We start from the raw sequence: 112,500 nt of genomic DNA on the forward strand, positions 1-112,500 counted from the left end.
ATCATCTTATAGGCCCTATATGGTAGTATCTTTTTACGCAAAAAAAAAAATATTCAGTCTTTTGAATTATAAGTAGGGATCGCATGATTGGAAACAGTAATATTTTATTCTTAATGTCCAGGAAAAGGTAATGACCTTGACATGACCTTGCCTCTAATATTAAACGGTCAAATTTAATCTCACTGTTACCATCACTCAGTGATATTGTCCTCTTAATTCTGTGAAAATTTCATTAATTTTTAAATACAAGAAATGTGAGAAGAATCCTACCTTAAAGACCTTTTGAATGCAGAAAATTGATATCTTTTCATATTCAAAGGAAATAGACTTTTAAAAGATCTACTTCATGCACTGTGGCAACGCACTTTTAAAAAATTACGCACTTTGAAAAAAAAATTTTCAAAGTGCGTTAAAATTTGGACAAAATCAACGCACTTTGAAAAAATTTTTCAAAGTGCGTTAAATTTGGGACACTGTCAACGCATTTTGAAAAAATATTTCAAAGTGCGTTAAGAGTGTACATCAACATATTTTACCATAGGGACATTTAACGCAATTTGAAAAAAAAAATGTAAAAAAAAAAAACAACAAAAAAAACAACAACAACAAAAAAAAAAAAACAAAAAAAAAAAAACAAACAAACAAACAAACAAACAAAATTTCTACACTTAGATATTAGTACTTGAGGGAATCAATTTGTAATAATTATATCTTTCAAAAAAACCTTTTAATTTACATGTATTGATTTAATTTATGTCATTGAGAACAAGGAGAAGACGAGTAGAATTAAATTCTTTCAGCCCAATTCTTTTTGGTAGTAAATTGAAAGTGGACCCCCCCCCCCCCCCCCCCCCCTCAAAGGTAAGCCCCAATTTTCAATGTCTATATTATGTATATCTTTGCAAAACATTTGTGTGCCTAATCCCCCCCCCCCCCCTGCTCAAGGCGCCGATGCCTATGCTACATGTAACAATGCACTCATGTTGTCCTCTACAAAAAGTTGAAATTTTCAAGTAAAATTTATAAAGGATAAACAGTCATAACATCAAATTTTCTATTTTAATAAAAATGTGTGGGAAGACCATATGTCTACTGATTAAAGATTAAAGACGGACCTTTGGTTGCGTTAACAACACTGACTATCGACGATTAAAGCGAACCATATTGATGACAAACGAGATGAACTTTTCGATCGTCAACTCTCCTTATTCATGTAGTAGCATCCCGCTTTTGCCTGCATATAGTTTTATATTCCCAATCTTATTCGAAACTCAAAAGCATGCTCCGGGTACAATTAATTTGTAAACGGAGGCAGGCTACTGACAGGTAAGTTAATGTAAAAGGGGTTGTAATGAAATCCTCCCTTAAAGACAGCATTTCGTAAATTTTATGGTTGTTAAAATGACCTTTTTTGCAAATACACTCTATCATTCGGTCGTACATTGTATTTTGGTTGACATTTTAGGATTTTTGTTTTTATTTTGAAATTGACTACGGGGATGTTCCGTAAATATACAAAGGGTTCACGGCGGGGGAGGGGGGATCAACAGGGAAAGATAACTTTTCCTAGGTACCTCATATTTCACCTCTGGAATTTCCATGGATCCGTGTCTTTTTAACAGTTTAGTGTTGTTTATGTCTGGCCGATAACTGTTCGTTATCTTCAACGTTAAAGTTTTTATGTATATATGTGTAAAAGCACTTGTCGAATCTTATAGTTACTCAGTATTTATGGTATTTTGTTTTACTTTTGTTTTTAAAAATCACTTGTTTCTTGTTGCTTAATTTTCAAGCCACGCGTTCCTTTTTGCAATAATAATTGCATGTTTTATCAACAATGATTGTATATAAAGTGTACATAATTAATTTAATTTGACATTTTTCCCACGTGTAATCTTGCTCTATAAAATCTTGAGGGTCAGCATACATCAATGATAACAACATTTAAGATCTAGAGACAAAATTCCAGTATGTGGATTGGTCAATTACTCTAACAATTGCTTCATTTCCTGTTATCTGTGAAACAGCATTGAATAATGGGGCTTCTGCATTTCAATATATTTCACTTACACGTACACAGATTTTTTTAAATTCATATTAAAAAGTAATACATGTATCTTTGAGAATGTAAAAAAAAATATTAAATAGCTAACAAAGTTCCATCCTAATAAGGCTTAATGATGAAATAGGCTTCAACTGTATGAATTTATAAGTTTGATACAAGGTGAATTTAAAGCACTTCACAATCATGCAAACTTGAGGAATACCTGCACCGTCTTAATTATCATGGCAAATATTAAATTGATTTACATTTATCTTTTTGTGATTTGCATTTGTCATTATGTGAAGCGCTTTTGTAATTATTTTATGTGCTTTGTTATTCTTTGATGTACTTATATAATTATATGTTGCTTTTCTATCATCAAGTGATGGTATTTTGTCTTTTTGTGGTGTGCTTTTGTCATCTTTTGATGTGTTTCCGAAGGATTAACGAAGGACTCTTGGGGTAAAGAAGAAGTTTTTTTAGAAGTTAAAAAAAAATATAATATGTTAACTTAGCTTGTTTGTTTGTTTGTTTGTTTGTTTTTTTTTTAATAATTTTGGCCATTTCCCTCCGGAAGTCGACATCATGCAATTTCAATATCTCTTTTTCAATGGCAACTATGTTTTGTATTCTTTTAATTATAAATATAAAAAGTATATCTAGGATAAAATGATGACTATGTGATCTCTCTCTCTCTAAAAAGGCCATTCAAAATAAAAGACATGGAGATAACGAACGGTATTCAGGCTCAAAAGTCCATTAAACTATACAAAATAGGAGCACCCAGACCAAACACGGACCTCCAAATCATCAGAGGTGGGATCGGATGCCAAGGAGGAGTGAGCATCCCCTGTCGACCGGTCACACCCGCCGTGTACTGAGTTCTTGTCATGATCGAGAAAATACAGGAAAATCCGTCGTCAATTCAGTGTATAATTTATGACCTAACAATTAGTATGAAAAACGTCAGTCAGCATTTGACTCAATGAATTGTAATTTCTGATAAGGTCATTTTATCAACCATAGGACTTACGAAATGATGACTTTTAACGGGACTGCCGATATTCTTGTTTCAGTAACTTGTTTGCCAATAACTTACCGCGTTTTAAAAATTGTTCATACATAGTAGAGTATGCTCTTGTGTATCGAATCAACAGAGAGATATAAACTCCGTATGTAGACGATGAAGGTATATTGCTACATAAGTAAGGGAAGTTGACAATTGCAAAGTTTAAGTAATCTCGTTTGTTTCTAAAAAGAAGAAAAGTAAAACACATAACACATTACTTATGATTAATTCTATTGAGAGTCTTTAGGATAGTCCTTGACTGATGGAACTTGCTGCAGAGAATGTGTTTTCGAAACATTACAAGTCCACCTGAAATGTAATCAATAAAAAAATATATAGTAATACGATCCAAAAACGAGATGCAATGTAATTTAAAACAAGATGTGTTTGTGAAACACTATGCCCCCGGTGGTAACACAATTTTTGAGTTGTGCATAGACTGAAGGAAATACACTTGTAAGATGTTTTAAGGGTAGCAATATAGCAAAATACTGAAGACCTTTTGTTTTAATTGTTTATTGTGTTATGCATGGTTAATTACATTGTACAGTTTGTGAAATACTTATATAGATTCTCATAGTGATATTGATTTTTTGTGTGACCTAAAACTGGAGTCTACATGTCGCCCAGTCATGGTCGCTGTAGTAGCTGCCTGAGACCTGTGTGTCTACACAAGTAATATGTCGGGTGTAGATATGGTCAAGGCAGGATCCGTGTCAGTGTGTTGATTTGTTGACTTCCTGGTGGAAACCAAGTCTCTTCAGGACTGACTGAATGGGTCCAGCCGTGTCACTTAAAGCATCTTCGTTGACATCACCGGCGATGTCAGATGCAGGGATGTCCTGCCGGAACAGATGCCAGCAGGGTTGTGATGTGGTGCAGAGTTGCATCAAGATGGTTGGCCTTATCAGGTGAGTTGTACAGAGCAACAACATAAAGTCCACTCTGAGATGGTCCTTCAATCTTTGTAAGAAGGGCCTGGAGATGATGGTCTTCGTAAGTCTTCAGAAGGCAGCAAATACTTGGTTTCTTGACAGATACTAATACTCCACCAGCAGTTCGGTGTCCAGAAGAAGTTTGTTTTTTATCCATTCTCTGTAAATCGTACATTCCTGTTGACAACAGAGAATTAATATCAATGTCACTGGATAACCATGTCTCTGTTAGGATAGTTATGTCTGACAGCAGGAAGGTTGGGTCTCTCAGGAGATCAGAAATATGGCTTGGCAGAGATCGTACATTCACAGTAGAAATAAACAATGATGTCCTGTCCACGAAGAATGTCGCAAATGGTGCAATGAATCTTTCTTTGGAGAGATAGGACATCTCTTCCTCAACACTTTTGCTTGCCCGTATCTTGGTACAATCAAAATCTAACAGGTACAATCCATTAGTTGACTTGGCTCGACTGAGGGCGACATAGGCTTGACCATCGTTGAAGCGATGTTGCAAGCTGACAACAATCTTGGACACTGTCAGTCCCTGGACTTTATGGATTGTGCACCCCCATGCTAACTTCAGAGGAAACTGACACCTTGTGATGGTTAGTCCTTTGTCCTTTTTTTTGACAGTGAAGGAGATTTCAGTTCTTTCAATCGGAGTAGCGAATGGATACTTTCGTAATTCTCTGACGTGTCTAGAAGTTGCTCTTGCTTTAGCTCCAATGATAGGTTCATTGAACTGAATCAAAACAATAGTTACATCATTATCAGATCTTGTGAAACTAATAACAGTTCCTTGCGCTCCGTTGACTAAGCCATCCGTAACATCTATATTGCGAATAAGCATCACTTTAGCGCCAACATCTAGGTGAATGACAGACGGTAGTCCTCCAGTAAACTTTGTATCTGTACTGACATCATAGGAGGACAAAGCAACAGGTTTCCGGTCAATGGCAACAATACTCACTTTGGAAGTCTGCAAAGAACTGAGCATGGCATCATTGTGTTCATCCACAGCTTTATTTGTGGCAAATACATGTAGGCACTCCTTTGGATAATCTTCACTGTCCTTAGTAATCTCTCTAGATTTCAAAAACTTTATGTCCTCATCTGAGTGTGTGGCTGTACGAACTCGGTTAAGTAAGTGTGCAAATTGTATATCCTCACTTTGTCGCATTACCTGGTCAAGTTCTTTAAACTGAAAGGTTCTCCATTATGATCCAGAGAGATTTGCAAAGACATCACTGACAGAGTTGAAGATAAAAGGTTGCATGATTGGTGGAAGCTTGTACAGGTCGTCAAACGCGATGACAGACACCCCTCCAAATGGATGACTCACTCCTTTGATTTCACAAAGTCTATGGTGAATCTGAAGCAATAGATCGCTGCTTACCATGGAGATTTCGTCAATGATTAGCAAATCAAGATTGCCTGCTTTTGCTCTTAATCTATTCCTCTTTTCATCTGACAATCTGATGTAGTTCTTAGTCTGCCCTAGTGGTAAGAGAGAATGAATGAAGGGTAATTCCTGATATATTATGGGCAGCTGTTCCTGTTGGTGCAGCTAGGGTGACTCTGACTTCATCTGGGTTGTCTCCTGCTTGTGAAAGCTTTCTTGTAGCCATTTGATACACAGCAGATATCAAGTGTGACTTACCGGTGCCAGCCCCACCAGAAACAAATAAGCACATCTGACCTGGATTCAGTCCTGTTTTGCTTCTCTTAGAGAATGTGGTACACCAGCTGAGAAGATGCTGATACACATCCCTTTGCTTGTCATTGAGTGATCGGACAAGTGCATGATACGCTTCATCTGGAATTACCCCTGGTCTCATCTCTATGCTATAGGATAGTGCCTGACTGGGAACAGATCCAACGGCTGAATTGTTCGATTCTTCATGTTCTGGTAGCGGTTGAATAACAGAGTCCAATTCCAGCTCTATGCCCTCTTCTTCCTGGTCACCATGTTCTTGCTCAGTAACTGGGGAAATATCATCATATGCATGCACTGGAGGGCCGTTAACTTCAAACTCATGTAGTGAAGATTCGATGATATCTGAGTAGTGCTCTAGTTCCTTTTTGTTTTGTTTTATCACATCAATGTTTGCATTGTAATAGTCTTCATAACATGAAACTTTAAGTACTTTCTGTTCATCAGTCCATGGAAGGTAAAGGAGGAGCTGAGTATAGAAGAATTCCTCATGTGACTTTTCCTGTAATTTCTTGTGGTATCTGAGAACAGCAGGGCTGGATGCCTTTCTCATCCGACAACATCCATCAAGTAAAGTTATTTCTTCAGATGTATTTCCTTCATCGCTTTCATCACTGTCGGTTTTGCTTTGTTCCTTATTTGGTGAGCTATACACGGGAACATACCAAACTCGAAATGGGCTAAGCACATGTTCTTGAGTACTCGTGGTCTGAGAGAATACCTGTTCATAATGTTTTTCATAAATATATCTTCTTCATCACTTTCCATAGTTTTGATCACTGACAGTGGTTTGAGGAACACAATCCGATTCTTAGGAAGGTCAGCCGATACAAAAACAGTTCTGAAGCTGCATTTAAAGAGTGGGAAACTCATAAGTCTATACACTGCTTCCTGGGCACTGATCTCTCTAGCATTCAGAAAAGCTTTAGCACAATTCTTCATCTTCTGTTGCCAAGTAATACCGGTACATTCCTTTGAAACAGTCTGCAGAATCTGACTCATCTCTCGCTCATCCTTGGTGATGTAGGCCACCATGTAGCTGATGCAGGCATAGGGATCAAGACAGTACTGGACATCGATGTTGGCCCCCCCCCCAGGCACGCAATAAGTGTTCGTTGTAATAGTTGGTATGTATTTCAGCAGGTTGACGTTGAAGAACTACTGATGATCCTTTGCTGGTCATTTTCAGAGCATTCCTATAGTCCTCCATGGATATCCCCAGCTTCTTAACCAAGTCCTCAACTGATTTAAATGTGACGTTTTCCCCTAAGAGTTTATGAACTGTTGAAAGAATCGCTAAGTTGTTTTGTTTCATCTTCTGCATCTGTACGGGATCATCCATTTCTAATTTCTTTGCAATAACAGTGTCAACAGACGGTAATTTTGGGAAGTGGAATCGGCAAGCGGTGCCTTTCTTTCTGCTTGTTGCCGTATGATGATGCTGTTGTACTGTATTGACGAGATTGTACAGGTAAGGGTCATCTTTCTCTGATGGAATTCTGCAAGTAACAAACTTGTTAATGAATTCACATATCACTTCATCTTTCTCTGAAGGGTTTGGTGAATTCTCTGTCCATATCACTATATGCGCATGAGGTGATCCACGCTGCTGAAACTCAATGCGGTATGAGTAATGGAGAATCTTTCCTAAAGGCTGTGCAGGTGACAGGAGGAATGTCCTGAAGAAGCTTTGAAGACGATAATTAAAATGACATGCCGCAATTACAGGATTTGATCGCAATAAAGATGACTTTTCCTCAAATGATAGATTGTCAACATCTTTATCAGTGAGTGGTTTTCCCTGTTGTCTAGATATTGCTTAAAGAGTGTCATGCCATTTGATATCTGCAGATGAAAGAGTGACAAAAAATGTGAAAATTCCGAACTGTTTCATTGCCGCCAGCAACTTATACATAGCTTTTTGCCAGTATGGGGGTGATCCTCTCACTGTCTGTAGAAACTGGTAGGCATGATCTTTTGCTATGATTGATGACAATGTATCTGAATTTGACAGCATGTCTGAGTTTATTTGGCTTCCAGACTCTGTACAACTGTAGGACTTTCTTAATGCTATGGAAATGTTGTCCATAACCTGTTTGTACTCTGTAATATACTGTGCGAAGAATAAGTATTCTGTGTTTCTCGCAAATTTTCCACTTTTGTTGAGAATCCTAGCATTGAAGTATTTCTTTGGTGTGATTGCAGTTTCTCTTGCAGCATCAAAACCAAATTTGCCAGTTGGAAACAGTTTTGGAAAAGCCATTTCCTTACAACCACGATCCATCATCGATCCAACAGGGGTCTTGCCTTCCCCAGGAGCAAAATTTATCACCTTGCTAACATCTAAAGCGAGATCATTTATCTCAACACAAGTATCCAATGGATGATCTATGTGGATCAGCTGACTGACTCTCCTCGGGTACTGAAGCGTCCTTTGCTTCGATGTCTTGGAAGGAGGTCTCTTCATCAGACAATAATTCATTATCTTCAATTTCTCCTTTGGGCTTTGTGAGGTGATTCCACAACTGACTATCTTCTTGGGTAAAAGTTTTTTCCCATACATCAGATGCATCTGTCACTTCTTCATAATGTCTGTTGTTTTTCTTGAGCCAGTCAAAAGCTTCCAGAACTTTATTAGGCCTTATTCATAGAATACGTGAGTTTCGTATTCTAGTTTGCGTTTGAGCTTTACGGGAATGATGCCAGAGGAAACTGGTGTCCTTGGTAATAACTCACATGTTTGATCAACATCTGATGGAACGTTGATAACACTCCCAATAATTCCCCTCTGCCTTCCTCTGGGTAGGGCAGTGAATGTTCTATGGCAATGAGGGCATATGAATGGCAAGATTCTGTTACAGAGTAGGAAAATTTAGTCAAACAACAGTAAACTGGCTGTACCTGAAATGTAAACAAATTATACCCTTAGTTCAGAATAAAAAAAGTCCCACTGAATATACACTCATATGAATGTTTTCATAATAAAATAAAGCGAGAGTTATTATAATACATAAGAGTAAGATGTCACCATTATAAAATCGATTCTTAAACAGTTCGCTCCTTGCATTATTACACCTCAGTGACACTATACATCAATTATGTAAAGTTAAAAGTTTTTAAGAAGTGGGTCAAACTCTTAGGTCAAGGTAAAAAATATTCATACCATCTGAAAGATCTTGTCACAATTAATATACATATGAAGGATGAAATTCCTATAAGCTAACTACAACTGTTTAAAGGCTACGGTCAATGTCAAAGTCTGGTAAAGTAGGTCAAACTCGAAGGTCAAGAGGTAAAATTTGGTGGTTACAGGAATTACACCTGTGAAATACGAAAGCCCTACTTCTAACTGTTCAAAAGTTATGACCAAGGTTAATGTTTTTAAGAAGTGGGTCAAACTCTTAGGTCAAGGTCAAAAGGTCAAAAATATTTATACCATCTGAAAGGTCTTATCACATTGAATATACATGTGAAGGATGAAAACCTTAACTACAACTGTTTAAAAGTTATGGCCAAGGTTTAACTTTGGTATTTTTCTTGTAATGGTAGGTCAAACTCCAAGGTCAAGAGGTCAAATTTGGTGGTACATAAAGAAAGGCCTTGTTACAAGAATTACACCTGTGAAATATGAAAGCCCTGCTTCTAACTGTTCAAAAGTTATGACCAAGGTTAATGTTTTTAAGAAGTGGGTCAAACTCTTAGGTCAAGGTCAAAAGGTCAAAAATATTTACACCATCTGAAAGGTCTTGTCACAATGAATATACATGTGAACGATGAAAGTCCTAGCTCCAACTGTTTAAAAGTTATGGCTAAGGTTTAACTTTGGTATTTTTCTTGTAATAGTAGGTCAAACTCCAAGGTCAAGAGGTCAAATTTGGTGGTACATAAAGAAAGGCCTTGTTACAAGAATTACCCCTGTGAAATATGAAAGCCCTACTTCTAACTGTTCAAAAGTTATGACCAAGGTTAATGTTTTAGAGAAGTGGATCAAACTCTTAGGTCAAGGTCAAAAGGTCAAAAATATTTACACCATCTGAAAGGTCTTGTCACAATGAATATACATGTGAAGGATCAAAGCCCTAGCTCCAACTGTTTAAAAGTTATGGCCAAGGTTAAACTCTGGGGTTTTTTTTGTAAAAGTAGGTCAAACTCCAAGGTCAAGAAGTCAAATTTGGTGGTACCCAAAGAAAAGTCGTGTCACAAGTAAGACATTTATGAATTATGAAAGCCATAGCCCCAACCACTCAATAGTTATGGGCTAGGTTAAAGTTAGGAGACAAACAAACAGACAGACAGACAGACAGGACAAAAACAATATACCCCCGATCTTTCGATCCGGGGGCATAAAAAAACTATACTCATACGAGGGTTGTCCCGTAAAATCGTGGACAAGTTGTATAGTGTGAAAAATAAACATCACTGCGTTCTGAAATTTTCACTATTATTTAGTACATATTTTAGTAATATACACCGCAAATTTCAGATAAGTATATGCATTTAAATAAACAAATTATGAGATTTTATGCCATGTATTGTATCACATTACGGTGCATGGATTATAACGTCAAAGTGTCTAAAACAGCGTCACGTTTTATCTTTGCTGAAAATGAAGTTGGATGAGTCCGACTTGAATTTAGGAATTTCATTTATGCACATTCTTTAGCCTCCATAAACAGCCGAAGAACCAATTGGCACCCTCATGCAATCTTCTGAAGATATTTTAGTAAGTTACGGACAATATTCTCACCATCATTCAACTGATAGAAAATCTCATATCGGCGGTCTACTGTGACAGCGTCCTTTGCTATTACATTAGGAGTTGGTCCGTATGTTTTGTACTCCCCAGGGACTCGATCAGAAAAAACTTCGCTAAGAAAACTCCTATTTCATTTGTATACTTAAGATATGGTGATATTTTTATAATCTTTTTTCTTCTATGGTCATTTCAAGTCTCTAAAGGTGTCATTACAACATAGAAATAAAACTGAACTGTTCTCCGGTGCGCCGTAACGTCATAAAACATCGCCATTTTTCGTGTGTTGTGTTAACCACTTTCCCAATTCGAATGATCGAAAAACTGTCAAAAATTAAGCAAATGCCTTAATATTTTTACAAAAACTACAAAATTGATTGTGAAATTGAATTAGGATAATTTTAATCCAAATCTTATGTATTTAAAACTTTTATTTTGAATTCAAACTTGTGTATTCTTTAATAAACCCTTGGTTTTTTGACCGTGCGCCGTAGGACAATACCTAGTGCACATTCAAGCATAATAAAATCTTTATTTTTGCCTATATATTATCAAAAAAATTATCATGCAATTGAATATGATACATAAACATTTACTGAAATTTTCAGCTTAGTGCGCCCATTACTTTTCGAGAAAAACGCTTTGTCCACGGTTTTATGGGACAACCCTCGTATATTGCATTTCAAACCAGGAAGGTGATGTACATGTAGATGCATGTCGATTCGGGTTGAAAATGTACATGTAAAATCTTTAAAAATGTGCCATAAACCAAGATAGGCTTCTCAAAATAAAAAAACACTTTACCAAACTAAATTTTCACATTTAATAAATGTTTCTTTTCAAACTTTAGAAGGCTTTTAGTAAAACTATAGTTGCTGAATTTACGTACTCTTTTTTTCAAAACAGCTAAAACAGAGGGGAAAAAAGGGGAATTTTAGTTAATCAATTAAACAAAAATTATGTTTAAACCCCCCCCCCCCTACCCTTTCTCTAGAAGGAGAATTGCACCCTCGAGCTCTTTTAAAGTTAGGAAAGCACTCCTCTCCCTTCAGCAGAACTTCCGCTTTTAGTCAGATCTCTCTCTCTCTATTCTTTGCTCTCAACAAGGACTAAGTCGAATTTTAGTGGGTATATGGATGGACTCTCACTCATTCGTTGAAAGTATCTGGACCTTCCTTTGTAAAAAATCCCATTTGAAAAATATGTGAATCAATTCTAGAATTTGTGTAGATCAGCACATTGATATGGAATTTAATCAGTTTCAATGCTTCCGCTTTAATGGGAGAACTGTTACATGTGTTAAGCATTTCTTTAAATGTCATAGGAACATCTGTAATTATTTTTAGACTACAGTCGGAAAATTTCATCAGAAATTGAAAAGAAATGAAACGAAAACATTTAAAAATATCTAAAAATCATAAAAGGTAACTGTATTGAAGAAGTCCATCAGAAATATAATTTTTGTTTAGAATTGCATAATAAGGTTTATGGCTGAATGGTTAATGCAGTTAAATAAAACGTATGACGCCAAATCTGAATACCTAGCGTTTCAAAATGTTTCTGAATCATGAAATACCGGTCCTACTTGTAGAAAGCGATTAATGGGCATTTTGTACTTCACAACTTGTAAAGTCCCATATTTTGAAAGGGAAATGCAAATGTTCCAAAACCTTCATTCCTTAAATTGCGAAAAAGGTTTATTTGTTATTTTGAATTTTTTTATGAGGGGTCACCTCAAGGCTTAACTGTAAATGTATGGTATAATAAATAATTTATAGACAAAACTGACATCTTTTTATTTTTACTCCTGGAAGTATTTTTTCTCTGAATTTAATTTAATTGCACGTGATTATAAAAATAGTTTCTCGTTGATAATATCTATATAGGGTAGTCTTTTGAGGCCAGGTCTGTTCACGTTGGATTCAGAATGGGTAATAAATGTGTTCCTTTATTGACCGCGCAGTTTTGAATTGGTAGTAACAGAATCCATTTAAAACCTCTTTCGTGAGAATTTAAGAAAACCCTTGCTGTGGTTTCAATGTCTATATCTATTGAAGACATACTACCAATAAACAATATTTCTTTCATTCTCATGTCGACTCGAATATCTATTCCTATTAATATTATACAATTAGATTATGTAACGATGCAGAGGGAAAATTATATGATAAAAATGAAATAAAATTACAATAAAAATAAAATTATAGAATACAAATCAAAATTATAAAATACAGATAAAAATCATAAAATAAAAATAAAAATTATATAACATAAATGAAAAGATCGAATACTAGTATTGCAAATATTGCGTTTCTTATGTTGATCATTATATTTACGTTTTAAGGATGGCCATGGAATACTGAATTATATTGGACTGTCATACACTTAAATGGAAGTTGCTATTGTTAATTGATAAAACTTCGCCAATATAGTAGAGTGTTAATTAAGTTTAGAATCAGTTACAAGACATTAAAATTTCTACTTTCCGTTTTATTGAAGAAGCAGTTGTTTATGTTATAAAAACGCGTAGATTTTAGTTTGTCGTTAAGGAATATACGAGAGGTGTAATATAAAAATTATTCTCTGTGCTTGGAAAGAAACAAAAAACGCTTTTCAATGATTTAGTCCTTATGACCTCACTTAAATATTCTCTTTTAAATAAAACGCATGTTCGGAACATTTATATCCAATTTCTGATTGTTTTGAGAACACATTTTTGAGTATATTTTTTTTGAGTATATTCCTTCATTTTTACATTTGCAAATATCTTTCTTAGATGAACCTATTGAAGAGAAAATATGTTCAATTCTGTGTGAGTGTTATTTGGGGGTCAGAGGTCATAGCACGACCGAATCACAGAGCGATGTGATATTTTGTCTACACATATTTCTGCCACGGTGCAACTTGTTTTAGAATGTTTCCAAGTTAATAACGATGAAAAAGATAAAATGGTAAACATTATGTGGATATTTTTCAATCACGAGATTTACAATAAAACTTCTAATTTCATGTGAATAAGGTTTTGAATACTATAGATTAGCCTAAAACTGCACTTACCTTTTTTAACCTGAAATTCCTATGGAGTTAAGCTATGTAAACTAAAACAGGCGATACTGCCGCTTTTGACTTCAAATAATATTGTAAGAACTTATGAAATACTAGTAGTTAGATTATTCTCAGCAGCGATCATTGTTCTTCACTATATACAGGACTGAACTATTTCCTGAACTTTCAAATGTTAGAGCGAGGTAAACTAACTTTAGTCTGGTCCCCTTCCCACAATTCCGTTCGCGCACTCTCTACATTAGAGAGTGCGCGAACGGAATTGTGGGAAGGGGACCAGACTAAACTAACTTTGAACAAACAACTTCTATGTCATTGCGCGTCACAACTTAGCAATACTGCGGCCCGTTCGTATAATAAATGCAATTTAACTGGAAATGTATTCGTCTCAAATGTAAATATAAGTAATAAACAACAATGTTAGAAATGAACTTTTAGTTGGTACGTGATCAAATCTACTGAGGAGCCCGCTATGCATAAATTATCCCATGTTTCCCACTATTGTTGATGTCCCTTGCATACTATACTAACTAGATAGTGATTCCTTATATTTCCATTTCATTGTGAAATAAAATTGTAGATTTTATAATTAGACTTTTAAAATGCAGACATCAGTCTAGTCGAACCCTCAAACGGGGGTATACCCTTAAACGAGGGTTTTCCTTCCCTTAATGCAACGCGAGAAAGCGGAAGTGGAATTCAAGAACGATAACTCTTCTTATTTAAAAAATAATTACATTTTTAAAAATCACAAACATACAAAAATGAATTGTCTACACCCTTGTTTTCAATTAAAAAATAAAATTTTTTTTTTCGTTTTTATTTACCTTATTTCTGAAGCACAAAAGTTTGTTTACAGGACAGAGGAAATTCGGACGGGCACACAAGAAGGTGTCGAAAATAATAAACAACATGTTAATTACACAAAATTTATAATACCGGGGAAGGGAATTAGATGTAGTTCAACATTAAACAAACCATTGTTTGTTTGTTCATCCGTTTTATCAAATTATGAATAAAAAAATCAAGTTGTATCAAGCATGGAGGTCAAGGCACAGAATACGCTAATTTTGGGAGAGAAAAAGTCTCGATTTTTGCAATAAACATACACTTTTTCGCAATACAATCTCTTTAAACATCTTTAATCTATGAAATTAGGGTACATACAGAGCTACGAAATAATCCATCACTTTATACGAGCATATTTTGTGGACCACGCGTTTTTCCGTGAAAACGGCACTTTTTTGAATGTCTGCGCATGCGCGTACCCCCGTTTGAGGGTACGGTTTTCCTACTTCCGTTTACCCCCGTTTGGGGGTTCGACTAGACTGGACATAGATTTAAATTACACGAGGACTCCCATCCCAATGTCAATAGTCCTCGCCCACTGACGTCAAACACAACGGCAGCCGCACGAGATTTATATGCATATTTGGCCTCCTTAGCGTCAGACTCAGAGACAGAAACGCACGAGAATTCCATGCATATGAGGCCTCCTTAGCTCCTTACCTATTGACCTGCCTAATTTACATTCCGGTAGAATTATCAAGAAATTAACTCCGCTAACGTTCAAAGAGTTTTCACAGAGAGAAAAATTAGAAATGGAAATATTTTCTCATCTACTGCAGGGCTAGTAGATGAAAAGTTTTTTTTCCTTTAACGTGAATCTTTCACACATTATTATAATAACTAGGTGATCAATTCAAGTCTACGCATTAAATTATAGTTTTCATATTGTTTTTTTTCCAGAATGTGCCAGTCTGGCACTGTTCCAATATTTTGATTTTCTATCGGTTTTTGCCAGTAAGGTCAATGAATTTTGGAAAATCTAAAATAAAACATTGTATACTTTCAAATCTTTTAGAAAATATTCAAGTGGAAGCTGCCCGAATAATAACAGGACTTAGGAAAAACTCATCTAGAAAGGCTCTGTATTTAGAATTAGGCTGGGAACCATTAAATAAGAGAAGGGAAAGACAAAAACTCTGGTTATTCTATAAAACTGTTTATGGTATAGCCCCTCTCTATTTACAAGAAATGGTCCTTCCTTTTGTACCACCAAATCATGGTTACAATCTTAGAAATAGTAATGACTTTAATTTTGTCATACCTCAAGCAAAGACAGTCTCATATTTCAACAGTTTTCTGCCTTCTACTATTCAATTATGGAACAATTTACCACTAGAAATAAAATGTATTGAATCTTATTCAAGTTTTAAGAATGTCCTCAAGAAACCTACTGTAGATAAAATAAAGGATGTCAAGATTTTTAATTATGGCAGTCGCAAGGAAAACATTCTACATTGTCAACTAAGAAATGAATCTAGTGATTTAAATGCTCATCTATATCATCAGTATCTAAGTGAAATAGCATCTTGTACTAAGTGCGGATATCCGAACGAGAATAACTATCATTTTTTCTTAGAATGCCCTGCATATAATAATCAGAGAAGGATACTTTTTGAAAGTCTTCAGAATGTAATAGAATTAGAAAGCATGTCTCCTGGTCAAATTTTGAATACTTTGCTATTTTGGGGATAGGCAATTACCTAATAAAATTAACTGTTCAATTTTTGAAGCAGTCCAACTGTACATCAAGTCTTCAAAAAGATTTTGTAGTATCTCTTAATTAAGTAAAATATAAATCCTGATATTTCTTATAATTACATTTAATTTTATTTACGTCTCAGCATTTCCATGTTCCATGTATATGTTGTATTTTTCCTTTAATAATTGTCTTTGCACTTTTTTATTTTATTTTTCTGTTTTGTTTGTTTTTTATTTTAAATTTCCTCACTCAGTGTTGTTGCTTGATTAAAATTTATTTGTCTTTTGTAAATGTTACTCTTTCTTCAGTTTTGTATTTTTCTTTGCATATTTATCCTTTGCACTTTATTATTTATTTACTTATTCTGTTTGCTGTTTGTTTGCACTTTTTTACTTCCTTACCATTATATTTCATAGCGAGTATACAAACTTAGTAATAATTCTTCTGTATAACTTAATCTATTTTTTTCGTTTTGCTTTCCCATATATAGTTAAGAAAAGAAAATAATGTAACTTAATAAGTATTATTCCATCATTGTAAATTATTGTCAATATTCTTAACATTTGTAACCTTGACCTTGGAGAGGACTTATATAGGCCATGCCTGATGTCCAATCCAATTATGTAATCTAACATAATTAAATATTGATTTTAAAAAAAAAAACAAAAAAAAACAAAACAAAAAAAAATTGTATATATAATTCGCATATCAGGTAATTTGATGAGCATACATGACATCGTTGACAATGTTAATCTGAAAGCACGTTCGTGTTTTTTTATTTCGTTAAAGAAAAGGGGGTCGGTAATAGCAAGCAATTTAATGTTCTTAAATTGATAAAAATATTTTTTTAAGGTTTTGGGTAGAAGAACTTATTTACAATTTTTGTTTTAATGATTTTCCAACCCTTTTTAATCACAAATCACGGGAAAACAAATAGACCAATCATCTGCGGCCGTTTTATATCTGAAGGACGAAAATAGGGTATGGGTGATATTTTGAAGTGTAAAAGTTTGATTTTGTAGAAGAGCTCTAAAAATCTTGTGAAGAGTGGTAAGAAAAAATAATTTTTAATATTTAGTCAGCTTTTCCGTTCTATAGCATGTATAATAAGCACTGAAGTTTGTTTATCAATTTGCACGCGCTCGTCGTAACTATGACGTCGAATGTCGTATGGGGACGATTTATGGGTACTCTAGGATACATGTAGGGACTGACAGGCGAATGCGAGTAAATGCGAAATTCCTGTGCGAAAGTGACGGAAAAACAAGATATGTTTGTGAAACACTATGCGCCCGGCGGCAACAAAGTTTAAAAAAAACCCTTATTTTTAGCATATAAGTCACAGTCAAGGTCACAAAGTCATTGATCTTGGTGTCATTTTAAAGAAATTAATTAGTGGAGTATGCATACCAAATATGAAGTCTCTATCTTTCATTGTTCAAAAGTTATTGTGAATGTTCAAAAAAAGCTATTTTTAGCATATAGGACACAGTCAAGGTCACAAGGTCATTCACCTTGGTTTCATTTGAAAGAGCTTAATTAGTGGAGTGGGACAACTGCACTTTACCGGTACGTCCAAATAATATGGAAATAGCACGTGCTCTTTCTCTGTAAGAGAGTCACGCGTCAGCGTGACGATTTCGCTAAAAAGGCAATAAAATGCAAAAATAACCTATTTTTTGAATTCCTCGTCATTTTTCATGTTAATAAACTTCGTTTAATTAACGAAGTTATTAATTAAAACTAAAAGCACTTTCAAAACAAACCATTCACTTTCATTCTGTCGGCCACATTCCAAAGTCGTGACGTTGTTAAGCACGTGACTTATTTCAGTGCTGTGATTGGTCAGGGTAGGTGACGTGAAATAGAAAGTTTGACTTCCACTCTATATGATTGTAAACAGTGATTCAACATGCACCTTATTTACGATGATTTGTATTGTGTTTTCTATGAATGGATATTTTTAATTGACTGACTGCAGCATTCTAGCATTTTGGAAATTTAGCGATAAATGTGATCCTTAGTTTTTGGAAATGTTGAATAATTAAGTGGAGGGGCAAAACTTGTAAACATGCAGTGAAGATGGTCTTGTTTCGAGGAACAGCAATCGGCAGTATAAGAAAAATGAAACGTAAAAGACACATCTTAGATTTGTGGAAACAGAGCTGCCGTTAATCTAACATACTCCTGGATTTACGAACTAAAAAATCTAGAGATTTCAATTTGCAAAACACTGGATACTTTACAATCATTGAGACTACATGGAATGCAGTTATATAGGAAATCTCTACTAAAACAAGAATGCACTAGGATAGTAGCTATAATTAAAAATTGACGTTTATCTCCTTCATCACCCATAAAAACGTATTTACAACTCAGTGCAAAAAAAAAAAAGACACAATAGTTCTACATGTACGATATGTATAGTGACACGTACGTATGGCTCCGAGTCTTAGCGCAGATTTATCTAACGACTAAGGTAAGTTTGTTTTATTCAATTTTTTTCGTATTGGGGGCTGTCGCCCCCACACCCCCGCTTAAAAAAGCGAAAACCCATTTAGATATCTTTTTTCTCGCTTCGAGAGTTTCTTACACAACAAAATGGCGTCGCCCATCATAGTTGATACGTTGCTAAGTTTTTACGCCGAGCACTTTCACGCGCGGATCTAGAATCAAAATGGCGGCCGTACCGGTAAAGTGCATTCTATCCAGTGGAGTATGCATACCAAATATGAAGTCTCTATCTTTTATGGTTCAAAAGTTATAGCGAAGGTTAAAGTTTGCAGAAAATACTATTTTTAGCATATAGGTCACAGTGAAGGTCACAAGGTCATTGCCCTTGGTGTCATTTGAAAGAGCTTACTACTTATGCATACCAAATATGAAGTCTCAATCATTAATGGTTCAAAAGTTATAGCAAAGGTTAAAGTTTGCAGACAAACAGATAAACAGACAGACAGACAGACAGGACAAAAACAATATACGCCTCGGATCTTTCGATTCGGGCGCATAAAAATATATTGAGTTTCAAAACATAATTTGCGTAGCTTACGTCGATACTTTCAGTACTTTGATTTTAAGACGGGTTCACGCACACCTGACAACGCATAAAGTTTTATTTATAGTAAAGGGGTTTTCCAGAATTTCCAGAATAAAAGGGACAGCAGGAGATGTTTTCACCAGAGTTGCTTTAGAAGTAAGTGCTGACCTACCATTTAATTGTTTTATATTGGAATTGATATCATTTACAACAAACAATAAAACATTAACGTTATGTAGGGATAATTCACAGTACATCATATTAATTTGCCCAACAATCGGGATTTCCAAGAATAACTGTTTGAGTGGAAAAAATATTAAAAAACGAAACAAAAAATCAAAACGAAATTGAAATGGAATGGAAATGAACAGCCTACGTTATTTTCGAAGAAACAATAGTTAAGTTCAAAAGTCTAAAGACGTACAATTTACGTTCCGAAGTACAAAAATAAGTGTTTTTTCTCAGATTTTTTAAAGTATTGGTCCTACTAAATAGAGAACCTTGGAGAACTTGAAGTTTACATGATGATCTTGACATATTTTATGCATAATTGGGTTGATTTTTACTAAATAAATCCAGAGACATATATACATCTCTTATATGTCTCTGATAAATCAAATGTACATAAAACCATTTGTCATTTTGTGGTTTTTTTTTTTTCCAGAAGAAATATAGTGAAATATTTTATGACTTCCCGATCCCGATTGAATTTCAAAACCATTGTTTATTGAAATAATAATTTTTATGATTTATATCGCAATTTTACGATTATTTATCGCATTATTTTTTTTTTATTCTTAGCCACTTATTCTGATCTAAAACATATTAATTAAATAGAATTTTACGTGTATTTAAATTATTATTAATATATAGAAAAGGGGGTCAAATACGATTTCTTAATAAATATCTGACGCTATAGGCATTCACTTCATGTCTGTCGCACTGTATGCACTTTGCCCGCCATGTTCCCCCATCTTTTTTGAATTTTTTAAAAATATTAAAAATCAAACATATGATTAAAATTTTATTTCATTATCATGATTATCATAATTATTTCAAAGGTTATTATACATGTTAATTATAATGATTTTATTAAGTAATTTTAAATTGACTTTCAAAGTCTCTCAGTTTAGTCTTGGAGCCTGTTTTTCTTTTAATTAAAACGTAAAATGAAAGAGGATCATACCTGATGGACTATAAGATAATTTTTTAAACCAAAGCAGATACATACTAAGCTGCATTTAATTTACTGATTCGACTGTCACAGATTATGAAAAATTTGTCATATTTGTATGTCCCCTGCAGAGCCGGGATTACTTTACACACTGACTGTCTAATTCATTGTCTGTCTGTCAAAAAAATATCAGCATGACAGTCAACTTGAGCTTCACTTTTAATTGACCTATTTAGCCAAATATACCGCAGAAAGTTTAAATTTAACTTCAGTCTTTTGAATTTATGAGGCAGGGACTTGATCATATTGATAATGAACATTTATAAATTTTATTTTGACACTGTTTACAGTAATCAGTACCACAGTAACTGAAATTTAAGTATCATGAAAATAGGTACATCAGGATCAGTGTTCCAAAATGGATAATGTAGCAGTTACTAGACTAATATTTGTGGTATAAAAGTCACATCTTAGTATCTAGGAAGCACAACAAATCAATTGTGCTAGTAAGTTTTACACATCACAGTGCAATATTATGTCTCTTTGCTAAATCTACTATCCATGCATTTTTTATTTACTAGATGCTTGTTTCATGTTGATATACATTTAGTGCAGATTTTTTTCTTTTGTTCTAGATGTAATAATGATGAATAACCCAATGGATGTGATAACAACACCAGTTAATTATGGTGGCAGGACTCATCAGGTAAAACAAGGAACATTAAATTACTTTACTGAGCAATTCCACAAAAAAATGTTACATTTGTTCACTACTTACTTATTAATTTATCTTTGTATATTTCCATTTTGCTTTCTCTGTGATAACTCTTTGAAAGTTAGCTGAGTTGATTTCTTGATCATTCTACTCAGTGGAATGTAAATTTTGCTAAGCGATAGGTTTGGAACTTTAAGGAGGCCTAATCATGCTTATATGTATATAAATCTCATGTGGACAGGGAATGCTGAAATTTACATGGGAGTGATGTGTAAATTAAATCTATATTTATTTATAAGTGCGGTTTTCAAAGTCTAAATTTACTTTTTTAATTTCACAATGACATGGAATTATAAGGATCAAATTTAATATTACTGTCTAGTTACTAGTTAGTATAGTATGCCAGGGACATCAATGATATATATATAGTTGGAAGCATGGGATATACTAGAAATTTATGCATATGGACCTTAGCCTGTTATGCATAGTGATGGGAATTGGTAAGAATTTCATAATCGATGATTGGGTTACTCTAACTAACTAATTATCTATTATAATCGGACATGTAAAAAGTATATCAATTTATACAAGTAAATGGTAAGATTGGGTAAATAACGACTTTCTGTGGTGATCCAGTTGGTCCTTTGTTCATTTTATAGAACCAAAAGTACGCCCATGCCCAGAAACATGCTTTGTTATTCGGATAGAATTTTATACAAGAGTTTGTTTATCTGCACCATTACGTTACACAAATAAGCCAAAAGCAATGCTGTGGATGGAAAATTAGGGTTAAAAACTACAACGCTTGTAAATTAAAATAATAAACCGATTTATCAGAATTTTAAAAATGCAATCGATTGCTTGGATTATGTCAGCAATCGACTGATTTTCGATTATAATCGATGATTGGAACACCACTAGTTATGCAAATTATCCCATGTTTCCAACATAGTTGATGCCCTTGCATACTTTACTACACTGTATCTAGACAATGATTCTTTAAGTCAACATCATCTATTTATTTATTTTTAAAATCAATGACATTCATTTGCTAATTAAATCTCAACATACAGTTGTGTATAGCTGGGACTGTATAATGCATTCATGTTTTTTATCATGATACATGTATTCAGTAGGGATGTCAACGAGTACCCGGTTAACCGGGTACTCGATCGAACGTCCGAGTATCGAATACTAAAATCGGTACTCGGTTACTCGGATGTATATTTTTGAATATTTCTAATCTTATTTATTAATGCATTAAACAATCCGTTTTAAAGCGTAAAATGCTCATTGAACTTGTACATACAGTAATTAGGGTTTACTACGACTCTAAATGACCGTTATCGCCTGTGGCAGTGTTTAATATACAGTAATTATCGTGACCAAGTACCTGGGGTACCTGGCTTTTCTCACCTGCGGCTGCCTTCTTCCCTTATTTTTTGTTTGGCTTTAATTATTTGTTTTCACTGAACATCGTTTAAGATCCATTATGTTTAAATAAATTAGATAATTTCGTCAATTCTCCGAGAAGCCGTAAATTTTCAGGAAAAGAGCGGATGATATTACACGTGTGATTGTTGATATGGTTGTGTTTGATTACATGCCAATACAACTGGCTGAAGGCAAAGGCTTTAAAAAAACTGATGTCCATCGTTGCATCAAACTACAAAATACCGTCCCGTAATACTATATAAATCTCGGATCGAACAAGTGTACTAAAATTGTAAATCCGCTCTATTAGGAGAACTTGATCAAGTTCAAGTTGATACTGTACGTAGCTCTGACGACTGATACCTGGTCGTCAAACGCGACAAGGAGTTACATTATACAATTACGCAGCAGATTATTTTTTTAAACAAAAACACTGTGAACAACTTATGATTTTATTTCTTGTGTTTATCTGATAAATAAATTGAATTTAAAAATTGTTATATTAAATTTCATCGGGCACGAAGTGCTCATCATTATTACAACAGAAATACATTTACGGATAAGCTAACCTCCTGTAAGTGCATCTGGTTTTATTTCTACAAGAGTTTACAATGTTTTACAGTCTTCAATTTACATACACTTTTACCGAGTACCCGGGTACTCCGTAACTCGATCGGAAAAACGTCCGAGTAACCGAGTATTGAAAATTGACCGATTTGACATCCCTAGTATTCAGTTTTAACCTTCATAGTGTACGTACTACATTAACTTTCATGTACATGAATAATTTTAAAATTTACATGTGTCTTTTCATTGAACTGTTTTGAAATTAGAAATTTGGTGCTCTATAAATGAAGAAAAAATATTTAAATGATGATTGTTAAAGTGAAGTAAATTAATTATTTTTTAGCAAAATTTGGAAAAAAATAAGAAACACTATACAAATGGAGAAAATATGATAAAATTTGGAAAAATCCTTGAATGTCTTGTGGAAAATGATGGAAAACCGCCAGACAATGACAGAATATATTTCTCTGAACATGGAGATAATAAACAGCAAATGAATATTGTAGTGTTCCGTCCAACACAACTCCAGCATGAAAAAATTCACGAATTACGATTTTTTGAAAAAGAGAAAAGTGAAACACTCACACAAGATGAGCTAACAGATTATATAGGAAAAAGATTAACTAAAGAAACCAGTGATGAAAGCCTAATAGCTGTATTAGATATGATAAGAGTGACTTCAAATCCGCAGGAAGTCTTGAAAATTTTGAACAAATGTTCTACATCTTCAAAAGTTTCTATTCAAAAGAGAAAATTGGCAGTATTTCAAAAAACGCTCAGAAATAATGAAGGTTATCTAAAAAAATCAACTGTAATACACTTTCAAATTGATATAGAATCTGATGACACTGTTAAGTCCAAAATTCAGAAAGCCATCAAAAATATTGAAGGTCTGAGAAAGACTGAGTATTCTCAAAGTGATAGTGATAAAGAAGAAAATCAAATATTTGATCAGTTTATTGGAGAAAAAGCTGACAAAACAAAAGATGAAGATGAAAGAGATTTCTTGAAAAAGCCATTGACTGATGAACTTAAATCTGAGAGTATAAAAACACTGAAAGAAAGATTAAGGAAATTTATAAAAGATGACGAACATTGGCCAATGAACTCTATACAGAAAGTACCTCTAAGTTCAGTTCCCCCTCTGTGTAGATCACCTATTTTTTTATTAACTGAAAGCAAGAGACATATGATGGAAGAACATGGTCTTCACTTTTCAAATGAGGAGGTGATGTTGCCATTTCTTACTATAGCTCTAAATGAAGCTCTGGAAAAGAAAATTCATCTACGACCAAAAGTAATACCAAAGCGGGTCATGATGCCAGAAGACGTAATATTTGAACATTTATCATTGTTTAAACATTCTGGAATACCCCTGACAATTATGACATACCATTTCTTTCAAGAAGTGAATGGGATGATGGAAAACCACTTCAATCGGCTGGCTTCATTTAAGGACTGGCCACTGAGTGCTCCAGTGTCTGCACTACGGTTAGTGGACTCTGGCTTTTACTTCGATGTTCAGAAATCTTCAGTGGCATGCTATGCCTGTAAACTTCACATTGAAACTAGAGAATTAAGTTCTCTCTTGGAAGGTGATACTGTTCTGAATATGCATTTGAGATTGTCAGAAAATTGTTTTCATGCTCTTCAACAGAAGAAAGATAAGGAAGGTATAGGAAATTTTGTTTTACCATTTCATAAGCCAAAAAGTGAAATGAACACTGGTATCTTCAGTTCCAGTATTCATGGTGGTCTACAGATAGAGAATAGCAACCCAGTCCCTGAAATGAAAAATTTAGGAATAAGTGAGAAAAATGGTTCAAATACCCACAATATTTTTCAACCATACATTGGGGCAACTAGTGAAAATATCAATGTACAACAGCAAGACAAAATATCTAACATAACACGGGATTTCTTTTTCAATAAAAATGAAGAAACTTATCCTAAATATGACAGTGGATACAATTCACAGAAGGGTATCTCTCATCCAACAGAGAATGTGTCAGATGCAAGAGGACTTCCAATTCAGACAGCGAGCACAGATTCCTTAAGCTACATGGCCATGCTCAGTGAAGATCACCTTCAACCACATTCACTATTTGGAGAAGACACCATTGCTGCCACTGCAGAGTCATTAGAGATGGAAACCACCCCATCACCAGGAATACCAATCCATGACTCAAATGAAATAAAGAAATCTTCAACAAATGCATCCTTATTTGATACCATAGCCACAGAAGAAGAACCATCTTACTCCATGAGGCATCCAGATTACAAAACTGTAGAATCCAGATTGAGAACCTTTGTCTTCTGGCCCTTCAATGATAAACAGAATAAAGTATTGTTGGTGCAGTGTGGGTTTTTCTTCACTGGTCAGCAGGACATTGTAAGGTGCTTTGCCTGTGATATTGGTCTGGCTGAGTGGGACGAAACAGATGACCCGTGGTCAGAGCATGCCAGGCACTCACCGCACTGTAAATATCTCAAAAAAATGAAAGGACAGGACTTCATTAATCGTGTACAGCAAGAATGGAGAAAAGTAAGTTGACTGGTTGAAGAAAAACATTAATTATGAGTTTATGATAGATAAAAAGAGTAACTTCATCATTTCATATATATTATTGACACATCTACTACATGTATAATTAAAAAAAACATAATCTTATGTTAACTTGGCAGAATGAAAGAAAATTGAATGGAAACTCTATTTACATTATATTTAGTACATAAAAGCAGTTTATATCTGCAGATTAATATTAAGAATTTGGTTTTGATCTTTAAGTTCTTTTTGTGAATTTCATTTAGATATATAATCCTAAAACTCCTCAAATGCAAGATTTCAACAGACGATTAGAATCGTTCCAAACAGACAAATGGCCATCCTCCATCACCCAGACTCCAAAACAAATCGCTGAAGCTGGATTTTACTTCACAGGTACCTTCATAAATAAAAAATGCTCCAGAACAAAGAGGTTATTTCATTACTAGATTATCTTTAATATAATTATTATTGAACAATATTGTTTGTTAAGTTCAGTTCATCAGATTTGATGCAATACTGTTTGACCTTTGACCTAGGTGAGGAGGATGCAGTCCGATGTCATTATTGTGATGGGGGATTACGGGAGTGGGAACCAGGTAAGATGATTGTAATGATCTACATAATCTGATAATGGATAAATTATATTTACTATGTTTTGAATGAGTTGTTGCTAACTGTAGTTGTCTTATTGTTGTGCTAAGGTGATGACCCTTGGACTGAGCATGCTCGATGGTTTCCATTCTGTAAGTTTGTTATGAAGATCAAAGGGATACAATTCATTGATGAAATTCAACAGAAATATGAGATGGTAAGTTAATGTATATCATTATGATAATTTCTTTAAAAAAACAAAAATCTGGGTTTGACCTTGAAAAAAATTCTATCTTAGTTTATAAATGGGTTCTAATGAATGAAAAAATTCTAACGCTGAAATCTGAAAGTGTTATTTATTTTCAAGTAAATTAGAGGCCAAAACATATCTATATTACTTTAGTTCATTTAGTAAAAAAGTTTTAAGGATATATTTGGATTGAAAGGTCACATTTATTTGTACACTGTACATGTATATAATTGTATGTTTACATAGGGAGCAGGCAATTTGGATTCCTTGCCTCAGTCAGGATGTAACACTGCTGGTATGATTCTATACATTTATCTCCAAGTATTTTATATGAAATTTCAATCATGATAAAATTTTGCTTGAATTTAATTAATCCTCTGTGAGAGTAGATAATCATTTGCCCTTCCTATGTTAGGTCCTGGAAAGCCCAGTGAAGAGGACAACAACCCTATTTGCTCACAAGCTGCCAGGAGTCTTATCAGCATGGGGTATTCTAAGGTCAAAGTTCAACATGTCATTGACAGATTCGTTGCAGAAAAAGGTACATTGATTGTAGTTATACAAATTTTCAGTCCATAACCTTGTATACTGTAAAATCCTCATCGTTTGTGGGGGATCAATGTTCATTGATTTCATAGGTTACCTTTATCACTGAATTTACAGCCCCACTGCTTGTTATTTTGTCAATATAGATTTATTAATTGAATCATATAAGTATACTTGGTACTCATGAAATTACCTCCCCACTAACCCAAAATATGTTGTTTAAAGCAGATCTTTGAAACAAACATGTGTATTTTTTTTTATTTTAGAATGTTCACTGATCAGATAATATATGCACATTTTATTAAATCAGGACACAATGACTATACTACCAGCAATCTTTTGGACTTATTGTTGGAAATGGAGGATAAAGGGGAAACATTTCCTCCTGAAGCGACGGTCCAACCACAGTCCAAGCCTACCTCTCAAGGCCCAGGGAACATAGCATCATTTACAGGTAATTAACAAGGAGGTCTTCAATTCAGTTGAATTTGTTTTCACGTGCTCTCTCTCTTTGTCTTATTTACGTACAGGAGTAAAATAATGTCTACATCTAAAGTAAGGTTTGGAAAGATAAAGTTATTTGCAGTTAATTTAAGCTAGAATGCAGTAGAGCTGAGTCTTGTTCGAGACTTTCCTTTAAAGTTCTGTACATTTGCATATGTTCTAACGTGTGTGTAATTCCTGTCTTTCAGAAACCTCAGAAAGTGAACAAGGTGAGTGTCAGATTATGTACATATAAATGAATAATTGGCAAAGTATTCTACATGATCAAAGAATTATTTTTGTGAATTGTTTCCAATGGTGGTGAACATGATCCAACACTCTTTACCTGCTTGCAGTCATATGGATCAATCTGATTTGAAATTTTGCCAGAATGAGGAAATATATAAATAAATAGTTCACATTTCAATGATTCCTTTATAATTAAAGCTGATTTACTTATAACTAGTTCATATATTGCATGATAAAAAATTATTATGCACGACACTCATTTCTTTGTAGAATTAGACCCAGAAATCATTGAAGAAGAAAACCAGAGACTGAAGAAACAGTTACTGTGTGTTAAATGTGAGAAGTCAGAGAGGGTCATTGTGTTCACGCCCTGTGGCCACAGGCTAGTCTGTAAACCCTGCTCTGAACCAATGAAGAAATGCATCAAATGCAAGAAAAAGATACAAAAGAAAGTCAAAACATTCCTATGCTAACCAGAATTTAGGCCATTCCATGTAGAAATATCCTTTATAATTGTTATACATTTATATTATTATAATTATTATACTCTATTGGAAAAATATTTCAACAAGCTATATACACTTGCATATGTATTACACATGTAAAGGATATTTTGGCATGGGATGGCCTAAAAAGGATTTCTATGCAAACTTCATTGAAAGTGCCCTGCTCGCTGAATCACCAGCTCTTGTAAAGCTTTCCTCAGTCTACACCCCCTCAATAGTAGACTGAGAAGTTCATAGCACCAAGAGATTTCTTGTAGAGTCATAGCTGCAATAATGTAGCCCTCTCTGATCTTTTTTTAATCTGTTGTTTCCTCTCCTAAATTAAAAAAAAGGGAGAGGGCTACATTAATGCAGCTAATAAAGACATTGTCCCAACAAAGATCTAGAGTCATACCATAAGTCGGAAGATCAAACAGTAGATTTTAAAAAAAAAATGCCAGAATATAATTTGTACGTTATACATGTTATAGCAATAAACATTGAAGTTCAAAGATTATAACACCAAGAAGTGAAAAAAGTCAGAAGTCGTAACATTAAGAAATGTGAAAAAAAGATCATTATGACAAGAAGCTAGTTCATAGCTGAAGAAAAATAACAGTTCATCAGAAGTTAGGAAAGTCTATAGTTATGAAACATTAAAAAGGCTTGGAGCCAGAGCATCAGTTAGAATAAAAATATAAAATTTGCTGTAATTGATTCATGCAATATAGACATACTGTGAAAGATGTAAGAAAAAGAAAGCTAATTAATGATTGACCAATTTGGTTTTGGTGATATTTCTGAGATATCAATGAGCAGTTTATTTTTCTGTAAAAATCAGGAAAAAATATTGAATAATTAGTTGTAGATGATAACTAAAATATCGGAGCAATTAGAAGACCATAGGTATGGTAAAAATGACATTTTTAAGAGTTTTTAAAATTCACTACCTTTGTGGGTATTATAAAATGAAACTGAAATAAGCATATTTATAAAAAAAATTGCTTTGGTCATATATTATTACTGGTAAGTATTTTCATACAGTACTTTGGCAGTAACTTGTACACAAGTTGTCTTACTTTTAGTGTAGTTTTAACATTTAGTCAAATTAAGACTGGTTAAGCTGTGAACAATGTTATATTTTATTTATGGAATTATTGTATGTTGTGCAGTAAATACACTTTTTTCCTCAATGGTAACTTTGTGGACATAAAAATGTACCCTAAACAAATAAAAAAAAAACAATAAAGAAAAAATTACAACAAAAGAATTGAAATGTAAAATAGATAATTTTTTTTTAATAAATTTACATTTTTCTGTTGATGGTGACTGGTCAACTTGTAATATGGATAATTTGAAAAGTTAGCTGCCAGAGTGCTAATTTCTTTATTCAGATCATCATTAAAGTAACATTGTATTTTAAGAAGTGCTTATGGTAAGTTCATGTTCATAAGATGCACTAAAGTGTACATCCCATTGAGATATAATGAGGTTTGACTGTATAAATATTCTTCATTTGAAAAAAAAAAATTTTTAATACATAAATGGCTAGTTACATGCATTATATGCATTTACTTGTTCATGTATGAATTTTGTAACTCATGTGAAACCTCTATACATCAGACATAATTTTTCATCTAATTCTTGAGAGAATTTGCGTATATTTGAATATAAGCTCTATTCTCTGACATTTACAAGAAGCTTCAAGGATAACTAAATTTCACTCGATACAATTTTACACAAGTTTATCAAGGATATTTTTCTGTGATTTGTGTCTGCATATTTCAAAGTAATTGGTGCAATTAATGTTTATTTTTGATTCAAAATAAATTGCATATTATGAACTTGATCTGATCTCTGTGTATTATTTTAGGACTGAGATACTATTCCAACAAAATGTGTTTGTGAAAGACTACATGATGCCCCCGTATGGCAACATAGCAAAGATTAAACTTTTCTTAAATGCAAATGTAATACATTGGTACCCAAAGTAGGGTATTCTCACTGGAAATACAATTGTAAAATATGAAGGTAGGCCAAGGTTAAAATTCATTCATATTTCATAAGTATGCAAATCTTCAAGGCCAAAAGGTCAAGGTAATTGGTATCCAATGAAAGGACTTGCCACAAAAACACATGTGAAGTATGGAAGCCCCTGCCCTAACCCTTCAAAAGGTTTTACCAAGGTTTAAAATTTTAAAAAGTAGGTCAAACTCCACGGTCAAAATTCTTGATATCAAATGAAAGGTGTTGTCACAAGGATTAACAAGATGTGTTTGTGAAACACTGGCAATACAATTCTGAAATATGAAAGTAGGCCAAGGTAAAGTTCTTTCAAAAGAACGAAATATCCAAGGTCAAAAGATCAAGGTAATTGGTATGGAATGAAAGGTCTTGCCACAAAAATACATATGTGAAGTATGGAAGTCCTAACCCTTCAAAAGTTATGGCTAAGGTTTAAAAGTTTAAAAATAAGTCAAACTCCAAGGTCAAAGGGTCAAAGTCGTTGATATCAAATAAAAGTTCATGTCACAAGGATTAAATATTTAAATTATGAAAGCACTAGCCTTAACCCTTTAAAAGTTATGGTCAAGATTTGTTTTTCAAAAGTAGGTCAAACTCCAAGTTCAAATGGTCAAAGTTCTTGGTATCAAATGAGGGGTCTTTTCACAAGTTTTACACATGTGAATTAAGTATGAGATCACTAGCCCTTGGCGTTCAAAAGTTATGGCTAAGGTTAGTTTTTTCATAAGTAGGAAAATCTCCAAGGTCAAGGTGAAAAGGTCGAGGTAATTGGTATCCAGTGAAAGGTCTTGCCATAAATAATATATATGTGAAGTATGGAAGCCCTAGTCCTAACCGTTAGGAAGGTATAGCCAAGGTTAACAATTTTGAAAAGTAGGTCAAACTCCAAGGTCAAAGGGTAAAATGTTTTTTGCTATCAAATGAAAGGTTTTGTCACAAAGGATTAAATATTAAAGTAAAGTATGAAAGCATTAACCCTAATCCTTTAAAAGTTATGGTCAAGGTTTGCTTTTTAAAAATGGGTCATACTCCAAGGTCAAGGTGAAAGGGTCAAAGTTCTTGGTATCCAATGAAGGGTCTTCTCACAAGGATTACATATGTGAAGTATGAAAGCACTAGCCCTTACAATTTAAAGGTTAAGGCCAAGATTAAAGTTTTTTCATAAGTACAGAAATCTCCCACAAAGAATACATGTATGAAGTATAAAAGTCCTGGTATGTACTGTTCAAAAGATATGGTCAAAGTAAAAGTCAAGAATTTTTTTGGTAATTTTTTGTGTAAAAGTGGGTCAAACTCCAAGGTATAAAGGTCAAATTTGGTGGTCTTTTCACAAGGAATACAAGGAATGTGAAATTTGAAAGTCATAGCTCCACTAAATCAAAATTTATGGGCAAGGTTAAAGTTTTTGCGGACAAAGAGACAAACAGCTAGACATACAGACGGACGGACACGACAAAAACTATATACCCCCCGAAACTTTGTTTACTGGGGCATAAAAATTACCTTCAAAAGGCATACTTGCTACTCAGTAGTCAGGTAATCAAAATGTTTATGAATGTTGATTGTTGGTAACCTACCTACCTAGTCCTTTTTATGCCCTCAAGTGAGCTTTTTCTCCCCTGCTTTCGCAAAAGCGAGGGGACATTTTAAATCTAATTCGTTTTTCAGTCAGTCAGTCTAGCTGTCTGTTTGTCCATCCGTCACAAAAACTTTAACCTTAATTGCTCATAACGTTTGATTTAGAGGAGCTATGACTTTCATATTTCACATGTGTATTCCTTGTGACAAGACCTTTCTTTGGGTACCACCAAATTTAACCTTTCGACCTTGACCTTGGAGTTTGACCCACTTTTACACAAAAAATCCAAACTTTTACTTTGACCATAACTTTTGAATGGTAGATGCTAGGGCTTTCATATTTCACATCAATCACATCATCTCGGGTCTTTCCTTCAGAGATCGGGAAAGCAACTTCGAATGTATTAACATCACTGGGTGTTAAAAATTCATACATTTCCTGTTTAATTGAATATAGGATTGAAGCGGCTAAAAGTCCCTTTTCTTGTATATTTAGGTAATACCATTTAATACATTCAATAAGTTAAACTCCATACTCCACAGACAAGAGGTCTTCCAACATTTATTTCAAAGTTTGTGAAAAATGGGGAGGGGTTGTCATGGCGCCTATGTAGTACATTCGAGGTCGTTTTTCCGTTAGTTGGAAAGGACAGAAAAGTTGCGATTGATTTCACATATATATTCTTTGTGGCAAGACCAACATGTTTGACCTTGACCTTGGAGATTTCCGTTGTTATAAAAAAAACTTTAACCTTGGCCTTAACTTTTGCTAGCTTAACTTTAAGCTAGGGCTTTTATACTTCACATATATAATCCTTGTGATAAAACCCTTTATTGGATACCAACAACTTTGACCCTTTGACCTTGACCTTAGAATTTGACCTACTTTTTAAAAACTTTAACCTTGGCCATACTTTTGAGCGGTTCTGACAAGGGCAGTCATACTTCATGCACATATGTAATACTTGACCTTTCATTGAAAATAACAAGAGGCCCATGGGCCACATCGCTCACCTGAGCACTTAGGGTAGGAAAAAGTAGAAAATGGCTTTTTATTGTAAAGTTTAAATCCAAAAGTAGTCCCATGACCAATCATGGATTTGCTATTTTTTAGAAAATGATTTTTAAAGAATTTTCCTATATATATCTTTAAAAACTTTCGTCGGCCACTTTTGCCCCGCCCTACCCCTGGGGGTCATGATTTGAACAAACTTGAATCTACACTACCTGAACATGCTTCATAATAAATATGATGAATTATGGCTTTGTCATTCTTGAGAAGATTTTTAAAGAAATTTCCTATATGTTTCTATGAAAAACTTTGGTCGGCCATTGTGGCCCCGCCCTACCCCCGGGGGTCATGATTTGAACAAATTTGAATCTGCACTACCTGAGCATGCTTCCAAATAAATATGATGAATTATGGCTTTGTCATTCTTGAGAAGAAGATTTTTAAAGAATTTTCCTATATGTTTCTATGTAAAACTTTGGTCGGCAATTTTAGCCCCGCCCTACCCGGGGGGGGGGGGGGGGGCATGATTTGAACAAACTTAAATCTACACTACCTGAACATGTTTCCATATGAATATGATGAATTATGGCTTTGTCATTCTTGGTAAGATGTTTAAAGAATTTTCCTATATATTTCTATGTAAATTTTTGGTCGTCCATTGGTCCGCTCTACCCCCGGGGGTCATGATTTGAATAAACTTGAATCTACACTACCTGAGCATGCTTCCATATAAATATGATGAATTATGGCTTTTTCATTCTTGAGAAGAAGATATTTAAAGAATTTTCCTATATATTTCTATGTAAAACTTTGGTCGTCCATTTTGGCCCCGCCCTTCCCCCGGGGGTCATGATTTGAACAAACTTCAATCTACACTACCTGAACATGCTTCCATATAAATATGATGAATTATAATATGTTATTCTTGAGAAAAAGATTTTTAAAGAATTTCCCTATATATTTCTATGTCAAACTTAGGTCGGCCATTTTGGCCCCGCCCTACCCCCGGGGGTCATGATTTGAACAAACTTGAATCTACACTACCTAAGAAAGTTTCCCCATAAGTTTAATCTTTCCTGGCACAGTGGTTCTTGAGAAGAAGATTTTTAAAATATGCCACCAAATTTTCATCAATTCCCAATTATCTCCCCTTGAATGAGGGCGTGGCAATTCATTTGAACAAACTTGAATCCCCTTTACCCAAGGATACTTTGTGGCAAGTTTGGTTGAAATTGGCCCAGCGGTTCTTGAGAAGAAGTCGAAAATGTGAAAAGTTTACAGAGAGACAGACAGCTAGACAGACGGACAGACGGACGCCGGACAAAATGTGATCAGAAAAGCTCACTTGAGCTTTCAGCTCAGGTGAGCTAAAAAAAACATTGACCCTAGAGTTTGACCTACTTTTAGAAACCTTATACGTTGACGATAATTTTTGAACGATTTGGGCAAAGGGCTTTCATACTCCACCTATGTAATTCTTGTGGTAAGACCTTCCATCAAATTTGACCTTGACCTTGGAGTTTGACCCATTTTTACACATTAATTCCAAACTTTTATTTTGGGTATGACTTTTGAACGGTAAATACTAGGGCTTTCATATTTAACATACGTATTCTTTCATTGGATACCAATAACTTTGACCTTTTGACCTTGGAGATTTCCGTACTTATGCAAAAAAATATTTTTAGCCATAGCTTTTGAACGGTAAGGGCTAGGGCTTTCATATTTCACAAAGATGTTATCCTTGTGACAAGACTTTTCATTGGATACCAACAACTTTGACCCTTTGAACTTGACCTTGGAGCTTGACCTACTTTTGAAAAACTTTAACCTTGGCAATAACTTTTGAACGGTTCGAGCAATGGCTTTCCTAAAAAAAAATCTTCGAATTGTGTTATGTTTTGCCGCATTTAAGGAAATTTGAAAAAGAAATATGTGTAATTAAGGTAGTCCGATCCTCAGGTTCATAAAAGCAGTTTAAAAGTATAATCGAAAATGCTCATAAAAATTTCTGTGAATCCCCAAAGTAATGTAAATTTACCCACAATATTGCTCTCTTTAGAATTAAACATTAAAGTCATATTAATCATATCATATAGGGAAACTTGTCAAATCTCCAATATATATTCAGAAAAAGTGAATAGGAATATCAGCTATGTGTTTTCTAATTGAAACTTGTGAAACTTGATCAACAAATACCCCCCCCCCCCTCCCCGGTTATGTTAAAAAACGATAGGTATCCAGGCATTCAGAGAAATTGTCACAATTTTTAAACTTACATGTATTTGGTATTGTATGTCTTCTATTTCCTTCATGTGTTACATAATAAATAGTGTAAAATGCTTTTGCTATCATTGCAATAATTATTTAAGACATCACAGATCACTTCTAATTTCATATCATGCTAATAAGCGTTAGTATCTAACATGTCTAAGGCTCAATTCTAGAAAATCCTATTCCTCCAAAACTGTATTTATTTTTCTTCCTTTTATAAGGTACAAATGTCAACTTTTTATAGTTTCTCAGCACTCAAAGAACTTTGAATTTTATATATGTTGAGATGCATGAAATGAAAATTGTTGCAGGAAAAGATTTCAATTTCAAGCTTTATATTGATGTTTTTTAAATTAAATATCAATTTTTGGAGTTATCCTTCTTGGCTGAAGATCGGATATCCTTAAAAGAAACTAAAAATCTTCTTCGCTACGAAGGGTTTCTGATACGCTACTCTCCTCATAACTCTTGGCTAGAGAAGATAATAAAAGAGAGCATTGATTTGTTATTTATCTTTCGAAAAACTAATGAAATGCATGATTTCATTAATTTACTCTCATCGCAACGAGGAGAAGACGATTAGAAGGTCTCTCGCTCACGCCAACCCAACTCTTTTCGAAGTAGGCGTCGGTAACAAATTGGAAGTGGAAAAAAAATAATCCCAAATTTCCGATGTCTATGTTATGTTTAACTTTGCCCCCCATCCTCGGTTCCGATGCCTTAGTGTGATATTACCCAAATACATGTATATGCATAATGAATTAAGCTATTTATCTATTTTTTTTGGGGGGGGGGGGTACGATTTTTTCCTACTGTACACATGATGAATAAGTGTAACGAATATAATTTGTGCAAAAAATGTCCAACAAGTCCCGGGGTTGAATATCGGGGTGGGGTGAGGGTCCAGTCCACGATTAAGTATAATTATATGATCTGATTTGGAATCCACAGATCTGTATACTGCACCTTCAAAGATCCAATCATAGTAATTTGTTGCAACAGATAATTATAAGTGTGTTTTTGATACATTTTCTTTTTTTCACAGGGGCTAGTCTTTTTAATAAATAATCATTCAATTCCATGAGAAATCCCCTTTGAATAAATACATTCTGAAGAAAACTTTTAGGCATTCTATTTAAAAAATCATTAAAAAAAAGTTTACTCCGTAAGATCAATCGCAAGTTTTATGGGAATTGATATCGGGATCGGGGTCCTTCACTCCATAGTAACCGTGGCGTCAGGAAAAAGAACAATGACCATTTCCCGTTTTTATTCGTAAAGGTTAAAAATTTTGGGTAAGTTAATCCCTTTTGTTTTTCACTCAGTTGTAATGTTTTATGAGTATTTAACGATTATTTTACCCTGTATGTCGTAAGCACACAAATCAAACAATCTATTTTTGAACCGAATTTCCTCAGTTTCCTTTGTTTTACAAATCCTTTGTTTGCTTGAAAGTAAAAAAATTATGTTTTGTTTGATTGCCATACATTTCTCCCTTCGTGTTATAATTGCATCATTGAAATGAATAATTGAAATGTCTCAATATATAAAGAAAAGAAGATTATTTTATTTTTTCTCATTGTTTTCCCTCAAATTTACAGGTGATAAATTGTACAAATGAAAATGGCTGGAACAAGGGAGCAAGCAAAACAATACCTTGCCACCCACAGAATACCTCAGATGTTTGAGAGTTTGTTGAGCTGTCTAATGTTGGAGAGGCCAGAAGATCCGGTTTCATATATAGAGCGTAAGATGTCAGAACTTAAACAAATTGGACTAGAAAATGTAAACTGGGAAACTTTTGTATTTCACATGCACCCGTATAGGGACCCATTGAGAAGAACAATGATTCATGACGAGAGTAAGTACGACAAGGAAAGACAACTCGAAGAAGAAGCCAAGCAAGATAAAGAAAGAGATCAGACACAGAGCCAGGCCAGTTACAAACCAGAAGTCTTTCAGCTCACAGAGACATAATACTAAAGTTATATAGGTTTTATGATGAAGATTTTCCATTGGTGCATGGAAGACGAAGAAATTTGTACACATTTTTTTTGCCCCATGAATGGGATGAATGTTAAGATTTATATGAAAACATATACAATTATGCAATGATGCATATTTTTTATATAGTTTGAATTGAATTTTTTGTTTATTTTTCCCCCAGGCTCCTTTTTCATTTCAAAATTTAAATGAAAAATGTTCTGAAGTTTGAATTGCCAGATCATTAATTGTAGGTACTCTATAAGAAATGATTTTGAAGATGCATTTCAGTCAAAATGAGTTTTAAGTATTATATTTTTTTTTAATATAAATTAACTTGCCAGTTTTATTTTAACATACTGAACATATATACATGCATTAACAAAATGTTTAACTGATAATCAAAAATTGCTGATATAAAGAATACTGTCATTTTTCAAGTTTTAAGTTACTCTTACAGTTTCATTGTCTCTTAGAACTTGTGTTCCTAATACATGTATTTCTTTCCACAATGTTCAATATCAAAAACTTGTACGAATCCAAGTTTTCACAAAAAAAAATTATACCTCATGAGAATTTTATGCTTGAAAATGCATACATGTGTGTATAAAGATTGAATGTACTGTAAATGTGATAAAGTTTAGTTATATATTCTTAAATTTCTGTATCCTCTAGTCTTTCTTTTATTCTACTTTAAGTTCATGTTGCTTATTTTAATTTTTTCCTGTTTGAACCACCAAGTATAGACATATAAATAGTCAATTTATCTTAATTTGTTTTATATCAAGTGTTTTTAAAAGACCACCTGTGATATGTTAAATTATTCCATTTTAATATTTAAGAAATGTGGGAACAATTGGTATAAAGTACATGAAAATATCCTCCAAGATTAGAAGGATGGAAGTGAAAATGTGAATTATTATAAAAGGTTCGAAAATTCTGAGTTGGAGATGTATTTTTGATATAGTATATATATCTATTACTGATATTGTTTAAAGGAACACAGTTTTTTGAAGTTGATTTGCATGTTCTGTCACAGTGTAAGTGTATGCCATTTATAGCTTCCATTTGTTGTATGCATGAGAAAAAATTGTGCTGCAAGCTTTTCTGTTGTTTGAACATCACTAAAATAATTATGTGAAATAAAAGTACATGGTTTCCCATTTAATGACTTACTTCATTAAATGAAAAAAATATAAAAGAAGAATGGGGTGGGGGTAGCACTTATTAAGGACAAATGATTTATTTTCTTGCCAGCTGAGTACTAACAGATTATTTCCAACATTTATGAGGACATTTTATTTTCTTTTAAATCTACCAGTCCCCCCCCCCCCTTTTCAGTATCAAATCATAATAGTTGATGATAAAAAAAATGGTCTGTACCCTAAAGCCGAGTGGAAACCAGTGTGGCAACGCACTTTGAAAAATTTTTTCAAAGTGCGTTAAAATTGGGACAAAATCAACGCACTTTGAAAAAATTTTTCAAAGTGCATTAAATTTGGGACCAACTCAACGCACTTTGAAAAAATTTTCAAAGTGCGTTAAGAGTCTACATCAATAAATTTTACCATGGAGACACTTAACGCACTTTGAAAAAAAAAATTAAATCATATATTAGTAATGGAAAAGTTTTAATTTGTTATTTATCTTTCAAAAAACTTATGAAAAGAGAAGACGGGTATAAGACCCCTCAGTCCAAATCTTTATATTTCCAATACATAGGTGTCGATAACAAACGGGGGAAGGGAGCAAATTACCCAAAAAGGGTAAGCTGCATTTTCAATGCTATTACGATGTAAATATCTTTCCAAAATAAGTGGGGGGGGGGGGGCTTAGCTCCCCTCCCCTGGCCCTTCGCCCGGTCTCGATGTCTATGCTATACTCAAAACATTTATATAATTATGTATTTACCTAACTGGTATGACGTTGAAAACTTTCAATATTAAATGAATTCATTAAAACAGATGAAAACTAGAAATTTTTAAGTAAAGTAAGAGAGAAAGAATTTTCATAGTTTTGAACAATCAAATTTCCCCTTTTTATTATGATAAATGCTAAGTTGCTTAAAGCTGCATGTCCACTGTTAGTGCCCACTTTACACCTTTACATCTATACTTTTCAAAGACTAGATTTTATTTATAAAAAGAAACGAATTAATGATCTTAAACAATCGTCACTTTTTTTTTCAAGACCCCTTTCCCTTTTATCTTATCAAAACCTTAAATATTTAAAATGTCAATATCTCACGTCCTGAAGTGAATTTATCATAAAAAAAAGTTATCCAACCAGGATCTATTTTTTATCATACCGATTATTTGTAAGAATATTGATCAATCTTTACAATTTTTTTTTCAAAGTGCGTTAATATGGTCGATATCAACGCACTTTGAAACAAAATTTAATTTTTTCAAAATATTAACGCACTTTGAAAAAATTTTTCAAAGTGCGTAATTTTTCAAAGTGCATTGTAACAAACCAGACAATATTATTTTTAAATTTGATAAAATGTTATTAATGTATCTTAACTTCATGTTGATTTGAAGGCCATGGCTAAAGAATTCTTTTCTTGTAGAAATTTTTGCAGGGGTGTCCCCTTAAAAACTTTAGGGTACTTACCAAATGTGTTATCCTCTAGCTACTCTTATCTTAGATGTACCAGTATATGTTATATTCCACTATCACATGCATGCTAAGTTCAATTGTCTCCCAGTTGAATTCAGTGTGCAATTCACAAATTTTATGGTTTGCATGACTGATGTTTTTACATTTTCACAACAAATGCCTGCAGAAATCTTAACCTTTCTATTTGCCCAGTAATGAGGAGCACAGAGCCGTGACCATTCTACAAGGGAATGCTTACACATTCAATGCACCTGATCCAATTTGTAATATCTTTAGACGTTTTAATTGAGGTGTTAAATTGCTCTGTTCGCACTTTATATTTTCCAGTAAACATTTGAGCTTATTGATTAATCTTCAATTTCATTCATTTTTTATTTTGAAAAGTATCTATATTTATGATCATTATACTATGATAAAATTATTGCAAGTTTTGTAATTTAGACTATCCTTGGTAAGCATTATTGAATACTGTCTGACTTCTGAATGGAGATCATGACCCAGGATTTATGAAAAAGAACAAACCAAAGCTCAGAGTCTAGCTGCAGGCACAGCTAAAAACCTGAGGCCCATACAGTACTTTCTTCAGAGAAAATCTATTTGTTGATTGATTTAATTTTTTCCCCTATATTTCTCTTTATGATGAGTTTCAGCTTTTCTAGCCCAGTGGGTTCTTGAGGAGCCCCTTTAAAATGTCATATTTTGTCAAATCTTTATATTATCTCCCTTTGGAAGAGGGTGTGGCTCTTCATTTCATTGAACTTGAATTTATGTTGGATCTGTCAATGAGATGTTGGACCGCTTACACAACATCACACAATGGGTGGAGCTTAATCTCACTTGCATTTGTTTGTTGGCAAACAATTTGTTCTAGGTCAATAAATACTGTATACAAACAATTTGGTTCTTAGGGATCACAATTACACAGCATAATGTTGTCCTTGAACCCAGTGCAAAAGGGCGAAAATAACACGGGGCGAAAATAACCCTTTATACAGTACTATTTCATTGTTGAGAAACATAATAAAGGTACATACAACATTTTAGAAGAATTTTTTTTTCTTTAATCTTAAATAAAATCAGTGAAGACCAGCTTCAAAAAGATCCATAAAAGGAAAGTGAATATCATACATATATAAACAACATATGCTCTGTATCTAGGTAAGTTAACCAGATATAAACAGCTTTGTTACATGAGAAAAATGCAGAAAAATCATAAAGGAATGCATGTACATGTACATATACGTTGGTTACCCAAATAGCTGACCAATAAAAATATAAAGTATACAGTCAACATTACAAAATCAATTATAATTTTTTTTTTAATCTAATTTTAAAAAAAAATTTAACCTCTTCAAATAATTCTTCTTTGCTTTAAAATACATTAATTACTCAAAATTCATTTATAAGTCTAAATTACTATATTTTTTAAAAAACATGAATAGGTTTATAAATTTTATGTACATAAAGGTTCAGTTTCAAATGATTTTTTTTCATTCTGGATTATTGAACAGGAGTGATATATATTTAATTAAGGTTTGACTAAAAAAATATATATCAAAAGAAAACAGTGGTATGATTGTCAATTCTAATTTAAAGGAATCCTGGATAGATCACCTCAAAAATCATAACATTTTGAAAATAAATAAATATTATATCCATTAAAACTTAAAATTCGCTGTGTTTACATTTTGTGCAACAATACATGTACATGTATCACCTTTACACATAGGTACTTGTACTTGCCATTATGTTTTTATGTTCCTCTAGCTTATGATAAGAAATATATATCACATCAAGTGCTTGTACCTATATATCACAGAATGAAAACAGATAAAAGTTTAATACTTTAACAGAACAATTCAAATATAATTTATATATAAACTTTTTTCTTCAAATAAACAGTTTATAACAAAATAAACATCTAGAAAAATATATTCTGAAGACTTATAATAGATATTTGCTAACAGATTCCAAGACTCATCCCAAAAATACAGTTCGTTGGAGATGTATTATAATACATAAGGGATATTGTGAGTGAAGCAGTAAGTAAAATAAGTCCATTAAAATCATGTTTTACAGACGTTAAGGAATAAAATTATTACATAAAAAACAAACAAACAAACAGATGAACAAAACATCTGCTATTTTGGGAGCTAAAAATCAGAAATGCACCATGTTAGCTTAATTACTATTAAACATGTATTAATAGGTTCAATGTATACAATGGTACATGCATGTATACATGTATAACCTATAAAAATTGATCATTATTAATGCATTTTTTTATATCCAACATATTTATGTTATGTAAAATAATTTAAATTAAGGTAATTTCCAAATGTGGTACAAAAGGATATAACTAAATTAAGATCCCTTTGCAGTCAAAAAATGAATAAGAAGAAATAAAACTTTACACATAAAAAATTAAAGAAGGAAGAGCCTAGTACAAAGGCCTGCTTCATTCACCATAAAAATGCTGTCTTGATTTTCATCATGGCGTCTTCCACCACAGTTATTGCAGCTCTGGCCTCCAAACAAGCATGCTGCATCTTAGCCCTGTTGGTCTCAATGACTTCTGTGATGTTTTTTATTTCCTCTTTACTGCGAGGCTGTCCCTCTACCATAGCAACTTCCTCCCAGCATTCCTTGCACATGGAGTCTATAGCCTCATCCTGCTGCTGAAGCTTCTTGTCCAGTAGGGGGCACTCTTTCTGTATGGTTTTACATACACTAGCATACTACATGGTAACCCAAAAGATATGGTATATAAATAATCTTTTTCAGAAATTGTCGGAATGTAATACAATGTATGTACTGTATACAGGGTTATTTTCACCCCACATTATTTTAGCCCATTCAATCTTACAACTGGAAAGCAATTTTACCTTTTTTTTGGCCAAAAACAGTTATGTTAAAATGAAAATGTGGTCCTTCTTTGATTTTACCAATTTAATCATAAATTCGCCCATTTATGATAAGAATTAAAGGGGCAAGAATAAAAGGGGTAATTCCCTGTTTACAGTATTCACAAATACAAAATTCATTTGTACCTCTTCAGAAATGTATGTTACATATATAATATAATTATTTCATTTATCATTGAATATACATGCATGTACATATAAATGCACTTAAACTATTCAATGTACCTTTGCATATGAATACATTATAAAAAAAATTACCTCTGTGTGGAAGATATTGAGCAATATTCTAATTTTCTTTGCTGGTTTGAAATCTTCTATTTTGGAATCAATTTCTAATTTACAGAATTCTTCATCTCTTTTAACCTGCAATTGTCAAAAACATGTCAAATCTGTCAACAAGAAAAGTTATAATATACATAAACTAGTACATATAAGACTTTTAATTGATAGCTTTAGAAGTTCATTTGTCAAATAACAGGACAGCTGCTTTATATCATTGTGCATCAATAAAACTTAATCTCCATCATCTACTCAAGGAGCCATGATATGAAATGAATTTACATTAAATGAGGTTGCTTTCATGTAAATTTTAAAATTTAGACTTCTATGTTCCTGGGATTTTTGAATATTTTGCATTTATATATTCCAGTATGTGAAACAAATCTGTGTCCCAAGGGCATAGGTTGATTAAACTTCCATTGATGCGTGTATATTAAGGATAACTTCAGTGTACCTTCAGTTTTGCTCCCTCTCCTATATTTTCTTTCAGTGCCGTGATGCAATCTTCCAGACTATTTTCTCCTTTCTCCACAATTTGTGCCAATTGACATCCATCCTTAAACTTTGTTAATGACTTATTATAAAACTCCCTTAAAGTCATTATCTTCTTCACAGATGTGCTGGCAGTTATGAATTCAGTGTCAAACTGAAATGGACAAACACATTTATTTTTCTTTATTTTTCACCTACAAGTTATCAATAACATATCCTCACTTCTTTTTATATTGTTGAGATTGAAGGTTATATGTATTTAAAAATTGTTTTGAATTTTTTTCTTTTTGTGAAAAGAATTAAAAACTCCTCATATTTTTCCATTTAATTTTTAAATAATAAACTTTTATATATAATTATTTCTAAATACTTTATCTAGTGAATATTTATAGAAAGGAACCAGTAAGATTTTTTTCTTTTAAAAGTTTTTAGGTCTCTTACTAATTTGATCCCCGTTTTATCCAGTCCTTCTATTTCTTTCCGTTTCTTATCCTTGTGTTTCTTTGAGTCCTCCTTATTGCGGTATTTTTTCATGGAGTATTTGTGTTCTAGTACATGTCTCACTAGATTCTGCATGGCTTCTCTTACCGATCCATCTCCGTCTCGGGCTGACACCATCACACTGTAAGGAGAAAGAAGACTTCATGATAAAGAGTTGATGCTGGATATACTCATATGTGAGCACAGTTTAGCAACCATAGCACTGCTAAGGGGAGCAATCCCTCTGTCAGTAATGTGTTATGTACAAAAATATATCACCTACACAAACTATTTTCCTCTATTTTGCAATACATGTAACAGGATATTCTTAATCTTGAATTTTTAAAAACATACTTCTTTTTATCAATTGTTTTGAGGAAAACGAAATAAATCGAATTGTGGTTATGCATATGTTCGATATGTTTCAATTACTTTCCTGTTATTGGTAGCTGATTTACTTCATTATGCATTTTTTAGATACGTTATACTGTAGAAGTACTTTTTTCCACGGGGTCATAATTACGCGGAATCTCAATTTCTGTTTAATCAGCGGGTAGAAAATTATGCGGATTTTCTAGATTGTCACTATGTGCATTACATTTATATTATATACGCTTTAATTTTTCAAAAAAATTTAACAAGAGATGTTTGTAAAAATTTGTGATTCCGCGTCCAAAACATAGCGTAAATTAATACCACGCGGAAAAAAGTACTTCTACAGTATTTCATTCCTAACAATCAACAAAATATTATTTACAGGAATTATTTCAATAGATCCTGACCTGGCATGGAAACTGTGATCCACTGCTATCTTCTCTAACAGTTTTATACTCTCGGGTTTTTCTTCCTCTGTCAGGGGTTCACCCAATGACCACACCCTTTTGTCTTCTCCTTCTACAAATATTTGAGCATGACAGAGTTATTCATTTAATCAACATTGAATTTATTTCTGTGAATACCATTTTTTTTTTATTTTCAAAAAAATCTTACTTAACAATTTTTTTCGCGTCAAATTTCAATCAAAACATATTACCCTGTACTCTCAGGTAAAATTAATATTGCATATATGCTTTAACTTTTTTCCTTTGATTAAATTTCATATATTTGGGTCAATGAAAATAACAAAATTAAATCCAACACACATTACAGTTGAACTTTAGTAACTCATGCATCAATATATCTTGAATACTACCGGAATATCAAGGTCATTAAGAAGTCTGAATCATTACATGTATCATTTTTCTCTATATATTAAACTCTCAATATCTCGACCCCTTGGATACTGAAATTATTTTGTAACAAAATTAAATATGTCAACAAGAGTAAGGCAATCTAATTTCCTTTGGGTATTTTTTTTTTGAGGATCATATTCACATTGATCATATATGATTGGCTTAAAAAATATAACAATGGTACCTGTTTGACTCTCCTGTGCATATTTCTTCAATCTCTCTGCCTGAACTCTTTGTTCAATCTGCAAATCATTATAGTCATACTAAAGAAAGATCCACAAAGTAACATAATATACATGTACATTGTACACAATAGTCTCCTTTAATTTTCATAGAGAATGACTTATAAATTTTAATTTCAAGTCTGTCAAGGTAGTTTGGTATTTAGAATGTGACAGTACACTCTTCCCATGTTGCATTACAATCTAATTAAAATTAGATGTTAGATGCGCTCACACACTGGCTACTAACATCGTTAGTTGCGAGAGTGATAGCAGATCTTAGACTAACATCTAATGATCTTAATTAAATTGATTGTATTATAAACATAAATTCAGTTCATTTTTTTCTGAATGTATATGTTACACATGACCTTGTATAGAGAGGGTATTTATAGGCAGCTTGTCTGTTGTTTAATTAAGTCAGTTTTCTGAATATATATTGTTTAAATCACAATACAAGTTAAGGTAAAGAGTAATGTACCACATCAAATTTATTTCCCATCAGGAGAACAGGAAATGTCTCTCTATCAACCGGGCGTTCCTCCATTGTCATTGTTTTCACCTGGCCCCCGTGGGTGGCCTCTTTGACTGGGCAGGTAACAAACGTGTTGTTAAGGACAGTCTGTTTCCAAACAGGGGCCATCTCAATGCTGTTCATTTCTGTGAGGTCTACCACAACTGTAATAAATAAGCATAGTGAATTTTAGAAAATGTACACTGTGTCACTATAATAAGTCTCAAATAAACATTCCAAAATTAAAGCCTCTGTTATATGAAATTCTCATGTATTACAATTCAATTGAAAGAAGCTGCCATATTGTAAATGCACCATCTATAAAATGTAAATGCGAGATCGAGACTTAGAATTCTTGGACATTATTAGACTAAAAACAAGTTTTACACAGAGGAAGATCAGAAGAGATTAAGATCCATTATGTCCGGATTAGGCATTAAAGTATCTTTTATTATGGTTATTTCATCGCGGTCCTACCTGTAGCCAGGTATACCCTCGGTATCTGACCGTTGCCTTATCACTCATTTTATGTGAATAAATCATAACTGCATATTGTTCGGCACAGGTTTTGAGAAAAAAAAACATAAAAATATTATTACAATGTTACTGCTACCCGAAGAATTAAAAAAAAATCAGCAACAACAACAAAACAAATAGCGTGTGAAGTGATGTTTGATATAAGTTTTTAAAACATGAGCATAAGCATAAACTTTATTTCTCTAAATTATTGACTATATACCGTGTATCACTTTTACTGAAACGGGGATGTCGATAAATAGTAAGGGAGGCTAAATACTGAAACATGTGACAATGATGGAACATTTCTCTCTCTCTCTCTCTCTCTCTCTCTCAAAATAAATCATACGCCACTGAAAAATTAATACAAAGTTGTTAACTTATTGTTGCATGTTTTTAAAAGTGTTAATAATGTCTATGCCTTATTTTTTTTCACATAATCTCCTATTTAATCAATGTGAAATAAAATAAGAGAAAGTATAAAACAATCCATGTACATGTATGTGAACAGTAATTTATATCTTGTGCATAATAAATTGATATATCGTTCTTTTGCTATATACATGTATATATATGTAAAAGAAATATAACCATTTACACCTCTATAGCCACCCCTGTACCTGGGATTAACAGCAATGAAATTTTTGTTGGCACAGCCATAGGTGTTAACATTCCAATTTTTTGTATTTGTAGAGACGAAGCATATACAGGGAAAGTCATTTTAATTTATTAAGTATCACCTTTGGTCAAATGTAAAATTAAAAACAACCTTATGCTTTAAAAAAAAATATGAAGTTCATGCAGACGGCAGTGAGAACGGGGGGGGGGGGGGGGGAGAAAAAATTATAACCCGGTTTATGATTTTATATTTTTAAAACAAAATGGCATCCAAATCCTTTGTCTTTCACAAAGGTGTGAAATTATACCCAGTACAGTGTCACTGTAAGACAGGAAATCCCTCTCCGCTTGAATGCGCACAATACACAGGTAATCAAACCCGATTAGTCCGTGCAGCTACATGTACACTGAGTATACATTACTCTAACAAGGACAAAAAATTACTTACCAATGCAAAAAGATTTAATGGTGTTTATGAATTTCTCGCCCCTCAAAGACCTTTAAGAATTTTGCAGATTTTTTTTTGTTTGTTTTTGCACTGTTTTGATTTAATTTTCATACATGAATACAATATTTTCTAAACCAACTTAGCTTCTATCTGCTGATATTGGGAAAATCCCAAAGTTGTGATTGGCAGTTTTGTGTAAGACACATTAATAATTAATAAAGTCAAGTTCCAGGGCATGTTACATCAACATTAACTTTTTGGTAATCATGGCACCAAATAATTAATTCAAATATGTATTAAATTATATGATCAATGTGAATGTCATTGTGAAGTATGTTAAACATGTACGACAGCTGAAATTTACTGACCCGCTTTCGGGCACACAGGTGTACATCAGGGGTAGGGCTGGTGCAGGGGACTCCGGTCAGGTGCTATACCAACTGAGCTATCTGGCCACATTATGTAATTTTATTTTATCTTCTACGGATTGGTAGGCCATCAAATTACACACACATACACACCCTATTGATTTCAAGAACATTGCCCCTCCATAAAGGATTACATAAAAATCTTTGGTATTATAATCCTATATTTGAAGATTAATAATTTTAAAACACTTTCATTTATAGCCCCAACGAAAGTGACATTGATAAAATAAATTTAACATTATCGAAAATATAAATTAAAAAAATGAGCAATGGGTGACTTCGCATAAATATATCACATACAGTAATTTATTGCAATCTTAAGGTGTGAACACATTTAAAAAAAGTAATTCATGTGTCAAGGATGTTGCTGAAAATTGCTTTGACGATTGTTATAATTATTTAGATACAAGAGAGTATATTTTTTTAGAAAAATTAATTTTCATTTTGTACTTCAAATATTTCAGCGACAATAAATTTTAAAAATCCTTAAACGTTTTATTTTGTTTTGCAAGTAAATAATAAAAGTAAATATACAAAAAAGCCATCTTAATATTTTTTTTTCTAATAAGGCCCAGGGGCGTACGCGGTAAATGCCTAAACCGCGTTGACTGTACTGTATCTTTATTATAGATTCTCCTCCCTCTATCTGAGTTGCCATCACTCAATTGAATAAATCATGTACCTCATCTACGGCACTTTTAGAGAATAATTAACATGAATTACCTATAGCAGCATCTAAATCTCTGAAGTAGGTTTAATAGATGTCAATATTCTTACGGTATCCATCAAAATCACTGCTGCATCCAACACCCATTTTTAAATTTATTTGCATGTTTTTAAAAGTGTTAATAATGTCTATGCCTTATTTTTTTTTCAAATAATCTCTCTTTTTAATTGGTGAGTATAACTGTATAAAACAATCCATGTATGTGAAGAGTAATTTATATCTTTTGAGTTGTTAGTTTTGTAGATTTTGTACAGAAATATAATTTTTAGACATACACCTACCTATAACAGCCTTTTTTGTTGGCATGTACATAGGGCTGAATTGATTCTTCAGATACCTCAACATTATACATGTCTTCCCAACTTCAGTATCACCTGTCAATGTATAAAAACAAGAAAGTTATTGGTGTAAAAGAGGAGGAGAAAAATGCAGCAAACCAGACTGGAAATCAACCTGGCCTCCTGAATTTGCGTTCAACGTCTGATAACCACATTACTGTGCACATGGTCTTTATAAAGAATTTCTTTTGGCAGACCCCCTCTCTCTCAAGGGACCTTCATCTGGTGTAGGGCATGACAGTGATGGCATAGCACCAAATGTAATGGGAAGAGGAGAAAAATGCAGGGACCAGACCGGGATTTGATCTGAGCCAGTTCCCTGAAACTCCGGTCAGGTGCTCTACCAACTGAGTTATCTGGCCACCGGCTTTTTTTTTCATGATTACTCTGTTAAAAATATGGTTCAAAGACCCCAAACCAAATGATAACAAATTTCTATATAAAAAATATATTATTTACCAACTATTTTAAGGTGTGACGTTTGGAAAGGATGTGATTTTATTTACATGTTCATTTATATAAACCATATTTTTTAGAACACACACAAAATCAGGCAAGTAGGACCTATATACTGTGGTACAGAAAATCAGTATGCTAGATTCATAACTGTGAACACAAAATAAATAAGTAAATATTAAAAGTAAAAAACACAAAAATCTCAATATTTTTTTTCAAAAGCTAACCATGATAGCAGAAAATATACAGTTTTATATCATATGTAAAATAATATTCTTCATCCATCAAAATCACTGCTGCATCCAACGCCCATTTTTAATTTTTTTTTCAGTTCATATATATTCATACATTGTTTTGTGAAATTTTGTGTAGTGATCCGCCATATTGTTTACATGCGTAGCGAATGCTCAGTTCATTCGTTGAAATCCGACCAATTCCGTATACGACTCCGATCATCAACGGAAATATCCGAAGTATAAAAATGTGTTCAACGTCATAACGATAAGTGCACATGGTTTATAAATAATGTTTTGCTCCGCTCTGCCAAGGGTTCTGTGGTGTAGTGGTTATCACGTCTGCTTTACACGCAGAAGGTCGCGAGTTCGAACCTCGCCAGAACCTCCACTTTTCCTTTTTTTTTCTTTTTTATGTTTACTCTGTTAAAAATATTTACAAACAATATAACATGTATATAATTGATATATTGTGTACAATATTTTGTGGTTGGAAATGTGATTTTATTTCATTTCGTGACTTCCACACAAAAGCCAGTGTGCTGTTCACCGTTGAATTATTGTACAAGGACAAAAAATATTCAAAAGCAAGCGTTAGCAAAAATAAGTTTTATATCAATATATAAATATTGAGATGTGACTGTGAAGAAAGTAGTATGTGTATATACATCTTACAGTGTTTAAATTGTAATTTTCAATTCCATTAGTCTAGGATTGTAAAAATTAAACCCATCAATCTCTAACTCTCAATGCACTATGTTTTTTGAATATAAATATAAAAAAATGTATTCCATATTATAGTAGGCATTGCACCGTGTTGTCTAGAAATTAACTCAACATCCATGGAATCAATATCCTAAGCATTTATTTAATCTAGTATAATATATATATATATACAAAATTAATGCACATACTTTTGTACATTTTGTATATAGAAAATATCAAGAGTCAATTCCATGGAATAAACCAAAGAAATACAAAAAGTTTCTGTATTCATTTTTATTCTTGAGAGGGATGTAACACTTAAATGAATCATATATTCATATGTATATTTAGGTTACTGTATTAATTGACATTATCAATCATCTTTGTTCTTTTTCGTTTTCTTTTCAGATTTTGAGTCTTACTGGATATTCTTGATTTAGGCCTCTTTGATCTGAATTTTCCAGCCTTCCAAATACCTGCAAACAACAGTACTCCATCCTCCTCATAAGCTCTGATGGTCTCTAGTGGAGTTATCTTCCCTGAATTCTCCAACAACTCATTCATAAAACTGAACCTGGATGCTCCAAGTCTCTGATAACACTCATGAACTTTGAAATTTGACCATACTGCACTTAGAGAAATGTCTTTCCTACTGGGTAGTTTATAGATTTGGAGGTAAATCAATCCATAATGAGAGAGAGCTTGATTGCGCAGTTCATCCAGAAATTCATCCTCTGTCATGTTAGTCTTTGCAATATTGAATGGCTTCTCTCCCTTGGCATCCTCCTCTTTACTATACAATTTACCGTTACTAGTACATGTAGCAGCAGTGCTGTAACTGACAAAAGGAGACTCCTTCAGATACTGGTCAGATACTGGACTTCCGTGATCATTCTCATATAAGGAACCACAGGTAACAGACAGCCCACTTAACACTGTATCGGTCAAATTCTTATTATGCTTTTCTGTTATAAAATGTGATGAGGTCTTGATATCATCGACTGCTTTCAAAGCAGAATATTCTATGGATCTAATCACCTCAAAAACTGTTGAAACATACAACCTTTTCCAAAAGTAACAAACACAATAGATAACTACGTTATTATTTACACAAGGTGATTCTGATGAAATTTCCCTCAGGTGTGTGAGGTGTTGAATAGTCTGTTTTGATCTTTGTTTCATGTAAATAACAGCTGTATAAATATCAGTTTGGTATTTTGAATCAGTGCATATGGATAATGTGTGGATCCTAAAACCACTATTAATCTGATTATTCATATCATGCTCTGTTTCTGAGTCATTCACAGACACATCATGGTAAATCTTATAAAACCAGTCAATATTGTCTACATTATGGTTCCAAGTCATATTTACATAAAATGCATTTTCATACACAACTAAATCAATATCTTGCATGTAATATCCTTTTGACTTTAGAGAACAGACATAATCTCCTATTTCTTCAAGTGGGATGAGAATATGATATATCTGAGCTTTATCTGCACATGAGATTTGTTGCTTTTTAACATTAACATTTGAGACATTCAGACCAGAAGATAGCCTATTACATTGACAAGAGGACAGAGCAAATCTGACTAGCCCGTCTAAGTCCTGATCTGTAGCTCCAGCATTGAACAGTAAAACCCAGGAGTATCCACTTTTGTCTCTTCGGAAGGTTGTTGTGGTTCCATCCATGTAACCTGTGTGACCCCAGCTTTGACCTTTGTCTTCCACATCTAACCCTAGTCCATACCATTCACTTCCTTTTTCAAACTTTGGACAAGCCAGCATTTGTGAAATGGATGCTTTTGATAAAATTCTGTTTCCTTTACTGAAATTAAAAATATTTGAAATTATCTTCTTATACATTTATACTGGGAGATAACTCTTATCAATCACTGCCTAAAAAACATTCATTTATATTTTTTTACCCAGAGAATTGCCAAAACAGAAACTTAAATAATGAATGAACTTCAAACAGTATATCTTAACATCTGTTTTGTTAATTATGAAGGTTATTTAAATCATAAATCGATCTGGATTCTCACATATAAATTAAATTTACATGTAATATTTACCAGTGCTCCAAGTCTAGAGTTGATAGGAGGTTGAGAAGTTGTAAGGGAGATGCCACCAGCCCTCCATAAGAACCAGTCCCCTTCATGTGGTATCCCCCATATTGCATGCTCCGTATCTCACCGTGATGTGGCATAATACTAGGATGTAACCTATCACTGTTTTCAAAATATGTGACCTGAATAAAAATGTTTAATGTAGTGATCTCCTCAGTATTTTATAAAATTTTGAAAAAGAAGCATTAAAAATCTTTAACAGAGATTGGTGTAAGCTGGATCATTTCTCATTATATTCTCTTCTATTCAGCTTATTAAAATATTATATCCTTTGTCCTTGATATACTCTTGGAATACCACTCAAAAGATTCAAAGTATCTTATTATGGCGTTAATGTGTTTAGACGGAGGGGGTAACTTTATTGCTAAGATCGAATCTTTTATAACCAGGTGGCTGCTATGAATTTTTAAAAGTTAGTACAAATGCCTACGATAGGCAGATATACAAATAGTAACTAGGAAGACTGCAAGGAGATTGTATGCTAAAAAAGATGTCAAAGAAGATAAGAAAAAATTACTTCATTTGGATCTAGTCTTTGCAGCTCATCTCCCTCATAGACCCAGAAGTCATCTGCCTGATTGATGACATCATGTATATAAACAGGAAAGGGGATCCCTGTGAGTTTCTCTAGAACTTGCCCAAGCACCAAGTAACCAAAATTAGAGTAGCCATGCCGAGTCCCTACAAAAATTTCCATCTATTAGTATAAACTGGATATAATTGGTAATTCCTTAAATGCTGCTTTCTTCTCAAAGACAAAACAAGAAAGTCAAGACTAACCAGGCTTAAAATCCAGAGCTTGTTTAATCATGTACTGGATGAGATTTGTATGGTAGTTGGTGTAGAGAGCCTCAGGTGTGGTTGATTCTTTATATTCCTTGGGGCAGACAGTCTGAGGGGGCAGATACACTGGATCCACCCCTGTCTCACGATCCCAGCCCCCAGAGTGTTCTAAGAGATGCCGCACTGAAATCCTCTCCAGGCTTTTGACACTGGGTCCATCCGGGACAAAATTTGGAAGTATTCCTTAAAGTTTGTAAAATTGAAAGAGTTTTTGACACATAAAGAAAGCAAGGCTGAACATTCCTCAGATTAAATCTGCTAAAGAATTAACCATACATGTGTAAACATGATGCTTTATCAACTTTCGTTAATTCACTTAATTATCCAGGATACAATGATAGTCATGGTGAAACACATTGTAATTTTCCCTCCCTTAAGAAAGTTCAAACTGGGTATGGTTTAATTTTTTCACCTTTTCCTTTTCTGCTAAATACTTCATCTTTCAGCTGCAATTTATTTTGTTCCACTAACTGCATTATAGCCATGGCTGTGATAGTCTTAGAAATGCTGGCCATCCGGAAGTAGGATGTTGAAAGACATCTTGAACCATTCCCCGTACTGCCATAACCTAGAAGTTTACAAAAAAATTATATCAGAAAGCATGTAGTTTTAGAAATTGCATTCAGAGATGTAATCATGATTTGGCAAGTAAGTACGATTCTTAGTGATTCAAATAATTGATTTATAATAGCAAGCGCAGTGAGGCGGCGCAAAGCGCCACTCGAGTAGAGAGCTCAATACACTAACGTGTAGAACGGAGGAAATTCATGTTGAAATCTGCACAATGTTCCAAGAAACTTTTATCGTACCACGTGAAAAAATTTCAAACTACCAATAATCCTTTGCGGTGCATAGCAACATGGTGGCTAAAACATAGCAACAACTTACTTGAAAAAAATTACAAACAACGATTTTATGCTATCTCCATGCCATGAAACTATCATTTGCGTTCTAAGTCAACAAGACTTTCTTTTATTTGACGTCAAAGTTTTGTCACTAACGGCTCGGGTATTTCCGATTTTTCGGAAACTTCCGAAAAGTTCGGAATCTCGATCCCGATGCTTGGCTTCTTTTTTAGTGAACTGAGGATAGGCAGTGCAAGTAAAAGCTGTGTAAATGTCTTTAATGGTAAATAACTGCGCTCGCCCCCAACAGTCGCACCGTAGAACATATTAGCCATGATTGAATCCATGTAGTATGCTGTTATAAGGTACAAATACCTTAATTTACAGCTCATTGTGTTGCATAAGCAAAATCTTCATAAATGTATTAAGACAGTCTATTTAATATGCCAGAAAACTGTAATGCTGGTAAAATTTACACTCTATTACATTGTACAGGTAAACTTGTTCAAATATATATTTCACCTTGTTTGTGAATAAGTCTGCCATTATAGGATAATGCTATGGCTCCTCCTGGAATTCTTTGTTCTTTCATAAACTCTGTTATCAAAGAGTCAAAATTCCACAGAGACTCATCTGCAATTTCATTAGCTTTGCACAAATCTACAGTAAGAATATAAAACATATTTAGAATTAAATTCAGTTTATTTGCACACAGGCAAACACTTTAACATGATTATTATAAGTCTGTCATTAAGAGCAAATTTTAAATAAGCATTGTGCTGGACCTGATAAGATGATAAAGGACTTAACAGTGATATGTTTTACGTGTTTTCATAAGTTATTAAATCTGTATCATCTAAGTTAAATTTCTATAAAGTATGTTTTACCAAATGGAAGAAAATAATGCTCTAAATAATTCATTTCTGAAACAAACAAGGATTCTGCAGCAGGATATCATTCATGGAACATAAATTTAAAATGCACTAGGACTAGAAATTTCCGGAATTTATATCTAGTTGGAGATTTATTATTGTTTATTCATATCTTTCTTTTTTAAAAATCTTCTGAATAAGTAAATGATATTTAAGAATTCATATTTCTTGGGGCGTATATAAGTTCATAGAAATTAAGCTATTTTATTCTTTCGGGAAAAAATTTTCCTCGCGTAAAACTTTTACCTTTGCAATCATTCCACGATTTCCTCACGATGCAAAGAAGAGAATGACAAACTGAACTATCATGTTTAAAACAAATTTCCAAAGCATATCTGAGTTTTTATGCATGTGCAAAGAAATGCTGAAGGTATTTTTTCCCGAAGAAGATTGTGAACAAGATTGATCGAAGTCATGGAATCGAGCAATGCAGAATCGAACCCGACTTCCCATGTCAAAGAGCAGCATCAACAATTCACAATATACTGCCCGTCCTACAGTTACAATGTGGGGAAACCCTCAGGTAAAATAGAAAAATCAAAATTAAATAAGAGTTCTTTCTATTTGTAATTTTAGTATCCTTTATCAACTGTGTCATACAATGATCAAGATCTGAAAATAATAGAAAACTATAATAACAACTGTAGTAACTAACTACTGATAAACTATAATAAACTGTAACATTATCCTATATCTCCCCCAAGTCTTTTGGTAGGAAGTGTCCATTTAGTTTATAAATGAAGGAACTGAATGAAAAAGACTGATATTTAACACATGATAATATTAATGGCTAATGATTTGTCAATTATGGGCTGTAATTCACTGTTGAATGTCTTCATTTATGCACTCCATACACTGATTGTAAAGTTCATGTTGTGTGAGTTTATTCGCAAACAAAGTCTTTTTGCCATTCTGGAGCATGTCTGATGCGGCTGGTACGTCGTGGCAGGGTAGGTGTGGACTCAGTCGTTGGTGGTGGAGCAACCGTTGCTTCTGCACAAGGTGGTTCTCTGGCAACATCTGGTGGTGAGCTGGCATCTTGAGTCCTTGGCTCAGTGTCTGTGAGCGGATGGCATGGTTTTTGCACCTTGATAGGAGTGGGTGTCTCAGATGGGGATTCGGTGGCAGGCACGGGTGACTGTTCCTGCATTGTGACTAGTTTTCATCGGTGTTGTTGATCCAGGCCTCACTGTTGTGTCCATGGTGAGAGCGGGGAATGTGACAGGCCTCAACAGGGAAGACAATGGTGGATGTGCCTTAGAATCAGTTTCTATGGTAAGTCGCTTTGGTGGCAACTGAACTGGAATATATTTGCGAAGAAATTTCCTGTTCCGTAAGGTGACACGTCTAGAGCCATCAATGCGCACGACATACTGGTCAAACTGGCGCACCTCAATGACTACTCCTGTCTTATCCCACTTGCGAGGGAAAAGTCCAATTTGGTTCTGCATACGAACATGGTCTCCAACTGAAAGAGGTGGTAGTCTTTGTGTATGTTCCGATAGTCTTTCTGCACATTGCATATGCCTGTTGCGCAATGCCTCTTCACGGGCAAGAGATGTGCTTTGCCATGTTGGATGAGGCTTGTATTTCCCAGGTGGGATTGGGATGAAGTCTCTTATTGGTCGACCAAATATGCATATGGCTGGAGAGAGCTTCATGTCTCTGTCTGGTGTATTTCTGTATTGTAGCATGGCTCGCTGGAAAGCGTCTGTGTCAATGTCACCAGAAGAGCTAGTATTGTCCATTAGAAGGCGCTTGACTGTCTTGACTCCAATCTCTGCTCTGCAGTTACTGTGGGGGAAGGCTACTGAGGATAATCTATGATGCACACCCCAGTCACTAAGGAACTGCCTTGTAGCTGTAGCTGTGAACTCTGGTCCCCCGTCAGATGCAAGTTCGTCAGGTATCCCGTGTGTGACAAAGATGCGTCTGAGACAAGTTATCAGTCCTTGAGCTCCAACGGCTGACTGCTCTACGATGGGCCAGTTTGAGTAGCGGTCCACAACCACCAGGTAATGGTTACCTTTGTAAGTAAAGTAATCAGCACAGATGCACTGGAAGGGATACTCCGGGCTCATTGGTGGAACTGGTGGAGCACTCGGGTTGGACGGTGCATTGCGGTTGCATTGTTGGCAGTTTGCACGAAGAGCGTTTATGTCCGGCGTTATCCCTGGCCAAAATACAGATGTTTCAGCTCTAGCTATCATGGATGTAACTCCTTGATGGGCTGAATGTAAGGTATCTAGGGCTTCCTTCCGCGGTCCTTGTACAGAATAACCCCATCAGTGGTCGACAAGCCCTCACGGTACTGGAAATACTGTCGTAGAGATTCTGGTACTTCATGACGGTGCTGTGGCATTCCACCTTCTATGATCTCACTCAGTAGTAGCATATCTTGGTCACTGGCTGTAGCTACACGAACTCTGTCCCAGGTCACCGACTTCAGGCCAAGGGCGTTCAGTGATGCAACAGCAGTTGATCTCATGAGTTCATCTCTGCCACTTCTCCGGATGTATTTAGTATTTGAATTTTCCAGATGAAGGTTCTCTAAAAGTCTGTGATTGGTTACTTGCGCAACATCATCAGGTAAGATAAGTTTCTCTGCATCACTAATAGGATGGCGTGAAAGACAGTCTGTAGCACGGTGTTTGACACCAGGGATATGGACCATACGGAATCTGTATCGGAGTGTTTTCTCCTTTAAGTTTCTCAGACGATTGTTTGAAATGTCTTCAAGAGATCGGTCACCGAAGATCTTGAGAAGTGGTTTATGGTCGACTGCAATGGCTAGGTCCTTGCATCCTAATATGAAGTATCTGGCCTTGTCCAGGGAATCTGCAACAGCTAGTGCCTCACCCTCAATAGGTGCATAGCGAGACTCTGATGGATGAGTGAATCTGCTGCCGACAAGTGTGATCTTCCATCCAGATGGACAGCAAAAAGGTTCTGTTTTCTCACATGTACAGTGTTTCTGTAGGAGCCAGAACCCGATACCTGATTTGGACCAGTCAGTTGTCAAACATGTGGGTCTGTCAGGGTCAAAGATGCGAACACCATCTTCTATTTCTCTTACAATCTGTGCTTTTGACTCCTCAAATAATGTCTGCAGGTGTTCATTCCACTGGAAAACAGTTCCTGGCTTCAAGAGATCCCGAAATGGTAACATGCGCTTAGCCATACTGAAGGCGTATGAAACCTGATTCACAAGGCCAAACCATGAACGCACATCCATGATGTCTTTTGGTGTGGGAAAGTCTATGATAGCTTGCAGGTATCTCCGACAGGGTCTGACTTCATCAAGGGTGATTTCAAAGCCGGCGAACTCGACCTCATCTGCTCTGAAGACAAATTTTTCTGGGTTGAGTGTTATTCCATTCTTTCCACACACATCAAGCCAACGCACTGCCTGGAAAAAACTTTCTTCTAGGTCATCAGCCCAGAGTAAGGCATCATCAACACACTTGGTTTTGTTTGGAATGTCTGTAACTATCTCATCGTAGCGTCTCGTGTAACCATCGCCTGAGGCAATGTAGCCTTGTGGAGCGGTCTTGTATCGGTATCTTCCCCATGGCGTGATGAATGTTGTCAGATGCCGGTCTTCTTCATAGAGTGGGACACTGTGATAGCCGTTCCATGCATCAAACACTGTCTTTTTCTTCCCATTAGGAACCGATCGCGCTTGAAGAAATGGGGACGGTGTGTGATGTGTCTCACGTGTGGCATGTGCATTGAGAGCCTGGAAGTCAACCGTTCGTCTGGGCTTTCCATTTTTCTTAGCACATATGACCATCCGATGGCACCATGTGACGGGTTCTCCAATGGGAACTGGCTCTAGCACGCCTAACCGTACATCTTGATCAAGGCCTTCTTTTACTGCTGCTCGCCAGTGTATTGGAACAGGTACCGGTGTGTGGTAGGCCACTGGTTCAGCATTTGGATCCACCATAAGCTTCATAGGTGGGCCATCCATTAGAGGCAGAGGCTGATGTTCACATGTGTTGAACGTGCTGGATCTATATAAATCAAGGAGATACTCCTGTAGTTTTGAGCGGTTTTCTTCTGTAGGTGAAAATGGCAAAACACTTGGTGGCGGAGGTGGAGATTGGCGTTTAGGACATCCACATGGTGCAGTGTTCTCTTCATGGACAGCTGCGGTACCGGTTTGTGAAGGCTGTACCTCTGGAAACCTATCGCTGATGATACCTAGCTGTACGCATGCCTCTCTGCTCAGGAACAGTTTGTCCGAGGAGTCTGTAACATATGTCATCTGCCTCGTTTCCACCACTTTACCACTATTGTCTTTGCTTGAGAACCGTAGTAATGAGGCTCCAAGTATCTTGATGCTGTCATTGTTAGCTGTGTGCATGCGCATTGTCACAGGGATAAGGTCAGATTCAGATAGTCCTATGCGATGAATCACTCTAAGACCGGCAAGGCAGCTCTGACAACCAGTGTCAGCCATAGCGGGAATAATGGTGGGCGCTGACGGTGTTGATAGGTCAATTCCAAAGGCTGAGTAATCTTCTGGAAGAGCTCGCACAGTAATGTTCACAAATGGCTGAGGCTTTGAGTTTCTGCGAAACCATGTGTCTGTCATGCTGTCGTAGATGTGATGATCTAGAGGTATACTTTGCCGTTGTCCATTCATATTGATGGGTTGAATGGTGTTTAGGTTGTCATGCTGTGGTTGAGGGGAGTACAGTGTACACAAAGTGTTAAACACAGCACTTTCTTTGTCATAGTTGTGTTGCCTAGACTGTGTTTGGCGTTTTGGATTGTCCTTGCTGCGGCAGACACTCTCGAAATGGTGATCTCGATGACAAAGTTCACACCTGTGGCCATATGCAGGACACTGAGTCTTACGTAGTTGTGCCACACTTTTCTTGCCATGGCCACGTTTCCCACAATAAGAACACAGGTCTTGATTTTCTTTGCTCGGCACTTGCTTGGACCTTTTGTAGGAGCTGGCTGCCTCAACCGAATGAGAATCTAGAAGCCTAGAGGCTGATCTTTTCCCTGCTTCTTTCGCTTCAACGAATTGAAATACTTCCTCCAAAGTCATATTTTGATTCTTATCACCGAGTAAGTCTAACTGAATGTCAGGGTCGACAACGCCTCGTGTGAGGACATCGCGCATAATGGCATCTGTGTAGTTGACTTTGGTGTTACAGTTAGGACAGTCAATCACGAATTTGCAAATGTCAGCTTGTCCTCTGAGACGTGCACCAAAGTTTCTGACTGACTCATCACGGTCTTGCCTCATGTTATGTAATGTCACACGGGCTACCATTGTATTTTCTTCACGAACAGCAAGTTTACGGATGGCATCTAATACGTTATCTACTGTTTTTTCAGTTAATTTGCCACCTGTTGTTCGTGTCAGGTCTCTGCGAAGGGGTTCATCACAACACTCGAGCAACTGAATGACTTTGTCTTTACCGTCCAGTTTCGTTGCAGCCACATAATCTGTCCAGCGTGACATAAAGTAGGCCCAATCCTCGCTGGTTCCAGCGGCGGTTATGGTAGGCCGCTTCACTTTCTCTACTTTTGCTGTCAAAACGGGTCCAGTTGTGTGTACAGCGCTGTGGACTGTGATGAGGGCCGCGACGATTGCTGCATCTAGGTCGTCGGTGGTATAGTCACAGCCAGGAAACGGACACTGTACTACAGGCATTATTGCGTCACTATCTTGATCATAAATAAGAGTTCTTTCTATTTGTAATTTTAGTATCCTTTATCAACTGTGTCATACAATGATCAAGATCTGAAAATAATAGAAAACTATAATAACAACTGTAGTAACTAACTACTGATAAACTATAATAAACTGTAACATTATCCTATAAAAATGTACCATAAATAACTTTAACGAGTTATTTTAGTTACGAAGAAACATTGCTATTTTAGTTGTAATGAAATTATCATGTATTTTTCTGCAGATCCAGTATGCTCTATTGTCTATTGAGAAGTTGATTTTTCATACCCCCCCCCCCCCCCCTTCAAGTTTTCTACGAAAGGACTAATTAAAAAGGCAGTTCAACTAAATAGAGAACTAAATCAGGTCCCACTCTAATCAATGTTTTAGGCTTGATGTATAATCAATTATGTATTTTGGATTCACAGGTGTTGTTTTGCAATGGAAATGCAATTAAAAATACCCATTCTGCCGACCTAAAACACGTTTATCACGGTATTACCTTTACTTGCGATGTCAAGTTGAGGGGAAGTATAAAAACAAGCCATCAACTTCTCAATACAGAATACAGATCTAGATCTGTAGCAATTGCTGGTCAGCAAAAAGGGATGGACAATCAGAGAGCTACAGTGTCACCAATAACGAAAAACTATATTGCACACAAAAAGTTGCGCTTGGCTCTGGATTAATTTCTCCAAATTTTTACCTCAGTTGCAAAAAAGATTAATTTAAAACAATTCTTATACCTTACATCTCTATCAGGTATACACTCTTAGTTGACATCTACTAGCTGTTCTGCAGCTAAGAACTCGTGACCCTTAAACCTATGAGTATGACCGCTATCTCAGTCAAGCTGCCTAAAGTAAAATTTTGTATTCACTATTCACACTGACAGGGGTGTTGACAGAGAGCCGTAGCCCTTACCAGCCTATAAAGATCAGAAAAAGCACAGTTAGGAAAGTGGAACATGAAAATACAGTTTCTATTACTGGTAGGTAGCTGTTATATAATCTTTGTATTATATATAGAGCCGAAACTGTCAGCTTTAATATTATGAAAAACATTTGGGTTTTAGACATTTCTGCATCAAAATTCTGGAACAGTTCTTGGTTTTATGTTATTGGTGAGAAAAAAGGTGATTCTCACTTAGAAATTTTTTTTTTTTTTGAAAATCCATAAGGGCGAGATAAATAAGTTGTGTGTTTCAGGTTCCCTAACCAACCTTAAAATATATAAGTAGACCTTAAAAAAGTTTTCTGCTGATATCTCTTTGAAAGTAAACAAATCTGGGTTGCACTATTAGAAATCCAAATCTAGATCTCTTTCGATGTGTTTAAGAAAATGGTCATCCTCTATATATTGATCTGAAATGCTTTGACAGGGGTTTCCCTGTTAAAGTTTAAACAATGAAATGAATAAAATGTTAAAATAAAATGTTTTCCCTGCCTACCTAACCTATTTTTTCCCAGAAATCTGACACTTATTCCTTATATTTACACGCTCTTGATTCCGCAAATTCACTTTTTACAAACCCCACTTCTGTTTCTGTTCTGCCCGGCATGTAACTATTTTATTAACCACACCTATCGACAAACTAGTAGATTTATTTAGAAATAAAGTATTTTTACTATTTGTAATTTTATCTCGGACAAATACATTGAAAATTTAAATATTTCTTACTTAGTATGTTGTAATATATTGGTTTACATGTTCTATATGTACACTATAATTACTGTTCCACCATGTTCTTTTCATATTTCAAGAAGTCAAACCACTACCTGAGAATTGCCTTGAAGATTATTGTGAAAAATCAGACTACTGCTTATCACAAGGTAATACAATCAAGTGTTATACTGTATACCAATTAATATACTGTTAAGTTCCTAAATATATGCATGGAATTAATTATTGCATAATTTCGTGAGAAGCACCACACACGAAATAAAATTACTTGCCTTTTAATAAATTCCAGTTGCAGATCTTACAAGCTGCTCTTTCTAGAGTTATAATAATGATATTTTTGCTTCCTAATGGCTTACAGGATGTGTTCAAGCTAATGAAACTACAGATGAAAATATGTCCTCATTCGATCAAGTTATCATCAACACCATGAGAGAACACAAGATCAAGGGGGGGTCTGTCATCATTGGTCAGCAGGGTAGAATTCTGTACAGGCAAGGTAATACCATGTATCATCATGAAGGAATTGTTTTGTAATGTATTGAAAATGTTATTGGTTTATAGCTGCAGAACTGTAGCCCTCTGCTTGAGAAAATTCGGACAGATAAAGCAGAGAGCTACAGATCCAAGCGTTGAAAAACCTTCGATTTACGCCGCCGATTTTTTGTCACTCACTTTGGATATTTTTTCTGGTATTTAACTTTCACCAGCTCTAAAAAAGTATTTAATAATTATTCATATATTTACATGTATCTTCAATTCCTGATAATTTACTTACCTTTCAACGCTAACAAATGGCTGTTTAAGGTTACAGACGTCGAAATAGAACTCTTTTAAACTGACATTACCAAACTATATACAGGACTGTTTCAGACCGTGAAAAGGTAAATAAACTTAAATAAGTATCACAAGTAAGAGTTATAGGATACAATTCTAAAGCCAGAGAAAGTTCAAGTACACGAATTAAATACCTAAAATAGCGACAAAATATAATCGGCGTAAATCGAAGGTTTTTACAACGCTTGGATCTGTAGCTCTCTGCTTTATCTGTCCAAATTTTCTCAAGCAGGGAGCTACAGTTCTGCAGCTAATTGGTTTAGAATTCATGTCAGAAAGACATTGCATGACTGAAGCACGATATACTTCATTTTGATATTAAAAAGAGTGGATTCAAGTTATAAGGTTAGGTTATGGCCCATTGGGACTAGGATTGGGTCACAATATGATAACGGAAAAATTTTGTCATGGAAAGAATTGGGAATTTTTTTTTCATAATTTCTTTTCCCTCTTTGGGAAGGGTACTCAGGTGAGCATTTTAGCCCATGCTGTGATTCTGTTATCTGAAGTTTTATACTCGAATAATAAATCAAAAAAGAAAAAAATGTTATTCTGTAAGTATATGACATTCATTTATCATGTTTTTACAAAAAATCAAATTTATGTTGATTTGATAATTGCCATAAGGTTAAGATTTCTGAGAAGTTTGGCCAGAAAAATGAATTCTTATAATGAAACAGAAACAATGCCAACAGACTTTTTGATATGATGTTCATGATGTTAGAGAGCACTGCTTGGTAATGGTTTATATAACAACAGCTCAAACATTAAACGAAGAAAATTCCCATGTATGGCTTCATTGTAACAGGTTATGGTGAGGCAGCACCTGGAGTTTATGCTACGTCTTCATCAAAGTTCAGGATTGGCGACATATCTAAAGTCATTACCGCCATGGCTGTTTTAAAGCTAGTGGACCTGGGATACCTAGAACTTACAGATGAAGTTTTTGGAGATGAAACCAAAGGTAACTATAAGAACATTTGCTTGAAACTTCATAAACATTTTAAAATCAATCCTTTAGTTTATCATAAAAATTCAATTTATATGGTATTTTATAACACAAAGCATTGTAATCTGTACTGTATAATTCAATTTAATAAAAATTCAAGCATTCAAACAATGTGGTTGCATAGACTATATCTGTAGGAGTGCACACTATCAACCTCTTAAGAAACTGGATCTGATCTACATTTACATATTCTGCTGCAAAATCACATGCTTTTATCGGGTCAAATTTTCAAGGTATCAGGAGAAAATATGGGTTCCGTTCATAGAGATTTGATTTCAAGGATGAAAACTGAGTAGTAATTCTGTACATTCACATATGAAAAATTACACTTTGTGGTGGACATAAATCTGTGGGTCTTTTCATACCTTGAAAACAATGAAAATTAAACCCCTGGCCAATGGTATATTAAATAAGTAATTTCACAGTAATCTTTGCTCCCCAGTGTTAATAGACATGCTTTGATTGGGACCATTAATTAAGCTGATACTGTAAATGAATTATATTTAGCATGTATGATATTTGGCGGAAATCAACATTTGAGCAAGTTAGCATGGATTTGATTTAGCGCACTTCTTAATGTTCTTATTTATTTGTATATGCGCAAGACATTTAGCATTGTACTTGAATTAGCGGACATTTCTCTCCGCCAAAGTCGCTAAAAAGAATACACAGCCAAATATAATATGTTTACAGTAGTCTGATTTAAATCAGGACCCTGATCTGCTCCTCTATTGTTTTATTGTCACTACATGAGTTAGTGACAATAAAAAAATAAAGGAGCAGTTCGAGGATCTGGTTTTTAGCTCTACTGGTCAGAGACCAGAAGAGCTTATGCGATAGTAATGCGTAAGTCGTCCGTCCGTCTGTCTGTCTGTCTGTCTGTCCGTCTGTAAACAATTTTTCAAAATGCTACTCCTCCTACAGTTTTGGTCTGATTTCAATATAACTTGGCACACAAGTAGACTACACTAAGATACATAATTCTGTGTATCGGTTTTTGATTTGGATGAACGGTGTTGCCGTGGTTACTAAAAATAGAAATTTCTGTGAAATTCTTTCAAAATGCTACTTCTCCTACAGTTTTGGTCTGATTGCAATATAACTTGGCACACAAGTAGACTACACTAAGATACATAATTCTTTTTATCACATATTTTCCCCTTTATCCCGTTGATATAGCTCATGTGATATCGTTTTCGTATCAACACTATGTATTCTTACGCCACGTGACGTAATGTAAATAAACAAATACATGTGCATGATGGAGAGAATGACTTAATTTGTCAAATTTCACATTATTTGATATAATTTAACAAATCTTCATTCAGGAATAAAAAAAAATAAGTGCAGAAATACTTTCTTTCTTTTATTTTTGTACGAAATATTTCATACAGCGTAATATTATTTATTACGTTATTTGGTCCGAGGTAACCGAAAGGGAACTTTGAATTAGAAATAAAGACAAAGTACACATTTATAGTGAACAAAGATATGTGATAAAAAGAATCTCCCATGGTTTGTGGTTTGATATGATTTTTATCCAACTCGTTGTGTGTTTTCTATCCCCTCGCCAAGGCTCGGGGATAGAAAACACACAACTCGTTGGATAAAAATCATATCAAACTACAAACCATGGGAGATCCTATATATATCGGTTTTTGATTTGGATGAACGGTGTTGCCTTGGTTACTAAAAATAGAAATTTCTGTGAAATTCTTTAAAAATGCTACTTCTCCTACAGTTTTGGTCTGATTTCAATATAACTTGGCACACAAGTAGACTACACTAAGATACATAATTCTGTGTATCGGTTTTCGATTTGGATGAACGGTGTTGCCGTGGTTACTAAAAATAGAAATTTCTGTGAAATTCTTTCAAAATGCTACTTCTCCTACAGTTTTGGTCTGATTTCAATATAACTTGGCACACAAGTAGACTACACTAAGATACATAATTCTGTTTATCGGTTTTTGATTTGGTTGAACGGTGTTGTCGTGGTTACTAAAAATAGAAATTTCTGTGAAATTCTTTCAAAATGCTACTTCTCCTACAGTTTTGGTCTGATTTCAATATAACTTGGCACACAAGTAGACTACACTAAGATACATAATTCTTTGTATCGGTTTTTGATTTGGATGAACGGTGTTGCGTGGTTACTAAAAATAGAAATTTCTGTGAAATTCTTTCAAAATCCTACTCCTCCTTCAGTTTTGGTCTGATTTCAATTTAACTTGGCACACAAGTAGACTACACTAAGATACATAATTCTGTATCGGTTTTTGATTTGGATGAACGGTGTTGCCGTGGTTACTAAAAATAGAAATTTCTGTGAAATTCTTTCAAAATGCTACTCCTCCTACAGTTTTGGTCTGATTTCAATATAACTTGGCACACACTAGATTACACTAAGATACATAATTCTGTATATCGGTTTTCGATTTGGATGAACGGTGTTGCCGTGGTTACTAAAAATAGAAATTTCTGTGAAATTCTTTAAAAATGCTACTCCTCCTACAGTTTTGGTCTGATTTCAATATAACTTGGCACACAAGTAGAACACACTAAGGTACATAAATCTATTTATCAGTTTTTGATTTCGATGAACTGTGTTGACGTGCTTCTAAAAATAGAAATTTCTGTGAAATTCTTTCAAAATGCTACTCCTCCTACAGTTTTGGTCTGATTTCAATATAACTTGGCACACAAGTAGACTACACTAAGATACATAATTCTGTGTATCGGTTTTTGATTTGGATGAACGGTGTTGCCGTGGTTACTAAAAATAGAAATTTCTGTGAAATTCTTTCAAAATGCTACTCCTCCTACAGTTTTGGTCTGATTTCAATATAACTTGGCACACAAGTAGACTACACTAAGATACATAATTCTGTGTATCGGTTTTTGATTTGGATGAACGGTGTTGCCGTGGTTACTAAAAATAGAAATTTCTGTTTAATACACTCAAAATGCTACTCCAAATACAGTTTTAGTCTGATTATAATGTAATGTGGCATGCAAGTAGACTACACTAAAACATAAAGAGACTAAATCAAGGATCATTTTTCTATAAATTGCTGTTGAAAAGTTTCAATTCCCAACTGCCTAAGTACTTTTCTCTTCTTTTGCTATAAGTACAAACCAGTAGAGCTTCAGTCTCGACAGAGACTTCTGGTTATTTATTTACTTGAAAGAGTTCTTTTTACCTTGTTTTTAGTATTTATTAATCATTTGTTTCAGATACAGCATCAGGAAGATTCTTCATCAGAACATCAGGTAACAGTCATACTGGAACACACAGACTTATATCTCTTTAACAGGTTCCATAATTGATCTCTCTAAATCAGTAAAATTCTGTTTTACATAACATCGTCATGGCATTATTGAAGGCTAACTTTTCCCTGGGAAATCTGAAGCAGTATTACTCAATAATATGTTCTTGTCAATAAAATACTGTATAGGGGGAAAATAACTCGCGGTGTTAATATTCGCTATATTCACGGCGTTAATAAATCCGTAAATTCAAGAAACAGTGAATAAAGAACTATATGCGGTATATTGCATATGTTTGCCCCCACAAAAGTCAAATTTTGAAAACTTCCTGAAATGTGCTGAATTCAATAAATTGTACGAGAAATATAAGTTAACAGAAAATATTATAGTTCCAGAGCAGTGTATTCACAATTTCTGTTTTTATGACGTCACAAACTAGTCCGATTTTATATCCTTTTTCAGAAAGAGGACAAAATGGACAAAATTTCAACAATTTAAGCTTTAAAATTTATAGAGCGCATGTGTGTTCAGGAACAATATTGACATATTTCATTGATATTATCATTCTACACATTATATCAAAATATTTATCCTGAACACACATGCGCTTGGTGACTTTTATTTAAAATATCGACGAAATATGTACATTTTTCTGCAAAATTCATAAAAAACTGAAATTTACGTCATATTTGTGACGTCATTACGTACATATGACGTCATTACTTATGAAATTATTCAGTGCTTTGAAGTCAGCATATACTCCCCTGTTTAAGGACTTAATTAAATATTACTCCATCAAAGTTTGATTTTGGGGGGCAAATGTTGGTTAATACCGCATATAGTTCTTTTCAATAATCTCTATGTTTCATTTGAAAATTTGAGAATAGACTACGATAGATTTATATAGGTGTACATGCAGTACATGATCATTTCAGTAATTACTATTATTTTAATTATCACGCTTTAACTCAAATCAGCAGATAATAACTTGTGCTTGTTCAAAAGCTGTTTTAAAAGCCAACGCTACATGTTTAATCAATCAAAACACGTGGGCCATCGGTTTTGATTACCCGTGCCTAACTAATGTTACCACGTGTATTTGTTACCTGCCTTATCATGCATATTAGTTCATGTAGTTTTTATCGACATTTTGGTTTAAAAAAATCATTCTAATAAATATATCGAACTTAACTTACTGAAGATGTGGAAGGATATTATTTCGTAGAATTACATGTACATAAACAAATTTATTTCCGTCCAGTGGTTTTTTCGTCGCGTTGTATTGAAGATTTTGGGTGCACATGCACTCATCGTAATAGCATATAGGAAAGTCATTTGATGTTTAGAGTGAAGAACTTTTAATAACTGCACTTGTGTTAATTAATTATTTATTAAATATAACAATTTTATATTAACCTACCCTGTTGTTCGTGAAATAAAGACATGATGTTGATTAAAGTCGTTTACATGTATAGTATGGATTAAACGGATATAGACAAGGGAGGTAACTTTTATCATATACCTATTCCGCGAATTCAAGAAACCGCGATCATGTCAGATGTGAGAAAAACATGAAAATTACAACCCGTGAAATTAATCCCCTATACAGTATATTGCTCAATGCTGGAAAGTGGAGAAATTCACACCAATCATGCACATAAAATCTTAAGGCGTAAATTGAACATTATTTTCATTACAGGATCTGTAGCATTAAGCATGTTAAGGTAAAAAACTAAAATATAAAACCAGAACAATACAGTTTTGCAGCTGTAATATATGATACAATGTTGTCAATGAGCTTTATGTTTTAGGTCTTCTGAGGAACCACTACAAAGGGAGGAGGAGACACATGATAGAGACCAGAAGAGTGGAACATCTTCTACAGCATTCAGGGGGCTGGGACCCAGCACAAGGAAATGACATCATAGAGACCAGAAAACTGGTTCTCGACAAAAAGACTCTGGCAAATGTCAAGTCATCGGACAGAAAAGAAATGATAATGAGACAGATTTTGATAAAGGCACCTGACTATCCACCTGGTAATATTCACTGTATTTTCATACAAATTTTTCTGTAGGGAATTAATTATATAGAAATCTCCTTGTCTCTCTGTCTTTCTGTTTCTCTTTGCAATTGCCATAATTTTGAAAATTTAAAGGGGAAACAGAATTTTGAACTTGATACAAAGATTGCTGTAGACATGTAGTGTATTTAAACTTTAAACAAAGATCATAAAGGCAAGTCAAAGGTCACTGACAGAAAAATAAAGTCATATTCAATGCATAACTTTTAATGAAGAGATATTTGATGTGCAGGAACATGCTTGGATATGTAGGAACAACAATTTCCAAGTTGAAATATGCTATTGACATTTGAAAAACAAGTTGATGAAACAAGGTTATCAACAGTCTCATTAATAGTCAATATTATATTTCAAAAGTTATAAGATCAATACAATGACCTTATCAGCAAATTCAAATAACATGTATCATTAATTTGAATACTGACTAATTACTGTTTGTTATCTCATATTTTTTTCTCCTTAAAAAGAGTACTAAATATGATATTGATAATTGTGAGATACTTGATGCAAGGTCATCTAGTCAAGTTGAAGACCATTTTAAGTAAAAAGTACAGTTTGTGTACTATTAAGGAAACATTGGAAGCTCCTGCTTAAAAACGAAGATTGCTTATAACTTGTATTTTGTGAATTTGTGTGTGACCTTGTACCAAATTCATTTGGGTCAGTTCAATTATCAAAATCTTTGGTCATTGAAATTGGTCCAGAAGAACATATCGGTATTTATTTAATGTTATTTAAGTATTATATACATCAATACTTACAACTGATGACAATTTTTCTTTGGAATGAATAAGATATTACATAAATATATTGATTGCATTCTTCAGGAAAAAAACAGGTTTACTGCCATCTTGGATACTTTCTTCTGGGAATGGTGGTAGAGGAGGTCACAGGGATTCCCTATCACAACTTCATCAGGGACATGTTGCAGAGTCTGGGAGTGGGGTACCTTAGTAATATAGACAGCTGCAGTGAACTTGGCAATGATGAAATCTGTCTGGAAAATCTCTTTGATTATGTAAGAAAATCCTATAACACCCCTCCTCCTACCCTACATGTATATTCAATAAGGAAAAATCATTAAGTATGAATGAATCCCTATTAAAAACCAAAATAATTTTTTAAAATTAAAATACAGTAGTACAATTCCTTTTAATACAGTTTATACAAGATCTTGGATAAATTGGTAAATCCCTTTAAACAACACAGGACGAAATTTACTTTGGTACAATATTAAAATTTTAAAAATACAGTAAGAAAATCTGATACTCTTGTATAATAAGAATATTCATTAAATACATGTACATTTGTTTGTTTTAATGATAACCTATGTCTTTGATACAGTAAGAAAATTCCTTTGATTAATGTAAGAATAACTCTTTGATTATAGTAAGCGATAAGGCGGTTGAATTCTGGTCTTATGATCATTTTTGCCAAAAATGTACATTATGTAACATATCACATATTTCTTTATCTGCATCAAGGTTGAGAAAAATGTTTAAAAAGACACGATTTCATGTATATGGTTAAATTTTAGGTGAGTTCTGTTTCAAATGAAGACGCAGAATCGACCCCATATCTACATGGTCATTGCAAGTTCAATAGGATCTATCATGGAAATATTCAAGATATACGACAGACTTCAACATATTGTGGCTTAATTGCTTCAGCAGAGCAATTGTTCAGAATTTTCTCATCCATTGAACTCTCTTTACATACGTAAGTAAATATTTATTAGTAATTTCAGTTAAGTGTAAAGTTTTGCATTATGTCACAACCTATGCTGACAGATGCACTCAAGGTAAATAGTACATGCCTCCTAACCACAAGCTTTACGACTGGAAGTTTCTTCTAATCCCTGATTGGTTGCTCGTGCAACAGACTATTTCTGTGTCAATGTTGATAATCTGAGTTGATCAATCACACAGCGGCGGCTAAATTGTTTACGCTGGATGCATCTGTCTGAAAAGTTCGTGACATAATGCAAAACTTCACACTTAACTGAAATTACTAAATGATAACTAACAAATATTGTTAATTAGTTATATTTACATTAATTAAGACAAATATATGATGTTTTTGCCTAAATTTTACTATGGAAGTTGTAAAGTGCAAACAACAGGTACCTTTGTTTTGTATGAGTCCTATGACAGGGACATCAAAATTTTCGAGGCAGTGGAACATGTGAGAACACTTTAAATTTCCAAATTTATTTTAAATTTCTCTTTTTTACAGAGGCTCCGGAGTTTTGTCTCGGGAAATGGTGAAGAAAATGCTTGAACGACCTTGGTTTGAAAATGGTTCTGAATGGCTTGGCCTTGGCCTCAGTGTTTCAGATGATGGGGAGACCTGGGGACACTTAGGAACCACCCCTAAAGGTACCCACTCCTTAGCCTGTCGGCATCATTCTGGATTTACATGGATTGCTTTGTTCAATGAAGGAGAGTCTGGATGGGATCATCTAGATTTAGAGCTTGATACAATGATGAGACATGCTTTAAGCATGTCACCTAGGTTTTCCTCCTATTCCACACTGTTGTTCAAGCAGCTGTCTTTTTGGAGTATGGAAGTGCAGTATTATGGAATTTATTCTTCAAACACAAATCAGGTGTTTGAAGTGCTTCTTCCGTATGAATTGCTTGACAGGCATTACATGAATTTAAAAAGCGCCGGATACTTTATTCAGCACATTGATCTTATCAGCAACAATGGACAGTTATTTGTTAACATAGTTTGGAACCAACACAGAACAAATCAGGCTTGGTGTATCAGGAAATACCACGTAGACGACAGGAGTTTAGTAGCCCGTAACACAGTGGAAAAGGATGTTGAGCATTTTTTTTCTAAGTACCAGATTCATGCTTTGTCAACATGTAAGGTCAAAACGTATTTCCACTGTGTCATAGTGTTCAAGGAAAAGACAAATTCAAAGCTTTCTCAAAAGTTTTTATTCTTAACACCCTATAACTGTGCAGTTAAATGCCTCACCGATTCTATAGTGTATGGTAACAAGGTTGTTAATCCATCTGTGTGCCAAGTAGGTGTATCCAAACTTCTGACTGTTGTACTTGAAAATGGCGGACGTGAAAGATCAACACCAAACAAATACTGGATTTCAGCCTACCCAGAATTCTTTTCACATGTCATTAAAGTTGATAAAGAAGCGGCACACTTTGGCCTTCAGCATGCTCAGTTCTACTCAAACAGTGCTCCAGATAGTGTGACTGGGGCCTTTGTTTGCTTTGTCTTGTCATCAGATATCAAACATAAAAGCACTTGTCGATACGGACTGACTCGCTATGCTTTCATGAAAACATTAACAGACATAGTGAGAGCTGGAGATGTTGAGGTGGAGAAGATATGTGCTTACTTAAATAAGGAATGCTTTCATTTTGCTTTAGTGACAAAGCAGAACTGATGCAGCTATTTTACAATGGTCAAAATAAATATAAAACTTATATTTAATTTACGATTTAAAAAAAATCCATTTGAAAAGTACATGACTATGTAGAAAGAAAATAAGTTTTCTAAATTCAACTTGTTTAAAAATATAAGCATTCACTAGAAACAAATTTGGTTCGAATTCTACAGACCTTAGAAATAGGTCCATTTGATACAATGTGCGTCAAAAGCAGCTTCTTAACTAGACCTAAATATCTGAGGTTTTCTGTCTTATTTTTAGATTGCAATAATTTACGTACCAGGAAATCGTCAGAATGGGCGCCATTATGTAAGGGTTAATGTACGAGTAGCGGAAAATGGAAGTTACTTTTAAGGAATCGCCTCCAACTGGAATGCTTGTTTTTATTGTTTGTTAATACACAATAAAGAATTTTTATATGATACATTGTAAATACTTTTTACATATTGGTATTATTTATATATAATATAGAAAGAAAACTAAAAAAAAGTGTACTGAAGTTAATTAAATGCTCTCAACACTCAAAACTTATCAATAAAACAATAATAAATAAAATACGAAAGCCATAACAAATTCCGTGTAAGCTCTCCATTCCTTATAAGTAATGGAGCGCTCAAACAAAAGAATGACGTCACAGGTGGATTTTACGGAAAATGGAAGTTCGTCGCCTCCAACTGGCATTCACAGGGTTGTTTTTCAATACTTGCGAACCAAATTAAATGTCTAACTCAAAGCTTATTAATAAAACAATAATATATATATATTTTTCGCGAATAAACGCGTAACTTTCGCGTTGTTTCGCGAAATAATATGCTGACTGACAGATAAGAACATAGACACAGACGGGAACTCTCAGAAACTTATTTATAAACTAGAGGTACTGTGAGCGATGAGCTCACTAAATGATACCCCCCCCCCCCCCCCGCCTCCCATATAGTTATAATGGCAAAGTCCATGTTTTGCTTTGGCCGGGAAACCCAAAATATGTATAGGATCAAAAAGTGAAATAGAAGGTGCACAATGGCAATATGTAATAAAGATTCTGTGAAAGTTTCATTAAGTTTCACTCACTGGTGTAAGAGGAGTTGCAGATAAGAGATGGGTACCCCAAAGTGTAACGGACAGACGCACGGACGGACAGCTAGACAGGCGGACGGACGGGCATACCGATTACAGTATACCCTCCCACTTTTCAAGCGGGGGGTATAAATATAATTTCCTCAGAAGATGTACTGGAGAAATGATACGAGAATAGGATAGATTAGTCATCAGAATATTTTTATACCCCCCGCTTGAAAAGTGGGAGGGTATACTGTAATCGGTATGTCTTTACGTCCGTCGGTCCGTCTGTTACTCTTTATGGTACCCATCTCTTATCCGCAACTCCTCTTATACCACTGAGTGAAATTTAATGAAACTTTCACAGAATCTTTATTACATATTGCCATTGTGCACCTCTTATTTTACTTTATGATCCGACACATATTTTGAGTTTCCCGGCCACAGCAAAGCATGGACTTTGTCATCAGTTATGACCATATGGGAGGCGGGGGTATCATTTAGTGAGCTCAATGCTCACAGTGCTTCTAGTTTTTATTTTAAAACCTTACCATTGAATTAATAAAATGAATTTTACTTTCTTGTAGACGTTTTTGAATTGTTAAATTCTTTAGACATTATTTTTTAAGGAAATCTCCACTTGACACTTTTTTCAAGCTGTTTTTTAATCAGTAACATTTACTAACACTGTACAACTAGTAAATTAAGCAATCAATCATTTTGGACAAAAAAAATTATACACTATACTGTAGAAACATTAACTTAAAAGTGAATGAACAATGTATAATTTCATGAGCTTAACGGGCCATATGATGCTGTTTAAATAACAATTATACTAGTAATTGGATATTGTTAATTACAAATTTATTGAGGAGGAGGGGTCTCTAAATTTTCACCAATACCGAGTATTTATATAATGGGTTACAGAGAAGTTCGTGGACTAGCCATAAATAAAAACTATGAAGGTATACAGCAGAGTTTGTACACTTTGAATTGTCAGTGTTTTCGTAAGCAATGGAATTACAACGTGGTGCAACCACAAAATAGGAAATCGTATTTCCACAGTGAATCCAATGCAACGGAGAGAAATGAAAATCTGCTATTCAATTTTCACAAATGAGGTGGGACACAATTGACAAATTTACCTCATTTTGTCAATTTTCTGAGATCTTGATCTCTAAAAAATAAAATTATTTCAAATTATCTAGAGAGTGCATATAAAAGACGCCGGAAAGGGGTGATTTTCCCAGAAATTAATAATCTTGAAGTTAAATTTTGGAAAACTGGCATAAACTTTGAATTGTTTTAACAGCGTTGAGAAAGACAAATTGTGACAGTAAAGATGGATTCAATAGCAAGAAAGCTTAAAATTTTATCTTGTGATAGTCCAAGATCAAAATACCTTTTGCTTATCATTGTAAAAAATAAACTTGATGTCAAAATCAAAAAGAAAGTTGAGACTAAAGCAAATATCTGGTTAAACAGCAACAGCGTTATAACGCATAAGTTACGCGTTTATTCTCGAAAGTTTCGCGTTATAACGCGAAAGTTAAGCGTTTATTAACGCGTAATTTTCGCGTTATAACGCGAAAGTTACGCGTTAATTCACGAAAGTTTCGCGTTATAACGCGAAAGTTACGCCTTTATCGCGAAAGTTTCGCGTTATAACGTGAAAAATTTATTTTTTTTTTAACCTACGCCTTTGGACTTTCGCGTAAAAGTTTCGCATCTTTTTATAACGCGAAAATTATATATTTTTTAACCTACGAAAATGAGCTTCATGGACTCAAGCCATGTTTTAAAAAAATTATTTGGTTTCCCTCCCCCGACCATATGGCTAAAAATGGCCCGACTCAAAAATTGTTTTTACATTACAGGATACTTTTTTTTTTTTATTCCTCATATTTCGTTAACAAATATGTTTAAATTTGCTGGGGAAAAAATTCCCACCTACCTACTGACTGAATTATTTTACATTGAGTCGTGAGAAGGCGATCAAACCGATCAAACATTTTAAAGATGACCTCAGCTCACCTCACCAACATCGTTTTTATGGTTACACAGACTGTTGGAGTTTGTTTTCATTTCGTGATTAAAAATTTTTGAACCCAGGATCAAAACTTGGTCAGCAGAGATCTAGTCCAAAAAAGACGTTTCCGATGACATCTTTACGATTTTGATATTTTACGTGCCAAGAAAACGTCAAAAGCAACGCCATTACGAAAATTGGGAATTTTGCCATCTCCAATCGGGATTATTTTCAATACTTTCGAATCGAATTCAATGCCGAACTCACACTTAATCTATGGCAATGCTTCTACTAGTACTCGCCAATATCGATGAAAAGAAAATATCACACCAAATTCGGATTTTAAATTTTAAAATGCTTGAAATGAAATCTGGACAGTGTGATAAAATGTTTACAATGGATTATGTATTTTATAAACGAACCATATAACGATAATCGCAGAGATAATAATGAGTTCTAAAAGTATCATGGTGCAATTAATAAATTGCTTAGAATCATCAAACTTTGTCAAGTATCTTGGGAAAATCAAGGTCACAGTGACCTAGAATGCAAATTCTTATTGGCTTAGAAAAGCTATTAATGCATCCAGTTTCAGAAACTTCAATCTTAAAGTAGCGCCGGTTCTGTTTTTTATAGCTTTATTTCAAAAATATCTTCAGCTAATTGGTAAAAATACCAAAATCGCAGTTGATGCAACTTGGGTCTTAGGAAAGTTAGAGGCTTCAAATAGAAGTGATAGATTGTACAATTTTTCTCAAGGCCCTTGGGCCTCTTGTTTTTATTCCTCATATTTCGCTAACAAATATGTTTAAATTTGCTGGGGAAAAAATTCCCACCTACCACGACTGAATTATTTTACATTGGCGTCGTTCAAACATTTTAAAGATGACCTCAGGTCACCTCACCAACGTTGTTTTTATGGTTACACCAGAAAAGTTTGTTTTACCTGAATCCTCCAGCAATATTTGCTGCAGACGTTTCCCAGCAAACGATTTTGATATTTTACGTGCAACGTCAAAAGCAAGCCAGACATTGGAATTTTGCCATGCTTGCGGCAATGAAGCGAATTTAATGCCGAACTCACAACTAAAGCAATGACAGTACTCGCCAATATGATGAAAAGAAAAAAGCCAAAATGTTTACAATGGATTATGTATTTTATAAACGAACCATAAAACGATAATCGCAGAGATAATAATGAGTTCTAAAAGGATTGTGCAATTAATTAATTGCGACGCTTCGCAAGAATCGAAAATCAACCCGAGAATGCCGGTCAAAAGCGAAGCATCCAGTTTTTACAATAGCGCCGGTTCTGCGTTTTCTGCAGGCAAACAGCCTGGAAAAGTTTTCCAAATATGGAAACCTTGCTCGTTAAAAAAAGCCTGCCGCAAACATGTTACTGCAAGCGTGCGGCAAAAACATTGCTGCTAACTTGCAGCAAAGAAACAATTTCCTTATGGTTTTTGCACATTCCTGTGTACAAGCAGCAAGTTCGCAGAAAGCTTTTGTCTTGACCTAAATCTGTTAATTTTGGAGAAAATTCATAAAATTGCATCGTTTTTGAAATGATGCAATTTTATGAAGTTTTCATAGGTTCTTTTTATGTTCCTAGACAAAGTTTTCATACTTTTTTAAAATTAAGGGCATTATAGCTTTTTAGATGAACAGAACATTATGAACTTTGCTTATATAATTTTTAATTGAATACAACCGTAAATACACAACACTAATCAATTTGAAAACATTTAATTGATTCAGGTCCATCAATACATTTAAGAAGTATACATACGTGATATTAAAAGAGGACTGAAATTCATAATAAATCAAGATTTAGATTTGACCTAGCGTTTACAGAAGTTACTCAAACGAGCTTTTAAGAAATATTCTTTTAAATATCATAATAAAACAAAATCATTTCTTACCAATAAGATATCATGGATGCCAATGAACACCTACATCCAGAGTTTGACACTTTTAATAATTCAGAACGGTGTACAATCCTAACAACATACTGAGACGTGTACAACTTCAATTCAAACATTTCAAAATGGCCAGTTCTGTGTTGACCCCAGTACAATTTGCATTTCATTGGTTGATTTGACTTGTTTACTGTTCTTGCGAACTTCCTGCAAACATTCAAATAATGAAATGTTTCCTGCGAACTTGCTGCGAACATTAAATTGGCGTGTATGTTTCTGGCAATGTTTTTGCAAACATGTTGGGTTCCTACGAATTTGCTGCAAGCTTGCAGCAATTGCTGCAATGTTTGCCACAAGATTGCAGCTAGCGGCAATCATCTGCAAACAAGAAAATTTTCTTTCTGCGAACAATTTTGTTTGCTGCAAGCTTGCAGCAGACTTGCAGCAGGCCTGCAGCAATTATATCAGTTTGGTAAGGGGCGCGCCCTGATGCAACACGATGCTGTTGGATCCCTGTCAAATTCTATTTAATATCCGTTGGCTGACTATAGCGACGTCTATCAATTAAAAAAGCACAACAAACTGTGATAAAATTTTTATCTCTCAACCAAATACATCAAACCAATCTATGATAAACAACTCGTAACACGTGCATTTGATGCGTCAACTGTATCATATTAGTTTACATTATCTAACTATTTATGAAAGCTTTGATTTGATTGGTGAAACATATGGAGATAACGAACAGTTATATTCAAGATCAAAAGTCCATTTAAGGAATGCATTGAATAGTTACCCATTTTATACGTTATAAACTGGGTTGGGGCAGTTTACGCTTTATAAACCGCGAAGCGGTTTATAAAAAAGCGTAAACTGTTCCAACCCAGTTTATACCGTATAAAATGGGTAGCTATTTAATTCACTGCTTATGATTTAATTTTCATTCATTTGATGTAAGAAAAAGAATGATTGTTCTAGCAGAATGACTTCAGTTTGTAAAAAAAATTGAATGTAACGTTAGGCGGATTGATACGTTTTTGACGCAAGTCATTGTGACGTAGGCAACCCATTTTATACGATATAAAGTAATTTTTTATCCAATCAAGTACAGCGTTACAACCAGAATTAAATTATAAAACAATCCAAAAAAGGAGCAGAGCACACATGGACCTCAAAAAAGATCAGAAGTGGGATCAGATGCCATGGAGGAGTTAGCATCCCCCGCCGACCTGTCACACCCCCCGTGTGCTCCTTGTCATGATCGGAAAATATCAAAAATCCGTCGTCAATTCAGTGTAGATTATAAAGATAATTGGCTAACAATTTAAATGTGCTTCCCATGAGAAAAGTAAGCATATGGATATTGAATGAAATATGCCAGAGGTCCAACCGCAACGTAGTGAGTCAGGATCCCTGTCACTGAGAGGATGAACCAAACATTTAATGTGGAATTTTTTGTACATGTATATTACGACATCATGTGTCTGTCGGGTCATTTTTGATTAAATAAATGTGATGGGCTGAGAAATTGATTTTTATTTTAGTGTTAAAATGACAAATAATTATTTCCATCATAAATGTTATGAATTATGTCTAGTGTTAACTGTTTACCCTGATTGGGTTCTGTAAAGCAAAAACATCATTTGATACTGTGTTACTTAAAGAACTCGTCTTAAATTCACTTTTCTTTGTAGTTCGATTTGATTTGAGCATCTTTTGGTATAACTTTTCGTCAAAAATCCAAGTTCCTGTTGTTAAACTGATAGCGTCATCACTCGAGGTACTATGCCGCATGACTGGAAGAGCTTCTAGAGGATTTGGAACAGGTGATTGAAGACTGCATGTTTTAAAACAGTAACGAAACACACTAGTACAATACCGATTGCAAGCCTCGTCATCTTCAGAACAGTTTTCAATACTGCATACAAAGTATTTATCGCCACACTTTTCAAGGCACTTTGAGTTTTTCTTTAGTTTTGGTGTTTCTTGTTTCATAGCGAGGTTGGGTAATGGTCGACGAAAGACGTGATATATCCCTGGCGGGTTCCTCGGTATATTGTAGCACAATGACACGTGTAGTACCACAAGAACAGTGGTAAAGAAAAAGGTGTCTCGTGCTCTCATCTCCCATAAAGCTTATGGATAGAGTTTTGCTGTTGAATGATCTGTAATGATAAATGATTAGCTTATAAACAGCAGTTGTACATTTCAAAATATTTAGAACGAAATTTTATTATGATGTTCATATATCCACAAAATGAAGTTGATTTGAATACAATTTAATTTTGCTACGTGTCGCGGAGTCATATAGCTAAAACAATAAACTGCTAAAGCTTTGAGTGGCTAAAAACTATAGTTTACTGATTTTATATTTCATAATGTATGTCTTACAGCATACATGTTTATAGTATTGCACGTGAGGACGGATTGAGTTTTAGGTCGTATATAAGTTTTTTCATCAACTTGTTTGTCAATAAATTATTTAGTAGTTTTAGAAATTGTACATACATAGAACATGCTCTCGCGTACCGAATCAACTGAGAGATAAATGTATAAACCCCGTATGCAGGTTACGAAAGTATATTGCTGCATAAATAAGGGAAGTTAACGATTGAAAGTCATCACGGTTATCATAAAGCTCGGGTTGTTAGATTGCCTTAAACTTCTTTTTCAAGTAAGATATATCTAAATATGAAACTGATGTATCAGATTCTGTGTTATCATTTATTTCAAGCTCACCGGGATATATCAAATCGACGTATGATTTGAAAATTAATATAACCATTGTTAATTGACAATACATTGTCGATATATCTAAATGTCTAGTTGAAGGCCCCAGCAAGTGCTTTCTTCTTTTCACGTATAAGAATTGAAACAAAGTCTGCTTGATAAGAATACAAAAATATATTTGCTTATAACGTGGCGGAATGGGTATCCATGGGAATTCCAATATATTGTTCGAAGGCCTTGCCTCAAAAATCACATAGATATTGTCAATCTGAAACTCAATCATCGTTTTAATGTCAACTTCAGAGTACTTGTGTGTACTTACGTATCAATCGTTGTAAGCTAAGATTATTACGAATATATTAAATCATATAAATATGCAAACATTCCCAATTAATGAAGACTGTATTTTAAAGTATGAATATTAGGATTAAAGCTAGGCTTATATTGCATGTATATTATCGTGATACTTTAAATCTTTAAGTTTTCAACAATTTTTCAGGCGATCTTACTATTGAAAAAGTTTTATAGAACTTTGCTATTTTGTTTATTAGTTGCATTAATTTCCCAGGAAATAAATTATACTTGTAATTTTAACTATTTTTTCCAACCTTAAAGTGATAGGACTTGCATTGTCTGTTTTCTTTCGAAAACGATTGATGTTGAATTATCAAAAGAAAAGAATAAAGGTTTATAGAATTCTTTTATTCATATTTGCTGTCACGGTGGAAGAATGTTAGCTAAAAATTAAATTATAAAATTTTTTTGCACATTCAAAAGTATTTCTACATGTCATACTCTTTATTCTAATAAAGTTAACGCTTAAATATTTAGTATATACACGATATATACTAAGATAAGTGATTCGTAAACTTAAATAAGAGAAGGCATTTAACTGTTAAAATACAATCCATATTGCTTCAACTCTAAATATGTACTATGAAAGAACTATCATATTAGACTCTCATCCAACACTGTTAATCATGGATAAATGTAAAATTCATTCAAAAAAAAAAATCTTCAAATAACCCGAAAAAACCCAAATTCATACATATTACTTAGTGAATGTCAAATAAAAAATAATTCAATGAAAGATAAAGTGCTTCTTCCAAAGAGTTTAGGATATTCACTTCTCCATGGCACCTGATCCCACCTCTAGTGCTTTAGAGGTTCATATTTGATCTTTTCCTGACTAACATTGTTTGAATGGATTTTTGAGCTTGAAAAATGTTCATTATAAACTTATCATCAAATTTCATTACCTCTTACACAGAAAATTACTCATACTATCAGCACTGTTAAACATTGAAAAACTGGTATTGAAGAGGCGTAATAAAAAATCTTATTTGATTTACGCACACAGCGCAAATGAAGAGAAAAAAAAAAGACAAGCATGACGCATCGACGCTTATTACCGGTAATTCGAATACATGCTACGGTGGGTATCCACGTTCATTTAAACTTTAACTTGAGGGGATACTACATAGACGCTTTTTACTTGCTTCTTCTTTATTTTAATTAAAATATTTTTTTTCTACTTTGAACAAAAATTAGTGATATATTTAAAATAGGATTGGCGTCGGTAAAGATTTGATGGATAATTATAACCATGACATCGTTCGGTTCATGAACACGTCATAACATGAAAACCACAAGAGTTTCGTGTTTTACATGAGATCTTTAAAATAAAAGAATAGTGTGAAATACAATCATTTTAATAAAATGCCCTAACTTAGTTATTTTTATAATATCAATCTGCCAGTGATGAATATACTAACAACAGAATTAATTATGATGCTTTTTTTTCTAAATACGTAATGGTTATCAAAAAGATCAACCTGAACAGTAAAATTGTCTAAAATTTGTAACTTACTATCACTGACCAAACGTATCCATAGGGATTCAAACAGGTGCCCGTTTCTTCCATACCACGATAAGTATCTTAGTGTAGATAACCACAGACTTAACAGAGAGATTACGAAAACTCTGTGTGATAAATGATGAAACCTACAGACCGATCACAGTGTCAACTGGTGATCGATGGTATGCTGCCTACATAAATAATTGTTCACAAGTTTGACAAATGTCAAATTTATTCTGACCTGTTACAATTAAATAAAAACAGATCTAATTTATATTTTCAAAGATGAAAGAAAAAACATAAAATATATACAGAATTTTATTCAATGAGTTACATAAAAGTCAAAAGACAGGAACATTTGAGGTGAAAAAAAAAAAACTACAGAAACAAGATGGAAATTTTAAGTTTGTATGTCTGTTATGGTTTAGGATAATCTTCTGAAACCATCTGATGATGTTTATATCTTTATTTGCTACTTTTAATTCCGGAATACAAATACAAAACTTCAAATAGAAGAATTTACTTTTATTGTAGGACACACATATTTTCCTGCGCAAACTTTTTATTTCACAACGAAGGAGTATTATTACTTTCAAATTGCCTGTATTGAAGTATAACCTTCAGAGGAATCTAGAAAACTAAAAACAAGCAAATGTACCTGAGTTCAAACCCATGCATTGAGATAATTTACCTGGCAAGACGGTATAAATCTCCCCCGCTGTTGTAGGTTCCTGAGGTCTTGCTGGTAATTGATAGATAACATCTCATTGTAAATCAAAATGTTTTTTTTTTCTTTCTAAATTTCATTTCATTTTTTTTCTGTACGTAGATGGCACAGCCTAAATTTGAATCAAAATTAAAAGTGCATGACGTATATTCATTTCTGCTTATCTGCAGGCATATTTAACTGAGGTGCAAAGTGTGAGAAGACAAGGAGGAGACAAGGAGCTTCCTCTCGATAGATACTGGGGAGGGAGTCAAAGGGAGCATTTTACAAACTCAGACATCTACAATTTTAATGTGACCAGTGAAAATAATACTTTAGACGTATTTACAGTTTATATCTTGATGTGAAGACCACTTAACAAAACTGAGAACTCTTAACTCATCCTTATACTCTGCTTATAGAAAATATGTAAACTTCCTAGTTATAACTGAATGATCAAATTCGATCAAAACATTGAATTTCCTACTTACCAAATATAATTCAAGCTATCAGTTTTGTTACCTGCACTTATGATGACCTCCTGTTGCTTTCGATGAAATTTTCTGATACAGACTAAATGCTAACACTTGAACTTGGTTAAAAAAAATCCTGCTATTGGAATAGTTTTGTCCTTTAATATAAAGCAAAACTGTAAAAATAATCCGATATAGGTATAAAAGTGCAGATTGCTAAGAATGCTTTTTTTGGCATTTGCAACAAAATGAATTATTAGCTTATTGAATAAATATTATTTAACAATGAAATTGAAATCATCTTCATTAGAAATTCATTTTTATATCTCCAAAAAAAAAAAAATCTTTCTTTTTTAAAAATCCCATTCACTTGAGAGGTTTGCCTTTTGCACAGATATCATTACGAATTTCAAAATTAAGTTAAGTAGTACTAGTAGTTCTTTATTTTGCTTTCATCTGAATGACGACACATGTGGTAAATTTTCCCCAAAGAAATTTCATGGTTACTATTGTAAAACAACGAAGAAACAAAAATTTGTATGCAGCTACCATAAGGAAAAACATGGAAAATCAAGACTGCTGAATATTCATCATTAGGACCTTGTATTGCGTAAGAAAATATCGGATGAATTGCTTCATTGAATGATATGGATATGGAGATAACGAAAAGTATTCAATATCCAAGACCATGAAACAATACAAAATAGGAGCAGAGCAAATACGGACCTCCAAAACATCAGAGGTGGGATCAGGTATAGAGGTGAAACCATTGAGACAACATACCATTATTATACCCCACGCTTGAAAAGTGGGAGGGTATACTGTTATCAGTATGTCCGTTCGTCTGTCTGTTACACTTTGGGGTACTCATCTCTTATCCGCAACTCCTCTTATACCACGAAGTGAAATTTAATGAAACTTTCAAAGAATCTTTATTACATGTTGCCATTGTGCACCTCCTATTTTATTTTTTGATCCGACACATAATTTGGGTTTCCCGGCACAGCAAAACATGGACTTTGCCATTATAATCATATGGGAGGCGGGGGTATCATTTATGCCTAGGTCACATTTCCCGGCCGGTAACCGTAGACCGGTGGTAATCGGTAGTAATCCGTGGTGTTAACGATGCCCCAACATCGGTCCACATCGGCGAAGTAGTCCTTAGAGTATCAGTCACATTATCCAGCGATGGGGTATACGATGGACAACCAATGCGTTTTATGAGAAAAATGGCGTGCTTGCCGGCCGGACTTACAAAGGCCCAGCGATGCATTGCTAATCATAAAACGATGTTCCAGGATAATCGGCCGATGTATATAGCATCGCTCATACATTGGTGAACAATGTTCGTACATCGGTTGACTACGGGCCAATGTTTGGTCGAACATCGACCGATGATCGGTCGTTATCTGTTGAACACCACTAAACTTCCCGATGACCTCAGACTCTACGGATATTGGACGATGATCGGCCATACATCGGCCGATCCTTGAAAGATGTGCTAATGATGGGTTGCCGATGAGGAGCGATGTGAGGCATCGTTGAAGACATCGCTGAATTTTAACTACGAATCATTTCCTACCGATGACCCCACCGATTCGCAAAAAAGACTCAGTCACCGTCCGATCACTAGTGGTGCCCGGCCGACAACCACGGTATTTTCATCAAAAAACGCATCGGTTCCTCATCGTATACCCCATCGTTGGATAATGTGACTTATACTTTAGTGAGTTAATTGCTCACATTACCTCTAGTTTTATATAGATATTTTTGATCAATCAGAAATTAATTTGCCTTCAAATCAAGAAAAAAAAATTTTGTTGTTGAGTTTCTGTTTGCACTGTACTTATATCTTTGAACTGAAGTTCGTTATCATACATTGATCAAGTGTGCTGAAAAAAATAGAGGTATTGTGAGCAGACAGACGGACGGACGGACGTACAGACAGACAGACGTACAGACGGACGGACATACCGATTACTATATACCCTCCCACTTTTCAAGCGGGGGGGGGATATAAAAACGCTACTGCTTTGGCTACCAAGAAGAGAAAACTTTGAACTAATTTATATATATATATATATATATAGATTCTTGCATCCACATTGTGTTGTATAGTCAAAATTGAAACTTATGTTTTTATTTGTTAAATTTAAAATGAATGAATACAGTTATTTATGAATCTTTTTACAAGGATACGTATTCAAGAAAACAACATATTTTAAAGCTTTTTAGCTCACCTGAGCCGATGGCTCAAATGAGCTTTTCTGATCAAAATTTGTCTGTTGTCTGTCGGCGTCGGCGTAAACTTTTCATATTTTTATTTTCTTCTCCAGAACCACTTGGCCAATTTCAACCCAACGTGTCACAAAGTTTCCTTGGGTAAAGGGGATTCAAGTTTGTTAAAATGAAGGGCCACGCCCTCTTCCAAGGGGGATAATTATGAATAAGTGAAAAATCAAAGACAATGACCTCTATTCAGGTCAGTGTACAGATGTGATGGGTGTTGGAGGATGGTGGTTTAGAGAATGTAGTGACGCCTACCTTAATGGACAATATCCACCAGGGAAGTGAGACCAACCTTGGCATCGTACATTTGATGATGGAGCGTATATTTCCAGTACAAGGATGATGATTAAGAGAAAAATGATTTAGCGACATTCTTCAAAGAGAAAGTAAAAGCCCGCTAAGAATTGTTGAGAAAAATATTGTGTTTCTTATTAATTCAACAGTGTAAATCTTTGTTCTGATTTCAAGATTGCAACCTTTTCAAATGAGGCAAAACTAATAATAAGTATTTACTGTGCGTTTCATGTCTTTATTTAAATGAGATTGCTAACGTTATACTTAACACATGGCAAATGTTAGAAACATTTGAATAGCTTTCAGAAGGGTCATTTCTCTCTAAATAATTTTCTCTCCCAGGTTATTTCTCTCTCCCATCATTTCACGGTAGGTCATTCACGGTAGGTCATTTCTCTCTCTTATCTAGGTCATTTCACCCCATTTTTTATCTAGTCTTATATAATTATTCACAACTCCATTTTTTGTGTTATTAACTTGCATCTGGTCAATCAAATTAATTTTATTAATTTGTGACTTACAAAAACTATACAAGAGGAAGTCTGTCGGTATCTTATCTACAGGAAAAATAATTTCATTATTTAAAAAAAAATAGATACTGTTGTCCAGCCCTTCCCACGTGGAGGCCTCCTCATTAAGGGCCATAATTTTGAAAGAAAAATTTAAAGCCCAATTTAATAAATTTTATAAAATGATTTTTTTTTATCTATTCTAATTCATTATATAGAACTCTATTTTGTGTTATTTACTCGTATCTGGTCAATCAAATTAATTTTATTAATTTATGACTTATAAAAACAAATAAATGAATAAATCGATGAATTCATAAATGCATTACTTTAATTTACGGAAGAAAATCAATACCAATGCATGCTTTTCTTTGCGAGAAGTGGTTTGATTTTATTTTATAAAGGATAAAAAAAACTTTTTTTTACCATTCATTGCAATCTGTTTGGAACTCTTTTAAGACTGAGAATTCCATCTTGAAGTTGTTAAATAAATGAAACGACATTAAGATTTACCGTGGAATATATATTTACAACACCATGTTGAAATCGATCCATTAAATGTATTTAGTTAAAACCTACTTAATAATGGTAAATTTGTAAACAACATAAAAAAGGAATTTTTTTGTTGAATGACTGAAATAAATAAATAATTAATTAATAAATATATAATAAAATAAATGAATAAATCAAAACATATAAATAAATAAATTAATTAATACATAAGTAAATAAATAAATAAATAGAAATAAATAAATAAATAAATAAATAAATAAAATAAATTAATTGTAAAGGACGCATGTTAAATGTTGAGTTCAATAATTATGATATCAATAGAACTTGTTATAATTACATTTATTATATATCAGTCATACAATTTTCATGTTGGAGTGAAATGACCTGGGTTGTGGAAAGAAATGACCTGGGTAATGGAGGGAAATGACCTAGGAGAGAAATGACCCAGGCGGAAATGACCTAGGCAGAGCAGGTACTGGGGATAAATGACCCGGATTCTTCAGAAGTTACGAAAATTTGAAGAAATTGTTAAGAAAACACATATGATACAAAATGAGATAACAAACAGTATTCAAGATCAAAAGTCCATAAAATAATACAAAATAGGAGCAAAGTAAACACGGACCTCCAAAACAAGGTCGGATCAGGTGCTATGAAGGAGTTGGCATCCCCTGCCGACCCATCATGTGCTCCTTTACATTATCGGGAAATATTTGAAAATCTGTCGTTAATTCAGTGTATAAATAATGGACTACGTGTAACAATTAGTATGAAAAACGTTAGTCAGCATTTGACTCAATGATAAATTGAATTTGCTGATATTTTGATATTTTGATATCTAATATCATAAACTATTAAACTTTTGTTAAGTTAAATTTGAATTCGAAATGGTCATTGTTTCGACCATAGAACTTACAAACTAAAGGAGACTACTGAAATTATTCTTTCATCCACTTGTTTGACAATAATTTATCTCATGCAAAAACTGTTCATAGGTAGAGCATACTCTTGCGTATGGAATCAATTGAGATATATAACCTCCGTATGCAGGTGATTAAGGTGTATATATTGCTGCAGAAGTAATGGAAGTTGATGATAGAAAAGTTAAAATTATCACATCTATCATAAAGCTTGGTTGTAAGATTACCATTAACGTCTTTTTCCACATCTGATTAACACCACTTCTTGAATATATTGTGAAGATATTGTTTCAGCCAAAACCATGTGATATATGTATGATATGGAATATGCATGAAATCCAAATAAATTTAAAGTATACTACAGATAATTTAAACAATAAAATGCTTTCTTTGTTTGCTGTTACTGGAATTAACGGAAGCAGCTGTTGCAGAAAAAATACATAACCCGCGTAAGGGGGTTATGTAAATTTTTTCTGCAATATCTGCGACCGTTAATTCCTACGGAAGCCCATTTAGGACCTATTGAAAAATATTTTTGAATTCGTTATAACAATTTTTAGAATTCGTTATAACGAATTTAATTTGTTAAAACAGATTTACTGAATTCTTTCTAACGAATTTAATTTGTTATAACAGATTTATTGAATTCGTTATAATGAATTTAATTTGTAATTACAGATTTATTGAATTCGTTATAACAAATTTAATCTGTTATTACAGATTTGTTGAATTCGTTATAACCAAATTCTTGAATTGATTATAACGAATTCAACAAATCTGTAATAACAGATTAAATTCGTTAATAAGAATTCAATAAATCTGTAATAACAAATTAAATTCGTAATAACGAATTCAATGAATCTGTTATAACAAATTAAATTCATTATAACGAATTCAATAAATCTGTTATAACAAATTAAATTCGTTATAACGAATTCTAAAAATCTGTTATAACAAGTTAAATTCGTTATACCGAATTCTAAAAATCGTTATAACGAATTCAAAAATATTTTTTGATAGGTCCTAAATGGGCTTCCGTAAATTCCAGTAATAACAAACAAAGAAAGACATTTTATTGTTTATATTTATATCTGTTTAAATAATCATTTAAAGAAGGATTAAAAAGTTTAATTATTGTATTAATGATGCGAACGTCTTTATACGTTTCATTGATGGAACAGCAACTGATCAAGAAATCTGTAAAGGCGACATGCCTAATGTAGTTCATGCAGTGATAAACACAATGGGTTGTCTTAAGAAATAAAGGAGAAAATATTCAGTGAATGTAAATATAAGGTAAAATACCAACTCAGCTTTCTCACTAATTGATAGTTTGCCACTATTTGCTGGCCTTGTTGTCATTCTAGTCAGAGAGTTGTTACACTTGGGAATCATCTTGATAATATTAATATCGACTTTGTATTTTGCTCACACCAAAGTCGACATTTTATTTTCATTTTTAAAAGAAACAATCGAGGTTAAAGTTGTATGAGGATATCAGTATGAATTGAATACTATAGTATAATTCTAACATCCTGTTTTTGTTACAGCTTTATTCTGCTTACTCTATAATAATACTTTCAATACGGCTAATAAACGTACCTATTTTAAAAAGCAGTGCTTCCTTTTTAAATATTAATATACACTGCATCTCTTGATACTTTCTACTTAATGTGCGAGGACTGTTCTATAAATAATGTCCTCAGCTCTATGACATACAACATAGAAATCACGTGACATTAAGCTTGACTTTTTCTCAAGATTGAATCTTTAAAGAATTGATTACAGTTTATGTGACCACTACTCATCACATAGTTTCAATGTAAGAAGCTGTAAATCAAGGGCTATTCGAGACACTGCATTAAAATAATTGATAAAAAAATCAGTAAACCACAGTAAAACAACGCTTCATTAAAACTGGTTACGAACCCCAAAGAAATATTCACTGAAATAAGTGAAATTTACAGCAACCAATGTCTTTTTATAGACACATGAGCAGGTGGATTTCAATGAACAAAAATGATATAATGGGCATCAAAAATGGCTGCCGTCGTTGACAAAAAGGACTTACAACAACCAATGCACTGTTTGCCAAAATTCAACACCTTTTCGCAGATGATTTTTGATTGACTTTATAAGACACATAGCAAAATTGATAGGCATCATTTGGGGGGTGGTGTGGTAGTTTACACTGTTTTAAAGACACATTTGATAGTAAAAAAGTTTAGTACTCAGTGGCAACCTTATGTTTTGAAAAATGAGGGAAAACGACAACGTTTAAGAATATTTAATCAAATATTTTTAAAAATCAAAAATTGTACTTATCCAAGTTTGTTTGAAATTCAAACAGATAATTAAACTTGAAACTATTGCTTTAAACCTTAAAACAATTTTAAAATAAGATGCACCTGACAAAACAGTCAAGGCCTGAGAAGAGCAAAGAATTGCAAAAGCAGAAAAACAATCTTATATGCAATTTTTAAGAAATATAAGTGGTCTTGTTGTTCAAATTCTTATTCGGGGAGGCCGTACAATTTCTGAAGAAGTCTAGAAAGGAAATTTTTGCAAAATAAATCGAAAGATTTATGAGAGGATGTAATCAGAACCAGGAAAACACTACATTAAATTTATTCATGACGGCGTCCAGTCTAAATGACCATGAAGAGTAAAGGAGTTTTGGGGATAAACAGAAAGTCAATGTTTTGTCGCACCAACAATGTTTGCCAGATCTTTCACCTTTTGACTTCATTTTCCAAACTTGAAAAAAACCCACTTTTCAGGAAATCATAGGATCTGCCATGTTTCAGTATAAGAAGATTCATACTCAAAAATGTGTTCTAAAACAATCAAAAAATTGGATAAAAATATTAAGGACATGTGATTTAACCATAAGAGAATATCTAAGTGAAATCATGAAGACTAAATCTGAAAAGCCTTTTTTGATTCTTTCCGAGCACCGAGGACATTATCTATTGCACAGCCCTCATATTAATCGATCTGTCTAAGTCTGTTCATTTTCAGAATAATGTACCCTTTTTTGGTAGGTGGGATGTTAGGATTTAGGCCAGACCATTTCCGCCGTGTCAAGGGATATTCTAAGGATTTTGGGGGTTGGGGTGGCGAGGATGATGATATGGCACTGAGGTGAAAACGCATGGGAAAATATTAAGCATAGTTAATAATCATTTTAATATCACTGAATACAGGGTTTTTTATTTTCGATTCATCTTATTTTCGCCTCTTTATACCTGCAAACGATTTCGACCTACTAGTATTTTGAATACGCTCAGCCAGCTCTCCGTGTAAAACCCCAGTCACATTTCCAAAAACGACCAACGGCCGACGGGTTTTGGAGCAAAAATGGGCTTCTTCGGGTGACAGTCGGCAGTTTATCGGCCGTTGTCTTGCCCGATTTTGACCTCTTGTTTTGTCGGCCGACCATTTTTGTGTCCATCGGTCCAAGTTATAATTTTTTCTGCGTCGGTGGCCGATTCTTCAATTGAAGTTATCCGTCGACCAGCCTTCGATCATCGTCCGACCGTCGGGAGTTAGTTTATAAAGACGGTCTTCCGTCGTTCGACAATAACGGTGTTCATTATTTCGGCCGACGTTTAAAATCAAACTGTAGCTCAGAGCTCGATGATCGGGCGACGATTGGTCGACTTGTGAATATTTAACCCATTATGATACATAACACCAACCAAATTTTGATGCTTGGATTGAAATACATTTTTTGAACGGAAACAACTTAAAAATAATTATTCCATAAGATTTAAAGAAATATTAAATTTTCTTTGTTGCTTTTATGCAATTCCATACAAAATTGTTCACACATTTTCAATATTGAGTCACAAATTTATAGTATTCTGCCACTTTGCCTTGCAAACATTACTTGCGTCACCCATCTGAATATAGATCTATGAAAAATATTGCTGATTTTCTAAAGAAAAAAGATCGTTTGTTTTATTTACCCAAGTCATCGGTGTCCCTAGGAAATAATGTGACTGTTCCGTGTCGCCCGATACTGTGTCGGCCGATCATGTTCTTTCAGCCGACAGGACCAGAAAAATTTAGTCGCCCGACCATCGTCTTAAATGTGACCTAGGCATAAGGGATAATAACATTTTCGTTTAATTCATCCCGTATTAAATTGGCCGATTTGGGATGAGGGCGAAGGGGCCGAATATAAAACGGGAGCACAAACGTCTTTGAATACAGTACATACATAATAATTCGATATCAAATATCAGTCATTTTAGTTAAATTACAGTTACGTATATTCAAATTACACGAGTCCGTCAGGTGGGACGTTAAATAGTGCCATATGTGAAGGATTACGACCCCATTGGCAAGGAAACATAAACTTCAACCGCCGAAATATATAACTGAAATATTGGTGAATCGGCATTAAACAATAACATTCAATCAAGTTTTATGAATATTTCATTCAAGTCAAACATCGAAACTTAGATATTCATTCAAAAAATTCTGGCAGAAAATTGGAGACTTTTAACAAAAAAGTATAATCATCGTGGAATTGTATTCTACACTTGGTAAAACATTGGCTATAGTTGAGTTTCTTCTGACATCATAAGAAATAATTCTTCTATATGAATGTTCTAGAATTACATATTTTGGACACCAAATAAATTAAATGCATCCGCCATCTTTTGTGCCCGTTAATAAATGCTGACAGATAATGGACTCAGTAAACAAGTTAATACTGATTTTCATATCTTTTGATTTAAGATGGGCTGTTATTTTTTAATCCTACTAAACAGCATTCATAACATATTTCAGTTTATTACCAAAACAAACGCATCTAATTCTAAAGCCGTATTAATATATATTTTCAAAAAAAAATAACACTCGTCAAATTCACTAATTTTTCTTTGATTAATTACAAACAATATTTTGTTAGAACATTCTCATTTGAAAAAGGGTCCATCAGTGTGGAAGAAGGTAAACATATAATATATACAGTCAAAGACCGAAGTCAAGTGCATGCATACTTTGTAATCAGAGGGCTTGTATGGTTGACATCAGTTTGGCAAAATGAGACAAGGGTATACATACTATACATTTGTTTTTTTAATTATCGTCTCATAATTTTAGAAAAAAAAAACCCGGAAATGTTCTCTTTTGGAGGACCAATGAAAAAAAATTTCCTGTCCTTGTTTCTTTTCATATGTTTTAGTATTTCAAGTACTTAATCATTTAAGTTACACTTGTGGAGTGATTTGTCTGCTTACGTAATGGCGTTCCTCTGGAAATTTGCGTTTTTAGCCATTTTTCCTACCTTTAATTCGCAATCTTTGCTATTCAATTGTGAAAAAGAACCCGACAAATGCAAAACAAACGGTTATTTTTACAGAGACAATAATCAGCTCAAGAGTCTCGTGAGAGGACAAGACAAAATTCTCAAGGAGATGAATCGATTTGGAAAAGTTTTAGAAGGAATTACTAATTGGATTTCTTCACTTGACAGTAAAGCATTTTTTTTCTTATATATTATATTATATATTTCTTTTTATATACTCTAGTTTAAATATTTGTCTTGAAATTTATTAATAAAATATTATTTAATCTAGCTTTTAATGAATCGTTATAATTCCACGGCAGCTCCGTGTGCAATAAAATATTAAAATGCAGAGGGCTGCCTACAGTCAATTGCAATTCTCTAGCAAGTACTAATTATAAGTATGAGGCTTTACCTCATAATATATCCCTTAATTGTTTGTGTTTCGTAGTAGCACCTTTGAAATTGTCGTCAGCATATATAGGAAGAACATACGAAGCTTTTTCAGACATATTTCATTATACATTATGTAAAAAATGCAAGAAATGAATCAATACTGTAAAGAATGCCAAAAGTCCTAAACCTACCAACACAAATTTTAAAAAAATTATACTATTCGGTCGTTGATGATAAAGATTGCCTATTACTGTCAATTTAGTTGTCATTTCTAATACATATATCATGATAATCATAGTTTTGTTTATGAATAGTGAAAAGTACTGCATTTTCAATGCTCTTTTTTTTCATAATACTGATAAAAACATAAAATCATTTGTTAATGTTGAACATTACTGATATCTATGGCACGCCAAATTCACAAAAATGAGATAAACCTAGTTTCACAATTGATAAACTAGGTTTATCGACTGTAAACTTATTAGAAAATTCAAAATCCATTCAATGTATTTTGAGATAAAAATAACCAAAACTAACATGCATACTTATTTTTCTTTAATTAAGGAAAAGCTTCAACATCTGAAGTCAAATAAAGTATCTTCACTTCGTCGGAAGGTGAAGGTAAAAAGAAACAAATGACAAATTTTAATTGCTTACTGAATTGTTGAAGAGTATCAAGTTTGCATCACTACAATATTAACAATGAAAAATGTCGTGGAGAGGCTCAGAAAATCCGTTTTAAGATCAATTTTAATAACAATTATAAACACAGACCTAAATTTAGAAAATGTAAAGTTGGAAAAGCCAAGATTAAAGAAGGATAAGCAAAAATAAAAGTCAAAATCATAAATTTTAAAATTGAAAATGCCAAGAAGCCAAATTTGAAATGGGAAATATTAATTTTGAAAAATATTACATGGCATATTATACCCTCACTATTGATTTGAATGGGTATACAATACATAACACAGGGTTATTTTTACTCTTTCACAATGATGTTGTCTTCTTTGAATTAGTCCTGTCTTAAATCCATAAAATTTTGTAGAGGGCGAAAGGAACGAAAATAAAGCGGAGTTGAAATTTTATCTGTATACAGTTTTATGAGTTACGCATTGATTCTTAACTAATAAGAAGGGCACAATTGCTAGTTTTCATTTGTTATTTTTAAATGAAATAAAAACAATAAACATGGCTATTTTGTTGAAGAAACGAAGGGAAACACTATCAATTTGTAAATCCAAAAATAAAATGAGATTTTCTATTTTTCTCTATATTCTATTTTTTTTTTATCATAATTTTTATTCTACCTTCTTTTTCATAGCAATCTACCCTATATCTATTTTATTTCCTTCCTGGATGAAATTAAAGATTTCATTTCGGATTATTTTTGCAATTTTTGCTTCCGTTTAAATTTTTAATCTTCATTAACTCTCTTCTACCATCTTTTTTACATATCATTTCTTAATTTTCGGAAGGCAGACTTTACAGTTGATCGAGATTTTACTATTCAGCCTTATGTTTTCCGTTTGAACATTTTAGTCATCTAATCTTTTAAAATCAATCCTATTTTACGATGTTAAATAAAAAAGTCACAGAATAATCATAGTGAAGTGAGTTTAGGATTAAAATCTTTTAAAATTGAATCTTTTCTTTAAGTTGTCCTATCTACTGCAAAATATGCAGAATGCTAATATTTTTCTTTTCTTAATTTGAATTTTTAAAATTCTCTTCCTCTCTGACACGTTTTATGAAATACACGTGTGAGACGTCAAAGTTCATGTTCCTATTAAATTCTCATCAGTTAAACAGAAAGAGAGAGAAAAGGGAGAATGAATGAAGTTTACAAATGAGCTGTATTACATGTGTATTGTTCCACACTGCATTTTGGTATACTAACAGGACAAACTATGGATAAGTCAAAGACTGAGATAGAGTATTTCCAATAAAGAAAAAAAAAACTTTTTCTTTATCAAATCATTTCAGATTTACATAAAGACTGCAAGGAACTACATGATATGGGTAGAAGAACGTCTGGGGTCTACAGTATCTATCCTAATTGGGATTTACTCCATAATAAGAAATCAGTACAAGTGTACTGTGATATGGATACAGCTGGGGGAGGTTGGACTGTAAGTAAAGAAAGTTAGAATTAAACATTGCTGATACTTTGATCATATTGAATAAAGTGTACGTTAAAAAGACCCAGAATGATTAGAAGAGTTTACAGAAATATTTCTTAAATCTCTATTCAGTCTTAATTCTTCTGTGGAGTTTTTCAGTGCAAATTTGAGTATTCAAATTAGACAAATATTTCAAAACATTTACTTCTACATTTTATGAATTCAACACACAAATTTGGATTAATTGTAATATGAAATATTAAATATAGGTAATACAAAATAGAGTTGATGGCAAGGTAAATTTCAGCAGAAGATGGCAAGACTATAAGTTTGGATTTGGGGATGTGTTGACGAGCTACTGGATAGGTGATATACTTTCTTAATGAATCTTAATTTTGATATAATTATGTGTATGAATGCAGTCTACTCTAAGCACGGTCTCAGTTAACATTTTTCAAGAAAATTATTTAATGTTTAGATCATAATTGCATTTGAATTTAGATAAATTCAAAATTGATATTTTGTAAATAGAGAGCTTTTAATTATCATCAAGAAATCTTTATATATATTATTTTTCTTCAAATAAATAAAAAAAAATGTAACAGGGAATGACGTCATACATGAGCTGACAAAGAATAACAGCAGTTCGCTGTATGTGAGCATTACAGGCAAGGATGGCACCACCCGTTATATACAGTATGACACATTCTCTATATCCGGAGAAGATGACGATTACAGATTGTACATCGCTGGAAACGCATTAGGAACATTAGGTCTGAAGAGGCATTTTATTTCTAAAATGAGATCATTGATAATATTAAGAGTCTGGATTCTTATCATATGCTAGTATATGTATTTCATAATATATTATAAACATTCTGTCAACTTTCTCGAGTGAACAAAAAAGAAAAAAGAAAAAAAAGAAAGAAAGTGGTAATATACTTTCGACAAGAATCAATTAAAGTAATTCACTCAATAAGTTTCATTTCAAGCTATAAGTATGTGGTAAGATTGAAACCAAATACGAAATATTAGATATTAATCACGTATATGCAATTTTTTTCATAGTTATTACCATATAATTAGTAAGTCTTTTTTTCAGAATTTTGAGTGTTATATAATTGTTTAAAACATACAAGATATCAATATTTCTTATTTTGCATAAATTTACAGACGATAGGATGAGATACGGTACGACCGACAACATAAACGGGATGAAGTTTTCTACCTATGACAAAGACAATGACCTCGATTCAAGTAACTGTACCGATATGATGGGTGTAGGAGGATGGTGGTTCAACGCTTGTAATGACGCCTACCTTAACGGACAGTATCCACCTGGAAAGTGGGAACAACCTTGGTTTCGTACATTTAATAAAGGATCACAGATTTCCAGTACAAGGATGATGATTAAGAGAAAATGATTTAGCATTCTTTAAAGTTTAGAGAGAATCAACTAAATTGTTGCGCATAATGTTCCATTAATTGAAACACCAGTCTGTATAAAATGATTTTTTAAAATAATGTATTAAATAGCATCAGTGCAAGCATCTTGAGTGAAGCAAAATTATTAAAAAGCATTAGTTCGCACATATGAGGTTGGTTAATACATCATTTTTTTTAAATTGATAAAGAAAATTGTAACAACACTTTAAAATCAAAAATTTTCTTGGGTACAACTTTTTTAAGTCTGAGAAAAAAATGGTATGCAGGGATTTGATCTCTTGGTTTGAGAAGTGTTGAGTAATTAATGCATATTAAAATTTACATTTTGTGGTGGTCATGAATTTGTAGATCTCTCCATGCTTGAAAAAAAAACGAAAATTAAATTGACACGAAAATGACACATTAATTTGTTGAAAATAATTCCAAAATTTATTATATCAAATCTAATTTGTTTGAACAAGTTCTAAAGAATTTTATGCAAGGAAAATGTTTACATGTGTTTAGCACATGTAAAACACGTACAAAGGGCACACATGTATATTGCTTTTATTTTTACCCATGTTGATGCTTTGTACTTTTTATATGGACTTTTGATTTCAATTCATTTCTTTATTTCCTCATATGAAAATCAACAACTCGTTGTTTCAGATTTAAATATATTTTTTTAGGTCCTAAATAGGCTACACTTAATAAATTAAGAATACTTTTTATAGCTATTTTGGAATTTGTTTTCACAAGTTTAATTCGTTTACAAAAATGAAATTCACTATAAGGAATTGAACAAATTACCTGTAAATATGAAGAATATCATTATGATACCAAATTTATTACATTTTAACAGTGAAATACTGTAATTTATCCATTGAATAAAAGTAATATCCTATCACAGTGTGAAAGGATATCAAAATGATATCCTGTTACAGTGTGAAAGAATATCAGAAAAGCGGGAATACTCTCGATTTTCCTTCCCTTAACCAAGACTGTTGTAAAAATACTCCTTAACCTGTTATAAGATGGAGAACGAGTTCATAAACAGTCTGTCATAAAATAAAACAGCGAAAGTTCCCAAATTATGTTGCTGAAATTCATGTTTACAATGTTTTTCACTAATATAGCAGAGACGTCTTAACCGCTCAACTATGACATCATGTAGCCTAAGACTGCATTACAAAAAAAGACGTAAGCAAAGGGAAAATCAAAGAAAATGTAATAAACAGAAAATTCAATGTTTTGTAGATGAATATGGAATTTATTTCACTCGTGAGACAGGATTTTTTTTATATTTTCACTCGTGCTTCGCACTCGTGAAAATATCAAATAATCATGTCCCACTTGTGAAATAAATTCCATATTCAACAACAAAACATTGAATATCCTCTATATATAAAGATCTTTCATAAATAAATGAAAATAATAATATTCGATAGAAATTGAAGTTAAAATAATTTTGAAAGTGGCTCTCTGAAGTTATACGATCGATTAATAGTCTATAATAACTTATGCTTATGGATATTATCCTGTAGAAGTCATTTATATGACCATAAGATTTCAAAAAGTATTAACTAAAGATAAAACTTGATGTGAAATGGTTGACATGTTAAATACATGGAATTATTGAAAATGAATGAGATCAACCAATATCGTTGGAAAAGTTAAAAAAAAAAACCAAAATCTGCATAACTGGATAATATCATTGTTGTTGATTTAATTACAAGTACTTCGGTTACATAAAATTATATTAAATAGTACAAATTTAATGTTTGATTTTATCATAATCACGTCTAAAACCATAATTTACCATACGAAAGACCTTCGAAACTAAAATAATATCGTATTTATTTTAGTGATAACTTTGACATTTTGGTAAACATTCTGTCTCTTTTGTGGTAACTTTTAACATTTTAATTAACTTCTGTTAATGTGACTTAGTTATGACATTTATTTTATTTATTTAGGCGAGTACCGCGCTCACTTTTGAAAACTTTTTTTCCCAATTATTTGAATCAAGTGAGAAAGATTCTAACATTTTGTAAATGCTTTTGTAATCTTATTCCTGAATGACGTATTCTTAAAATCAACTCATCTACAATCTGGGTATGAATACACAGATTCGATCAAAATTACTTGTCTCATCAGACAGTTTCAAGGTCACGATACCTCGTGGTCGTGCTGTCCATATACGTATTTGCTTTTGTAATACTTCTCTTTTTCTCATGTTAATTTTTTTATTTTCTATTTATTTGACGTTATGTTTTGTCTACTGGGTAAAATAATTTATGTATATTTTTTCTAGACACTAATGTCATTACCGTTTATTTGCTGTTAAATAAAGATATAAAATATTAATGTGAACCTGTTTTCAGAATTCTGCTGGGTTACATTTACTTTAATAAACTGGAGTAAATTATAGTTAACTCGAGGTCACTTAGTTATTTTAATTAGGATAATCTGTGTGCAGATACTCACTTCCATTCCGATCTTAGGATATACTTTCGAGGCGAGGACCATCAAACATCTCTCTCTCTCTCTCTCTCTCTCTCTCTCTCTCTCTCTCTCTCATTCAATTCTTTGTTTTTATTTGTAAATGTGTATATGTATATGTTATCTTCATCCCATTTAACCTATCAATAAACCTGAAAAATACACGTTATCAGTCTAGACATGTGAATGAGAGCATGTGTTCTATTTAAGCATCTATCTTCAATTCATGACGAAACAATCAAGTGACTATGCAATTATACAAATACGAGGGTTGATCCAAAAGTAATGTCACTGCGTCAATATATTTAATATTTGGCGTCATATTATCAAATATTTTATACCAAAAGATGCATAAAAATAAATCTAATCAAACTTGAAATTTTCATTGAATAATGTTTAATTAAATTAATTTTATAGAGTTTAAAATATTAAACATAAGGGGTGTCGCCGCGTCACAAGTTAACGTCACGTTTTAAAGTGTAAATTCTTAGAAAGAGGAAAGACAAACGCATTAAAAAGCATCTATAAAAGCATCTTATCACCCAATATTTTTAAAAGACAAAATTTTTCGACATTTTCTAGCATTAAGTTAAAAATAAAATGACGTCATTGCTTTTTGATAATAAACATTGTTGTTTTAATCTGCTGTATTGAACAAAGGAGATGTCGAAATGGAGAATAACCGCTGAAACGAGCTGTGATGCATTTTTGCTACAAAATGGGGAAATCGCCCGTAGAAACAGTTACGATGATTAATCAGACATACAGAGGAGATAATATAAATAAAAGACTTGTTTATAAATGGTTTCAGCGATTTTAGCGGGTCATGGGTCACTGAATGATCAGCAAAGGACAGAAAGACCGAATAAGGGAGGTCGGACGGAAACGTTCACTTGTGTCTGGCGGTGTCCAAAAATAAAGACGGTTAGACAGTTACAGCGATATGAGAAACTTTAAGTTTGTCTTATGGTACTATTCAAGAATTTTGACAGAAGACTAAATTATATATAGAATGAGTGTACAATGGGCGCCAATAATTCTTATAAAAAGATGTGTGAATGTGTTAGTAAATCTCAAATATTTGTATACGAAACAAAGGGTAAGCGTTCAAGTATATGACAGCGCGTATCCGTCAAATGACGTTATTTAGGTGCGGCGACTACCGTAATTGCACTTTGTATATAATTCGATATTTTAAAAAGTATAAATCATTTTAATTTGAATTTTTCAGGACTGATTTGTAATAAATATAGCTTCGATCATGTATAATTTCGTTGATTTACGTCGTCTAGTAGAAATTTTATCGAGGTTGTGACATTACTTTTGGATCAACCCTCGTAACATGTATTTTCAAGGCAAGTAACCATACTTTATTCAGTTTAGAGTGGGATATTATACAGTTAAAGTATATCATTGAGGGAGTTAGCAAGATTCCAGTTCCCCAAGACCAGGACTATTTCCCGAGGCGTACCCGAGGGAAATAGTCCTGGTTGAGAAGAACTGGAATCTTGCTAACTCCTCAATGATATACTTTAACTGTTTTATTATACCGATACAAATTTGAATTGTTAAGATAACATTTTTTTTTTTAAATTTAATTTACAGATAAACTAATCATTATTCTCATAACTAAGTAAAATCACAATATATATTTATTGAAAAACTAGAGGATTACGGATAACCGCGAATTAGCATAATAGCTTTCAAGGGAAGGATTAGCTCAAAAAAAAACTAACGCACGAGGATTAGTATGACTAGCTTTCGAAGGAGGGATAAGCTGAAAAAAACTAACGCACGAGGATTAGTATGACTAGCTTTCGAAGGAGGGATAAGCTCAAAAAAACTAACGCACGAGGATTAGTATGACTAGCTTTCGAAGGAGGGATAAGCTCAAAAAAACTAACGCAAGAGGATTAGTATGACTAGCTTTCGAAGGAGGGATAAGCTGAAAAAAACTAACGCACGAGGATTAGTATGAATAGCTTTCGAAGGAGGGATAAGCTAAAAAAAAAATAACGCACGAGGATTAGCCGATTTACAGCGAATTCTAGGGATTGTTCACATCTAATCACTTTATAGAGTAAACAATCAGTAGAAGTATAATAATCTATGTTAACTTAATTATAATATTTATTTTTAATTATGATAGCTCTACAAAATAAATTAACTAGGAGAGGTGTCTTTTGGTGCCTTGCTAACTATTCGCATGATTCTTCATCGTATATTACTTTCCTCAACGAAAAAAAATTCATTCTATTGCTAACTACAACCATGTTGTAAATTTTGAATTCACTAGGGGGAGGTAAATTCAAAATTTACACCATGATACTACCGTAATAGTTTATTATAGCTAACTATACTTACTTTTGTATTAATGTTTTACAAGCGCTAATCAAAGTATTTTTTCTATGGATTTCAGTTTGGTATAAATTACGTTTTCAAATTCATACATACACATTTTGCTATATTAAATGGAAATATTAAAATTAATTTACATATATTTTTTTTATTTTACATCGTTGTTATCAAGTTAAAGAGTTTCAGATTAATGTTACAAAGTAATTCAAAGCATCAAAATTTTCATTATAGGTAAGTTAACAATAGTTATCTTTAGTAAAGTATATTTAACTACAAGTATAGTAAAATTTTGCAAGGATAAACAGTGCTACGGACGTAAAAATACAAACACGTTTCCATTGCTTTGATCACTTCTTGCAAGTACAAACATGTACAGGCAATTTTTTTTGTATGAATATGAAATATTAAATTTGCACGTGAAAATTTCAAAAATGTACTAGATAAAAATAGATGAAAAACAGTTTGCACTTATACCGTGCAATAAAATGGTCTATGTATTTTATTATAGGATTTTTTTTTTTAAATTAAACAGTTTCACAATTTATTCTGGTCTTTAGTGACAGAATGTTAACATATAATATGAATATACAAGAATACGTCAACTGATTATTTTTTTAATGCAAACTTTTGAGACAGGGTTCCAAATTGTTCATTTTCGACCACATATCATATTTTCTCAAAAAGAAAATGCTAAGTCAATTCTATAATTAAACTATAAATGTAGTAAAATTGCTGCTATTACAATTTTTGACTGGACAAGGCAAAATCTCAAAGGTTTGCCTTTTAGAATAGAAACAAACTATTCAAACACAAGGGATATTTAACCTCATAAAGGGTTAAAGTAAAGTTGCTTTTTACACGATATCATTTTCTTAAATACAGCAAGAATTATACTATAGACCACCTTTCATTGAAATTAAATAATATATAAAATTTCGTTCTTAATAAGCGAATATGATTTACTTAGGCGTTCATGTTATCAAAGGATTTAAGGAATCACTAAATGTTGCTTAAAATGATGTAAAAAGTAATGAAAACACCAGATATTAATTAAAGACACTAAGATATCTCTCATCATCTCAAACCACGGTCTGGAGTCCGCCTATGTCACTCTCCCGGGGCTGCTTGGTCACAAAAAGCTTCATAATTTTAAATCATCGCGCCGTTTGTGTGACGTCATCATATCTCAGGTTTTATGGTCGATACATTGACCTTGTCAGCAAATACAATTTATCATTGAGTCAAATGCTGACTAACGTTTTTCATACTAATTGTTAGTCCATTATTTATACACTGAAGAGACGACTGATTTTTCCGTTATTTCCCGATCATGACAAGGAGCAAACGCGGTTGTGACCGGTCAGCAGGGGATTCTTACTCCTCCATGTTATCTGATTCCACTTCTGATGTTTTGGAGGTCCGCGTGTTTGCTCTGCTCCTATATTTGTATTGTTTTATGGATTTTTATATTGAAAACTGTTCGTTATCTCCATTTATGTCCTTCTTTATTCACCAATGAAAATGACTCTTTATATTGCAATTGAATTTAACGGTATATGCAGAAATGTTATTTTTCAGCTATTCCTCACTCGCATTGGTTAATATTTTAATGAGCTTCGAAATTTTCTCGTCTCATTTAGCTACAACCAGAATGAAAGAGTACCGAATTTCTGACGATTAATGTCCCTTTTAAGCGAATGCTCCGTAACATATTTTATCCTTTAATTCTTTTAGTTATTGGCCCTATGGTAAGAACAGTCCCAGTATATGAAATAAGTCAACAACCTTCAAACCACGAGGAACACAAAACGAGGTATATTATTGATCAACAAGTTGATGGAACAAGGATATCAGCAGTCTCGTTTCAAGTAATCATTTATTGAGTTATTTGGTGGATACTATGATCTCACCTCTGATGTTTTGGAGTTCTGTGTTTGCTCAGCTTCTATTTTGTATTGTTTTGTGGACTTTGATATTGAATACTGTTCGTTATCTCCATATCCTTCATCCACGAAATTAAAAGGTACATTGAATTGAGAAACGTGTTATTCATTTCATTTGTATAGTCAATGCTTTTGTTCACGAAATTACGTATCCTTAAAATCGTCTGTTGTACAAAATCCACGAAGATTGATGAAACCTTAGTATTAAAGTATATTCATTTTCGTAGAGACGCCAATCATTTCACTGTATTTCAAAGCGTTCATTAGTTCATAATATATTTTTCTTTCTGTTCTGTTCATTAAATGTGATTGATATTAATAAAATATATATGTGAAAGTATAATTAGCAACAGAGCACATAAAAAATTATAAACGGCTCAAGTACATTAAAGTTAAACTTCATCTCCCGATCTTTTAATTTTAAATCATTTTCCCGACCATTTATGAAAGGGTAATTGTTGTAAAAATATTCAGAATTGATTCCATTCTCAAGCTCTTCACACAATATAAGGCAGACATACTGCAATAATAAAGGCTCAAGAAGAGACTGATTAGAAATACAGGCTATGTGTGGACCAGCGTGCGTTCGTAAACAGGACGATGCGCTTTATAAAATTCAGTGTGATTATCAAGATTTACCTGTTCCTGACAGTAGCAGGAATTGTTATATATGCAACCTTCTATATGTGTGGAATAGCAGAAAATACTCGAAAGAGCGTTCCATCAGTTTTGAACAGTTCCATCGAATACGAAATTCGGAGTGTTGACGTAGGTAGCTTAACTGTTACACTTGTGTCTGAAACTGTCGCTAAAGTTGAGGAGAGTCCAGATTTCTGTCCACAGACTCCACTTTATCTAGGTAAGTTAAGGATTTTTTTTTTAATTGTTATTCATTCCTCTTCAAATTCTAGCGTCAGTGAGATTATATTATCAGAGACACATTTTTTTCAGATAAAAATTCTGTTTTTAGCTTTTAAAGATATTTTTAAAACTAAAACCCTGTTTTCATATGTAGTTTATTAGATGTACAACTTCGTTACATAGGATAAAGGTATTTCCTCTGACATTAAGTAACATTATTAGAAATTAAGATTAATTTGATGACGTGATAAATTTTGTCAATTCTGTAGAATAATTCTATAATTGATATTCAACATTTTTTTTTAACGTGAACTTACTTGGTACACCTATACAATGAATATTCTTGTCGAGTTTTTATATCGTTTTCAATAAGATAATTGAACAACGGAAAATATGTTTTATTTCAAATAAGCAATACCAAATTATTCTTTCACTTCAGAGAAAAGATTTTCACGAAAAGTTAACTTTTTATCTTTTATATGATACATGTTATATATTGCTGCGAGTTATTATATGTACATAGCAAGATGTCATCTCGCGAAGATTACAAGGTTGTATAATATAAAATGTCACGTTGTTATCATTAAGTATGTTTTTGTTCGTTCCCTTTCTACAGAAAATCTTCCATCATCAAACTAAGAGTTTTTTTAATGCGTGAATGCGACATTTCAACCAATCTCTTAAAATCACCAGGGATCACTCTTCTGTTTTCACTTTTATACAAAGTATATGCTTATCATAAAATTTTGATGTTACATAAAAATTCTGGAATGGTTATTCCCGAAAGCATAACATAAGCAATTTAGTTCGTATTTCTTCTAAGTTTTAAAACACACAAATTATACAAGGCATATTAAAGATAAAGTGAACAAATAATTGTCTTTTAAACCTTGACACTTGTGTGGTTTCCTCTTAATAATTTTAAAAACCCATGGGTACTCCTTCTGTTTTCTTGGATTTCAAGAGAAAGTTTTCTTTTCTAATTATTGAAAGGATACAGATGCACTACATTTCACAGCAAAATTCTTTATATCGTTTACATTTAACAACTTAAAGCCGCTTGGTCCGATTCTAATCGCTAAAAATATATCTTTGTTTTTCTTTTTGAAAAATAATTGTCCATAAATTATTTCAACTTTTGTCAAATTATATCCCCAAAGTCTTTTTCTTTTTAAAGATATCAAAATTCAAAAGTTAAAAAAATAATTTTTGTTAGGTCACACAAAAAATAATCCTTTGTTTACATTGCGTGAAATCACCTTCGAAAAATAAAATTTATCGCTTACAAGTATAACTCATGAAGAACAGACCCGAGCATATTTTCCACAACAAAGTGTACACAGGCAATATTCTCCCTCTTTACTAAACCCCCTTTTTAAAAAATCTTTAAAAATATCTGATTTTCCTTTATTCTGTAAATATGCATATTAAGATAAAAATTACTATGGATAATATTCAATTAATTTCTTAATTTTTAAAAGATATATCATGACTTAGGATTCTACTAATGGAAAAAAAATACTCGGGTTTGAATTCTCTTCATAATTAGATATAACCAATAAAAGTATTTTTTTTCAAAGGTAACTTCAAAACCTATCTTAACTTCCCGTCAGGAACTGCTGTTTGTCAACAAGGTTTTTGGTCTATGTTTTCCATGTAAGGATTGTTGTAATAAACTATTAAATCAATCTTACAATTAATTTTTATATATTATCTATGTAATGACATACTTTTATTGTTTAAGATAATATGTGCCTGTTTCGGATGAAGCGGCTTTAACATACATTTGAGGGATACCGGTATTGTAAAATTAAGTCATTCTACGGTCAAAGAAACTTTGAGAGAAATTAATTCAATTGTCAATGTTGCACATTGCTTGAGGTATTCAAATTTTGACTCTGTGATTCCTGTGATTCTTTCATAAAACTTTTTTCAAAGACCAATGAAGATGGAAAATGTGAAAGTTAATGACTGTATACTCCCGGATATCAGAACTGTTGGTGTCTTGTAAATTCGTTTTTTGTTATGATTAAATATAAGATAACGAACAGTATACAAACTCAAAAGTTCATTTATTAATACAACATTGGAGCAAACCAGACACGAACCTCCAAATAATCAGTGGTCGGATCAGGTGCCATGGAGGAGTGAGTGTCCCCTGACGACTGCTCGTGTTTTGTTGATATACAATAGGATAGGAGTCTCAGGTATTAATTTAGGTAAGGAGTTTTGTTAGATATAGGAAATGTTAATTTCAAGTTAATATTTATTTATACAAAATTTGCAAAGTAAACTGCTCCTAAAATGATATATACTTCATAAAAGAAATGCATCTTTATTATATACATTGTTTCAAACTGGAAAGTTAATTAGGGTTTCAGGAAAAATAAAACTTAGGTCACAGTACATTTGGGAAACTTTCTTATCTCTCTTGACCCTCTGCCTCTCTCCTTTGTCAAACTAGATCATCCATTCAGAAACGTTATTCTCCCTATCACTCTAACAGATAACCCCTCACAGATACCGCATAAAAGTAGATGCGTGCTCGATAATTATAATCTTTTATTTCCGAATAAATATTCATCTTTTCCTTTAACTTTCTTATAATTGAATTTTGGTCGATATCCGAACATAGATCGCTTTTTCCTCCCGTTGCAGCCTACTTCCTACAACATACGGTCACGACTGATGACAAATAACGGTGGTTCTAAGAGGATGATGTAGCAATCAATAGATGCCTGTTCTAGTAACTGGATTCTAATCAAATTTATTTGATGCATATCTTTTTATAAGGATTCAGTTCCCCCAAAAGTCGGTTGTAATTTGTTTTTGACATCTCATTTCCATTATGAAATGTAATGTTATCTTGGTTTCAATTTATATCGCTTGCTTGATTTTCCTCTGGTCTGACCTTATATTGATTGCTAAGAACAGAGTCGATTTCTGGTAGAAAATACAGAATTGTTCATGCTCTTGCCAGAAATGCTAGTGGTACATATGTAGTCACGGACATCTTTTATTACACTGCTTTAATTTTGGAAATAATTTCAAAAAGATAATTAGATAAATAACTTTATCGATGTTATTTAACTTTTAAAAAAAGAACTAACTAAAGAGAGAATGCAAAAGATAAAATTGCAAGAATGTGCTTGTTTAATGACCATGCATGCATTGGTGCTGAAACCTAACGAAATTTTATTCTGCAAGTCGTAATTATCTCCTGTGACGAAACACATGCATAAAGTAAACAAAACAGTGAAACATTTTAAAGTTATGTTCAATTAAGACGTAGTTTTCCCAGATAAACATTACTGCTTGATTTTAAAGGAATATATCTTCCTTTTGCTTCATTTCAGAGGGGCAGCGGAAATTGGACATGAGACCTTGTTTATTGGCAGAATGCAATATAAAAGCCTCACAGTTTGAGGAAAAATCAATGGATATGTGTAACTTAATGCTGTGTAATAAGTCAGTTTGTGCACAAGTCAAATGTGTGAACTCTACTAATACTTCTTCAATCATTTACACGAATTATATCGTAACACTAAACACTACCTTAGAAGAGTGTCTATATGATAGCAATACAACACTTCAACAGTTTCATAGATTTGGAGGACAATGGAGGCCTTCACAGTGTATTCCTGTACGACATTTAGCCATTGTTATACCATTCAGAGACCGTGAGGAGCACCTGTGTATTCTCCTCAAAAACCTTATACCGATGCTAATGTTGCAATTAACTGAGTTTAGACTTTTTGTCGTAGAACAGGTACCAAGAGTTTGTTTTTATGTGTTAAAAAATGGGGGAAAACTTGATCATTTGTAAATGTATATAGTAAAATATCGTACTCATCTCTGTTAACTGATTCTTAATAATAGTGTATCCTTTCTGCACTTATTTTAGACAGGAAATGGTACATTTAATAAGGGAAGGATAATGAATGCAGGTTTCTTGGAGGCCATGAAGACGTACAATTTTGATTGCGTCATATTTCATGACGTCGATCTTATTCCGGAACATGATGGGAATCTTTACGATTGTGGAGATCATCCGCGCCACCTATCAGTGGCTATTGACAAAATGAGCTACAAGTAGGTAATGATTTTCTGAACCTTTGATGTATTCCAACAGTTCACTTTTATACCTTCTGAAATGCAATATTTCAAATTATTATTCTCCGCCAATGTACGTGTAAGGGTTCTTGGGGAAATGGGCACAAGTACAAGTGTATGGTTAATTTTTTTTTTTTTTTAACTTTATTTTCCATTTTTTATATAAATGATGGTGTTATCAATAAAACTCACAATTGTCCGCCTTTGTATGATTCAGGGGTCGATAGATTTCTACTCTGGAAGGAAAGAGGAAAGGGCTGATATTTATTTTATATATTTACTAAATGAATATTAGAATACTGCTCACGAATCAAAGCAAACCATTTCTAATATTAAGTACTTAATATGATCTTTAGGATAAATGACAGTTGTTTTACCCAAAAATAATCAAAAACTCCCAGTGGAAATCTATTTTTGTCACAATATTTCTTCAATCAAAATTAACTGGCACGGAATTCTTAGTCCAATCAAGGGACAAAAATTTCGTGTCAGCTGATAACATTGTAGAGCATTATCTTCATTGTCACAACTTTTTATACCAACTCGCTTTTTCTCAGTAATTGATAGTTTGCCAATATTGGCTGGCCGTGTAGTCATTCTAGTCAGAGTGTTATCCCACTGGGAAATCATCTTGATAATATTAATATGGACTCTTTATTTTGCTCACACTAAAGGCGACATTTTCCTCCTATGTATTTAAGGAACAATTGTATGAAGATATTATGATGAATTTGATAATTATAATATCAGTATCCTGTTGCTATTTAGAAATTAATAAGACCGTTCCTTATATACTGTTTACCCTTTTATATACTTAAACAATTTAAAACAAATATATCATTTCGTACATTGATTTACCATGTATCTCTCGATACATTCTGCGTAATATATGAATCGATATGTTTTATTCTGTTCATTTTCAGACTAATGTACTCCTTTTTGGTAGGTGGGGTGTTAGGATTTAGGCCAGACCAATTCCGCCGGGTCAATGGATATTCTAATGCTTTTTGGGGTTGGGGCGGCGAGGATGACGATATGGCACTAAGGTGAGAATTTAACGCATGCAGAACTATTGAAGCTTAGATTAAAAAAAATCATTTTAATAATACTGTATACATGTTTATTTCCGCCCTTTTACACCTGCACAAATGTCCCATTACGAATTTTCCCTGTTCTATTTAAAAGATAATGCTGTTTTCTTCTAATTTGCCCTGTTTTAGATTCGCCATTTTTGGATGAGGCTGAAAAGGGCCAATATAAGACGAAGGCAAAAATATCCCTGTGTACTGTACTTTATTTCATCTAAATGACATTCGTTTTGGTTAAATTTTACTTACACAAATGTAGTTGCATATTCAGGTTGATTAGTTTTGGCAAAGTTGAATAATATCGAAACTAAGAGATACATTAGAGTAATTCTGAGAGAAAATTGGAAGTATTCCCAAAAAACAATTCATCCTTAATAATGTGTACATTCTGTGAAATTGTTTCTTACTTATAACAGAAGACTTGTTAGATTTAGTTGAATTTCTTTTATCTATCAACGTCATCACACAATTTTAAATATTTCTAACTACAATGGACATTTTATTTTTACAGGATTGTATACTCCGGACTTAGAATAATGCGTCCACCAGTGACTGTTGCCCGTTATAAAATGTTAACGCATGAAAAGAGAAAACCATGGAGTAAAAGGTTGTATGTTGTTTTTGATATCTTTTTGGTATCCGTCACATTTGCATAATATATTTGTGTCTTTAAGCTGTATTTTAAAGCATTTATAGAAATACCCTATAAATACCGGAATTAATTTTAAAGCTTCTATATTATATTTCAGGATCGCCATGTTGCGGACTTCTAGGCTGAGGATGCGTCAAGATGGAGTAAATAGTGTGTCTTATAAAATTGTTTCCTTCAAGACGTATGCCTACTATACTAAAATAGAAGTTGATGTTGGAAAACAATGAATATTTTTTTTATATTAAAATTATACAGTGTACTTATTTTATGTATTTGCAAGACTCGTCTGACGCTTTGTGGCCAAATAATATTGTTAAGTTGTTTTATCTAGATTTTTATGCAATAAAATTACAAGTCATACAGCATTGTCTCTTCTCATCTGTCAATCTATCATTCCATATTTTTTTTCTCGCAGTGCTGGTAAATATTTAACAGCTTTATGTAATATTTTTCTATATTTCTTTATATTTTGATTATAACAACTTAACCCAATTCTTGAATTGCGGGCTTATATGACCATACAGAAGATAGGTTAATTTAGCTATGATTGTATTGTGAATTCAGAATTCAAGTTCTAGCTTGTATGTTTTTTTTCATCAAAATTTATAACCCTTAGACTTCAAGCAATCCACTTTTTTCTGAATTATTTTACTTTGCTTATAGAAAATCAGCTGATTTTAAACGCATTTCTTTTTGTTGTTAGCTTACAGATCAAGTTTAAGTTCCTTGTCGATTAAACCTTTAACAAGTTTTTAAAAACTATATTTTTATGCATGACCACTCACAGAAACAGAACTTACAATTAATAGTGCATACTTGCTATTCTATGTCACTTGATCTCACCTTTGATTTTTCAGAGTATGTGTTTGACCTGCTTTTATATCATCTGGAAAAAGGTCTATTTTGAGGACAGCCGTGTATGAATCTTATGTTCTACAATTTGTCTTTAAAATGTCCGTCAAATTTTGATCTTATAATTAGTTGGATCGGCAAAACGTCATATTATTGGCCATAAAATTTGAACACTGTTGACTTCAAATATTTTTCACTAGTATGACCAAATTTAGACACTATCATACATGAAGATGGAAAGTGACTTTGTGAATCAAAACACCTATATACGAGGGCTGTTCGAAAATTATTCAGACATTGTGCATATCTTGCTTTCCAATGAACGTCTTTCGGTGAAAATTTGCATATACGTTTGACATACACTAAGAATCAATAAAAGCAAGAAATATTTTACAAATATTAAATATTTTCTCTACAATGGTACATGTATATACATGCGTCGATAGTAGGGGTACCCGGAGTAGTCACGAAATCATATATTGAAAATACAAAACACCAACGTTCTAACTCTTCGTGGACCCAT

The 112,500-nt window shown here is 33.5% G+C and overlaps 6 protein-coding genes and 1 non-coding gene across 8 annotated transcripts; 5 read left to right on the plus strand and 2 right to left on the minus strand.

Annotated features, from left to right (window-relative positions):
* The first annotated feature begins 20,991 nt into the window (after positions 1–20,991).
* Positions 20,992–28,232, plus strand: LOC134277573 (uncharacterized). Its single transcript, XM_062759897.1, has 10 exons — positions 20,992–21,049; positions 23,403–25,604; positions 25,871–26,000; positions 26,144–26,203; positions 26,309–26,415; positions 26,695–26,743; positions 26,864–26,989; positions 27,305–27,448; positions 27,687–27,707; positions 27,997–28,232. The coding sequence occupies exons 1-10, from the start codon at positions 21,002–21,004 to the stop codon at positions 28,197–28,199; spliced, it is 3,090 nt and encodes a 1,029-aa protein (XP_062615881.1). The 5' UTR covers positions 20,992–21,001; the 3' UTR covers positions 28,200–28,232.
* A 12,867-nt stretch (positions 28,233–41,099) lies between these two features.
* On the minus strand, positions 41,100–48,637 carry LOC134277575 (uncharacterized). The gene is made up of 8 exons (XM_062759900.1): positions 48,581–48,637; positions 45,815–46,011; positions 45,297–45,354; positions 44,663–44,774; positions 43,842–44,022; positions 43,363–43,554; positions 42,888–42,992; positions 41,100–42,443 (listed from the first exon to the last, which is right to left on the minus strand). Exons 2-8 carry the CDS (start codon positions 45,989–45,991, stop codon positions 42,168–42,170), a joined length of 1,101 nt encoding a protein of 366 aa, XP_062615884.1. The 5' UTR covers positions 45,992–46,011; positions 48,581–48,637; the 3' UTR covers positions 41,100–42,167.
* Positions 48,638–49,926: 1,289 nt separating this feature from the next.
* Trnav-uac (transfer RNA valine (anticodon UAC)) lies at positions 49,927–49,999 on the plus strand. The gene has a single exon. It is a non-coding gene; the product is annotated as a tRNA-Val (tRNA).
* A 573-nt stretch (positions 50,000–50,572) lies between these two features.
* LOC134277574 (uncharacterized) lies at positions 50,573–55,080 on the minus strand. Its single transcript, XM_062759898.1, has 7 exons — positions 55,024–55,080; positions 54,659–54,796; positions 53,704–53,859; positions 53,229–53,474; positions 52,966–53,129; positions 52,395–52,570; positions 50,573–52,147 (listed from the first exon to the last, which is right to left on the minus strand). Exons 1-7 carry the CDS (start codon positions 55,055–55,057, stop codon positions 50,677–50,679), a joined length of 2,385 nt encoding a protein of 794 aa, XP_062615882.1. The 5' UTR covers positions 55,058–55,080; the 3' UTR covers positions 50,573–50,676.
* Positions 55,081–55,314: 234 nt separating this feature from the next.
* On the plus strand, positions 55,315–73,110 carry LOC134277576 (uncharacterized). Its single transcript, XM_062759901.1, has 10 exons — positions 55,315–55,591; positions 61,662–61,757; positions 62,530–62,598; positions 62,808–62,945; positions 64,092–64,247; positions 67,530–67,565; positions 69,374–69,601; positions 70,473–70,663; positions 71,183–71,364; positions 71,881–73,110. Exons 1-10 carry the CDS (start codon positions 55,483–55,485, stop codon positions 73,061–73,063), a joined length of 2,388 nt encoding a protein of 795 aa, XP_062615885.1. The 5' UTR covers positions 55,315–55,482; the 3' UTR covers positions 73,064–73,110.
* Positions 73,111–96,028: 22,918 nt separating this feature from the next.
* Positions 96,029–100,043, plus strand: LOC134277577 (fibroleukin-like). Of its 2 annotated transcripts, XR_009994279.1 has the most exons (5): positions 96,029–96,192; positions 96,453–96,549; positions 96,789–96,956; positions 97,357–98,469; positions 99,019–100,043. XR_009994279.1 is itself a non-coding variant. In XM_062759902.1 (4 exons), exons 1-4 carry the CDS (start codon positions 96,079–96,081, stop codon positions 97,605–97,607), a joined length of 630 nt encoding a protein of 209 aa, XP_062615886.1. In that variant the 5' UTR covers positions 96,029–96,078; the 3' UTR covers positions 97,608–100,043. The 2 variants fall into 2 exon arrangements, 1 of the variants encoding a protein (XP_062615886.1); XM_062759902.1 differs by having other exon boundaries at positions 97,357–100,043.
* Positions 100,044–104,885: 4,842 nt separating this feature from the next.
* LOC134277565 (beta-1,4-galactosyltransferase 4-like) lies at positions 104,886–111,357 on the plus strand. The gene is made up of 6 exons (XM_062759891.1): positions 104,886–105,270; positions 108,629–109,041; positions 109,177–109,364; positions 110,309–110,431; positions 110,985–111,080; positions 111,223–111,357. Exons 1-6 carry the CDS (start codon positions 105,012–105,014, stop codon positions 111,350–111,352), a joined length of 1,209 nt encoding a protein of 402 aa, XP_062615875.1. The 5' UTR covers positions 104,886–105,011; the 3' UTR covers positions 111,353–111,357.
* The last annotated feature ends 1,143 nt before the right edge of the window (positions 111,358–112,500 follow it).

This window comes from Saccostrea cucullata, unplaced genomic scaffold, assembly GCF_032062105.1.
Source record: "Saccostrea cucullata isolate Sc308-1 unplaced genomic scaffold, CSIRO_AGI_Scuc_v1 ctg1335, whole genome shotgun sequence".
NCBI classification, from domain to species: Eukaryota; Metazoa; Mollusca; class Bivalvia; order Ostreida; family Ostreidae; genus Saccostrea; species Saccostrea cuccullata.

Bases quoted from the DNA above. Each gene is read 5' to 3' on its own strand.
- LOC134277573 (XM_062759897.1), top strand. From the start codon at position 21,002: ATGGATGTGATAACAACACCAGTTAATTATGGTGGCAGGACTCATCAG. The intron at 26,001-26,143 runs GTACCTTCATAA...CCTTTGACCTAG, and splicing joins AGCTGGATTTTACTTCACAG to GTGAGGAGGATGCAGTCCGA. The intron at 26,744-26,863 runs GTATGATTCTAT...TTCCTATGTTAG, and splicing joins GTCAGGATGTAACACTGCTG to GTCCTGGAAAGCCCAGTGAA.
- LOC134277577 (XM_062759902.1), top strand. From the start codon at position 96,079: ATGGGTAGAAGAACGTCTGGGGTCTACAGTATCTATCCTAATTGGGAT. The intron at 96,193-96,452 runs GTAAGTAAAGAA...TATTAAATATAG, and splicing joins CAGCTGGGGGAGGTTGGACT to GTAATACAAAATAGAGTTGA. The intron at 96,550-96,788 runs GTGATATACTTT...AAAATGTAACAG, and splicing joins GTTGACGAGCTACTGGATAG to GGAATGACGTCATACATGAG.
- LOC134277574 (XM_062759898.1), bottom strand. From the start codon at position 55,057: ATGAATTATTTAGAGCATTATTTTCTTCCATTTG. The intron at 54,797-55,023 runs GTAAAACATACT...TTCTTACTGTAG, and splicing joins GCATTATTTTCTTCCATTTG to ATTTGTGCAAAGCTAATGAA. The intron at 52,148-52,394 runs GTAAATATTACA...TTTTAATTTCAG, and splicing joins ACTCTAGACTTGGAGCACTG to TAAAGGAAACAGAATTTTAT.
- LOC134277565 (XM_062759891.1), top strand. From the start codon at position 105,012: ATGCGCTTTATAAAATTCAGTGTGATTATCAAGATTTACCTGTTCCTG. The intron at 109,365-110,308 runs GTAGGTAATGAT...GTTCATTTTCAG, and splicing joins ATTGACAAAATGAGCTACAA to ACTAATGTACTCCTTTTTGG. The intron at 110,432-110,984 runs GTGAGAATTTAA...TTATTTTTACAG, and splicing joins GATGACGATATGGCACTAAG to GATTGTATACTCCGGACTTA.
- LOC134277575 (XM_062759900.1), bottom strand. From the start codon at position 45,991: ATGAACAGCATTGAGATGGCCCCTGTTTGGAAACAGACTGTCCTTAAC. The intron at 45,355-45,814 runs GTACATTACTCT...AATGATTTGCAG, and splicing joins TGGGAAATAAATTTGATGTG to ATTGAACAAAGAGTTCAGGC. The intron at 42,444-42,887 runs GTAATTTTTTTT...GTTACCATGTAG, and splicing joins TCAATATCTTCCACACAGAG to TATGCTAGTGTATGTAAAAC.
- LOC134277576 (XM_062759901.1), top strand. From the start codon at position 55,483: ATGGAATCGAGCAATGCAGAATCGAACCCGACTTCCCATGTCAAAGAG. The intron at 67,566-69,373 runs GTAACAGTCATA...TTTATGTTTTAG, and splicing joins ATTCTTCATCAGAACATCAG to GTCTTCTGAGGAACCACTAC. The intron at 69,602-70,472 runs GTAATATTCACT...TGCATTCTTCAG, and splicing joins GGCACCTGACTATCCACCTG to GAAAAAAACAGGTTTACTGC.